Source organism: Mustelus asterias, chromosome 20 (assembly GCF_964213995.1).
Source record: "Mustelus asterias chromosome 20, sMusAst1.hap1.1, whole genome shotgun sequence".
Taxonomy (NCBI): domain Eukaryota; kingdom Metazoa; phylum Chordata; class Chondrichthyes; order Carcharhiniformes; family Triakidae; genus Mustelus; species Mustelus asterias.
In genome coordinates this window covers 55,313,144-55,449,769 of record NC_135820.1, presented here as the reverse complement: position 1 = coordinate 55,449,769, position 136,626 = coordinate 55,313,144, and the positions used below count along the sequence as shown (strand labels likewise).

Here is a 136,626-nt window from a genome sequence, read left to right as displayed (position 1 = left end):
TGAGATCATTACAGATGTGCACCCACATGGCACAGTCTGAACAAATGGAAAAATAGACTCTGGAGGATCTAATAGGTTATGGAACCAGATTGTAAGAGTTACATCAAGTGTGGTTGTGCTTTAGCAAAGTTACCTTCCCAGCCACCTGAAAACTACCTATCCTGGGATTGGGGTGAGGGTTGTTAAAATTCCCCCATAGAATCTTACAGCATAGATAAAGGCCATTTGCCCCATCATTTGAAAGAGCTGGTAAATTAGTCCCACTCTTTTCCCAAACCCTGCAAAATCTTTCTTTTCATATCCAATTCCCTTTTGAATGTTACCTTTGGATCTGTTTCCACCATCCCTTCAGGTAGTCCAGATCTTTTTTATTCTTTAATGGGATGTGCGCATTACTGACAAGGCCAGCATTTATTGCCCATCCCCAACGGCCATTGAGAAGGTGGTGGTGAGCCACCGCTTTGAACTACTGCAGTCCATCTAGTATAGGTACATCTAGCATGCTGCACACATGGGAGTTCCAAGATTTTGATCCAGTGAAGGAATAATTCTAAGTCAGGGTGATGTGTAGCTTGGAATGGAACTTGCAGATGGTGGTGTTCTCAAGCCTTTGTTCTTCTCGATGGTAGACGTCATGGATTTTGAAGATGCTGTCGAAGGAATCTTGTGAGTTGCTAGTCATAACTCACTGTAGGAAAAAAGCCTAATTTCTTCTTTTGCCAATGATCTGAAATCTGTATTAATAAAGTTTTATAAATGTGTGTTCATCTGTAGTTGTGCTAGTGCATTCAGTTAATTGGGTAATTCATAATGTAAAGATTGCTTGGTAAGGGTTTGCCAAATGGCCTGATGCCATGTTGGCGCCTAGAATAACTGACCAGTGTCTGTTTGATTGTTAGGATAAATATACCTGTGCCTGAAATTTTTGATTAGCTGGGACGGTGGAGAAAGCAACCCCACCAACTTCAACAGGCCCACTACCAATTTATGCTTGTTTGACCATTGACAGGCAGCAGGTGGGACTTCCATTCCCCACTTAGAAGAATGTGTCACTTTGGAGAGAAGCTGGCAACTCTCCAGACCATCCAGGCACAGCATTGCCGTGACTAGAAGAAAGACTGCAGCACCATGCCTGGCACTAAGTACAGAGAGCTGGTGTGAGGTAAGTGGCAGGGTCCCAGGGAAGGAAGGGTAGAGGTGCTCTGGGGAGTTGTGGATGGGCAAGAGGGTAATTGGGGCATACACCAGTGGGGGAGGGAGTTTCAGTGGTGTCCAGTCCATGAGGGGAGGATGCCCCAAGTCAGACCTTCTGATGAAGGTGCACCCCCCTCCCCTCTCTGCCCGAGATTGAGGTCAGTGAATTTTTCTATTTCCCACCTTTAGTTAGCTGGTGCCCGCCAGCCTCAAAATTGAGGCTGGGTAGAAATAGTCTCTAATAGAACAAAGAAAAGAGAAAAGTACAGGACAGGAACGCACCCTTCAGCCCTCCAAGCCCGTGCTGACCATGATGCCCTAACCAAACTAAAAAAACCTTCTGCCCTTACTCAGACCATATCGCTCTATTCCCTCCCTATTTATGTACCCATTCAGATGTCACTTACTTGTTGTTAATGTGCCTTCTTCCACCACCTCCTCTGGCACCACGTTCCGGGCACCTGTACATGAAAATCTTCCCCCGCACATCTCCCTTAAACTTTCCCCCTCTCACCTTGAAACTTTGCCGCCTTATAACTGACACCTCCACCCTGGGAAAAAGCCTTTGACTATCCACCCTGTTAATGCCTCTTATAATTTTGTAGACCTCTATCAGGTCTCCCCTCAGCCTTCATCTTTCCAGTGAAAACAATCCTAGTTTATTCAACCTCTCCTCATAGTCAACGCCCTTGAGACCAGGCAACATCCTGGTGAACCTTCTTTGCACTCTCTCCAAAGCTCTCTCCAAAGCTAGGGCAAGGGGGGGCCTCCCGTCCAAGACCTTGCCCATCCTACCATAAGATCACAACTCAGTGGGGCCAGAATCCCAGAGGGAATCCTATCCCCACAATTTCAGGCCTCCTCCTGCCTCAAAACCCAATGAGGGAGTGTGAAATTCAGGCCCAGGTTTAAATTAACCTGACCGTAATGTGTTCAGACCTACGTCACTACTAGGTTATCATTCAGTTTCTCCATCTACATACTATGCAGAGTCTGCCTTCTGGAAAATTCATACTGACAATATTGTAGAATAGATGGAGTAGGAATAAATGATTCTATATCCATAGGAATGAAAACAGCCTTTTCACATTAGTTCCACCTTCTTGTCAATTGCTTGATTTTTCATCTTAATGCTGTTGTTTTCCAAGTAAAGATCAACTTTTACAAGAATGTTCATTGACGTATGAAATAGGTTTGAAGCTTTCTCACAGATATTAAAGTGTACCACTCACTAATCTGCTGGGAAGTTAAATCTACACCTTCAATGTGCAAAGTTAGGTCAATGACATGCTCTTGTAGGACACGAGCCATATCTTGATGTCATAACCACTCAATAGCTAGAATCTTGTTATCTACCTAAAATGTTTGGGATAGAAACAGTTGAGGCAGAATGAAGGAGCCACTTTACATGCATATTCATGGCCCACAATCTTCTGTTTGTGTACATAAAGCATTGTGGAAAGATATCTGTAGTTGTGAATAAAACAAAATAACAACCTGGTAATGGTTGAAAATAGTTTGTGTGTTTTGAATGGTGGAGCAGGCTCGAGGGGCCAGATGGCCTACTCCCAGTTCTTATGTAAGATGCTATTGCTGAGTTTCAGGGAGGTTTAATGAACAGAGATATCCAGGTGAAAAAACTCACTGGGTGAGTCCAACATTGGCTGAGAAACCCTTCCTCTTATCAGACTGCGAGTGTTTTATTTAACAGTCTGTAGGGTGGTCTGAAAGGAACCAAATTGACACTTATATTCATGGATTTGCATGTCAATTCCTGCTTTTGAGCATTTGAAAACCAGGCGCTTTAAGCTCAATAACATTCAAAAATATTGGAGGAAAAACAGAAGATTGATAGATTCATTCCGAGCAAAGTTTATTTTCTATTTGAATGGATGGACAAATCTGAGCTACTGAAGTATAATTGGTGCTTTCAGATGGTCTGATAGTCCCATGATTTTGACACATGCCTATGCTAAATAAATTATGCTAACTATTACCAATTGGAGTTTTCCAGTACTCATTATTTCATCTTCACTGTTTCAAAGATTTTATCAACTTTACTGAACTTTTAAAAGTACTTTATTGCAATTTTAAACCAAACTTTTTTGCATTTATTATACAAGCACTCTAAAGTAGACCTTTTTCATTTGTGAACACTGGCACTTGGTTTATTGCTGAAACTATGAATTCTGCATAATATAATTGGCCTCTGATGTATATCACCGTTTCATGTTCATTAAAACCTTGCTCATATTTCTTTTTATTCATTTGTGGGACACGGGCGTCATTGACTGGCCAGCTTTTATTGATGTGGAGATGCTGGCGTTGGACTGGGGGTAATTCCCACTCACCTGAAGAAGGGGCTTGGAGCGCCGAAAGCTTGTGTGGCTTTTGCTACCAAATAAACCTGTTGGACTTTAACCTGGTGTTGTTAAACTTCTTACAGCTTTTATTGCCCATCTGTAGTTGCCCGAGGGCAGTTGAGAGTCTACCACGTTGCTGTGGCTCTGGAGTCCCATTTGAAGTATTTTGAGCAGTTGTGCACCCTATATCTAAGGAAGGATGTGTTGGCCTTGGAAAAGGTACAGAGGAGGTTCACAAGAATGATCCCTGGAATGAAGAGCTTGTCGTATGAGGAACAGTTGAGGACTCTGGGTCTGTACTCGTTGGAATTTAGAAGGATGAGGGGGGATCTTATTGAAACTTACATGATACTGCGAGACCTGGATAGAGTGGACGTGGAGAGGATGTTTCCACTAGTAGGAAAAACTAGAACCAGAGGGCACAACCTCAGGCTAAAGGGACAATCCTTTAAAACAGAGATGAGGAGGAATTTCTTCAGCCGGAGAGTGGTGAATCTGTGGAACTCTTTGCCGCAGAAGGCTGTGGAGGCCAGGTCATTGAGTGTCTTTAAGACAGACATAGATAGATTCTTGATTAACAAGGGGATCAGGGCTTATGGGGAAAAGGCAGGAGAATGGGGATGAGAAAAATATCAGCCATGATTGAATGGCGGAGCAGACTCGATGGGCTGAGTGGCCTAATTCTGCTCCTATGTCTTACATGTAGGCCAGACCGGGTGAGGACGGCAGATTTCCTTCCCTAAAGGACATTAGTGAACCAGATGGGTTTTTCCGACAATCGACAATGAGTTCATGGTCATCAGTAGATTCTTAATTCCAGATCTTTTTTTGTTACAACTTCAGATTGTTTAAAATGTTAATATGTTTGTTTATAATGGTCTCGATTTATCTGGAGCAGGGCATCTCATGGTGTGGCGTTTTAGACAACTTCCTTCGTTCTTCAGCTGAAATGTTTTGCCCGATGAGTTGCTGGAAGTGTGAGCCAATGACGATGCAGCAAATTTATGTGACATGGGGACTTTGGTGAACGACAGGACCAATAGTCCATCTCCTTCACCATTGAGCTTCAAGGAATGAGAAAGAAACAGGAACAATGGAGGAGGAAATGGGGTGAATTAGAGGTAAATGATACACAGATTGAGAAATAAAGAGAAGGAAAGTCAGATTGGATGATACAAAAAAAAACGTACGCATAAATCAGAGAAAGAAACTTAATAAAATTGTAAATATCGGTAACAACAATTTACTTGCTGAGAGAATAAAATCATAGGGCCGGACTTTGCAACTGTATGCTCCCCCCCCGCCACAGCAGCATGTTTTCCAGCAGCAGAGGCAGCTCAGCATTGGTGGCTGGTGGGATCTTCCAGTCCTGCCGATGTCAATGGCATTTTGCGTGGCTTGCCTATCACACTGCCAGGGAACCAGCTGCAGAGGTGCCTTTGGCAGGACTAAAAGATCCCGCCAGTCAGAAGAACCGGAAAATCCTACCCTGTGAGGCAGCAGTGCTGACCATTGTGCCACCATGCAAAAAAATTTACATGTCACCGTGAAAAGGAGAAACTAGATATTTGGACTTTCCACGTCCATAGTCTGTATTGCACGTCTGAAGTTGTGCACAGGATTCTCTGATCCTTTCTCTTTCAGGCACAGATATTAGCTCAATGTGTTTATAATAGCCTCTCTTCAGGCACACCACAAAGATTGTTTATTGAGGGCAGATTAACTGTGCCTGTTACCCATGAATAGTCATGGGGGGGAAAAAAACATTTCCTCAGGAAACAAATGTCATAATTTTAAAAAACACCTGTACCTGACCAAAATGACATAAGTTGAAGCACTCAAACAAGCTATGGCTCTGTATGTTCACCAACATTTAAAAAATTATAAACAGATTGTGATTAGAAGTCCTTTTATGTTTACTTCACGGTCACGAGTATAAAGTAGACCAAAGGAATCAGGAACCATCATGCATTTACCACCCAACATAGGTCTAGAAGTAACTGAGGCCTAAACTTGGCTTGTTGAACTGACTTACATTGTGTAGTTTTCATTGAAATCAAATTTACCTTCCCTAATCTGAGTTAGTATATCCACAGGTGTGGTGAACCATAGATGGTTACCACTATGGGTACTGAACCATAGATGGTTAGCACTATGGGTACTTGTACATATGTTACTCTTGTTACTGTTGGGGTTAGGGTTGGGGTGTTCCACCTGTTAGCATTGTTCTGTGGTACACTCCGGTTGGCTCCGCCTTCCTATAGGAGTATAAAGGTCACTGCACTTCCTAGTGACCCTTTAGTCTGGGATTGTATTGTTAGTAAGAAGTTTAACAACACCAGGTTAAAGTCCAACAGGTTTATTTGGTAGCAAAAGCCACACAAGCTTTCGGAGCTGCAAGCCCCTTCTTCAGGTGAGTGGGAATTCTGTTCACAAACAGAGCATATAAAGACACAAACTCAATTTACATGAATAATGGTTGGAATGCGAATACTTACAACTAATCAAGTCTTTAAGAAACAAAACAGCATGAGTGGAGAGAGCATCAAGACAAGCTAAAAAGATGTGTATTGTCTCCAGACAAGACAGCCAGTGAAACTCTGTGGGGGTTACAAATAGTGGGACATGAACCTAATATCCCAGTTGAGGCCGTCCTCGTGTGTGCGGAACTTGGCTATCAGTTTCTGCTCAGCGACTCTGCGCCGTCGTGTGTCGCAAAGGCTGCCTTGGAGAACGCTTACCCGAATATCAGAGGCCGAATGCCCGTGACCGCTGAAGTGCTCCCCAACAGGAAGAGAACAGTCTTGCCTGGAGATTGTCGAGCGGTGTTCATTCATCCGTTGTCGCAGCGTCTGCATAGTTTCCCCAATGTACCATGCCTCGGGACATCCTTTCTTGCAGCGTATCAGGTAGACAACGTTGGCCGAGTTGAGGGGAAAGTCGTGCTTGACAAACATGTTGGATTTTTATGAAGATGTGACTAGGGCGGTTGATGGAGGAGAACCGGTGGATGCGGTGTTTTTGGATTTCCAAAAGGCGTTTGATAAGGTGCCCCATAAAAGGCTGCTGAAGAAGATTAGGGCACACGGAGTTGGGGGTAGTGTGTTAAAGTGGATTGGGGACTGGCTATCCGACAGGAAGCAAAGAGTCGGAATAAATGGGTGTTTTTCCGGTTGGAGGAAGGTAACTAGTGGCGTGCCGCAGGGATCGGTACTCGGGCCGCAACTGTTTACCATTTATATAGATGATCTGGAGGAGGGGACGGAGTGTAGGGTAACGAAGTTTGCAGACGACACAAAGATAAGTGGAAAAGTGAATCGTGTGGAGGACGGAGAAGATCTGCAGAGAGATTTGGACAGGCTGAGTGAGTGGGCGAGGATATGGCAAATGGAGTATAACGTTGAGAAATGCGAGGTTATACACTTTGGAGGAAATAATAACAAATGGGATTACTATCTCAATGGAAACAAATTAAAACATGCTACCGTGCAAAGGGACCTGGGGGTCCTTGTGCATGAGACGCAAAAGCCCAGTCTGCAGGTACAACAGGTGATCAAGAAGGCAAATGGGATGTTGGCCTATATTGCGAAGGGGATAGAATATAAAAGCAGGGATGTCTTGATGCACCTCAACAGGGCATTGGTGAGGCCGCAGCTGGAATACTGTGTGCAGTATTGGTCCCCTTATATGAGGAAGGATATATTGGCATTGGAGGGAGTGCAGAGAAGGTTCACCAGGTTGATACCGGAGATGAGGGGTTTGGATTATGAGGAGAGGCTGAGGAGATTGGGTTTGTACTCGTTGGAGTTTAGAAGGATGAGGGGGGATCTTATGGAGACTTATAAGATAATGCGGGGGCTGGATAGGGTGGAGGCGGAGAGATTCTTTCCACTTAGTAAGGAAGTTAAAACTAGAGGACACAGCCTCAAAATAAAGGGGGGTCGGTTTAAGACAGAGTTGAGGAGGAACTTCTTCTCCCAGAGGGTGGTGAATCTCTGGAATTCTCTGCCCACTGAGGTGGTGGAGGCTACCTCGCTGAATATGTTTAAAGCGCGGATGGATGGATTCCTGATCGGTAAGGGAATTAAGGGTTATGGGGATCAGGCGGGTAAGTGGTACTGATCCACGTCAGATCAGCCATGATCTTATTGAATGGCGGGGCAGGCTCGAGGGGCTAGATGGCCTACTCCTGCTCCTATTTCTTATGTTCTTATGTTCTTAAGGCGGCCTTCGCGACACACGACGGCGCAGAGTCGCTGAGCAGAAACTGATAGCCAAGTTCCGCACACACGAGGACGGCCTCAACCGGGATATTGGGTTCATGTCCCACTATTTGTAACCCCCACAGAGTTTCACTGGCTGTCTTGTCTGGAGACAATACACATCTTTTTAGCCTGTCTTGATGCTCTCTCCACTCATGCTGTTTTGTTTCTTAAAGACTTGATTAGTTGTAAGTATTCACATTCCAACCATTATTCATGTAAATTGAGTTTGTGTCTTTATATGCTCTGTTTGTGAACAGAATTCCCACTCACCTGAAGAAGGGGCTTGCAGCTCCGAAAGCTTGTGTGGCTTTTGCTACCAAATAAACCTGTTGGACTTTAACCTGGTGTTGTTAAACTTCTTACTGTGTTTACCCCAGTCCAACGCCGGCATCTCCACATCATTGTATTGTTAAGCAGTATGCTCTATTCTTGTTGCGAATAAAAGCCTTTATTCCCGGGTATGATCTAGCCTCCCGAGTGGATTAATCGCGCATCAACAGGCTAGTGAGTGAATGAATTAGAAACCTTTTTCAGAGCTTGTACAGCCATGTTGTGTGAGTAGCATGGCTGATTTGATCTTTCTCCTCCCCAGGATGGCAGCATTAGCTCCTGGGATGTTGAATTGTTTCATCTCTTCAATGGAGGGACTTTCTGTTCCACTCAGATCGTCTTCCACCTGTATCCACTTCATCCACAAGTGGCGATATCTGAGCTCGCTGGCTTAACTCTCGCCTTTCTTGATCTGAAACAACTTGTACAGTTAAACAGCTGCATAATCTGACATTTAATCTCTAACTCTGCTCTGCCCATATTTAGTATTTTTTCAAATACCCTTTTAATCTACCAGGTAGAGATAACTACAGAAGAAGACAAAAAATATATAATTTTATCCATAAAGAGCAACTTTACGAACCAGAAGTCCAAAGTTCCTTTCACGAAGATTACATTTGCCACATCATGAATTGCATATTATGGGGGGGGTGGACAGCTCAACACCCTCAGAAGTAGTCAACCAGAATCAGACTCGCTCTATGCCAGCCTGTGCTGTATCCATAAACAAGCAGGCTTAATTGTTAGAGAGTGGGATTCCATCCTGCACTGGGGAGGAAGTCCACCCTCAGGAGCTGCTGGCCTTTTGGATTGGCTGACAGCTCAGAAGGCTTGGCAGCACCAAGATCTCACTAGTGGTCACTGCCAGAACTGCAACCAGTCCCGAGAAGGTCAAATGGATCCTGGAGTAAAGTAAGATAAGGGTATTGGGCGGGGAGGGTTGGCAGGAGTTTAGGGAAGAGATGGTGGGTTTCAGAGAACTAGCAGGTAGGAAGAAAGGGAGGTATGGGTGAAATTTTTCCAAAAAAAATCTCAGGCCGGAATTTTCCAGCTGTTCATGCCACCGGGATTCTCTGTTCCCGCTGCAGTGAACGGGGATTGAGCTGAGCGGAGTGTGAGTGGCTGGAAAATTCCAGGCTCAGTGTAATAACGCTGACAATCATGGAGTGATCCATGCTGGTCCCTCAGGTATGCTCCACACTGCAATCGTCCCACACTCAGTCACTTTTTGGGGAGTTGGGAGTTTCGCACCGGTACAGGGAGGGGGTGATCAGGGCACTCAGGTGCCGTTTCACAAGGGCACCCCGATCTCACAGTGTAGTGGGAGATCCCCCCCAACATGGACACAGAATCCTCCCCCCCATTGGAAGCATGTTCCCTCACCCCCTACCCAACATGGGTCACTGACATCGGGGCACCAAGACCCCAAACATGCCACCCCCCATCATGACCTCCCCCATCATGAATCCTGACATGCCCCCCCATGCATAGCACCCCCGTCATAACCCCTCGACATAGCTCCCCCCATCATCGTCCCCACTCAGGCCCCACCCCCACTGCCGACGTGCCAGGTGGCCACGGCCAGGTGTCCAGTGGGCACTGCCAGATGGGCACTGCCCAGCCATGCCCCTGGCCACCCAGAGGCTTCAATGGCCTCCAAGCCCCCGTTGTGGCCATTTCACCAGGTCTCCGTTAATGGAGACCCATAGTGATTCTCACGGTTCTTGCGCACGCCCGAAGATTCCATGCATTGAGCGTCCAATAGGCTATGCATATTGAAATGCTACTTCTGCACCAATAGAGAGGGACTGGGAGGATCACAAAATGTTTGGCGCTGGGTGAGAAACTGGGTTTAAGGCCCCCACGCTATTTTCCCAGATCAGCGTGATCAGAGCCAGGCGCGGCGAGGTGGGAAAATCACCTTCGTTATCTTTGAGGGGCTTCACCCAATGCAAAGGGTAAAATTAAATAGCATGTGTGCAACCTCTTTGGGCTGAGCACATAGGGAACATATGAAATAAGTACAAGGAAAGCAAGTAGAAACAGTACCAACATGGATGTATCAATATAAACAGTCATCAAAATGTACCAATAGAGAAAGACATGGAGGCAAGCCAATCGTCCTGGAAAATGTTTTGAAACACCTGGGTTCAGTTTTACTGCCCATTCACACCACAGCGAAGTCGGAGAATTTGGCCGCAGGCCAATCCCGGGAAAATCCCGCCAGCATGAACGGTCAGAAAATTCCCTCCCTTTTGACCGCAACTTTGAGGACTTTTAAAAAAAACTTATGATTTGGCTTCCAAAAAAAATGATCTTTTGTACATTCATTAACATTTTTATTCAAATGGCTCAGCCAATCAATAGTATGGAATTTGAGTTCCTTCTACAATTACTAAAGGGACTTTTTAAATTTCCAACATGCATTGCTTTTTTCTCAGGTAATTGTACACAGCTCAAAGCATGAAGCTGTAACAGTAATTGAGTTTAGCTTTCTGAATGATTGTGAATTAGCTAAGATAAAAGGATCAGAACTTTCTGTTGCGAAATTCTGGTGGGAAAAAGTATGTTCAGCCGGAGAAAGAGGGTAGAAATTTAAGGCGAATGAAATCGAATCCCTACATTGGAATATTTTCACGCTGAGTATTCAGAAATATTTGTTCATATAAATTAGTTTATTTGCATTGCAGTGATATTTATTTGCATGCAGTGATTGGTAAAATATATGAAGGAAGGCCATTTGAAGCTCTTGTTTGGATACAAGCAGCAAACGGTTCATCCTATTGATCTAAGGCTGTAATGCAAGATTAGAATAAATATTTAACCAGCCAATGCTCAGCACGTAACGCACTGAGTTAGCAGTTGGATTATCAAGTTCACCGCAAGACTCTCCATGATGAAGAAGCCATTAACTGCACAAATGTTTTTTTATACATTCATGGGACATGGGAATCACTGGGTGGCCAGCATTTATTGCCCATCCCTAGTTGCCCTCATTCAGAGGGGCAGTTGAGAGTCAACCACATTGCTGTGGCTCTGGAGTCACATGTCAGTCAAACCAGGTAAGGACGGCAACTTTCCTTCTCTAAAGAACATTAGTGAACCCGATAGGTTTTTCCGACAATCGACAATGGTTTCAGGGTCATCAGTAGATTCTTAATTCCAAATTTCTTTACTGAATTCAAATTCCACCATCTGCCATGGTGGGATTTGAACCCATGTCCTTGGAACATTAACTGAGTTTCTGGATTAATAGTTCTAGCGATAATACCATTGGGCCATCCCCTTCCCTCATGTGGCCAGGCATATCCCTCATTTAAACTCAAGGTTTTCAGAAAGAGGAAAGGATTCCAATCCTTCGGTGTGCATCTTGTCTGCAACCAACAGCAGTGCACCATTGCAGGTAAATGTCTGTTATCCAAGATGCTACCACAGTGCATTTATTATGAGACAGTCATTTTGTCAACGGATCTTTGAGCCCAAATGCATTGGGCATGATGTTTACTAAATAACAAACGATATCTTCTGCTCCCATTGACACAGCTGAAAAACTACCAGATGCTAGTTGAGCATTCTTCCAATGAACACTTTTCTGCCACCAGAGCTATAATTGAACAGACCACTGGGGTTCTGAAGCAGAGAATTAGATGCCTTGACCTGTCTGGACAGTATTTGGTCAATAAAGTGTCCAGATCCATGGTGACCTGCTGCATGCTTCTCAATCTAACATTCATGAGAGACCAGCCATTGCCACCAGCAGTTGTGGTAGAGGGTCAAAGTGAGGTTCCTCAGAGGAGGAGGAGGAAAATGAATGTAATGATATACGTTCACGGACTTCCTTGCCCTCTTTCTAGATTTTTTTGTTGCTCTCTTTCTTGGATATTCTTTTACCCACTTTCTGGAGTCTTCCTTTGCCTCTTTTGAGGTCTTCTGTTGTTGCCACTTCCTTGAGATCTTTATTGCCTTTTCTGAGGTCTTGTATTGTCTCTTCCTTGAAGTCTTTGTTGCTTATGGACCTTTATTGAGAGTTGCCCTTTATCTGTGGTCTTCTCCGATCTTCTTGTCCATTGCCGTTTATTTCTTCTTGTGTTTGCCACTTTAAATGCATTACCTCTTTAAGATTGTTTTTCACTGAGCTGCCAGTAGCTGCCTACCTTCTCTTTGTGTTTTTCCCACACTTTTGAAGCCCAGGTGAGGACATGGCTGCTCTTTTTCTTAAACTTCCAAAACTTCACTTGTACTGATGGAAAGTTCTTTTAGTGATCCCTGCAGCTTTTCTCTTTGTCCGGCTGTTTGGGGAGTCTGTTAAATTGCACCATCTCAGCATAGACTGGCCCACCCGGCTGACAGGACAATCCTTGCCAGGGCAACTATGGAGTGACAGGAGAGGAGGAAGTAATGCTGACATCTGGAAAAGTGCCAGTGAGTTCCTGCTCTTTGATTCCACAACACTATTTCAGTTCATCTAACACAGTGATCCACTGGAGGGCAGATCTCTGGGCATCAGATGCAGTTCCTTTCAAATGAGAAGCCCAAAGCACCATGGCACTTTCCTGAGCTTTTATTACACTCTTTTGTTGCTTCATGGAAATTACAAAGCTGAATTAGAATCCGCAGCGTCAGTCACTGGATGCTGCATAATGTTGGTCTCCATAGTTCACTGTCTGGAATTGGTCAGCCTCTCCACAATTGAGAGGTTGGATTCCAGACTCTGTGTCAAAGCATGGACCAAGATCAAGGCAAATTCAGCCATTCCACCTGGCCACAACCTGTAAGGTTTCAGGCAGATGGCCCATTGTTCCAAGCATTGAGTTTGTCAGATCAATCATCCTTCTTCTGTAGCTTGACTCTGTGAAGTCCTTTTCTGATTTATTGACAGCAAAACCAACATGTGACCTTAGACCCTGAAAACTTGTCATCTGTGGCATCCCTTCCATCCTGCTTCCTACTTATGCTTGGTACATCCCATAGTGAGGAATCCTCTTCTAAACTAACCTCTAAATTACACATGGTGGTGATTTTTGAGTCAATGCCTGGTAGCCATTCATGCAGTACATTCTTCATTCCTCTCCTTCTCCCCACATATAATGGGTGAGGTGGCTGTTATTCATTTTGAACTTGCTCCAGAATGGGGGATGGTGGGAGTGAGCGAGGGCTCGGATGCAGCACATGTGGCCACTATAGGGTGTGTGGGATGAAACTGCATAGAACTTGGCACTGAGGATCACTTGGGTGATTAGGAATCAAGAATAGTTGTCCATCCATAGGAAGATGGAGTGATCCTGTACCAGTAGATGATATTATCCATTGTTCTGCCTCTGGCCACAGGAACACGAAATCCCCCCCCCCCCCCCCCAATCATGGCTAGAACTGCATCCTCAAAGGGAATGATATTATCCAGATCTGCCCCCAAGTCAGGTCCCACTGCCACCTACCATATTTTATCTTGTCCTAGAAAACAAGAGTGGCGATTGCGAATGGGTGTACAGACAGAGATGTATGTGTGTATATGATGTCTCACATGGTTGAATAACTGCTATGTATCTGCGATGTGAGTAATGCCTGTGAGGGTGAAATAGTGTAGGGTGTGAGAATGGCAGTGTAGTTGGACCCTGAATGAATAGCGTCGAGGTGTAATGCTGGGGGTATTGGTGCAGTTATTGATTGTGAGATTGGAACTAACCCTGGACACATGTGTCATAGTCAGTAAATTTCCTAAGGGCCCATGTCGTGTCACCAGGGCTCCTAACTGTTAGCCCTTGGGCAACTTCCTCCCCATGCACCACATCAGCTGCCTCTGTGACATCCCTCCCTCCTGCCTGTAGAACATATCCTTCCTCTTTTCCACCTCCTCCACCATGACATCCAGAGTTCCAGAGAACTTTTGGATCCCCTCTCCAGATCCCTGACACATATATATATATCCATGTTGGCTCCTCTCCTAGTCAGTGCACTCCACAGCTTCATTCGAGGTGGATGTGTGGAGGCTAGAAACAGGAAAATTGCATCTAATCAGCACTTGAGTGCTAACCTGCAGTTGTCGGTTGCAGCATCTGTCGGCATGTTTGTGTCAAGATAGTCATCAATTAGCCTGAAAATTGTGTGCTAAATCTAGGCTTTCAAATAGATGTTCATTGCTAGCCTAACACCCACTTAGTGCCTATTTTCACCCTTTGATCAAAATAGCCCCAACATATCTTAAATGCACTTCACTCTAAATTTGGTACAATATCACCAAGAGAGAATGTACTGTTATTCCTGGCTACCATGTACTGTTGTCGTATCAAATATTGGCATGGTACATTTAAATGTGTCATCCAGTATGTCCTGAGATGAATTACTATGTACAAGTGAGAAGTCTCACAACACCAGATTCTTACTGTGCCCACTCCAGTCCAATGCCTGCATCTCCACATCATATGTGCATGATGCATGTCATCTTGAGCTTTATATCTATTCACACCCACAGAAAAACAGATAAAGTTGCATTGTTCTGTTTGAATTTCCATAATCATTAATTTCTGTGTTCCTTGTTTTTCTATCAGAGTAGATGCTGAATAGAGCAGACAGCAATAAAAGAAAAATTGCATTTCTTGTTTGCACTACTTAAAGGGGAGAAGGGCACATCATAGCAGAGAAATTGTATAGAAGAAATCTAGAGAGAGAAGGACATATATCAAAACTGAGGCAAAAGTAAATCTTGCCAACTCCGCTTCTCGGCCTTTTGGCTAAGATCAAGTGTAGTATGGTCGGCAGCCCATGGTCGGCCGCACTTGGTTGAGGTCATTAGGTTACGCTGAGGCTTCATATGTTTCATATGAAGCAATTTTTTAAAGCGGCATCTCGGCCTTTTGGCTAAGATGCAAATGAGCTCAAGTCTTGGAGGAGGAACCTCCCCCTTCTCCAATCAGCTTGGCTCATGTAGATCGGGCCCAGGACAGGGTGGTTTGGTCGCTCGCCCTGTCTTGTCAGCCTGGATCTGAAATGTCTCAACTTGTTGAGACTCTGAATTGGATTTGATTTGATTGAATTGGAAAAGTATTAAAAAAAAAAATCTTGCCAACTAACCAGTAACCAATACTGTTCAATTCAAATCAATGGATCAAATTGAAATAGAAAGAATAGGGCCCTATTTTGCCATTTTGATTCTAAGTGCTGGGCGGACTTGAACCTAGGAGTGTTTCAGATCCGACATTTAGACCCATTCTGAGGTGCCCCCATACACACACTGCCTGCAAAAATATCAGTGATTCCAAATTGTGCTGGAAAAGCCTGTGGGTGGGACTTAACGTGCCTGAAACCCTGCAGTTCCGATCGGCGCCGCCAACGGCACATGTGCAGAAAAAAAAAGATAGAATGCTGCTCCCCTGCCACATCCCTCCCGGGTCGGATAATGCCTCCCCCTGGTCCCCACAGATATTGCCCCACCCCCACAGCATTACTGACCCCCTTATCCCCTCCCCCCCCGCCACCCAGACCGATCATGGAGTCCTCCCCTCCTTCCCCCCCATCGATCTCAGGCAGATTGGCAGCAGAACCCCCTTCTCCTCCACTGATCTCAGGCAGAGCGGCAGTGGTCTCCCCCTTCCCCTCCACTGATCTCAGGCAGAGCGGCAGTGGATCCCCTTTTTCCCTCCACTGATCTGAGGCGGAGTGGCAGCAGATCCCCTTTCCCTCCATTCTCAGACGGAGTGGCAGCGGACCTCCCTTTCCCTCCACTGATCTCAGGCAGAGTGGCAGTGGATCCCTCTCCCCCCACCCCGCCCCCCACTGTTCTCAAGCTGAGAGCGGTCGGACGCTAGGCACCTATCTCCTCTCTAACTGAAGCACCTGAATCGGACTTCTATGGAGCATGCCTGTTTCGCGCTGATTCTGGATGGGCGAATGCGGTGGAAAAGGGGGAAGTGCCGGAAAAGTTGGGTGTGAAGCCCATTAAGTCAATTTAAATGCATGCAAATGCATTTAAATAGTCATCGCGCCCATTTCGGGCACGGTCCCGATCGCGGCCATTTTCGGGCCTTGGTAAAGGGGGAACCGGCACAAACGGGCCAAAAATGGGCGCAACGCGATGGTAAAATTGAGCCCTAAGTGTTGAAAATGGTAACAGAAGCTTTAATAGTATTATATAGTCTGCTACAATCATTGAGTCAGAAACAATTAAACACACAACCAAATTGTGCAACTGCTTTTCCATAAAAGTGCCAATAAATTCGAGCAGCTGTATGAAGCTATACTTCAATGTGTACCTTTAACTACTCTGGGTAGCTACCCTACTTGTTCCCCCCACCCCCTGCCCTCTGTGCCTCCTCCACTCCCATCATCCTTCACCAACCTCCCCCCCCCCCCCCCCCCACTCCTGTCCTCCATGCCACATCTCTCCCCCCAACCTTGTGGCTTGAAAGTGCATACTAGACTATTTTTTGCTCTTGGTAGTTTCACGGTGCTATTTAACAAGAATGGATATGATGGACCAAATGGCCTTCTTCTGTATCGTACATGTTCTATGATTCTATGAAAATGATTCCTAATTACTGAAACAGGGAATACAATTGAGAACCATCAAAAACTTTAGGGATTTTTCTTTTCTCCTGTTATTCTGCTTCTTTTTGATAATTCCCACTACCCGGAGATAATAGGTGTATCCTAGTTTCAATGAGTCTTTCCATAACTGGAAGTTTAAAAGCATTTAAAGCAATTTTGGCCTTCATTCACTCAAATTCTCTACATTGCCCTGAAGGATTCCGCAATTATAGATAAATTTGACATTGCAACATAACTTTGTCAATATTTGTAGTCTGCGACATTTGAACTTTTTTTGTAAACGCTGTATCAGACACTTCTTTGTATCTTTGAGAACTGATTTAACTGCACAAGGTAACTATTCCTATTGCATTTCATTTTTGACAATGGAAATAAATAAACCTTTAGTGTTGCTGAGAAAAGAGACATTTTGTCAAAGCTTTTCATCTTGCACTTATCAGGTTTGATTGAAGTCCATCCTACACTCAAACTCACCTTTGAAATGGAGCAGTCAAATAAGCTTCCTTTCCTTGATGTTCTACTGGGATCTCTACTACTGTCTATCACAAGCCCACTTTCACTCGTCAAAATATAAGTTGGAATTTGTATAAGTTGTCCTTATCAGAAAAAACGTAAATAGAGCCTGAGCCATTTGCTCACCATTCAAGCTTGATGCTGCAAAAGGGCATATCAAAATTATCCAGCAGGATAATGGCTACCCTGATCAGATCATTGCTTGCTATCTATACTGCAACTCATGTGTGGGCTGAAGACTGCCACTTTCAGTTCTGAAATGAGGATGGCACAGTGGCACAGTAGTTAGTGCTGCCCCCTTACAGCGCCAGGGACCTGAGTTCGATTCCCGGCTTGGGTCACTGTCTGTGCGGAGTCTGTACGTTCTCCCTGTGTCTGCGTGGGTTTCCTCCGAGTGGTCTGGTTTCTTCCCACAGTCTGAAAGATGTGCAGGTTGGGTGCATTGGCCATGCTAAATTCTTGCTCAGTGTAACCGAACAGGCGCCGGAGTGTGGCGACTAGAAGATTTTCATAGTAACTTTATTGCAGGTTTAATTGTGACACTAATAAAATAAACTTTAAAATGTGCCCAGTTTACCTCAGATTATAAGGTTTCTCAAATATTTGTGTAACGGGTGAAGGTAGCAGTTTCATGCTACTACTATGCAGTAGTAACATGAGTGGGTATTCTCCAATAACAGGATTCTGTCATCAGGCCAAAAGGATGTTTTACTTACCACACAAATTAGTAATCTAGTATATGAATTTAATTGCAGTGTGATGCCAGGTATTTAGGCTGTACATTCCAACAACTGGCAGATTGTATCAAATAGCATGTCCCTTTGGCTGTTCGCAACACGTAAAGTACTGACCATACTAAACCAGCCTGTGTTTGCAAAACTTAGAACTTGATGTTCAATATTAGTAACTCCGTAACTGGACAATACTTGCTTAACAATCCTTATTGTGCTAAGAATTACACTGATAATCAATTTAAGATATCGGTTGGGCTTAGCGTGGCTCAATTGCACATGCTGGAAGCTCCATATATTCACACAGGGCCCTGTCCTTTGCAAACAGAAGGAACATGTCCATGCATTGTGCCTATTTCAACTGAACAAAGATTTGGGAAACAATCATTTGCTGGTTCATTCCCCGTGACAATGCCTTGATCAGTCGGCATTAACCTGCATGGTTTGAATTTAAACAAAAGCTTGCCAGTTAACTGTTCCCTGTTGCATTCTCCATTCCCCTACCGAACAGAGCCAGTTGGCAATCAATCAGCATCCTTTTCTCATGCAATATAAATTGTGTTCTCTTTGAGATTTGGTATTGTTGCAAATGTGTCCCGCTGAGTACAAAATGATAAACCTCAACGGCATTTCTCTTTTTTTCAGCAACCTTCAAATTCAGTACTATCAAGTGACAATAAATAAAACTTTCCTGCAGTTTTGACAATTGTATGCATGTTGTATTTTGCCCTATGTGCTCTGAAGCAGCAGGTTGATAATAGCCTTTATATTCTACCAGCTTGGTAAAATGCTGCAATTGACACTTACGTCACTCACCAGGTTGATGGGACCAACTCTGCTTTTGACTGAGGCAGGAATTAGAGAATCGTTTACTAACAAAAATGCTACACACCAGGTTGCAGAACTTGACATCTTACAAAGGAGTGAAAATCAAGGATCTGTTATCAATGTCAAATCAAATAATTTGTCCAGTTCTACTTGTACTGTCTATGACAACGGTTGGCAGCAAGTGGTAGGATGAGGTGCCTAAATTACATTCTCAAATTGTACAAATAACTGGAATTGAGACCAGGTCAAAAAGGTCCATTGCAATTCCTGCTGAGATTGATAACTTTTAGCAAGGTTTTTGAATTTCCAGTGACTGACTAGAAAGGATCACCCAAGATTTCAAGATTTTGAGACATACACTGCAATAGACAAAAAGCAGCCTTGTCTAAAAGCTATTCTGTAGACAATTTATACTCTAAATTATAGAAACTATCTCCCATTTAACTTTTAAAACTACAGAAAATCCATTCCACTATTAAGTTTATGCTGTCCCTTAAGTGAACACTTCATTCTGCAGGAACCAGTCCAAAACTGTTCTCAGTTCCTGATGGCTTGTCTTCTTTTTCCTTTTGCAGCCAGACAACTGCTAATCTCAAAACTGAATTTCATAGTGAGGGACAAATTGGAGATTCTTTCCTCTAGCCAAACTAACAAATCTTCCAATCTTGTTTGAATCCTTACAAACCCGATCTCTTCAATATGAACATGAACTCCCACCCACGTTTTGCAGGGTGACCAACAAGGCCAGTATCTCCCCTGTGCTTAATGTGCAGAACTAGCTGCCTCCATCTCTCTCTCTCTCTCTCTTTCACACTGACCTATCTATGAGGTTCAAGAATCTTTAAGGAAAACCTGTAAACAAATACTATATTGGTTTACTATGGCCTGTTTCCTCCCCCCCCCCCCCCTCCTCAAAATCAATCTTGATGGCAATGTGAAGCAAATGGTCCTGTTATCCAGGTAGAAATGCTGATTAACTATCTTCTAAACCCCAACTCCATTCAATCTTTGAATTAAACTGATTATAAAATATAACTGCTTATAAAATCTAACATTCCTGACACCTGTTTGTGACTTGGAGACTACAGTCTATCCTTCGTCAGCACCGCCATCCTGGTCATTGTTTACAGGTGAGATTATCTTATACCTTCTTCACAGCAAGAAAACCTGGGCCCCCATTAACAACCATGCCACCAAGCTGATTGTTAGGAAGGATTCAGAATAGGTCATAGGTCCAGTTTACCCTAAATTAAAAAGACACTGCAAAAACATAACAGTCTTACAAACTTCACATTTATAATAGGTCCAGTTACATTGGCTTGGGCTTATCTTTTGCATGTCTGATTATAGAATTCCCAAGGCCATCTTCTTTTGGCAAGCTGCAGTCTGGTTACTGAAGCAGAGTTGGGTAGGTTAAATGCTTTAAATACAGGTTATTTTAAAACCTTGCAGTATTAATCCTGACTCCTGGGAAGACATAACCACTAACAGACCACAATAGCATCACGTCATCAGGTCGGTTTGAATATATTTGAGGTCGTAAAATCTAACTGCCTAGCAGACAAATCATTTACCAGATTCACTTGGCTTCCAATGTATTACATGCTCCCATATTTAGCTTCATCCATAATTTGGCACTTTCCCCTTCAGCATATCCATAACAACTAAAACTCATTTGATTGGAGACCTCCATCATCATATTTTCAACTATTGATGCAATTTGTACTGAATCTCTATCTAATTCTATGTGTTGGGATTTGAACTCTATATTAAATCACAGAGTAACAATTCTTTTGTTGGGGAATAACTTTATTGGCAAAAGGGACAATCACTAATTTAGAATGCAAACAAACATGATTTATTGGACAACAAATATTAATACTTAACATTCCTCTAGTTGAGGCATGGCATGATACACTGTCTTCCCCATGGATCTCAGGACTTCTGGGGTATTCTCCTGTTTCCTGGGATCTTTGGGATCTTCTTGGTCCCTAGGACATAGCCTCGACTCTCGATGTCTTGAGCATTCTACCACAGTCAACGTAATTCTAATAGAGATACAAAACCCCTTAAGACTTCAGGTTTTCCAGTCTATTTCACAGCTATTTTCTGAATGCTGTTTTTTCCTCTTTCCCTTAGACAACAATTGTTGCTGAAGGCAGCTTTCACTTTCACCTTTTTCTTAAAGCAACTACTTCTCGTCCTAATACTGAATTGTAATACTGATCTAACACTGATATCTTGAACCTGTTATGGCAAATTCCCCTTCAAGCAGCTACACCAAATGGACAGCAGTGGTTCAAGAAAGCAGATCATTGCCATTTTCTCAATGGCAACTATGGATGGGCAATAAATGCTGTCTTAGCCTGTGATGCCTACATCCCATGAAAGAATGAAAGCAATACCTACAAATGAAGACTGTTCATCAGTAAACCTATGTACAGTATAGTTTTTTTAAGCCTTATTAATTACACAATTGTTTCAATGAAGTGAAGTCTAACATGTTTTGAGTTATGTTACAATTAGGTTGCATGTTTGTAGTAGTGATTGATGAAGAAATTGTAGTTTGTTAGGAGCTGTGTATTAGAATTTTGGTAGCTGTAATTTCAATGAATAATTTAGCCCTTAGTGCTCTTAACCTGCTGTCTTAGTTTTGGTGCACTTCCGTTCATATTGCAGAGACACCCAGCATTTGAAAACAACATTGACTTTCCATTACCTTTGAAAAGCAAGATTTAGCATGTAACACCATATTGACAATTTAGCACTGCTTGCATTTTCTTACATCACTTGGCCAGTGTTTCAATTTTCACCATTTTTGCCCATTGCTGAAAATATCCTCTTTTTAATTTTTTTTAGACCTTCACACAGATCATTACGCAAATCTTGTTTTTTTCAGTTTCTGGTGCACTTGCAAAATCTTGAATATCTTTCCAAAAAAAAAAGTTGCTACTATCTCCGGTAAACAGGCTATGCATTTGTAGCTAGATTTGGTTAGAGGGAAAATTAGTAGCTTTCTTGTCTTTCAGTGAGAAGGTTGTGAGTTCAAGTCTCATTCCAGAAGTTAAATAAATGCTATAGGCTGATACATCCGTGTAGGACTGAGGGACTGCTACCATTCTTTGTGTCCGTGGGCTAAAGGACTATTTCAGTGATGTAGATGTCATTTTAAATGGTACAAAGGCCTGAAGTTTCACTGAGTCGATGGAGCTCTCTGCCTTAGCCAAAATGGCACTGGATGCCCTGCGCCCAAACTCAGCAAGACCCATTTTCACTGGCATGTGGATGGAACATATGTTGCCTATCTGGGTTCACAAGGCAGCTGCGCTTTTTATAGCGCAGCTGCCTTCACTTGGAAGCAATGTTGGTCATAAAGGTGTTGAATCACGACTCATGGGCTTTATAAACTTGACAAAAAGGCCTAAACCTGCTGGAGTTCTTGAGTGAGGTAAGGTATTCTTTGCGAGTGGTCATGTACCTTTTGGGAGAGGTGAGGCAGCCTTTGGGATTGTTAAGAGTAGACATGAATGTGCATATAAAGTGGATAAAGTGGGACTGGCAAGCTGTCAAGTCATTTAATTCCACTGCGCTTCAATTTTTTGAAAAAGAAAACAGCCTGCCAAAAAGTAGGCGCTTGCAATCTCAGGAATGTTTGTTGACATTAGCCTGAGGGCTATCATCACAAGGTTAGTGCTGCTTGTCTCCTTCCACAAACTATCATTTCCACAGTGGGGGGCTTGTAAATTCACAGTTTGATTGACAGCTCCAAGTGTTTATAAAACGATTAGCTGTCTTCCCTGTGGAACTATGAAACAAATGTTTGTTTTTATAAGGAACTAAGTACATGAAAGGATTTAAGTGCATTAAATGGACTTTTATCAATGAGAACATTCTTTTAAATATAGTTAAGTTTGTAATGGACACTTAGAATTTTAAAAAATTTCACCTCAGCATGGCTTCTGAGGCCTGTGCATAATTGATACTGGGTGAATTGGCATGGAGGGAGTCAAGGCAAAGGGGAGTGAGTGGGGACCATGAGTTGACATAACTTGGCACTAAGTTGGCAAAGATACTGTAAAGGGCCATGAGGATGAATGAGGGGGGGGGGGGTTCATAAATTGACATGAGTTGGTGCTAAGTTGGCATTAGGGGCTATGAAGGACCATGGGAATAAATGGGGCATCATGGGTTGACAAGTGTTGGAACTAAGTTAGCCTATAAAGGGCCATGAGGTTTGGTAGAGGGGCATAAGTTGGCATGGAGGGTCATGAGGGGTAGGTAGAGGCAATGCTCACGGCATCAAAACACATAACAGGAAGTGTGATGGTGCTTGGATTTGCAAAGGAGACGAATTTTTACAAAAGACAAGAAAAGGCTAGACAGAACTTTCTTAAACATTGTTGTGCTTTATTTCACAATCCAATAACAAATGGCAACATTTACAATGGTGTTCATACTTAGCATAATAAGATTGCTCTTCTGTGAAGCACATTTTGAAATCTTCTGCATTAAAGTCATATTTTACTTTTTCTTCCACAACCTGTGACACTATCATGCAAATGATTTTAAACAATTATAAATAATATGCATTCTCAGCATTTGACTCCCATTCCTAGCTAGTAATGAAAACCATTGAGCATAGAGTTTAAATAAATTATTAACTACTGTGAGGTCCTTTGGCTGAGATTTTATCATAGAGATCAGAAATTAGGGGAGATAAGTCACTACTGAGTCTGGCCATAGTCCAAAATCATGTAAACAAAATCAAAATCTCAATCTACCTAACTCGATTTTACAGTTAAAGGGTTGTGTTGGATTCTATAGCAAAATTGTATCTTTTTTTAAATTTAAAACATGAACACTTTGGACTAAATTTGTAGTCCTGAGTCAGGTATGCAGAGTCAGGAAATTTGCCATCTACAAATCCAATTTGGGAGAAACTGCCCCGACTTGCTGGATTTTCATTCCGGGTGAGTTCTAACTAGATTCAGGCTCCTTGGAAACCATGCAGAGGTAGAGCTTTTGACTTTGCAAAGTTCTGCCAAGGAAGACTTGGCAATTTTCTGCAGTATGTCCTGTAGATAGTTTATGTCAGCTTTATCACATTGTGAATTCCAACTTTTACACTCAAAGGCTGATTATCCTGGGTCTGTGGTCAGATAGACCTGATCTCCTAGGTGCAATGAATATTGGAAAATTGAGTCGGTTGGATTGTATGCACCGAAAGGAACTGGCTGTACTTTCTTACCATTAATACATCATAAACCTTCATCCGGTTCATTGTCTTCCAGGACAGAAGGCCGACCAACCTTGCTTGATCCAGCCTATATATAGGTTGTCAAGGAAGGGCCAGAGGGGTGGGCAGAGGGGGAATGAGAGCAATGTGGTGTTGGTGGGGGGGCATGGGGTGGTCTGACTTCAGTGCTACACGATGTGGCCAACTGCTAATGCCCCCCTAATGTGGTCTAACAAATTGTTCACTTGTCAGCAATTGCTACCAAACTCAAAAAGAGGAATAAAATTGGACCTTTTGGCAATGCCCCATCTAAGGATAAGATTTAAACCATCTCAACCCAATCAACTATGCAAGGGCCTTCCTACGAGCACCAGGGAACAGGTAGCCAAGTTGAGGGAGCTTACCCATATATTCCACAAAACTGATTATTTAAGTACAACTATACAAGGCTATTTGTTCCAGATCCTTCCATCATCATCCCTGGTATGTTCTATCTCTAACGTGGCAAGGGACAGTGGTATGCAATCTGTTGGGAATGGCCATGGGAACCTCAGAGTTGATTCTGGATCTCATGGCTGCAGGCTCATCTATATCAAAGAAACCTTCTGCTGATCAATACTTACTGACTGGGATTCTCCCCCAAAAAATCAATGTTCCCAACCTGTAGGAAAATGGAAGTAATTCCCGCAGTTTTTTTTAGCGTACTACCAGAGTGAATCTCTGACACTCTGTGCATCACAGAGTGCCCGAGTGTGATTCATTCTGGAAAGTAGAGGATGGGGCCTATTCCCGCCCAAGAGGCCGGCAGCATAGCGCTGCGCGGGCCACTGCGCTTGCACCAATCTGTCAGCATGAAGATCGATGCATGCGCAGTGGCCTCTCTCCACTTCACCTGATGAAGGAGCAGCGCTCTGAAAGCTTGTGATTTCAAGTAAACCTGTTGGACTATAGCCTCGTGTCGTGTGACCTCTCATCCTGTCCACCCCAGTCCAATACCAGCATCTCCACATCAACAGAAGAGCCAGCTGTTAGCATATGTTTCAGCTATCCTGAGTCTCCAAGAAGCAACCTGGTCCTCTTAAAGGGGATCTGCACTGATTATAAGGAAGTTAACAACTGTCTCTTCAGGAATTTGCTATAAAGAGAAAGGTCCCCCAGTGGAGCAGTAGAGAAGAGGGAGAGCTGCTTGGGCTGTTTTACTTGGAACAAGGAAGATTTGACAGAGGTGCATATGATTATGGCAGGCATGCATAAGACAAGGGGGGGAATAAACTGTTTCCATTAGCTGATTACGACGAGGGGACATGATGTAAGGTTTTGGGCAAAGAATAAGATGGCGCTAAACACTATGCAAACTAATTCAGGCAGAGAAATCATAACACATAATCAAGATATGAATGGTGTCAAAATAGGGCTGTCAGGAAGATTTTTACCCCACAGAACTGTATGGTGGGGGTTACATGTAGTGTAACATGAACTCAAGATCCCAGTTAAGACCTTCTTCACGAGTGCGAAACTTGGCTATCAGTTTCTGTTCGGCGATTTTGCATTGTCTGGAATTCGAAGGTGGCCTTGGAGAACGCTTACTCGAGGACTGGAGGACGAATGTCCTTGGCCATTGAAGTGCTCTCCGACTGGGAGGGAAGACTTCTGCCTGGCGATTATTGTGCGGTGTCTGTTCAACCGTTTTCATCAGCTCTTCTGTTGATTTTTGTCACAAGACTATGCCTCTTAAAAAAAAAAGACTTTTCAACTTTCAACTGACTGAGAATTTTGCAATTTTAACTGAGACACAGCAAACTGCTTAAAAATGCAGGGCCACAAGACCACACTCCAAGGTGAAGGTGAGAAACAAATAAATCCTCAGAAAAATGTGAAGGGAGAAAAATTTCCTATAATCCAGAAACCCATCAAAACTTGTAATTGTCTAAGGAAGATACATTAAAAATGCAAAGTACTGGATATTGGAAAAATGGCTATCACAAACAGACACATCCAAAATCTCTTGGAAATACATAATGGGTGAAATCTTTTAAGGCAAGGTCGCTCAGTCTTGAAAGATATTTGACCGGATTTTCCGGCCATGCTTGCTCCAAAACCGGAAAATCATACCCGAGGTCAACAGATCTTTGCATGGTCCACCCTCCACCCACCCACCATGATTCTCATAGTGGGCGGGAGGGTAAAATTCCCCCATTGTAAGTGACACAGGTGGTATCAAGAAAGTTTGCAGCACAGGAAACAACCTGAAAGCTGATTTCTCTCCCTCTTATATAAAAAAATAAAAAGTTTATTTATTAGTCACAAGTAAGGCTTACATTAACGCTGCAATGAAGTTACTGTGAAATTCCCCAAGTCGTCACAGTCCGGCGCCTGCTCGGGTCAATGCACCTAACCAGCACGTCTTCAGAATGTGGGAGGAAACCGGAGCACCCGGAGGAAATCCACACAGACATGGGGAGAATGTGCAAACTCCACACAGACAGTGACCCAAGCCGGGAATCGAACCCAGGTCCCTGGCGCTGTGAAGCAGCAGTGCTAACCACTGTACTACCGAGCCGTCATGGTTTATATGGTTCAAGAGCCAACTTTACCAGTAATGATTTCAACATCTTTTACATTTGACTGCGTCCAAGAAGCCAGTTAACCTAAATCAGATACATGTTTAAAACCTATGCCACAAGGACAAAGTACACTTAACCATATATTTTGAACTTTTTTAAAAGTTGGACTCTAACTTCCTTTATTTCTGATACTTGTGTATGTATGTGGACATGGACCCAAATCATTGCAAGAGGGCCAAGTGCTTGATGTTGCATTTTCATTATTTGTCTCAGGTAGTGGTTAATAAATTTGCTATTTGACTCTAGAAAGCCTTGTGTGATTGGTTCCTTATTGTTCACAGCATAAATAATAAACTACATTCTGATTTGGTAATATCAAAGACTCATGAAGTAAAAACTTAAGCCTTTGTTTAGTGATGAAGTGGAGATGCTGGCGTTGGACTGGGTTGGGCACAGTAAGCAATCTCACAACACCAGGTTAAAGTCCAACACGTTTATTTGGAATCACGAGCTTTCGGAGCGCTGCTCCTTCATCAGGTGAGTCGCCTGATGAAGGAGCAGCGCTCCAAAAGCTCCGTTAGACTTTGACCTGGTGTTGTGAGACTTCTGACTTTGTTTAGTGAGGAAGTTGAATAGAGGGAGTCAGCTCACTCCTTCTCACCTCTCACCTGGTCGTAACAGTATTCAGTCAGTCAGCAGCATGGATAATACTCAGCTGAACACTACAATCATTCAAATGAGGAGGCAGCACAAGGTTTACATGGCACCTGCTTCAATGGGACTAGACGCTGATCAGGAATCACACATCTTGCAAAATAAACCAACTTTTAATACTATAGACAATCAAAATGTATATGATAAAAATTGCACTGATGTATTGAATATTTTGCTATGTTTATACATTCTGATGATAGATTCCAGTTTCAATAAATAGTTAAACTGAACTTTGAAAATGCCAACATGTTAATGGTAAAGCTCGATCTGATTTCCTCAGTGCCTATAATTTAATATTTAACAAAACCGCATTGAAGATATAATAAATGAGCATGTACTCAAGGGAGGGGGAATGTTAAATTGGTTTTATTGACTTTTGTTTCTCCCAGGGTCCCTTTTGACCATACAAATTTTTCAGAAAACTAATAAAACACACTTTAGAATCTTTATGATTCTTTGTGTGAATTCAGAACTTTGACTCAGATAATGCCACAGTATATCAGAGTACAAATGTTTTAAACATTGATCTGAAATTTCTCACTCCTGTTTAAGATAAGTTGGTTATTGTCTCTGCTAAAAAAAAAGAGGGAAGCATTTCATACGATTATGCTCAGGATTATTATGTTAGTATCTCATGCAATTTCAGGGCTTAATAAGTATATGGCTACATTTCAGGTTTCGCCCTATCTCTATCTTTGTATTTTGCAAAGCTACCATGGCCAAACAATGTCAAATTTATTCATTTTCAGAATTGTGATGAGAATTTTTAGTCCATCACTTTTTAAATAATCATCACACTAAAGGCTGAACCATAACTTGGGAAGTTGTGTGCCATGTTTTATTTATTGGTTTCATTTTTTTGAAGGATTGCAAGAAGAAAGAAGTTGCATTTATTGCGTGTCTCAGAATCCCAAAGCAATGAATGAATTCACAATGCATTACTTAAAGTACAGTTGTTTTACACATTACATAAATAATTCTGGAACAATAACAAACCTGTATACCAGTGATTATTTTAAAACACATGCAAACAAAGAACGAACTTGTATTTATATAGTGCCTTTCAGAAAATCAAGACATCCCACATGTGTTACAGTCAATCAAGTACTTTTTTGCTATTTATTCTTTCATGGAATGTGGGTGTCATTGCCTGGGCCAGCATTTTTGTCCTTGAGAAGGTGATGGTGCGTCTTAAGTTCTGCAGTACATGTAAGGATAACCACAGTGCTGTCTGGAAGGGAGTTCCAGGAATTTGACCCAGTGACAGTGAAAGAATGGCGATATAGTTCCAAGGTAGGATGGTGTGTGGTTTGGAAAGGATTTTGCAGATGGTGGTGTTCCCATGCATCAGCTGTCCTTGTTCTAGCTAGTAAAGGTTGCAGGTTTGAAGGTGCTGTTGAAAGACCTTGATGAATTGCTGCTGTGCATCCTGTAGACGGTACACACTGTTGCTACTGTATGCCAGTGGTGGAGGGAGATTTAAGGTGGTGGATGGTGTGCTAATCGAGTGGGCTGCTTTGTCCTGGATGGTTCAAGCTACTTGAGTGTTGGAGCTGTACTCATCCAGGCAAGTGGAGAGTATTCCATTACACTCCTGTCCACTTGGGCAAGCTTTGGGATTCAGAAAGCGAGTTACTTGCCACAGAAGTCCCAGCCTTTGACCTGCTCTTGTAGCCACAGTATTTATACGGCTGGTCCAATTCAGTTTCTGCTCAATGGTAAGCCACAGGATGTTGACGGTGAGGTATTCATTGTTGCTGGGTCAAAATCCTGGAACTCTCTCCCAGATGACACTGTGGATGTACATACACCACAAGTTCTGCAGCAGTTCAACAAGGCAGCTCACCCCCACCTTCTCAAGGGCAATTATGGATGGGCAAGAAATTGAATGATGATAATACCATTGAATGTCAAGGGGAGATGGTTAGATTCTCTCTCATTGGAGATGGTCATTGCCTAAAGTGAATATTACTCTTTAAAAATTCTTTCATAAGATGTGGGTATTGCTGGCAAGGCCAGCATTTGTTGCCCATTCCTAATTGCCCCTTAAACTGAGTGGCTTGCTGGGCCATTTTAAGAGGCAGTTTAAGAGTCAACCACATTACTGTGGGTCTGGATTCACATGTAGGCCAGACCAGATTAAGGATTGCAGATTTCCTGTCGTAAAGGACATTAGTGAACCAGATGGGTTTTATGACAAACAACAATTGTTATAACCCATGGGTTATTGTCACTATTACTGAAACCAGATTTTTAAAAATTGAATTTAAATTCCACTAGCTGCTGTAGTGGAATTTGAACTCGTGTCCCAAGATCATTCAGCCTGGGCCTCTGGATTACATTACCACGACGCCAACATCTCCCCACTTGCTACTCCGACAGCCCAAGCCTGGATGATGTTCAGGTCTTGTTAGATATGGACGCAAGACAGCTTTAGTATCTGAGGAGTCATGAATGGCACTGAACATTGGGCAACAATACTGGCCTTGTCAACTATGCTGATATTCCAAAAAGGAATAAAATAAGAAGATTGACAACTTACTAAAAGGGCTTTTATTTTATTGCAGATATGCAATTTAAAAAATGTACAACATTACTATTAGAACACAGCATAACCTCTGTATTATAACTTGGGCTACTGTTTGTTGCAGGACTTACCAAAACTACATACAGGAGTATGTTTTAATTTTTTACTATGCTTCTTAAACCGCAGGAAAGAATGCCAATGAAAAAATTCCAAAGTTATAATAACCATCTATAAACTTATGGGTTATGTATGAACACAGATTTACGTAAGAAGCAGAGACGATCGGTATTGTAAGGTCAAAATTTCATACAAAATATTTCTGACTTGTGTTAAAACATTGAACAGCTGCTGGTTCTTGTACTATCCTTTTGTGTCTGGTTTCCACTAGCATATCATTGCAGTATTCCTTCCAGATGGTACACGCCTAGAGATATCAAGCATGGTATTCTGTTTAAATGCCCTTAATATAGGCAACGTTTGTCTCATCTGAGATGTTAATTCCAACTTATTTGGCTTCTCATTCTCAAGTTTGCTTAGTCTTACCCATTTTCAAGCATTAAAACTGATAAAAACTCTTTTACCTAAAAATGTTGAGAAGTGTAAATATTTTTGTGAAGAACGTTCTGAATATACATCTAACTGAAACATAGAAATAACATTTATTCTACAATATTTACATGTGGTCATTGAGGTACATATTAGACAATGATTGCCTATTTAAAAATTGCAGTCTAGAAATTAAACCATTACAAATAGTTTATATATTTGTATGAGTTCATTTGTCTGATATTTTAAGAGTCCATTTTAAATAATTAATAATTTAAATTAATAATTTAATTTACGCATTGCCTGGGAGAGTGGTAGAGGGGGGTCGCCCCACATCCTTTGAAAGGTACCTGGATGAGTATTTGGCATGTCATAATATTCAAGGCTATGGGCCAAGTGCTGGTAAATGGGATTAGGTGGGAAGTCAGGTGTTTCTTGCGTGTTGGTGCAGATTCAATGGGCCGAAGGACCTCTTCCGTATGATTCTACAAAATAGTGCAGACGGAAGATTATAAGAACGCATTGTCATAAGCAACTAATAATTTGGACCAGGTATTTTAAAATTTTAAATTCATTTAAAAAAATTCAACCATGGGACGTGGGCATCGCTGGCTGGCCAGCATTTATTGCCCATCCCTAGTTGCCTCAGGGCAGTTGAGAGTTAACACACATTGCTGTGGCTCTGGAGTCAAATGTAGGCCAGACCAGGTAAATGACAGTAGATTTCCTTTCCTAAAGGACATTAGTGAACCAGATGGGTTTATCCAACAATTGACAATAGTTTTGTGGTCATCGGCAGATTCTTAATTCCAGATATTTGTTATGGAATCTTTTATGGAAAATCATTTCAATGGCTGCAGGTTTAATAATTTGGACCCAGCTATTACATTAGCCGCCTGACTTGGAATAGAGTGTAAATAAATGATTAGAAATCTAAGACAGTCTAACTATTATTGCTATTCTTTCTCCACCAATGTGATTTGACTATCCAAAATAAATGTTACTGTTGAACTTATTCTATTACAGGTTGCGATGTGATATATCCAAATGACTTGTGCTTTAATACACTAATCCAATAGAAGTAAGCAGATTTATCGTTAAGAAATATTATATGAAAAACAAAAATACTTATATAGGAAACAAATGTTTTTAAGCCAATTCCAACAAGAGAATACAGCAGTTTGATTTTTTAGCCAATGCAAATATTTTGGAGAGATTTATAAGTTAACTCCAACAGGAAATAAAAGGGCTGTATGAGTAAGTATCAAGTTTTTAAAAATATAACTACAGACCTGCACGTTATTTGAATGCAGGGCAGGACTCTTTGAATTCATTTTGTTAAAGAGTGCCTTCATTTACCTCCACCATACACGTACAACAAATCCTACAGAAATTAAGAGGTCATATTATGCCAGAAAATCTGTGAAAAATAACACTGCAAACACGTTAACTCAAATACAAGCAAATTAGTTGCTTTAGATAGGCAACTTCAATTTAAAAAGAAAGGCTTCGGAAACTCAGATTTGTCAATGTTTTTTAAGACGGAGTAGCCAACTTTCAAAACCAGTTAAGGGTAAAAGGTAAAATAAAACTCAAAGGAGATAGACTCATTTTAGGATTGTTAATCTACATTTTAAAGATTGGTTCAACCCATTTAGACAGCAAGACATTGGAACAATTGAAGCTGCCCTGATGGTGAACAATGAAATATTACAACATCAACAGCCTGGAATTATTTGGTAGGTGTATCACAATGGTCTAAGTGCGGCGATGTGTTTCCCACCATCTTAGACAGCAAAGATAACCTTCTGCATCTTTTGTAAAATGGGAGAGGTGGATACTCAGCTTGGTGTCCTCGTGCATCAGTCGCTGAAAGTAAATGCGCAGGTACAGCAGGCAGTAAAGAAGGCAAATGGTGTGTTGGCCTTTATAGTGAGAGGATTTGAGTATAGGAATAGGGATGATTTACTGCAATTGTATAGGGCATCGGTGAGGCCATATCTGAAGTATTGCGTGCAACTGATTTACCTTGGTCTTGTGGTTAAATAGAAATATTGACCTTGATCTTCCAGTTTCCATATCGTCGGAGGCTGGACGTCGGATCCAAGATGCATGTCGGGACAGTGCAAAAGTCTGATGTGCTGACCTCCATAGAAATTGCTTGAGAAGCTCTAACTTCTGATGGGTAATTCCCCTATCCACCAGGACCCTTCATGACTGTCTTTGAACCTGAACTAGAGTCGGAGCCTGACAGTTCTGCAGTACTTACCAAAATAGTTATCCGGGAAATGTTTTACGGATTAAAATAAGAGTTCCCTAACTGTGTGTCACGACACCCAGTGGGGTCATGGGATGAGCAAGTGGGATCACAAGCTCTGAAGCAGCAGTGGAGGTTGCGGAGTAAAGACTGATGAGAAGCCTGGGATCGGCTGTGAGGCCCCTTTTAATGTATTCTGTGTGTGTTTCTGTCAAATCCAATGAATTCAGAGGCTCGATCACTGACACCAATAGTGCCTGCAAAGTTGTAGGTGTCTTGGTTGTTATTTGCGCCTGTATCTGTGCTCTTTTACCCCTCAACCAGCTCTCCCTCTATCCCCTGCAAATTTCACTCCAGCAAGTGGGAAGCATTAAAATGGGGTGACAGCAGAAAAAAAGTTTGAGAAACAGAGGATTAAAACCTAGTCCAACACATGGATAATGCCAGAGGTGAGCCCCATCCCGCCCCCCCACAATCACTCACCCTGACATTTTGACTACTCCAAACATCACCCCCCCCCTCTCCCCCCCCCCCCCCCTCCCCCCACCCATACCCTGACTATCTACTGGATCCCAGACTACTACCCAATCATCTCTCACCTCCTGGCCACCTGACCCGACCCAACCCCACTACTTGCCTATCCCTCCCAATCCTGACTACCTCTCACCAGCCGACCACCCTGAATACCTCACCCACCTACCGATTCACTTATTCACCAAAAAAAAACCAACCAAGACACCTAAACCCTGACCTGAAGGGCAGCACGGTGGCACAGTGGTTAGCACTACTGTCTTACAGCGTCAGGGACCCGAGTTCGATTCCAGGCTTGGGTCACATAAGAATATAAGAAATAGGAGCCTCAACTATTTACCATTTATATAGACGATCTGAAGGAGGGGACTGAGTGTAGGGTAACAAAGTTTGCAGACGACACAAAGATAAGTGGAAAAGTGAATCGTGTGGAGGGCGTAGAAGGTCTGCAGAGAGATTTGGACAGGCTGAGTGAGTGGGCGAGGATCTGGCAGATGGAGTATAACATTAACAAATGCGAGGTTATTCACTTTGGAAGAAATAATAGCAAATTGGATTATTATCTAAATGGAAAGAAATTACAACATGCTGCTGTGCAGAGGGACCTGGGGGTCCTTGTGCATGAGATGCAAAAACTCAGTCTGCAGGTGCAACAGGTGATCAAGAAGGCAAATGGGATGTTGGCCTATATCGCAAGGGGGATAGAATATAAAAGCAGAAATGTCTTGCTGCATCTGTACAGGGCATTGGTGCACTGTCTGTGCCGAGTCCGCATGTTCTCTCTGTGTCTGCGTGGGTTTCCTCCGGGTGCTCTGGTTTCTTCCTATAGTTCGAAAGACGTACGGGTTAGGTGCATTGGCCGTGCTAAATTCTCCCTCAGTGTACCCGGACAGGCGCCGGAATGTGGCCACTAGGGGATTTTCACAGTAACTTCATTGCAGTGTTAATGTAAGCCTACTTGTGACTACTAAATGAACTTTAACTTTTAATTTTAACCTGCCTAATCCCCAACCTGACTGCCCCTCCCGACACGAGTATCCCCAACCCACCTATATCTACTTACCCTCCTACCTCCTACCCACCAGCCTCCCTACCGACCTATCACCTCACCCACCTACCGGTTCACTTATTCACCAACTTACCCATTCCCTAACACTCACAATGAACTTTTATGACATAAAATTATTGCCGTATAAAGGAGCCGTGTCATGCCTTCCTCCAACTCCACAGCGCTCTGAGGAGGCTGCACTCTACATTTCTTTTAAGGTCGGCCTCAGAACAAGAGCTGAGCAATGTCGAGGTGGGGAAAGGTTGATGATGATGATGATTGGTCCTCCTCAAAAAGGCCTGGGCCACTGCTTTGAGTAAATTTCCTCCATTGTTTGCACCCCTTCCAAAAATACATTTGCCCGACTCCTCCACCATCTCACTGATATTGTTCAGACCTGTTGAAAATTGCCCGCCGTTACTTCCTGGATTTGTGTGAATGATGTGCTCCCGTACATTTCGGCCAAAACATTTAAGTTAAAGTTTATTTATTAGTCACAAGTAGGGCTTACATTAACACCACAATGAAGTTACTGCAAAAGTCCCCTAGTCACCACACTCCAGCGCCTGCTCGGGTCAATGTACCTAATCAACATGTCTTTCGGACTGTGGGGGGAAATCGAAGCACCCGGAGGAAACCCACACAGACACAGGGAGAACGTGCAGACTCCACACAGCCAGTGACCCAAACCGGGAATCGAACCCATGTCCCTGGCGCTGTGAGGCAGCAATGCTAACCACTATGTCACCATGCATGGTCTGAAGTTACCTGATACTAATTAAGATTTCTGGAATTTTGAAGTGATACAAAACGAACGACGGTGACCTGCACCATACTTAACCAGAGTGTTATGGTAGAGGACAGGATTCCATTGACTATTGCCCCTATTGATTATCTTCTATCTTCACTTGTTTTGTCAACTTTTACATTCCGGTGCTGACAAATGAACTGCGCAGGAAACTTGGCCACAAGTTCCCACTGAGACCAGTATAAATTTCAGCATTATTTGTGTGTGGTCCAGAAATTTGGAACCATTGCGTTAATGCGTAAATTACTGATATTTACCACTTCATAATGAGGATCAATTTCTCCTTCAAAAATTAACAGTAAACATGCTAATCTAGAAATGATAGTTGCCAATATTTGCAGTGATCGCTGAAGGCGGATTTGGTCTCCACTAATTTAAAGCAGGTGAGTTAATGTTTTCATATGACATTCCTCAGTTCATGTTAAGTGTTCACCCATTAATATTGCCAACTATAGGCTATTTTATGTTCTATATTCCAGCCACTGAATTTAAAAAGTCTGTAACATCACTTAAGGCATCAATGATTGTTTCTCTAAAATAATCACATTGTTTCAAGAGTCATTTAATTTAGATTTCTCCATCCTTGCAAATGCTCAACTAGAGTCCTGTTATATAGACCTCTTTGCCATTGCCTGATGTTAGTACTCGTGTATGTGTGCAGCTCTGCTGCAGTTCACTGATACTTTCATAATAGTTTTCTGTTTGCCTCTCATGACTGATCTTTTGTACTTTGCCACTCTTAATAGCAAAATTAACTTTCTTCCATTTTGTACGAATTGCTTCATAACCTGGTTCGGGTTCTTCTTCTTCGTCTTCATTCTTGCATTTCATTCCCCAGGTCCTTTCATTAACTGAAGCATACTCAGGATCATCCCCTGGTATCTGGCTGCCTGAGTGCCACCGTGGACTCTTGATAGACTCGTACTCTGATTCTTCTTCATTCAGGTTCCCTGTTGACCGAGAGTGGTAACTTAGGTTGCCTTCCTTTTGGAGTCCTGTATGTAGAGCCAATGACATTTCCTTTCTGGGACCTTTTTTTGCCACCTTGGAGTACATTGCTGCAATCTATAAGAGAAAATGTACATTAAGTAGAGCAGTGGACAGGTAGAGATTCCATAGAACAGAATCGAATTCCTACAGTGCAGGAGGAGGCCACTCGGCTCATCGAGTTCACACCGACCACAATCCCACCCAGTCCCCATCCCCGTAGCCTCACGTATTTACCCTGCTAGTCCCCCTGACACTAAGTGGCAATTAAGCATGGCCAATCAACCTGACCCGCACATCTTTGGACTATGGGATGAAACCGGAGAACCAGAAGGAAACCCATGCAGACATGGGGAGAATGTACAAACTCCACACAGGCGGTGACCCAAGCCGGGAATCGAACCCAGGTCCTTGGCGCTGAGGCAACAGCGCTAACCACTGTGTCATCGTGCCGCCCCATGGAAGGAAATAATTAAAAATTAAAACTGGTGGAATATGAAGTTCATTTTTCATAAGGTCTCATACCACAGGAGTTGCTCTCTGACATTTTTCCTGATGTTGAGCTATTTTATTAATGATGAGCAAATCATTTAAACCATCCATTTGAAATGCTACTGTTTATGATTTATGGATTAACAATGCTAAATGAGAGGGGTCAGAACCTCTATTAAAATAATAGGAAAACAATCTCTCACAAATTTGTTGTGTTCACATGGCTCAATTTCAAAGCAATCATTTATATTTTTCCTATTACATGGAACAGTGAATGACCACTTCATAATATTTACATTTGAGTTATTGCATTAAGATACTTCCAAGCGAATTGCACAAACCAAAGAAAAAATAGTAACATCTAGAGTGAGGCACAAATTCGATGTTGCGTTCCTAAATGTTTTTTCATTCCAATAGGGATCTGTCCAAATGGTAAAATCCTAACTCTGTCCTAAGTGGTTGACCACTTATCCTCAGGCAATGACCATGGGTTCTTGATTCTCCAGTTAAGGAGAAACAACCATTCAGCATCTACCCTCTCAAGGTCTCTCAGAATTTTACACATTTCAAGAAGATTAAATCTAATTCTTCGAAAGTCCAGAAAATATATTTATTTATTGATTAGTCACAAGTAGGCTTACATTAACACTGCAATGAAGTTACTGTGAAAATCCCCTGGTCACCACTCTCCAGCACCTGTTCGGGTACACTGAAGGAGAATTTAGCATGGCCAATCCATCTGCACATCTATGGGACTGTGGGAGGAAACCGGAGCACCCGGAGGAAACCCATGCAGACATGAGGAGAATGTTCAATCTCTAAATAGACAGTGACCCAAGCCGGGAATCGAACCAGGCTCCCTGGCTCTGAGAGGCAGTAGTGCTAGCCACTGTGCCACTGTGCCACCCCATAGTCCCATTCTACTCAAATCTCTCCTCATTGGACAACACTCTGATCCTTGGAATCAATCCAGCAAATCTTAGCTGCAGCCACTCTGTTTGGGATTGAAATGCAATCATGTACTAAAGGTCATGACATGACTATCTTGTGTTAGTCATGTGGCTTCTGCCATGAGGCACAGGCCAGGGCTAGCCATGCTACATTCAGTTCTAATAGTAGACATTGTACTAAAAGCACCATACTATTTGAGTTCATAACATGGTGTCAGAAGTGGAGTAGAGATTGAGTTTTGAAGAGCTGAAGAGAAGCCACAGTTACGGAAAGCGGAACACAAGGTTCCGATCTGCAGAAATCTGCTCAGAAAAAGGAGCCATCGAAAAGGATAGCAAATAAACTGGGCGAGTCAAAACGGCTGTTAATTTTCCTCTCTCAGCTCCTGTCAAAATGAACAAGATGAGAGGTCACACGATACCAGGTTATTGTCCAACAGGTTTATTTGAAATCACAAGCTTTCAGAGCTGCTCCTTCGTCAGGTGAAGTGGAGAGAGGCTTGCAGGCACAGAATGTATAGGCAGAGTGACAATAGCCCGACACTTGCAGGATAAGTAGACAGTGTAGTGCAGTGTATGCTGGCTGAATAACAAGTCTTTACAGGTAACCACGAGACTTGTTAAGCATGGAGCTGGTTAAAATATTTAAATTCTAATTTCAATCCTATTAGCGGGCCTGGGACTGAAGTCTCCAGGCCCACTAGCCTCCCCACCCCCGCGCTCCCCCACCAGGAGTGTTGCACTCCAGTGGGGTGTACAACAGCTCCCCACTAACGGCGGGCCGACAGCCCATCCCCGCTGGAGTGAAGGGAGGCCATGGAGGCCCCCCAGGATGTTGGGGGTAAGGGAGGGAGTGTCCCTTGGGCAGTGCCAGCCTGGCCCCCTGGCACTACCCAAAGGGCAAAGTGGCAATGCCTGGGAGCACCTTGGCATTGCCCACCAGGCATCAGACTGGGCCTCTGGGGGGGGGGGGGGGGGAGAGGGGCAAGTGATCGGTGGGGGTGGGGGGTCCCGCTACCACTCTGCACTTTGGACCAGTGACAGTGGGAGGGAAGGGTTGATTGAGGCGGGCCAAGAGCAATGGGGGGGGGGGTGTAGTCGGGGCAGCGATGTGGGATTGCTGTGCTGGCCAGCGATTGGGAGGCTGGCAGTGCAGATTACTGCGCATGCGTCGATCTGCGCTATGGCAGATCGGCGCATGCGCAGTGGCCAGCACAACGCCATGCTGCCAACCTCTAGAGCGGGAATAGGCCCTGCCCTCTGATTTTTAACAGGATTCATACCAGGGCACTCTGTGATGCACAGAATCTGGGAGATTCATTTTGAAAATCTCGCTGAAAAAACCAGCAGGATTTACTCCCGTTTTTACGTTAACTCGGCACTTCGAATTTTTTTGGGAGAATTCCACCCATCATCTGGACATGACATACAAGCGTGGGAAACACTTGTACATTGCACATGCAGCACTCCCTTTGAAAAAAGCTGAGGATGCTGAAACAGAATGTGAAATCTTCCAGATTCAAGTTGAAGCAGCAACTCAGCATGTTCTGGAAGTCATTAACCCTGCAGGGACATTGCCCGAGATTTTCTGGCTTGTCCTGCCAATGGTAACCCACTACTGCGGGTTCTCCATTGGCGGACATTGTGAACAACGGGAAAACCAATTGACAGCAGCGGGACTGGAAGATCCTGCCACCAACCAATGGCAGGCTGCCTCTGCCACACCAAACCACCAGGAGGGGTGTGTGGGGGAAATACCACATGCTGCAAGAAGTACTGATGGTGGTATAGTTTGAGAGCATCAGTGATACAGCTGTGGACACAACAGCCTACGTGTGGTCACACAAGCATATTGCAGATAGTGTCAAATTGATAGGCCAAGGTGGCATCTTGTACAAAGTAAATAGAGTCAGTAGCTCCAAGGAAGTGAGAGGAGAGATGCTGATGTGCATCCATGCAAGTCAACAAAGAATTGAGTCGAGTCTAAGGAAGGCAAGAGAAGTGCTCTATGGGCCAAACAAGAGCCAGTTTAGTGCTTGCAATGAGTGTCAAGCTAAAGCAGGAAAGAGAGCCACTGATGACACATGGCATCCTAGACAAATCAGGGATGAAGCTGGGAGTAAACCTCTTCACTATAGCAGGAACTGATTATCTTCTTACAGTAGACCACTATCGACTACCGGTGAGATTGTGAAATGCCTGAAAGCACACTTCAGTCAGTCAGGCATTCGAGACATTTATGAACTGAGGGCCATTGGCACTCATCACAGTGAAGAATTCAGTCACTTCACAAAGGATTGGGAAATTCAACACTATACATCAACTCCACACTGTCCCCAGTTGAATGGGAAGGTAGGGCTAGCAGTGAAAATTTCAAGGAAAACATCGAGCAAATCTTGCACAAATATATATCTGGCAATCCTCAGGTGAGAAACATACTGACCGAAGGCATGGAAAATAGTCCAGTCCATCTTAGAAGAATCTTAGAATCCCTACAGCACAGAAAGAGGCCATTCGGCCCATCGAGTCTGCACTGACCACAATCCCACCCAGACCCTACCCCCATATCCCTACATATTTACCCACTAATCCCTCTAACCTACGCATCCCAGGACACTAAGGGCAATTTTAGCTTGGCCAATCAACCTAACCCGCACATCTTTGGACTGTGGGAGAAAACCGGAGCACCCGGAGGAAACCCACGCAGACACGAGGAGAATGTGCAAACTCCACACAGACAGTGACCCAAGCCGGGAATTGAACCCAGGTCCCTGGAGCTGTGAAGCAGCAGTGCTAACCACTGTGCTACCGTGCCACCCATAAACTAGTCCATAGACTAATGTCAAATCACATTCCCACTACTCTCCCGATAGCAAAAATGCTACTCAAGCCAGAAACAGCAACAAGTCTGAGTGAAACAAAAATCAAGGTGAAATGGTGGAAAGTCAAATTTCATTTTGACAAAACTGCCAAACCATTGTCAGAATTGAGTATTGGAGAGCTAATCAGGGTACAAACTTTCAATGCTTTCAACAAGAATTAGCCCAAGTGGAAACTTGGGACACGTGTAGAGCAGTTGTTGTCACAATTGTATACAATGGACATGAACCACCAAATATATTGGCGCTACTGCAGGCATACACAAACAACTAGAGAAGCTGCTCCTTCACTGCAGGTGACCAATCAGGAAGATGGGATCTCATCAGCTGCACATAGTAAAGAACCACCATCATTCCCAGAGATCCACTGGTCTCGAACAACAGAAATGGAACAACAACAACAGTTACCAAGGCAACAAGTGCCACGCAAATGACACTCAGAGGGAAGATCACCCAAACAGCCAATGACAACACATGAGTACCATTAAGGCATCTCTTTGGTTTAATGACTATGTAGGTACTACATGTGCAGAGACTGAATGGAACAATGAACACTTTGTAAATGCAGAAGAGTGGGTGAACAGTAGCTAACTTGGTAATTCAAAGTTACACATGATGCTGCATGCAAATTTGTCCTTTGTTATGAAAAGAGTGGTACTTCGTATTGAAATGCAATTATGTATAAAGGTCCTATCTGGCTTGCTGTAGTCATGTGACCTCTGCCATGCGGCACGGGCTGAGGGCAGCCATGTTATATTCAGTTCTAATAAAGGCACTGTACTGGAAACACTGAGTTCATAACACCTTCTTTGGGCAAGGAGTCCAAACCCTGCAGAGTATTCCAGCTGCGATCTCACCAAAGCCCTAAGTAACTGCAGCAAGATTTCCTTACTCTAATCCCCTTGCAATAAAGGCCAACTTGCCTTCCTAGCCATATGCTGTAACTGCATGTTGACCTTCTGTGATTCTGTACAAGTGTCCCTAAGTCCTTCGGCATATGGACAAAAGGATTTGGGTGTTTGTAGCTAAACAGTTCAAAACACATGGAATTGTTCTACATCTGGTCTGGAATGTTAGCTTCTGGAAAACGTGAACCTAATGCTTTAACCGTAATGAATTAATGCCTTTTGGATTTGCCATGAATTACCCCATTGTTGTTGTAATCCTGTTTATCAATATCTGTGGCTTAGGCATTAATTAACACGTAACGATTAGAAAAACATAGCAATTGAGCTGTATGTTTGTTAGTCTACCATTACGTATGGATATTGAATGATAAGTCACAGATTTAAGATTCCACCAAAACAATTAAATGGGAGATTTGAATTAATTTTCGAGACAGATGGCGGTCCTAATGTGGAATTCTCTACAGTAAGCTGTTGTTAAAGACAACTCCATGGACGTTGTTAAAAAATAGACTGTTGCTTGAAAAAAATGGAACAATAAAGGGATGAGGGAAATGGGCCTGAGATAAAAACCCTCGGCAGACTTTTTTATTCTGTAACATTCCAGGACGTTTAAATAATATTATTTGTTAAGCTGAGTTTGCATTTTGACTTTTTTTTGGTTATTGCACAATGTTAGCCTAATGCTATCATTTTGGAAGAAGACCAGAATTGTCTTTTGGAATGGAATTTTTAAACTTTTCTGTGTGCTGTATCTCCTGCAGATACTGTCACACTCTCAAGGACCTCACGTCTTAAAATGCAGAGAACATGGTGTTAACTACCAAAAAGGAAAACTTTGCAGAGAGTGATTTTCTAAATTTTAATAGCATAGAACTATAAAGTTAATAAATTAACAATTACAAAAAACACAGAACTCTAATGTGATGATTATCCAAATCCCCTGAGACTTCTTTCCAAAATTCCTGGGGTCCAGGGGACTAATTTCAAAACTTTCAATTTGATTTGATTTATTATTGTCACATGTATTAGCATACAGTGAAAAGTATTGTTTCTTGCAGTGCTATACAGACAAAGCATACCGTTCATAGAGAAGGAAATGAGAGAGTGCAGAATGAAGTGTTATAGTCATAGCTAGGGTGTAGAGAAAGATCAAATTAACGCAAAGTAGGTCCATTCAAAAGTCTGATGGCAGCAGGGAAGAAGCTGCTCTTGACTCAGTTGGTACGTGACCCTTTTCAAGTTATCCTTGATGAGGTATTTTTGGACATTTATCTGACTGACTTAGTTCTTAGAATATACAGGGACAGCTTGTCCTGAAATTTTTGCTTTGAAAGAATTAACAAGTTTATGCTACAACTGATGCAATATTTGCTGCATCATGAACTTTTGCAAATACATTTTTAGATAGCCCATGTTACGATTTTAAATACTGTCTGAAATAACATCATCAAGAATGTTAGTTCAGCTCGAGAAGTGTAGCTGGGAATTTTCATCATTCATTTTGAATCATAGGCCTTGGATGTTGCTTAGTATCTGCTACATGATTGTAATCAGCCAATTGATTGAATATAGGTGTGGGGAAGACATTGTATTGAAAGAAGTGTTGTCGCCATGAATAGGTTTTCCACAAAAGCCACGGAGTACCTTGTACTCCTTCAATTTCATTTGTACCCTTCTAGGGGAGGGTAGTTTGAGAAAAGGACTGAAACGTGTTTTTCAAAAAAAGGGATTTTGGTTTCCAGAGATAATTCTAGAGGGAAAAGGTGAGGGAAATCAGCACAAGATAAAGCCATCTCAATGAGTAAATGATTAATCTTTCTTGCTAAAGTAGATGCAGCAGAGAACAATCCAGGGTAATTTTAACTGAATCGGCCCAATAGTTAACTGACAGGAGCAGATCAGCCGCACATTTTACCTGACTTGACTTTCCACTGTTGGCACGTTTTAAAATTTAGATAGTCTCTCTGCCATCAGAGTAACACTGGATACCAAGGACAAATAAGAGTCCCTGTTGACAGCATTACTAAAACAAAAATGATGGGAAATTATCCCACTGGAAAATGCCAGAAATGACAGTTTTATGTTTATTTATTATTGTCACAAGTAGGCTTGCATTAACACTGCAATGAAGTTACTGTGAAAATCCCCTAGTCACCACACTCTGGCACCTGTTGGGGTACACTGAGGGAGAATTTAGCACGGTCAATGCATCTAACCAGCACGTCTTTCAGCCTGTGGGATGAAACTGAAGCACCCGGAGTAAACCCACGCAGACATGGGGAGAACGTGCAGATTCCGCACAGACAGTGATCCAAGCTGGAATCGAACCGGTGTCCCTAGCGCTTTGAGGCAGCAGTGCTAACCACTGTGCCAGAGGAAAGAGAACCAGAGGAACAATCATCCTGTTGGGCTTCTGTTGTCTTCCACTGGTGTAGCCGCAGTGGAAAATCTAGGCTACAACCATTAATTACTGGGTGAACAAACTTGGTGAATGCCCATCCCAAAAGGAAATGGTGTATGCAGCAAAGCTGTCCAATTATTTTGCCATGCTGCAATGTTATGGCTGAAGAGTTCAATTTACGAGTTGCAATCTTTGCCACAGATATTCTGAAGTACCATGAATGATTAGGGATGGGCAACAAATGCAGATCTTGCCAAATGCTGATCACATCCCATAAAAGAATGAATTAACAAATTGTTGGCAGCAAGACTAGGATCCCTCCTTCAGCATGAAAGAAAATGAAACCTCCCCGACTCGGTCCGAAATGGGCAATTCCTTATTTTTAAACAATGGCTCCTGGTATTAGATTCTCCCACAAGAGGCAACATCCTCTCGTCATCCACCCTGTAAAGACTCCTTAGGATCTTGTCAGTTTTAATCATGTTGTTCCTACTCTTCTAAACTCAAGTGGATACAAGCCTAGTCTGTCCAACCTTTCCCCATAAGAGAACCCACCCAATCCAGCTATTAGTCTAGCAAACTCTCCTCTGAACTTCTTCCAATTCATTTGCATCCTTCCTTAAATAGGGAGACCAATACTGTGCCATGTGGTCTCACCAATGTCCTTTATTACTGAAACACAAGCTCCCTATTATATTTAATTCCCCTCGCAATAAATGATAACACTCGATTAGCTTTCCTCATTACTTGCTGTACCTGCATAACAGCCTTTTGTGATTCATGCACTTAGGCACCCACATCCCTCTGCATCTCTGCTCTCAGCACTGAGATAATGGCTGGAATTTTACCATCCCACCCGCCACGGGAATCGGAGCGGGCGAGGGGTGGACCATGGAAAGGTCAGTTGACCTCGGGCGGTGTTTTCTGGTTTTGGGGCGAGGCTGGAAAACCACGCCCAGTAGGCTTATTTCTCTTTTTTCCTGCCAAAATTGGCAATTTCACACTTTCCCACATTATGTTTCATTTGCTAGGTCTTTGACAACTCACTTAGCCCGTTTCACAGAATCATTACAGCACAATAGCCAATCTTCTCTGCATTGCCAATATGTTACTCCTTACAGCAAGATCTTTTGTTTTTCACAGTAACCTAGTTATGCGGCACACTAGAACATGGGGTGGCACAGTGGTTAGCACTGCTGCCTCACAACGCCAGGGATCCGGGTTTGATTCCTGGCTTGGGTCACTGTCTGTGTGGAATTTGCACGTTCTCCCTGTGTCTGCATGGGTTTCCTCTGGGTGCTCCGGTTTCCTCCCACAGTCCAAAGATATGCGGGTTAGGTGAACTGGCCATTATAAATTGCCCCTTAGCTAGGGTAAATGCATGGGGTTACGGGAATAGGACCTGGGTGGGATTGTGGTCGGTGCAGACTCAATGGGCCGAATGGCCCCCTTCTGCACTGCAGGATTCTACCAGTCCCAGCAGTGTTCAGGTCTAGACCATCCCCACTTTCCCTAGTACTGGTGTCAGTGCCCGCATGAACTAGAACCCATTTCTCCCACACCAATCTTTCAGCCATTCATTCATTTCTCTTAAGTTATGCACCCTATGCCAATGTTCATGTGGCTCAGGAAACAATACAGAGATTACCTTTGAGGTTCTGCTTTTTAACATAGTGCCTAGCTCCTCATGCCCTCTATGCAGAACATCTTTCCTAGTTCTACTGATGTTGTTCATACTGACATGGGCCACAACAACTGGATCCTGCTTCACTGCAAGTTCCTCTCCAACCCTGAGCAGATGTCCCAAACCCTGACACCGGGCAGGAAACACAGCCATCTGGATTCTTGCTCTTTGCTGCAGAGAGCAGCAATTCTCTCTCACAATTCTGTCCTCTGGCCAGTAGTAATAAAGGGATATGAGGAAGGAAGGGATATGGAGTTAGAACACCTGCATGTGGGGAAAACAAACACCAGCAGAGACTGTTGGGTTGAATGGCCTGCTCCTATGTTGTATTTCTATCTGGATCAAATTGCTGATTAAACAGCTAAAAATTTAACACTTGCATTCCGAATACTTTTGTCTACAGCTTCAAGAAATTATTTTCCAAACACAACAGCTCTTAGTAAATAAAAGATATTCACACAATTGAACACTGTTGCCTCACAGCGTCAGGGACCCAGATTTGATTCCCAGCTTGTGTCACTGCCTGTGCGGAGTCTGTACGTTCTCCCTGTGTCTGCATGGGTTTCCTCCGGGTGCTCCGGTTTCCCCCCACAGTCTGAAAGACGTGCTGGTTAGGTGCATTGGCCTTGCTACATTCTCCCTCTGTGTACCCGACTAGGGGATTTTCACAGTAACTTCATTACAATGTTAATGTAAGCCTACTTGTGACAATAATAAATAAACTTAAAAACGTTAACACATGTTGCTGGGGTGCCTTAGCTGATAACGTGAATGGCGATCAGACTAACTATTCAACTGTCTGCTTACTTTTCAGTTGAAAGAGAGGAATCTTTCACACATTCATACCAAATTCCTCTGCCTTAGCTATTTTAATAGCGGAATTAGCTACTTTCAATTAAAAGGGCTGATGGCTCCAGGCAAGATGAACTTAGCCTGTTGCATCTGAACAACAACATTAGCAACAATAACTTCTGCCCTAATGTCACATGGAGGGAACCCTGTCCTGTAGCCAATAATTAAATCAATTTTAATAGCCTATTTCCATGTTACGTCGAACATCAGGAGATATTCTGGCCGAAAGTGATTGGAAAAGGAATCTGGGATGCAGTCATATAACAATCATGATGGTTTGATAGCACAGGCTGTTCCTATTCAGTCAAAACTTCTCCAAAGCAGCTCCTTAAAGCCTCTGGTGTTACTGCAGTTTTGATAGCGGAATGGTGGATCTAAAATGCACAGCTGACATACATATTGCATTGAGAGTTCTTGGCAGAAGCATCCTAGCCTTATAAGGGCTTTGAAATAAGTTCAGAAATTATACAGGAAGTCCAACGTACTACCACTTGGACACTTTTTAAACCTGGCTTGCATTAGCATCCGAGTCACCCTGCATATGGTGTTGAAATCAAGTTCCTGCAAAGAGTCTCAGATTGCTTAGCATCAGTGCTTTCATTCAGATAGAGTCTCAACTCCATAGATATCCTGCTACTCATGTGGCACCATGAAAGTATCCTAACAGTGGAACATTTGCAAAGCTTATGGTTTTTCCATGTGGTGAAGGCAAATCAGAGATGGGGCTATATTATTAAAACCCAAATTTTGTGACCTTATTTACAACAATTGAAAACCTATTGCACCCATTCAGCTTTGGAAAATTGTTTTTCTATAATCGCAGTTCAAAACCTCACATCAAGTCATGATTGTACGTACACATGCCTTTCCATACATAGAATCATCAAATCCCGACAGTGCTGAAGGAGGCTATTCGGGCCATCGAGTCTGCACCAACCACAATCCCACCCAGACGCTATTCCTGTAACCTCACATATTGACTCTGCTAATCGCTCTGATACTAAGGTCAATTTAGCCTGGCCAATCCACCTAACCCGCACATCTTTGGACTGTGGGAGGAAACCGGAGCACCTGGAGGAAATCCTCTTAGACACGGAGAGAACGTGCAAACTCCACACAGACAGTCTCCCGAGGCTGGAATTGAACCCGGGTCCCTGGCGCTGTGAGGCCATGATGTGGAGATGCCGGTGTTGGACTGGGGTAAGCACAGTAAGAAGTCTCACAACACCAGGTAAACCTGGTGCTGTGAGGCAGCAGTGCTAACCACTGTGCCACCGTGCTTACATTGTCCGGAAAAAGTCACAGCAAGTTTGGATTGTACTTACTGTGGGCTTATGGCATTTTATTGTAAGAAACATGCAAAGGAATTGAGATAAATTAGATGAAAGAAATGGGCTGAATTTTACAGGATGGGAGGGGGTGGGTGGGTGCGTTGGTATCGCTTGCTCCACTTGTTACAAAGGTCAGTTTCAACCTCACCAATGTAAAAATAGGCCGTCCCACAGCAATAACAGGCTGGGGGTGGCCTAAACAAGCAGATGGTGGAACTTCCGTCCTGCAGTGGTAAGATTGGCTGCCGTTCTAGCAGTCCCAGAACTCAGGAGTGGGTGCTGCCAGGATTTCAAGCAGGCCCTCTGCAGAAGAGCAATGGATCCCAGACTAAGTGAAGTCCCGGGCTTTTAGGAGGGGTGGGAAATGGGCTTCAGGGGTCAGATGGGTAGACACAAAAAGAGGATATCATCTTGGGGGGGTGGGGCGGGGTGGTGTCCTCCAAGTGCACAAGGCACCTCGCAGGAGGTGATGGCCTAGTGGTATTATCGCTAGACTATTAATCCAGCTAATGTTCTGGGGACCCGGGTTCGAATCCCGCCACGGCAGATGGTGGAATTTGAATTCAATAAAAAAAGAAATCTGGAATTAAGAATCTACTGATGACCTATCGATTGTCGGGAAAAACCCATCTGGTTCACTAAAGTCCTTTAGGGAAGGAAATCTGCCATCCTTACCTGGTCTGGCCGACATGTGACTCCAGACCCACAGCAATGTGATTGACTCTCAACTGCCCTTGGGCAACTAGGAATGAGCAACAAATGTTGTTTGCGCTGCCCATGTCCCACAGATGAATAAAACAAACCCACTTCTTCTATCTCACCTTTTAATGAATTGTGTTTTGTTGTTTACTGATCAGCTCACTTTAACAGCTAAGCTAAAAGAATGGAAAGATTGCTATACAGTAGATTATTTAACCAGTTAGTGGGAGCTTTATTAGATGGGTGTTACTTGCTTGCAGTCCAGGAAAAGAAGGGAGGGAAAATCTTCCAAATACTGATGTCACCATGTAATCATGTGACATATTACAGAGATGTATTGGATTACAATACATAACATGTTTAAAAATAGTTCTGACTCTCCCCTTGCTTGCCCACGCTGACCATACCATGGTCTAGACAGTGTAACAAAGAACAAAGAACAGTACAGCACAGGAAACAGGCCCTTCGGCCCTCCAAGCCTGTGCTGCTCCTTGGTCCAACTAGACCAATCGTTTGTATCCCTCCATTCCCAGGCTGCTCATGTGACTATCCAGGTAAGTCTTAAACGATGTCAGCGTGCCTGCCTCCACCACCCTACTTGGCAGCACATTCCAGGCCCCCACCACCCTCTGTGTAAAAAACATCCCTCTAATATCTGAGTTATACTTCGCCCCTCTCACCTTGAGCCCGTGAGCCCTCGTGAACGTCACTTCTGATCTGGGAAAAAGCTTCCCACCGTTCACCCTATCTATCCCCTTCATAATCTTGTACACCTCTATTATATCTCCCCTCATTCTCCGTCTTTCCAGGGAGAACAATCCCAGTTTACCCAATCTCTCCTCATAGCTAAGACCCTCCATACCAGGCAACATCCTGGTAAACCTTCTCTGCACTCTCTCTAACGCCTCCACGTCCTTCTGGTAGTGCGGCGACCAGAACTGGACGCAGTACTCCAAATGTGGCCTAACCAGCGTTCTATACAGCTGCATCATCAGACTCCAGCTTTCATACTCTATACCCCGTCCTATAAGGCAAGCATACCATATGCCTTCTTCACCACCTTCTCCACCTGTGTTGCCACCTTCAAGGATTTGTGGACTTGCACACCTAGGTCCCTCTGTGTTTCTATACTCCTGATGACTCTGCCATTTATTGTATAACACCTCCCTACATTATTTCTTCCAAAATGCATCACTTCGCATTTCTCCGGATTAAACTCCATCTGCCACCTCTCCGCTCAATTTTCCAGCCTATCTATATCCTGCTGTATTGCCCGACAATGGCTCTTCGCTATCCGCAAGTCCAGCCATCTTCATGTCATCCGCAAACTTGCTGATTATACCAGTTACACCTTCTTCCAAATCATTTATATATATCACAAATAGCAGAGGTCCCAGTACAGAGCCCTGCGGAACACCACTGGTCACAGACCTCCAGCCGGAAAAAGACCCTTCGACCACTACCCTCTGTCTCCTATGGCCAAGCCAGTTCTCCACCCATCTAGCCACTTCTCCTTGTATCCCATGAGCCTTAACCTTCTTAACCAACCTGCCATGTGGGACTTTGTCAAATGCCTTACTGAAATCCATATAGACGACATCCACGGCCCTTCCTTCATCAACCGTTTTTGTCACTTCCTCAAAAAACTCCACCAAATTTGTAAGGCACGACCTCCCTCTTACAAAACCATGCTGTCTGTCACTAATGAGATTGTTCCGTTCTAAATGCACATACATCCTGTCTCTAAGAATCCTCTCCAACAACTTCCCCATCACGGATGTCAAGCTCACCGGCCTATAATTTCCTGGGTTATCCCTGCTACCCTTCTTAAACAACGGGACCACATTCGCTATCCTCCAATCCTCAGGGACCTCACCCGTGTCCAAAGAAGTGACAAAGATTTCCGTCAGAGGCCCAGCAATTTCATCTCTCGTCTCCCTGAGCAGTCGAGGATAGATGCCATCAGGCCCTGGGGCTTTGTCAGTTTTAATGTTCCCTAAAAAACCTAACACTTCCTCTCTTGTAATGGAGATTTTCTCTAACGGGTCAACACCTCCCTCCGAGACACTCCCGATTAACACGCCCCTCTCCTTCGTGAATACCGATGCAAAGTATTCATTTAGGATCTCCCCTATTCCCTTGGGTTCTAAGCATAATTCCCCTCCTTTGTCCCTGAGAGGTCCGATTTTCTCCCTGACAACTCTTTTGTTCCTAACGTATGAATAGAATCCTTAGGATTCTCCTTAATCCTGCCTGCCAAGAACATCTCGTGACCTCTTTTTGCCCTTCTAACTCCCCGTTTGAGTTCTTTCCTACTCTCTCTGTATTCCTCCAGAGCTCCATCTGTTTTCTGTTGCCTGGACTTAACGTACGCCTCCCTTTTCATTTTAATCAGATCCTCAATTTCCCTGGTTATCCACGGCTCTCGAATCCTACCTTTCCTATCTTTCCTTTTTACAGGCACATGCCTATCCTGCAGCCTTATCAATAGTTCCTTAAAAGACTCCCACTAAGACTAACATTCAGGCCAATTGGCTGCTCAACTGCCTGTTAATTATTTTTAATAAGTGGTGGGCACGCTGCTTATTTCAATGCCTGCTGCATTATGGGCACCAGGTTGAGGGAGGGTGGGAAGGTCGCGGGTTAGCCACCCATCATATTTTACTTGCCATTCCTCGCCGAAAACATTCCCAACGGGAGGCTGTAGAATCCAGCCCATGCATTCACCTCAGGGTGTCACAATGCAATTTACCATCAATGAAGTACTTGGAAATGCAGCAGTGAATTTTCTCACAGCAAAGGACCCACAAACAGCAACGAAAGTGCACTGGGAATATTCTGTTGCTCTTCTAAATGGTGCTGTTGGATCTTCAACACCCAGCTGAGAGAGCAGATAGGGTTTTAGCTTAACATCTCAATCAAGGGTCTACACTGTACTTAGTACTGCACTGAAGTGTTTGTTTAGGTTATGTACTCAGATCTGTGACAAGCAACTTGAAACCACACCTTTCGACTCGAGAGACAAGTGTGCTATCACTGAGCCAAGGATGACACCTACAGACTAACAGATATACAGGCAGAAACATGAGCAATAAATAGACTTGAATACTGGTAGAAGAGTATTGCTGAAAAAAGATACACGCTGGCGAAGTTTTTGTCTTTCATTCATTGGGATAGATACAAGAATGCCAAATTTCAAAAGGAACAACAAGTTATACTGCTCGAGAAAAGGAGTGTTGATTGGTTGGTGGCAAATTGGCTCTGACTGGTCACAATGCTGTCAGGGCAATTGCACCAGAGATCTATTGTCACCAAGGCTTTTGCTTATTCCAGGAAAGGTGTAATTGTCTGGGGGAACTCTCTGGTTGTTCATGCCAGTGGGATTCTCCGTTCCGCTGGCAGCACACCCCCTTCCGCAGGTTTTGCGGCGGTGTGGAGTGACATCAATGAGAAATCCCATTGACAGCAGCGGGAATCCCGCCGCCAATGAACAGTGCGCCATGTCCTGCCACTGAGAAACACGCAGCTGGGAGGCCGGAGAATTCTCCCATCTTTTTGCTTGCAGAGGAAAAGTCACGGTGTATGAATATATGTAGCCTCGAGCAAGCATAGGTGAGCTACATTCCCGACAGATACCCCAAATCGGTCATTCATGTAATTCTTAGCACACTTGGGATTATTCAGCAAGCGGTGCCCAATCGCAGAATCACATCTAATATTAGGCATTATGTTCTGAGATTTGCAAGCACGCGTTGGTTGAGAATAGCCAGTGCTCAGTTTATTGCAAACAGCTGAAGGGACGAGCTATTTGATATGATCTGCCAATCATTGGACGTGCGGCCTACATTCCTACCCTCATGCCGGCATTGAAGTTCATACACCATATTACTAATTTGTGAGGTAGTAAGAACGCTTTTAGGCTTGACGGCAGCATCCTGTTAGTGAAAATCATCACTCACGTTGCCACTGCATGTAGCAGCGTGAAGCAGCTAGCTTCACCTGTTGCTCCAATTTTTGTGATACCTTACCCTTCCAGGGTGATTTCAGAAAGACTGAAAACTCTTTGGGTTGAAAAGTGGTGTCCTTTAACCCATTTACGAGTAAACACGATCTATGAGCAATGATCTGACCAAGGTAACCATTATCCCACAGGGTAGTTTGGATGCACTCTATTTCAGTTTAAGTATCCACATTGCTGCTGTCCCTGTTATTCCAGGAGCTGTAACTTTTGTCACATGTCTGTTGCGTGTCACTGAATTAAATGCCTTTTGAAAGTCCATATACACCACATCAACGGCATTACCCTCAAAAAAACTCCAGCTAGTCAAACATGATTTCTTATTTAGAAATCCATGTAGGCTCTTCCTAATCAATCCACATTTTTCCACGCGACTACTAATTTTATCCAGAAAATGTTAGTGAGGGCTGAGATTAGAGGGGAGCAATGGCAACACCATCCATTTGGGCATACATAGTATCATTAAAACTGAATTCAACTGCGCAAGTTGCCATGTTCATGACCTCCTACACCTTTATGGTATGCAGATGACATATTTGGTATATTTGAATTTGCAGCTACATATAAAAGCTACATCTTAAATGCACTCCATCCTGTGCTCAAATTAACCTTTGAAATGCATTTAAGATGTAGCTTTTATATGTAGCTGCAAATTCAAATATGCCAAATATGTCATCTGCATACCATAAAGGTGTAGGAGGTCATGAACATGGCAACTTGCGCAGTTGAATTCAGTTTTAATGATACTATGTATGCCGACGTGATAGCAGGTCTATAGGCCACATGTCTCAATGACCGATGGATTGTATTGAACAGCACGTCCCATCATCTGCGTGCAATAGGCAGATTACTGATGGAACTCAGTCAGCCTATGCTTATAAAACATAATGGGGCAGATTCTCACACCTCACCCACAGCCGGGCTTCTCCGGTCCAACTGCAATGAACTGAGATATGACTGAGTGCCAAATTCTCCATTCTCGCTGGCAGCAGCGACGAGGCGTGAATGGCTGGAGAATTCTGGCCAATTTCTAACATTAGAAGTGATTCTGTTATTGGGAGCATTTACTGAACAATCCTGAGTGTGCCAAGAATTACACTAACAACTAACTTAAGATCATCAGTCGGGCTTATAATGTAGCTCACTTACACTTGCTAGAAGCTACATACATTCATTTAGAGGGACCTGCCCTCTGCAGACAAAAGGAATAAGTCTAGACATTGTATCCTTTTTTGAAAAAAGTATGGGGGACAATAGCTCACTGATGCCTTCACCATGGCAACATCTTGTCCAGTCTACTTGCCAACCAAATAGCACCCCTTTTTAATGCAGTACAAATTGTTGTTCTCTTTGAAATTTGGCATTCTTGCTTCTGTCCTGAAGAGTACAAGATGAAAAGTTTCAACTCCACGCCTCTTTTCTGTACAGTCAAGTGACTATTGATAAATGGATATAGACAGGAGATAATCAAACATATAATTATATTAATAGAAATAGATAGATAGGCAAACAAATAAATAGCTTGGGGCATGATAGGTAAGTAGGCAAATGGGAGGAATGAGCAAAATTTAAAAGTACAAACCTCTTCATCTGTGAGTGAATGGAGTTTGTCAAGAGATTTACTGAAGCTGTAGCCTTCCCTCTGTAATTTGGAAAATATTTTGGTGAGTACAGTATATTGTAACATTTTCTTGTAGCCTGCTTTAAAACATATTTCATAGCTAGCTACAGTTTACAGAGATTTACGTTTAACTGTATAAAACTACTTCAAAAGTCATTGTGTTATTATATCCTGTTTCATATAGTAGTGCTTGACTTTTATCTACATAATCAGCTTAATAAAATAAAAATCGGTACCAGAAACTATTTGACAGTAGCTAACAGGCTGGCATTGTAGGGCTGGTGTCAACCCACTTGTTGAAGAGCCTCAAAATTCCATTTAGAAGTCATTTTAATCACAGCATTGTTGAATAGAACAGCACAGGGAAACTTCCAGGGAAATGGAAGCTTCTGATTTTGCCTCACTTAGACTTGATCATGCTGCAGGAAATAAGTGAAAGGAAAGTTCTCTTCTGATACAGCAAGGTTGGCGGGAGGAGGTCAGTGTTTCCGATGCCAGCGAGAGAGCCTGGGAATCTAATATGGTAGAAGATGATGGGCCTAAAGAAAGCTCCAAGGTAACAAAGCAGAACTGTCTTCCAATCCAAGTAGCTGCCCCAAGTACATATGTTGCAGTGTTTCTTCATATAATCTGTTCTGCCTTTCCTCCTCTTACATTCAAAGCACTTAACCTCTTCATATGCCTACCATGCAAGGTCATGGCACCCATGCATGAATATAACCTTACAACTTAAATCTGAGAAAGTGGTCTAAAGGGCCACCCACACATTTATCACACAACAGGAAAACATCCTTTTACTCACACAAAAAATAGACAGCAGATATGGTACACGTTTATAGAATCATAGAAACGTACAACACAGGAGGCGGCCATTTGGCCCATCAAGTCTGTGCCAACTCTTTTGAAGAGCAATCCACTTAGGCCCATTCCCTACTCTTTCCTCATGTTCCTGCAAATTTTTCTCCCTCACGTGAACACGTTATTAGGAAGTAAATGGTATGCTGGATAGCAAGTAATTCAGAAGGCAAGTTGGCCATTATTGCAAAGCGGCTGAAGCATAAAAACAGGGACAGCTTCATACATTTGGAAGACCACATCTAGAGTATTGCACAGAGTTTTGGTTTTCTTATTTAAGAAGGGATATATTTGCAATGGAGGCAGTTTAGAGGAGGTTCCTTAGGCTGATGCTTAAGATGAAAGGTTGGCTTGTGAAGAAAGGCTTATATTCACTGGAATTTAGAAGAATGAGAGGTGATCTTACTGAAACATGTAAAATTCTGAGGAGGCTTGAAGGATTGATGCCAGGAGGACATTTCCCTTTTTCCCTCTGTGGGGGGATCTAGAATGGGGGGAGGGGAGTGTTTCAAAGTAAAGGTTTCCCATTTAAGACAGAGACAAGGACAAGTTTCTTCTCCAAGAGGGTTGTTAATCTTTGAATTCTCTACCCCATGAAACCGGGTGACTGAAGATAGATTAGACAAGGCTTCCCAGGGAGTCACGATTTGGGGGTTGGAAGGCTGGCAGAAGAATGGTGTTAAGGCCACAATCAAATCAGCCATGATCTGATTTAATGGCGAAGCAAGCTCAAGGGGCTGAATAGTCTATTCCTGTTTCTGTTTCTGATGTTCTCATCTTCCAATGTAATTTATGCAATTCCCTTTTGAAAGTTACTATTCAATCTGTTTTCATCACCCACAGGCATTGCATTCTAAACCTTAACCACTTGTTACGCGAATAAATTTTTCTTCATGCCACTTCCGGTTCCTCTGCCACCCATCTTTAATTTGCGCCCTTTGGTTATGGGCCATTTAGCCAGTGTAAACAGTTTATTTGAGTTGATTCTATTACAGATAGCAAAGAGCAACAGTGGCATTTAACTGATCTTAGAGAAGTGCCTGGTCCAGCAATCATCTTGTGGGCTAACAATACAGAGGTTGAATTCAAATTCCACCATGCCAAAATTGTGAAATCAGGTCAGTTTAAAGCGCTGGCATGTGATAAATCCCAGGCTATTGTCCTTCAGGGAAAGGATCTGCCATCACTACTCAGTCTATCCTGACAGGTCCATGCTATAGTTGGTTCTTAATGCTCTCAGTACTGCATTGGAGTATCAGCCTCAATTATGTGCTCAAGATCTGACCCCAAGAAGACTTGTTAGCTTGAATCAATGCAGTTAAATTGCACAGATACTGCTTCTGTGCCCATTTCACTGAGTCTGTGTCCCCATGGAGAGCTACGCTTAAAGGGTGCATGAGTTGGAGATAGGGTTGCAACACTGCAGTGCTGATCTCTGACCTTTGCGCTTTTTGAGCCATGCTCTTTGCAGGCTGCATGGGATTTCTGCATTTAGCCTTTAGTACTACAAGAATCCTATAATATTTTACACAGACACAAACCAAGAACACATCGGCGGGGTATGATAGGGCTATGAAAATAATCGTATTGTTTCTGGGCTTGGGTATATTAGGATTAATTAATGGAAAATCATGAGTTTTGTGCATAATTTCCCTCTTAGGTGGATGTAAAAGATCCCATGGCACTATTGAAGATGAGCAAGGAGTTTTCCTTGGTGCCCTGGCCAATCGTTGGCGATCTCTCGAGATTGAGGATAACATCTGTCAGGCTTGGTGAGTCTTCCGACGAGGAGCCCAATTCTGGATCCATAAGTTCTTTCGCAGTGGGGGGCATTTTGTTGCACGGGGGAGTAGATTTCATAGCCCCGGGTTGGCTTCCTGCTCCTTCCTCTGCTGCCGCCATTCAGCTTTGCTGATAAGCAAGTGGCTTGCACCTTGATAGACCAGATGGAGCAGCCTTCTCCTGCCAATCAGTGGTGTTAATATCTCCATGTTTTAGGACGGCCTTGAGCCCTCAACCATCACCAAATCAGACTGGTCATTATCACATTGCTGTTTTTGGGGAGTTTATTGTGTGCAAATTGGCTGCTAATTTCCTGCATTTTAACAGTGGGTACACTTCAAAAGTATTTACTTGGCTGCACAGTGCTTTGCAATGGCCCGAGGGCTGATGTAAAAGGCTCTACATAAATGACTGTTTGTCGTTCTTTTTCTTCTGTATGTTCACGGTATAGCATTTTAAATTCAACTAAGTTCTATTAAAGCTGACATTTGGTATTTCACACTTGAGCAAAAATGTATATTCTTTCCACTAAGCCTCACCAAACGCAGTGTAAGCATCTGAGATTAAATTCACTGAGTCTGTGTCCCCGTGGAGAGCTGAGCTTAAAGGGTGCATGAGTTGGAGATAGGGTTGCAACACTGCAGTGCTGATCTCTGACCTTTGCGCTTTTTGAGCCATGCTCTTTGCAGGCTGCATGGAATTTCTGCATTTAGCCTTTAGTACTACAAGAATCCTATAATATTTTACACAGACACAAACCAAGAACACATCGGCAGGGTACGATAAGGCTATGAAAATAATCGTATTGTTTTAGTGCCTCTATTTTCATTACTTTGATCATACCACAAGGTCACAAGATTAGATTAGATGAAGAAGGCTCTTCAGCCTATCTGATCTCATTCTATCATAAAATCTACCTCATTGACCAAGCTCTCGGTCACCGTTCCCAGTTTCTCTATATGTGGCTCAGTGTCATATTGTGTTTTATAACACCCCTGTGCAGTGTCTTGGGATGCTTTATTACATTAAAGGTGCCATATAAATTTATATATAAAAATGTACAAGTTTTGGTTGTTGTTGTGTTATGATAGCAATCTCGCTGTATCTCTATTAAAGCATCTTACTCTTTCTTAAATGAGTCCAGCATCCTGCCCTCAACCACTCTTCTTGGCAATCTGTTCCAGCTGTTAAATCCATCTCTGTGGAAAGCAATACTGCGGGACATCTGTCCCAAATTTGCTATTCACAAACCTGATCTTATCTGAGGCTTTGAGTGTAATTTTACTAACATTCGTTAAAGTATTCAAAGAGCTAAGTGGCAGACCACAGAAAGGGCGGCAAAACTGTCACAAGGTGAAATGGTGACCAAAAAGCGTGAAGTTACAAAATGTTCCCTACTTTTACAGAACAACAGTGCAGGAGCTGGGTCGGTAAAACTCCTTGCTAGTCAAGCAGTGGGGAGTTTACCAGGGATCTTCTGTCAAGTGTAATAATTTTTAGCTGCGTAAACTTCATCAGTATCCTGACAGATTCTTGGGAACCCCCAGTACATTTTTCTTCTAACCTGCACCTAACTTGTGTTGATTTGAGTAGATAGCCGGTGTTTGTGTGGAGTGCTCATGCACTACCCAGATGAGGAAAAAGGTGAGCCAACAGGTGAGTGCGGAGTTTTCGGTTGCTCTAATTGGAGACTCTAAAATAGGACTATAGGTTTGTGCACCCAATGGATGCCTGGTTGACCAAACAAAAAGGTTGGTTGGTAGCTACAGTAATAGACTCTGACGTGAAATTGATCGGAGTTTGAACTGGATGCAACTTTGCTGTTCAGAGTGAATAAATTGTTCAATGATTGCATTCCAGAATCAGTTCTGGACCTCGGATATGAACATACTGGGCTGGGTTTTTTGACCCCCATCAGGTGTGTTTTCAATGGCCTGGCCTAGGGGGATGGGAGGACGGGAGGATGGGGGGGGGGGGGGGGGGGGGGGGTCGGGGGCGGTGGAAAGAAAGGGTACGTAAAGTATGTTTGGTGACTAGTCCACCACCATCCCACTCAAACCCAGCATAACGCGCTGGTGACGGGAGTTGGGGGAGGGGGGTTTGCTGAAATCAGCAGCCAGTCCGCCATGGCATGGTGGCACAGTGGTTAGCACTGCTGCCTCACAGCACCAGGACCTGGGTTCAACTCCCAGCTTGGGTCACTGTCTGTGTGGAGTCTGCACGTTCTCCCCATGTCTGCATGGGTTTCCTCTGGGTACTCCGGTTTCCTCCCACAGTATGAAAGATGTGCTGGTTAGGTGCACTGGCCATGCTAAATTCTCCCTCCGTGTCGCCGAACAGGCATTGGAGTGTGGCGACAAAAGGATTTTCACAATAACTTCATTGCAGTGTTAATGTAAGGCTACTTGTGACACTAATAAATAAAACACTAAACTGCACTAACAGCAGACAATTGTTAAACGTAATCCATTCTTTCTAAGGTAGGTACTCCAGAATGGGTTTTACATTTATATATTGGAGTTAGCATTTATGTTATTTTCAATCCACTTCATTAAATCAGGCGTGGTCTTTGATTGGAATAATTATAATGCTGCACTTGGCTTGAATGAAATATCTACTGCTGTACACCAGGAATTTAACCTTTGACAGAAGTAATTATAGCACTGCCAAGTTGTATTTTGGTATGGCTTGATTAATTAGGTTCTTTTTTAAAGGAAATAGTTTTTCATTTATTATATTTTTATTTTCATTCAGCTATTCCAACTAAGCCTACTTTAATTCTGAATTAAAACCTAAAGGTTTAAACAAAGAATTGGAAGTTAGATAGTGATTTTGATGCAATAAAACACCACAAGATGTTTCACAAGCAGAATTAGCAAAAAAGTGACAGTCGCTTGGTGAGATAGAATTTAAATATTGCTGAAAAGAGGGACATGTTGCCCAAGTTTTTCATCTTGCACTCATCAGGACAAATGCAACAATGCCAAATTTCAAATGATCACAACAATTCATACTGCAGGAGAAAAGGGTACTGATTGGTTGGCAAGTTGACTCTGGTAGACAGAGGCGTTGTAGAAATGAAAGCAGCGAGGAGATATAGGATCCCCAAACATCTGGGTAATTCAAAAAAGGTGCATGGCTCGAACATATTCTTTGTTTGCAGAGAATGTGTATGAACGTATGTCACTTCTATCAAGTGCAAATGAACCATTTTGAGAGCTCAACTGATGATCTTAAATTGGTGGTTTGTGTAGATCTTAGCACACTCAGAATTGTTCAGCAGTTGCTGCCCACTTACAGAATCAATCTAACAGTTTTTTGCTTTGCAAGTGTGGGTTGGTTAAGTAATGTTTGGAAGCTGCCTATTACAAACAACTGAAGGATTTGATAAACTAATCATGGGACTTGCGGCCTACGTCACACTGTGCTAAAATTTGCACACAACGTCACTCAATTATAGGCAGAGTGTCTTTTTGGACTGACGGCAACATCTGTTAGCGGAAAATATCATTTGCATAGCCAGTGCATAGCAGCAGTGTGAAACATCTTGCTTAACCTGTTGTTCAAATTTTTGAGATACTTTGCCTTTTCGGAGTAAGTTGAAGTAGACCAGGCACTTTACAGGTCCAAATATATCACTTATGAGTGATATATTTGAATGATGGTCTGATCAAGGTAGTTACTATCCCACAGGATAGCTGCGATGTTCTCTATTTCTCCGTTAAGCTTGCAATGTGAGCAAAGGACAAGGGTCCTATTTAAAAGCTAATTGATAAGGTCAATCTTATAGCACATTGTGCTATACAGATTAAGCAAACCATTTCTGAGAACACATTTTCTTTAGTTGTCATAAATTGTTAAAAATTCAATAGAATTTAGTCATTTACCTCTTCCAACAACACTTGTGCTGTTCATGAGGCCTCGGTGGGACTAAATGTGAATTATGATGCTAAATAGGAGGCATCATAAAGAAAGATGTCGAGTGGTGAATCTTTGTCCAATTACATGCTTCTTGTTGCTTTAGCTAATGGAATAAGTTGCTTGTTTGGATCCTATGATATGAGATGTATGGTCCTACCACGGAATGCTGGTTTGCTGGCACAAATTGTGATCAGATGGGAGTTGTGATTGGAATCCCAAGGCTAGGGGAAGGAATTGGGCATGAAATGAGATGCATTATTAATGTTGTATTTGTGTGCGGTAATCTGATCCTAATTAGATTAACTGCATCTCTAGATAATTTCTTGAGAATAATTTATTATATAGGTTCTGGTGACTACAACATCCTTCATTCATGTCGTTAGCAGTGGAGAAAATATTGAAGCATGATAGATTTTCACGGCCCCACGGTGGCACAGCGGTTAGCACTGCTATCTCACAGCGCTAGGGACCCGGGTTCAATTCCCGGCTTGGGTCACTGTCTGTGCGGAGTCTGCATGGGTGTCCTCTGGATGCTCTGGTTTCCTCCCACAGTCTGAAAGACGCGCTGGTTAGGTTAACTGACTATGCTAAATTCTCCCTCAGTGTACCCAAACAGGCGTCGGAGTGTGGCGACTAGGGGATTTTCACAGTAACTTCATTGCGGTGCTAATGTAAGCCTACTTGTGACACTAAATATACTTGAAAACTTTAGATTTTGATAACCTTAGTTTGATAACCTTAGTTCCATATTAATTTGCCAAACTGAAGTAGCTATACCCAACAATGTCTGTTGATCTAAGACTCTGTACATCCATATCCACTGGTTTCCACAGTTCATGAACACGTGCTAACTGTGATTAGGCAAACCTCTGCCCTCTAGCGTGTGAGACAAGCCCTTCTCCAATCTTCATGGCCAGGCCACGTTGCCTGTCCTTGATAATTTGCCACAGCAACTTGGCTGAGATCAGAAAACTCTGAAAGATTAGAAACATGAACCAACTTCCCAGTTTTCATGGCCATTGCATTGAAAAATTGAAAATATTTTCTAAAATAGCAAACAGGTCAAATGTTCCCTGGCAAGCAAAGACTTGATGCTTTTCAAAGAAAGTACAATTGTGTGACACATATCGTCCAAATTCTATAAATAGCTGATCACTCTTGGAAGATGGCCATACTGTTTGAACTTTAATCTGCATGCCAAGTAGATTTGGAGATTAATATGCCACCCAAAGCAACTGGCACTGCTCAGGGTTCAAAAGATGCACACTTTGGTTCATAATGGAGGTACAGGTTGGTCAAGGACATCTCTCATATTCTAACTGATTTTGTAAGCTAACTTCCTGAACAGAAGAAATGCTGGAGCCAACATGATTGAATTGTCCACTGTACATCAATGTCCTTCGATAATCCCAAAATTTCAGGAAGGTTTTGAAATTATTTCAAAACCCTCTCGGACCATTTTTTCCCCCATTTCTAAATAAATCATTTAATAAATAATGTGGGACTGAATCCTATGGTTCCCGGGAGGGGGTTGGCAAGTGAATTGCTGGCAGGAAGGCATACAATTGGGCACAATGCCATCACCTACCTGCCACCCCTTGTAATTGTACACTCAGCATAGGTGGTGCTGTGTGGCCTGCCTACCTCTGGGCCAATTAAGGGCAGCTTAAGGTCCTCTATCCCTGGTACAATTTTTTCCCCTGATAGGCAAAGGGTGGCACCAAGTACGAAGCTGGGCAGCTTTTACTGATCAGGCATGTACGTCTGCCCATCTGAGATATCCCTCACTCCTGGCCCCCCAACCCAGACCCCAGGCCCCGCCATCAAAGCGTTTATTTTTGATACCATTGAGTCGCTATTATGGATGAAGTACCTTGGCAGGAAACAGGAGGTAGAATCTAGTCACTTAACTGAGGTGGATTTGGTTTCCAATATTTGCCCGATTAAATAAATTTATTATTTTTTTTCAATTTATTGTTCCTTAAATTTGAAGACAGGGCAGAGTTCATTTACAAAAATGGTGCAATGTTCCACTTTATACGGCTACACAACTGCAAGTAATCATTTCTGCTGTAAATGTATATATTTCCCCTGCCAACTAAATTACTCAGATGTCAAATACATTTGACAAACAGCTGTAGTCGAGCAACAAACATATGTTTTGGCACATTAAATAAAAGCTCAAGTGAAGGCAAGCTTGGTATTCCACAGGTTGCTTAGGTTGACATCATTCCAATTGCACACACATCCCACATTCACACTCTCACTGGTACTCTCATATGACTTTACAACACTTGTCATGGAATTTTGCAACCCTGAACATGACTCAGATCATCAAAGTTTGGGGAACCCTATCAATCAGTTTACCCTGTTAGACAATGCAGGAGTTGACGTCTTCAAATGAAAATTTGATATCGGTATGAACGCTTAGAAAGATGTTTTATGGCCATAGTTTGGAACATAAACCCTCACACTGCTGCCACCACCTACATTGCTAGCCAGGGGGGATTTTCCGGCCACGCTCACTCCAAGACTGGAAAATCCCCACCTGAGGTCAATGGACCTTTGCATGATCTGGTCTGCCCTGCCTCCCTGCACCGCCCCTCCCCCCCCACTCCACCCCCCCTCCCACTCCACCCCCCCTCCCACTCCACTACCACCCCCCTCCCACTCCACCGCCCCCCACTCCGCCCCCCCCCCCCCCCCCCCGGATGGGAAAATCACACCCCAAGTCTCCATCAGATTGTTAAATCATTGCTAAACTGGAAACAAATGCAGAATTGTATTTAAGAGATTATTGAGGTGGTAAGTTCCAACTAATTGTTAATACATTTTTGTTTACTCTTTGATATTAAACCTTGATGAGAAATGTGAGTAAATTTAGTATAATATGCAAGTTGAGCAGATAAATTGTAGGGAACATCAATTTATTTCTAAACAGCAATCCTTTCAACACTCCATTGGCAGAATCTCTAAGAATGTTTGCTTTTATTTATGATCTCTTCATTTTGAAATCACGTCTGCTGGTTTCTTACAAAAACCTCCCAGTTTCAACTTTACCAATTCTCTTCAGTTCCTCTTTCATTTCTTTACGCACTCAAATGTATCTATTTGACTGTCAGACCTTTGAATTGTTTCAGTTGCTTAGTAACCAACTAGTGTTTCTTTTTTTTAGTTATTAATATTTAAACGAGCCGAGGAACAATGCCGAAGGACTTTACTTGCATGTTCCTTTTCATTTTCTCTTCTACCTCCCTGCTCACCCCAGCCTGGGAATTGATAACTCACTCTTCTATCTGCCACTGTGGAGGCAGAATGGACAAAACATTGGCTAAAAGCCTGTAAAATGCTGAAAAACTATAGTGAACTTCGAGCGACTCACTTTCTCTACCTCAAAAAAAGGGCTTTTTGCACCCTACTCACTTCTGTGCACACATTCTCCAACTAGTATGTTCTGGACTACTGTTGTATTAATACACTCACCTGATGAAGGAGCAGCACTCTGAAAGCTCTTGATTCCAAATAAACTTGATGGACTTTAACCTGGTGCTGCGAGACTTCTTACTGTATTAATACTGGTAATCTGTTCTACCATCTTGACAATGTGTTAACATATCAGTTATGTTTTGCATTACTGTAGCCCTGGTCTCAACACATCCAAAGCAAAATCCTTGCCCTCATTTTAAAAATTCCTTCAAGGGATTTCCTCATCCTTCTTCCAGTAACCTCCGCCAGTCTGAAGTCGTAGCCCATTATGGAGAGATGATGGCCTAGTGGTATTATTGCTGGACGATTAATCCAGAAACTCAATTAATGGTCCGGGGACCAGGGTTCAAATCACGCCACGGCAGGTGGTGGAATTTGAATTCGATAAAAAATATCTTGAATTAAGAATCTACTGATGATCGTGAAACCATCGTCGATTATCAGAAAAAAATCATCTGGTTCACTAATGTCTTTTTACCTGGTCTGGTCTACCGTGTGACTCCAGAGCCATAGCAATGTGGTTGACTCTCAATTGCCTTCTGAAATGGCCTACCAAGCCACTCAGTTGTATCAAGAATGCAGCTCACCACCTCCTTCTTAAGGGCAACTGGGGATGGGCAATAAATGCAGCCCACGTCCTACGAATGAATGAAATAAAAATCTTGATATTCCTTTGACTCTAGACACTTCCCTCCCAGAGTTCCTCATCTGCTGTCAGCACGTTCAGCTTTCTGGCCCTTACCTTCTGGGAACCTCACCATTAAAGGGATGAACAATCTAGGATCGCAATCCCACAATTTCCTGATCTATTTGACCAGCAGAACTATTCCCTCCTGGCAGCATGGGACTTGGAAAATTTGCTCTTATACATCTAAATTAACAAAAAAAATGAATAAAGGAATACTAATAAAGTGTTCCTCAAGCAGTTTGGAAACTGTACAGTCTAGCTGGCAAAGTTAGGAAACAATGTTCATATGATATTCTTCCGACTAACATATTGGCGGAGAAAATTGTGAGATAAATTGCTGAATACTTCTATTAGAGTGGTTGACAAATTAATAACATTGTAGCAAGATTCACTAATCTTACCAACAGAATGTGGCTTTTGTAATTTTATTTTCTGAAACTGTAGGCAGACAGTTTGATTGTCATTTCCAAACAGATTAAAATGTAATGCAGGACAACAAAATGGGCTGGTGATCAGCCTGTCACTGCCTCCCAACTGCTGTTACCCATCAAATTTTCAAAATGATGAAGTACGACAAGCAATTAAATCAAATTGAAAACAAGCAGTAAAATATAATTGCCTGCACACAAAAGTCTTCAAAAGATCAAAATTATAATGGAAAAATAAGAGATTTGCTTGTTGGTGCTGTTCCATTTGGTCAAGTCAAAATGATCAGCAATGGTTCTTAAAAGTTCTGGTCTGGTTTGCGCACATACCTTAAAACAGGCATTATCTGCATTTGGCTGTCCTTCGACTAGGTTGGCATATGCAATCCTTTCCTCCCTACATTCTTCCAGCGATTTTGTTGCTTCACATTCTGTGACAGACTTCAGGCTGCCTTGTATCCCAGAACTGTGATTCTGGAATGTAAAACAGATTAAAGGGTGCTGCCAACATCTGATTGCCATTTTAACACAAGAGGCACGGTGCCAAAAGGAGCAAAGTCCAATCTACAAACAAGTCTGCCTTTTAAAAGCTACAAAAAAAGCTTAAAATATAAACAACACTTTAATCTAGAACAACTCGAATTGGCTTTTATGTTTTGAGGAGACTTTAATCGTTTTAAAACAGCGGGTTTAAGGAGATATTCCAATTCTTAAAAAAATAGAAGGCAGAGATTTCCCACTGGCCAATTCTAAAAAACAACTTATCTTAATTATAAAATGGGCAGTACACACACAGCCTTTGTCGAAGACTAGGTGAATGATTATGTTTGAGCAGATTCGTACGCTGCAGTTCACTCTTAATAATTCTGTCAATAAAAAGGAATGTCATCTCCACAGGGTCATCAGTGCTTCAATTTATTCACCATCACCAGGGAAGCGTGTGCTTTTGCTGTTACATGATTACAGAGTTTCACTCCTGAACTAGAATTTCAAATAAGCCATGTTCCATTTTGAAAAACATTAGTAGAAATGCAAGCCAGCCAATGCCCCCCCCTCCCGCCCCCATCCCCCCGCCCCTGTTACAGGACTGGAGGGTGGGGGGTTGGGGGGGGGGGGGGGGGAGGGGGGAGACATTTCTTCCCAGTTAATTTGATGCAAAGTTACAAGACATCATTGTAACCATCTTACCATGGACAATGGCTATTAAAAAAGAAAAAGACAGTTGAGTAATTAGATTGTTCAAGGGAGAAAGGTCGAATGTAAGAGGAACAAGCTGCTGTACAAATTCCTCTGATAAGTATTGTCATTTTTTCAATTAAGTAGTTGCAGCGGAAATGGCACACGCAGCCCCTGGTGAGTCTGTAGCGAGATGGCGAAAGAATGCTGTTTGTGTTTCAGAGGCCTTTGATATGCTTCACCAGACCTGATATGTCTACGTTAAGAGTATTACATTAAAACCATGTTGCGAGCAGGGACATAAAGGTTGAGTGGATAACTCAATAATATGTTCCTTTTGGTTATTAAATGTCATGGTTCTGAGAGGGAAGTGTGTCACGTATCACCCATAACCAATGGATGAGACTGAGGATACGACAGAGATTTTTAATCATTTAAGAGAGTGTTTGCAGATACATTATGATTACTAAAGAATCCTGACTGCATCATATGGCTATAACAACTAGACACCTTAACATTGTTTGGGATAGCCATCGAAAGAATGATTTAGTGTATGTATGGAAGCTTTTATTTAGGAAAAATAATTTTTTGTGTAAAACTACAGATTGGCGATTTTAAATAAAGAGGAAAACGATATACCTCAGTCTGTGAAAAGGCAGCAGATTTTTCTTTCAATTTTAATTGTTCCCGGAGTCCTGGTAACAACACACAGCCATTCTTTACATTTCTCCTCGGCTGCTTTTCCTGTGCACTCTCCCGATTCGCGATCTTGTCTTTCTTCTTTACTTTCCGAATTGAGGCATACTCTGGTACGTTCATGTTTACAGATGGTTCCTTTAAACCAGGTGCCAGTTGCCTTTGAGACATTAAAGGTACTTCCCATTCATTAGCCTCACATTCAGATATTGATCGCCCATCATGTTGAAGATTAATATGATCTACTTCATGTTTTGTTCCAATGCTCTCATACAACGAGTCTTCAATAGAGTTCTCCTGGCGGGAATTTTCTTTAACTTGTGAATAAACAGAATCCATGTCACATGCTTTTCTCAAAGCAGGCAGTTTTCCACCAGTGTGGTTATTCCCTGGAACTTTGGGCAAAACTCTATTCAGTCGAATTCTTGAATTTCCTGCCTCATCCTCTCCCTCCTCTGAGAGCTCGGTTTCCGGCAGATGTAGATAGTCCATACTGTCTCGCCAGTTTCTGAGACCATCTATACACAAAGCAATAACATCAAATCATTAGATCCAGTAATGTAAATCCGTGAGCACTTTTCCTACAACCTTTTAAGGGGATCACTTAATGCCAGACATTATTTACACATAATGCAGCACTTTTACTATTTAGACGTCAGGCAGAATTTGGCAGGAGTGTTTGTGGAAATGTCCAATGGTTGAAGAAAATGGTTTTGAGGAGATTTTTGAATGTAGAAAGAGATGAAGCAAGGCAGAGATGTGGGAAAGAATTCTAGAGAGTAGGTTAATCATCATAAAGCTCTCAAATTGACGGTTGGGGGGGGGGGAAGGAAATATCCGAAGCAGCTCCTTGGTTATGCATCCAAAAATCAGGCCAAAACCAATTTTTACCCAACAAGTTTTCGACAACTGTTGAATCCTTTCAGCTGGAAAAAAAATTAAATCAGGGCAAAGGGAGGGGATGCAATATGAATAATAAAATAATCCATGGATTAAAATGTGTTGACTGTGAATTTGCACTCAGCTGTATCATTGGCTGTTGCATCCATTCAAAATTAGGTTGAGTCCAGATGATAGAAGCCATTTGACCCATCTGGTTCAGTCCTACAAAGAAACCTAAAAACCTCCTATGATACCTTCTACCTCCTTACTTCCTTCATTTTTTTGTTTCCATTGCTGGAGGCTGAAAATTATTTTAGATATTAACTCCATCTGCATGAAGAACAGCTTCAGATATTAGCCATGAACTTGCCTCTTATCATATCTGTGTGCCCTGCAATTTTGTTTTAACTTTGAATAGTGCTCAGAATTAATCATTTTTACCGAGTATAACATGTACTGCTCCCGTTCATCCCCTTCCAAGTACAAAGAGTTCAACTTTGTTTTAACCTTTGTTTCTAATTTAGACTACTTACCGCTCTCTATTTGCAATTATAGTGCAATTAATATACATTATAATTTTGTCTTTTTACTTACTTTCACCGTAGCAAGATATTCTGTTAGGATTGCGTACTCCCATGTCAGGTGTATTAACAGGTCGAAGCTGTCTTGTATGCCCTACAGACTAAACAAAATAACATTTCAGCAAAACACATATTTGACCCACTAATTCATTTTCATGCAATATTTCATATATGACATATTATGCATCTCCTAATCATTAACATAAAGTTAACAATTATATCTCTAAGCAGTATATTATAACTTACAATGACAGATTTTGCAAAGCATCAAAAATAATTTGCAGCTTTTTAAACTCAAGAACCAAAGGTTAACTACATGGTCACTGGTTAAGGCCCAAATTTGTCTATTATCAGGTGCCATAACCATTGAAAGAGTTTAATCCAATTTAGTCTGGAAAACTGGATTGACCCTCACAATAGCAAGATGTACTTCATCAAGGTATTAATTTTACAGATGCACTATAGAAAGCATTCTTTCTGGTTGTTTCACAGCTTTGTATGGCTCCTGCTCTGTCTAAGACTGCGAGAAACTATAAAGGGTCGTGAATGAAACCCAGTCCCATCACTCAAACCACTCCCACCATTTGACAATGTCTACACTACTCGGAGCCTTGGGAAAGCAGCTAGCATAATTAAGGACCCCACACACCCCAGACATAATCTCTTCCACCTTCTTCCATTGGGAAAAAGATACAAAAGTCTGAGGACACATTCCAACCGACTCAAGAGCAGCTTCTTCCCTGCTGCCATCAGACTTTTGAATGGACTGACCTTGCATTAAGTTGACCTTTTTCTACACTCTAGACTGTAACCCTACATTCTACACTCTCTCCTTTCCTTCTCTATGAACAGTATGCTTTGTATAGTGCACAAGAAACAATACTTTTCACTGTATGCCAATACATGTGACAATAATAAATCAAATCAAAATCAAAAAAATCATATAGTTTGAATTAATTAATTGCACTTGGATTTCAGAGTCAGAAAGTTCTGGGTTCAAATCCCATGAGTACTTGAACATTTATTTTAGGTTTCAACTTCAATGTAGCACGGAGGGAATATTGCTCAAGGCGCTGCCCTTCAGAAAAGGTAGTGAACCTTGGCAATGTGGGAGTTTGGGTGGATGTTAAGGATCCCAAAGTATTATTTTGAAGTGAAAAATGGAGTTCTCCTGGTATTCTGACCAACGTTTTTGTCAATCAAAACCACCAAAATAGATAAACTTGACATGTATTCCAATGCTATTAATGGAACCACACCTGGCTGGTGGATTTGTCTATACATGACAGTGATTGCAGTTCTCAGTATTTCACAATGCATGAAGTCCTTTGGGATATTTCTGAGAGGCACGATAATGTGCTATGTACGTTCTTTCTCATCAAAGCTGACAAGATCACAAAATAGCACTGTAAGCGTAACACTGACTACATTAGTTACAAATATTGGAAGGGGATATTTACACAATGGATAACAAATCATTTGATAGCTCCAGGTTTTAAGGTTCAATTCGAGTCAACGTTCCTACAAATCACCTTTTGCACAAGTGTTGCCATTCTTAGCACAAAGTGCCACAACTTTCGATAAGGTGATGAATCCGTAGAATCCCTACTGTGCAGAAAGAGGCCATCTGGGCCCATCAGGTCTGCACTACTCTTTGAAGGAATATCCCACCCAGGTCCTCCCCTCTGCCCTATCCCCGTAGCTCCACATATTTATCATGGCTAATTCCCCTAACCTACACTTCGTTAGACACTAAGAAGAAATTTAGCATGGCCAATCCACCTAACATTTTTGGACTGTGGGAGGAAACTGGAGCACCCGGAGGAAACCCACACAGATATCGGGAGAACGTGTAAACTCCAGAGAGACAGTCACCCAAGGCTGGAATTCAACCTGGGTCTCTGGTGCTATGAGACAGCCGTGCTAACCACTGTGCCGCCCAGGAGGTCATTATGAAGGTCTGGGGATGTCACCCTGTTTCAAATAGGTTGATGGCAATACTCAACTGTGCCACAAGGTGAGGCTAATCCCATTCAGATTAACAGGCCAGGATTCACCCAAAAAAATTCTAAATTCCCAATGTGCGGGAAAATGGGAGTAAATCCCCCTGGTTTTTATTTTAAGCGTGATGTCCAGAATGAATCTCTGACACTCTAGAATGCCCTAGCGGGATTCACTCTGGTAATTAGGGGGCAGGGCCTATTCCTGCCCAGAGGCTGGCAGCATAGTGCTGAGTGGGCCATTGTGCATGTGCCGATCTTTCAATGCATGCGCTGATCTTTCAGCGCTTGCGCAGTGGCCCCCCAATCGCTGGCCAGCCCCTCAACCCCCCCACTGCTGGCCTCCTGACCTCCCCCACCTCCTGACCGACCCCCACCGGCAGTCTGCGACCGCCCCAGCCACCCCACCCCCCCCACACCCGAATGGCCAGCCCAGACCACCTCCTCCTTCCCTCTCTCAGTCACCCCAAGTGCAGAGTGGCAGCGAGTTCCCCTCTCCCAACTGATTGCCACCCCCAATAGGCTCCACCCCCTTGGCACCGGGTGCAGAGACTTGAGACCCGGGCCCGCTAATCGGATGCAAATGCCGATTTCCAGATTGAAATCAGCTCCATGCCGATTTCCGGCGCGGAACTGGTTACGCTGGAAATCTTAGTCTCGGAGACCGTGAAGCCCAGCAGTAAGCCTGCAAAACGGCCTCCGCTGATGTCTCCCGGCCCACTGCGCTACTCGAGCAGCGCTCGGGCTAGGAGAATCACCCCCCAGTCTGTGATTCATCCTCTTGAGTGAAGGGAGCCTTAATGAAGCTATCAAAATAAAACTGTGGTTAAACAAGATGGGGAAGTGAAATTTACACTTTATTCCTATCAAGTTCACAGTTAAAGTACTTACCATCCCAACTAACTTCACACCTTCAATCTTGATTTTCTTTTCCTTGTTGTTTCTGCTGAGTTAATGCATGATACAAATTTGTTTGGACACATGCAAAAAAGTACAAAATAATTAATTTCTCTTCTTTAGATACCAAAATATTCTTTCCCTTGCTTAATCCCTTATAGGGTTTTGACTAACAAAGCTGGCTAGGGAATCCAAAAGTCTTCTATAAGCATGAAGGGCATTAAAAAGATACATGGAACTGATTAGGAACCAAAAAGGGAATTTATACATGAGAGTTAGATGGGAATTTATACATGGGAGATGCTTTGCATCGGTGTTTAGCCTGAAGAAGATACTGCCAAAGTCATTGTGAAATAGGAGGTAGAGTAGTTGAAACACTGGATGGGCTAAAAATGGATTAAGAGAAGGTATCAGAAAGGTAACTGTACTTAAGATTGATAAGTCACCAGTACCTGACGAGATGCATCCAAGGACACTGACTGAAGAAAGGGTCGAGATTGCAAAGACAATGGTCATAATCTTCCAATTGTCCTTATATACAGTGGCAATGCCAGGAGACTAGAGAATTGCAAGTGTTCAGAAAAGGGCTCTACGATAAATCCAGTAATTACAGGCCAGTCAGTTTATCCTCAGTTGTGGGAAACTTGCGAAATGATAATCAGGAACAAAACTAAGTCATTTAGACAAATGTGGATTAATCGAGGAAAGTCAGCAGGGAATTGTTCAAGGCAAATTGTTTTTAATTAACTTAACTGGCTTTTGCTGATGAGACGCGAGAGTTTATGAGGCTGTGTGTAAAGAGTAGAATTCTAAAAGAGGTGCAAGAGGGGAGAGAGACCCTGGGGGCTAGATGAGCATAAATATTTGAAGGTGACATGGCAGGTTGAAGATGTGTTTAATAAGGCATACCAATGGGATAAGGCTGTTGTGAGCATAACTGCCCATTTAAGGGCACAGTTAAGGGCCAACCTGGACCTCAATTAGCATCTGGACTATGGTGGAGTCATCCTGCCTTGGAATCAGTTAATGTCCCCAGTCCACACTCTGCCACCTGATTAAATACCCCCACTCCTCCAAACTTGCTGCTGAGGGGTGGGGGTGGGGGGCGTTAAATTCTGCCTTATAGGACACCACACTTTGCACAAAATGGAGGAAAAAAGTCAATAAAAAGCATTATATAGCCAAACTGCAAAGATCAGATGGTAATAATATTTAACTGTTTAAAGGTAAATACAAATTGAACTGTTTATGCTTTACGTATATTTTCTAAGTCCTTTTTGTTCAGAATTATTTCCTGTTTGAGAGAGTAATTTGAAAAAACTGTTAGCGCCCTAGTTAGCCTCAAGATGGTACATAAGGAGAGTCCTGACTTGCCCCCCAATCGCGCTCCCTCATTGTTGCAGGAGAAAGGAGGCTGCAACCTGCCAGGTAACTCCCAATGACCACGCTTGGGAACAAGGCATGTGAGAAACGGCTGGCATTGATCCGCGTTATCGAATCACCCATACAATCTTCCTTTCAATTCAAATTTGAAACTTATTAACACTGCATGTACATATGACATTATTGTATTGGAAAACATTTTCCATGTCTTATTGGTCTTTTATAATTCCATGTTAACATCCGACTCTACATGGAGAGAGTTAAATGATTGCAACTGCAGACTTTGGCAGATGGTGGCCCAGTATGGTATACACAATTCATGCAATATACAAAAGTGTTACATTCATTATAAACTTCACTACCATTACTGTGACTACCCCTCCCTTTAAACTGTCACAAAACACGATGTCAATTTTACAGACTGTTAAATCGTTCAAGAATTTTTCAGCTGGCAGGTTTTGGTTGGGAAAAAAAAATATTACTTAATGGCTGTAATTATTTGGTCTTCAGTGCACAGCAGACAGAAATCCAGATATCGTTTTCATTATGAGGTACAGGAGAAACAATTATAATCTCTTTAGAGATAAAAACAGAATTCCACACTCCTATAACATAAAAATCAATGTTGGCTCTCCGGGCTGTACGAAACCAAAAATAAGCCAGCAAAGATCTCATTTGGAACCCATACCAAAGGCAGCAATTAATGAAGGGTTTGCTGGCAGAACAGATGCTGGGCATTGTGGACCTCTTCTCATAGTTTCTGTGTCTTCAATGCCAATGAATATTTTGTTAAGTTTTGCTCAGTAGGAAATAATGGCCGAAACTCCACCACCTTGCTCATCCCGGAATCAGGGCGGGCAAGGTTCCTAGAACGGAAATCTCCATTGGCCTCGGGCGGGATTTTCTGATCTCACCCGAGCAAGGCCATAAAATCCTGCCCAATGAGTTCATCAGCCTTAAAATGCAGTTGCCGTGTTCTGAGTGTTATGTTATCTGCAGTGTAAAAGTACAGGCAAATGTTCCTCTTCCCCTTTTTTCTCAAAAACTTAACTTCTTCATATTGACTTGATTGCCATGTCATTGGTGTGCGTCCCACTACTGACTGGGGCAGCACGATGGCACAGTGGTTAGCGCTGCTGCCTCTCAGCTCCAAGGACCTGGGTTCAATTCCGGCCTCGGGTGACTGTTTGTGTGGAGTCTGCGCATTCTCCTTGTGTCTGCATGGTTTTCCACCGGGTGCTCCGGTTTCCTTCCACAGTCCAAAGACGGTGCGGGTTAGGTGGATTGGCCATGCTGAATTGCCCCTTAGTGTCAGGGGGTGTTAGCAGAGTAAATATGTGGGGTTACGGGGATAGGGCCTGGATTGGATTGTGGTTGGTGCAGACTCGATGGGCTGAGTGGCCTCCTTCTGCACTGTAGGGATTCTATGATTCTATGAAAGGTAGAGAGCAAATTCAACACAGCGGCTTCAACACACACAAATCTACCATCAAAGTAACTCATATCATAACTACATAAAAACTCTTTTGGTTTCAGATTCCAGCATTAGCAATAATTTGTTCTTATCCTTTTTTACCATAAAAGTAGATTGCCCTCAATTCATATTTGCTCGAGTTACGACACTGATGGGAGCAAACAGCAGCTAAGTGTATTAATTTATTGAATCAATCTTTTATTTGTTACTACTACAACCACTGAGGTGTACAGCACCAACTTTCTATTGTTGTTTGGTATAATACTCAATGGAAAGAAGAACTTGCATTTGTATAGTGCCAGTGTGTACAAAAAAAACAAGTAGGATGCCACAGTGTAGTTTATTATATTATTTGTAATTAACAACGTCAGCAAGCTATCTTGGCAATAAAAATGTAACTGTAATTCATAATGAAGGGAATATTTATTATTTGTTGGCATCAGAGACATGTAAGAGACTTAAAAGCTTTGGTGTCTCACAACACAAAATATATAACTGTATTTTCTGGGCTCTTAACAATTTTTACTGACGGGATTATATTTTAATGAGATATGTAGTTTGGCAAAACAATTTTTCAGAGTTTGCCAGAGAAGCAAAACACATTAAAAATATATTACTGTCTTGCAATAATGCCAATATCAAGCAAATGTTCCTGCTCTTTTCTCCCCATAAATAAAGGGCATTTTATTGCCATATTTACTGTCTTATCCAATATTATTTAGTGGTTGTACTGTTTAAAGTGAATAAAACAGCCGTAATTTAGGTTTAGAATAAGCTTTGGTGGAATGCAAGTCACAGCTTCAAAAATGATTGCCTTTAACAAATAATTAGATAAATATCTGTTTAGGAGTATATATATTGAAGGCTGTAAGGATAAGCAGAAATGATAAACCATATTCCATGGAATATGTTGATTCCCACGCATTTGTGGAAAGCAACAAATCAGAACTAAATAGTGGAGATGAGGAGATATGAGCAGCTGTGAAATTTTGCTTTATTATCTTTGTGTGTCAGACAGAAAATCTGCAGAGCTCTCCATCAGAAGATTGAGCAGGGCTACTGAATTTATTAGAGAGAGTTAGAGTTTGAGGCCGGTAATATAATGGCAGTCTCTGGGAAAATCTAGCTGAAGGAAATAACAAGGATAGAAACATATTTTTCCATCTAAAAGCAGATTAAATGCCATACCCTTTGAATATCTATATTTTAAAAGTCATGCATTCGTGCACACTTCCAATTTCTTACATTTAATGTCACAATTTAGTCACGGCTGGGCCATATCTATCACCAGTTTTTCCTCATGATTGCTGTTCTGCTTGGACAGAATTTGAGGCCGGTAATATAATTTTAACTGTAAAGATAAATGTATTTACCAGAGTTGCTACCATATAAACTGTTATGTTTCAATTGTGTCTCTTACAATCTTTATTCTGGGCGAGGTTGGCACCTTCTCTACATTTTTCAATTTGTGTTGCCCAGTTTCATGGGTGAGAGACCCCAAGAGGTTCAATCAAGGTCAGTCTCAAAATATTTTGGCGGATCCAAGAGAAATCCTCCAGCATTCTGAAAAAAAATCAATCATTTGGGATGCTATCATCCTGGGACACCAATCTCTGCAACCACAATCACCCCTTCACAGCTTACCTTTCTGATATCATGAGCCCTGCATCTGGTGAGGTGCATTTTATTTTGTTCACTTATAGGTTGTGGGCATTGCTAGCTAGGCCAGCATTTCTTGTCCAACCCTAGATATCCTTCAGAAGGTGCTGGTGAACTGTCTCCTTGAACTGCCTCAGTCCCTGAGGTGTAGGCACAGTCACAGTGCTACTAGGGAGGGAATTCCAGGATTTTGATACAGTGACATTGAAGGAACAGTGATATATTTTCAAGTCAGGATGGTGAGCGACTTGGAGGGGAACCTCCAGGTGGTGGTATTCCCTGGTATTGTGCTGCTCTTGTCCTTCTAGATGGTAGTGCTCATAGGTTTGGAATGTGCTGTCTAAGGAACCTTGGTGAGTTTCTGCAGTACATCTTATAGATGGTACGCACTGCTTCCACGAGTTACTACTCACCACAGAATTCCTAGCCTTTGACATGCTCTGGTAGCCACAGTACTTATATGGCTAGCCCAGTTCAGTTTCTGGCCAATGGTAACCCCCAGGATGTTGATAGAGGGGGATTTAGCAATGGTAATGCCATTGAACGTTGATGGCAATGGTTAGATCCTCTCATTTTGGAGATGGTCATTGCCTGGCAGTTGTGTGGCACAAATATTACTTGCTACTTGTCAGCCCAAGCCTGAATATTGTCCAGGTCTTGCTGCATTTGGACATAAACTGCTTCAGGAGGAGTCACGAATGAGCACTGTGCAGTCATCAGCGAACATCGCCCCTTCTGACCTTATGATGGAAGGAAGGTCATTGATGAAGCAGCTGGAGATTCTTGGGCCTAAGACACTACCCAGCGACTCCAGCAGTGATGTCCTGGAGTGGAGATAATTAACCTCCAACCACAACAACCATCTTGCTTTATGCCAGGTATGACTCAAAGAGCTAAGAGTTTTCCCCGATTCCCATTGACTCCATTCTTGCTAGGGTTCCTTGATGCCATACTTGCTTTGATGTCAAGGACAGTCACTGGCACCACACCTCTGGAGTTCAGCTCTTTTGTCCATGTTTGAATCAATGAGGTCAGGAGTTGAGTGGCCCTGGCAGAACCCAAACTGAGCATCCGTGAGCAGGTTACTGCTAAGTGCCGCTTGATGCCACTGTTGATGAGCCCTTCCATCACTCTGATGATGATAGAGTGTAGACTGATGGGGCAGTAATTCATCGGGTTGGATTTGTCCTGTTTCTTGTGTACAGGACATATCTGGGGAATGTTCCACATTGCTGGATAGCTGTCAGTGTTGTAGCTGCATTGGAACAGCTTGGTTAGGGGCGCAGCAAGTTCTGAGGCACAAGTCTTCAGTACTATTGCTAGAATGTTGTCAGGACCAATTGCCTTCGCAGTATCCAGTGCCTCCAGACATTTCTTGATACCACAACCTGGCTCATTCGGCCGACAGAAATGTCAGGCTGAAATATCTGCAACAATCTTCAGCCAGAAGTGCCGAGCAGATAATCCATCTTGGTTTCTGCCCAAGGTTCCCAGCATTATAGATGCCAGTCTTCAGCCAATTTGATTCACCCCACGGGATATCAATAAACAGCTGAAGGCACTGGATACTGCAAAGGCCACGAGCCCTGATAATATCCTGGCTATAAGATTTGTGCTCTGGAACTAACTAAGTCCTTAGCCAAGTTGTTACAATGCAGATACAACACTGATATCCATCCAACAATATGGAAAAATTGCCCAGGTATGTCCTGTCCACAAAAGCAGGACAATCCAATCGGTGAATTGCGCCCTACACACATTAACAAAGTGATGGAATTTGTCCTTGACAGTCTATCAAGTGGCATTTACTCAGCAATAACCTATTCAATTTGGGTTCCACCAGGGGCACTCAACACCAGATTAGATTACAGTCTTAGGCCAAGCATGGAAAAATGAGCTAAATTCCATGGATGAAGTTAGACTGATTGCTGTTGACATCAAGGCAGTATTTACCAAGTGTGGCAAAAAGGAGCCCTGGCAAAATTGAAGTCAATGGGAATTAAGGGAAAACTCAGGGGAAGTCCAACTTTGCACAAAGAAAGATGGTTGTGGTTGTTGGAGGTCAATTATCTCAAGCCTAGGGCATTGTTGAAGAAGTTCCTCAGGGTAGTGTCCAACTATCTTCAACTGCTTCATCAATGACTTTCCTCCATCATCATGTCAGAAGTGGGAATGTTCATTGATGATTGCATGGTGTTTAATATCAATTGCGAATCCTCAGATACTGAAGTCTGCATGCAGCAAGGCCTGGACAATATTCAAGCTTGAGTTGCTAAGTGCCATTGGCACACACAAGTGCCAGACAATGACCACCTCCAGTATGAGAGAACATACCCATTTTCCCTTGAATATTGTTGAATTCCCCACTATCAAAATCTTGGGTGGTTGCCAGTGATCAGGAGTGAAGATGTTTTGCTGCCATTGTGCAAAGCCTTGGTGAGATCGCACCTGGAGCAGTGTGTATAGTTTTAGTCTCCTTATTCTAGGAAGGAAGTATTTGCTATAGAGGGAGTGCAACATACCAGACTGATACCCTGGGAAGGTGTGGTTGTCTTCTGAGAGGGATTGAGGAAACTAGGCCTGTATTCTCTGGATTATCAAAGAATGAGAGGTCATCTCATTGAAACTTACACAGTGTGGCAGGATAGGTGTGAATAGGCTGCTTCCCCTGGTTGGTGAGCCCAGAACCAGGGGACGGAGCTCAGAAAAAGGGGTAGGCCATTTAAAAGACGAGGAGTAATTCCTTCACTCACTCAGAGTGGCAAATCTTTGGAATTCTTTACTCCAGAGGGTTACGGGAGCTCAATCATTGAGCATGGTCAGGACAGAAATCGATAAGATCTTTGTACTAAAAACGTCAAAGGGAATGGGGAAAATGAGAGAAAATGGCAGAGGAGTAGATGATCAGCCACAATCTGTTTGAATGACAGAGTGGGCTCGATGGACCAAATGGTCTATGCCTACTCCTGTTTTTATTTGCTGTGTTCCTATGTTCATAGAAACTCAACTGGACCAGCCACATAAAATGTGATTACAAGAGCAGGTGAGAGGCTGGGAAATCTCTACTCCCCAAAGCTTGTTCACCATTTACAAGGCATAAGTCATGAGTGTGATGGAATACTCTCCACTTACTTGGATGAGCGCAGCTCCAACAACACTCAAGAAGCTCAACATTAAACAGGACAAAGTAAACCCATTGATTTGTACCCATCCACCACCTTAAACATTCACTTCATCCACTACCAGCACACAATAGCAACAGTGTTGTAGCATCCACAAGATGCGCTACAGCAACTTGCCTATCCCCCTTTGATAGTGCCTTCCAAACTCGTGATCTCTACCACCTGGAGGACAATGGCAGCAGACACAGAGGAACATCGCCACCAGCAAGTGTCTCTCTAAGCCACACATTATCCCAATTCAGAACTGTTGCTGGATCAAAAACCTGAAACTCCCTTCCTGTGGGTGTACCTACACCAGATGGACTGAATTAATTCAAGATGGCTGCTCATCAACCCCTCCTCAAGGGCAATTAGTGATGGGTAACAAATGTTGATTTTGCCAGCAACACTCATTGCATGAACAAATGAAAAAACATTGTTCTTAATAACACACTCATTAAAACTACTAAACACTTTGACCAAGCTTATATTTTCTTATGGGTCTCAATGTCAAGTTTTATCTGATTTAAACTCCTGTAAAACACCTTAGAACATTTTATTCTGCAATAGCACTATATAAGTACAAGTTACCATTGGTTCTCCTTCTTCAGTTTAAGGTAAATTACTGCCACTGCAGTACATTCTGGCAGGTGATTCTGGCTCCGATATCTTAATTATTTTAATAAGTACACATATTCCCCGAAGGCTTCCAGATAAACACGTGTTGCCAAGAGTAGTTACGAGACTTATTGCTGAAATCAAAGTAATTACAGAATGAAAGTTTCACGCTCTGAGTGATATACACACACCCAGTAAAAATTTTAGAATGCGAATTAGACATCAGGTTACAGATGGACTTCAGGGGCCTTAGGTTTGAATAAGAGAAGTAAATGCACATGCAACTCCAACCTTGAAGATCCCAAAAACCACAAATTATTTGGTTAGTTCCAAAAACTTCCATTTACAGAAATTAAATAGCAGTTAGTTTGAGACATGTTACAAGACTTTAATCGAATGGAAGAGATTAGCTGCTGCCATAAGCAGCAAAAACTTTCGCTGGACAGATTTTAAGATCCTCTTTCTGGAATATACAGGGCAGCAGAACTAGAAAATGACATTGGCGCATTAACCTCCCCCCTCGCCCCGTTTAAAGATGGCCCTATGGCAATGGGTAGGATGCTGAGATAGGTAGCTGGAGCAATGGCCCGTTTCAAACAGCAGCCTCCAGCAATATGTAAACTGGGGTCCTTGATAAACATATAGGACCTCAATTACAATTTTGAGACACAAATGGTCAGTGTGCATGCGGCCCAGTCAGTAGTCCTTGAGGGGATGGAAGCCACTCAGAAAATGGCTGAGGTTTCTTTTAACTTCTACTCTTCATGGGCCAGAAGGAGCAAGAGGTGTTTTTTTTAAAGAACATTCCTGGCCTCTGCTGGCCAATCAGCCATTCAGGTTGCCAACTCTGGTTGGAGGCATTCTTGAAACTTTGATCACATGACATCTGACCAAGTAGCTTATGATCATGTGACATCAGAAAATGTTACTGCATTCACGCTACAACGGCAGTCACTGTAATTGTTTATTTTCGCCTGAGGGTTTACAACAGCAACTTTTGTGCACGAGGTTTAGAGAATTGCAGGAGATCAACTATAAGTTGTGCAGCGTGGTGGCACAGTGGTTAGCGCTGCTGCCTCACAGCTCCAGGGACCTGGGTTTGATTCCTGGCTTGGGTCACTGTCTGTGTGGAGTCTGCACGTTCTCCCTGTGTCTGCGTGGGTTTCCTCCGGGTGCTCCAGTTTCCTCCCACAGTCCAAAAGACGTGCTGGTTAGGTGCATTCTCCCTAAATGCTAAATTCTTCCTTAGTGTACATACAATCCCTACAGTGCACAAGGAGGGCATTTGACCCATCGAGTCTGCACCGACCACATCCCACCTAAGGCCTATTCCCATAATATTCACTATCAAAGTTGTAGCCCCCAACTTACCTGAAGTAGAAACAGGAAATGCTGGAAATATTCACAAGCAAAGAAAAACAGTTCATCATCAGAGCTGCAAAAGGTTAGAGATGATAGGTTTCTATGTTAATTCTATTTCTCTTTCCTTTTGATGCCTGACAAGACAGGAGGGAAATAGTATGCTGGAGGGTAGAGATGGGTGAAGGCTTGAGGTAAAAATGCAGATTAACAGAAGGGCGGATACAGGAACTGAGCAACCAGTTCAAAGAAGAAATAAGGGCTGCATCTTTCAGCAGTTGTTGGTACAGAAAAAGTGGTCTCAACCTCTCAGCAGCTGCCTTCCCCATCATTTGTGCTTTGCCCATCCCTTCACTCCCCTGTCCGCTCACATATCCACTTGGGGCAGCACGGTGGCACAGCGGTTAGCACTGCTGCCTCACAGCTCCAGGGATCCGGGTTCGATTCCTGGCTTGGGTCACTGTCTGTGCAGAATCTGCACGTTCTCCCATGTCAGTGTGGGTTTCCTCTGGGTGCTCCGGTTTCCTCCCACAGTCTGAAAGATTAGGTGCGTTGGCTGTGCTAAATTCTCCCTCAGTGTACCCGAACTGGTGCCAGAGTGTGGTGACTGGGGTATCTTCACAGTAACTTGATTGCAGTGTTATTGTAAGCCTACTTGTGATGCTAATAAATAAATTTTTAAAAGTTAATAAGTGGGTGAAGAGAAAGGCAGGAAAGAGGAGAAACTGAAGGTGGAGGTTGATTTCACAAATGGGAAATCAGGCAGGAATGTTGATTTCACAGCAACTAGTAGTAATTTGCTAAAATTGGTGCTAGTAACTACAAGTGCTGGGAACACTCAAATTCCCCTCATACCAACAGAACACAATAACTCACGGGTAGATATAACTGGTAGTATACTACCTGTACCTAGTAGTAAATACTTAGCCGCCTGATATCGATCTTGAAACGACAACCAGACTTCCCTTGCATTGCACAGAGAGCAGTCAGGTGCTCCAATTATTAAAGCTGCTCTAAACTCTACTCAACATCAACATCTCTAAACCACTGCCTTAGCTCAGACTCAATAAAAGGAGGGTTTTATAGAAATTAAAGCAGAGTGAAAGTCCCTGGTGCTGGTCCTCTCTCCATTCACTCTCACCAACAATCCATTGTTTCATATTCCGCTTTTCAAACATGTATCTCATTCCCTTTGAGATGCATGTTAGTATCTACATATCTACACCATATTCCATGCTTTTCTATTCCTCAGCACAGGAATTGTCCTTATCCCTTCATCCTTGGTTCTTCCAATGTAAATCTTTGGTCCATGTCCACTTGTATTTGGTTGGAACAAGCTTTCATTATTTACCCATGGTAATGTCCAGCTTTCACTCATTTCTTTAGAGCTGCTCCTCTCTCAAGCCACACATTCTCCACTGCTAGTCACGGCTCTGCAGAAATGACTGGATTCCACGTCCACCCCATTTTAGTCTCTCCCTGCCAATGCTTGAGCCCAGTCTCCTCAATCCTCAGTCTCCCTTTGTCCCAAACCTCCAATCCGCCAGACCCATACGCCCTATATCATCTCTCTCCCCATCCCATTTTCCTCCATCCTTGATCCCTATCCCTCAACACCCATTCCTCTCTCGCTCCTCCACATCCATCACCTAATTCTAGTCCAATTTTTCTTAGTTGCTAAGTGGAAAGAAGGAGATGTTTAAATGGCAGAAATTCCAAAGGCAGTGGGACAGTATAGGCATGATGAAAGAAATTAATATAGATATATAGTAGATGAAAGGATGGAAGGATGCACAGTGAATGGTCAGGTTCATCAGATAATCTCCTCCCACTGTTAATACTATTGTACTGTTAAGTTAGCCATCAGAGGTACATGAGAGTAAGGCAGTGTCAACATTTTTACGCCTCTACTTTCTCAGAAGACTAAGGAAATTTGGCACGTCAGCTACAACTCTCACCAACTTTTACAGATGCACCATAGAAAGCATTCTTTCTGGTTGTATCACAGCTTGGTATGGCTCCTGCTCTGCCCAAAACCGCAAGGAACTACAAAAGGTCATAAATGTAGCCCAGTCCATCACTCAGACCAGCCTCCCATCCATTGACTCTGTCTACACTTCCCGCTGCCGCGGCAAAGCAGCCAGCATAATTAAGGACCCCACACACCCCTGACACTCTTTTCCACCTTCTTCCGTCAGGAAAAAGATACAAACGTCTGAGGTCACGTACCAACCAGCTCAAGAACAGCTTCTTCCCTGCTGCTGTCAGACTTTTGAATGGACTTACCTTGCATTAAGTTGATCTTTCTCTACACCCTAGCTATGGCTGTAACACTACATTCTGCACTCTCTCGTATCCTTCTCTATGAACAGTATGCCTCGTCTGTAGAGCATACTGCACCGACCACAATCCCACCCAGGCCCTACCCCCATATCCCTACATATTTTACCTACTAATCCCTCCAACCTACGCATCTCAGGACACAAAGGGGCAATTTTAGCATGGCCAATCAACCTAATCCGCACATCTTTGGACTGTGGGAGGAAACCGGAGCACCCGAGTAAACCCACGCCGACACGAGGAGAATGTGCAAACTCCACACAGACAGTGACCCAAGAAACAATACTTTTCACTGTATGATAATACATGTGACAATAATAAATCAAATCAAAAAAATCCTTCTTTCTGTTGGAAGGTATCTCTTCTCAGTCTCCTGCCTGTTTCGAATGAACTGGCAGAGATCTGGCACAAGGTTAGAACAGACAACACTCATGCTTAGTCAAATAATTTAGTGATCCTTGAAAGGCGGGCAACGTTTCTGTTATTTGCATGGCAGTTACTCAACAGAACTGAATTGCATTAAAGGCTGGGGTTTAAAATTGGTACAAAATGCAATCTAGCCAAGCTGAATGTTTTTACAACAGTATTTTGGAATGAATTCTCAAAGCTTCAGTCCCAGTTATCACCATACACATTTGCAAGCATCGGTCACCAAACCTTTTAACATAGTCAAGAAAATCAACGTGAAAATATTCGTCGGAAGAGATCATTACCGTGATTTCAGGTGACCGAATTGGCACAGGGTCAAAAGCAGAACTGTTTATTATATTTGTATCAATGTAAGAACAAAGAACAAAAGAACAAAGAAAATTACAGCACAGGAACAGGCCTTTTGGCCCTCCAAGCCTGCTCCGGCTATGCTGCCCGCCTTAAATAAAACCCCCTATGCTTCCGGGGACCATATCCCTCTATTCCCATCTCATTCATGTACTTGTCAAGACGCCCCTTAAAAAAAAGGAGCTGTAAGCTTTTCAATTTTTTCATAAGATGTATTATTGGAAACAGAAACTACTGTCACAAACTCTTTTACAAGTGTGTAAAAGTGTGCACTTTGCTGGGATAGAAGCTTAAACTTTCTGTTTTTTCTCACCGTTGTTCAATATTTTTGATTGGCCATTGCCTTTGAACAATAGCCCAAAGTTTACTGCCGAGGGAGGTCGTGGAAGCAGATACGATAGTGACTTTTAAGGGGTGTCTTGACAAATACATGAATAGGATGGGAATGGAGGGATATGGTTCCTGGAACGGTAGGGGGTTTTAGTTCAGTCAGGCAGCATGGTCGGTGCAGGCTTGGAGGGCCGAAGGGCCTGTTCCTATGCTGTAATTTTCTTTGTTCTTTGTTCACAATGGCGAAGATGGTGAAGCTTCCCTGTTTCCTGTCCATTATTCCACTGAAATTGACAAAAACTCCAAAGACGCGCAGAATAATGTGGAAATCCAAAACTGCTGTCAGTGATTCTATGCTTCTCCAGAGCATGTACAGTTCATGCGCCCCCAGGCTGCTATCAATGGGAAATCCATGAACTGATGCATATTTCTACTCTTAACAGTTAGTCTTGCTGTAAAAACCCTTGAAAAGGTTACAGCTCTTGAATGAAATGTAACTGTTTTTTGAACGCCGTACTAATTTGCTGATTATTGTTAAACACTCTCACTGGCCTCGAGAAGCACAATTGTGGATTGCCGAATTTCTCCACAATGATTTTTTAAAAAATCTACATCTTTTAAGATTTTTTAAAAGTTTGTTCATCTTTATTTTAGCTTCCATCTTAATCCAACCAGTTCCATTTCTTTTGGTACTTGAAAATTTATATTACAACTGAAGGCTGTTAACTGCTTTTAACTTTCTGGGTGGCAATCTGTAAGAATACTTCAAAGTGATTGGTTGCTTACCTGCTTGCTGAGAGCACGACTGCCTTACACCAAGATGCCATCCCTTTGGCTTGGTACCAGATTTAACCAGCTATCAGGAAAGGAGAAAACCATGCCACAGAGATTGCTAGATCTGTACGGGCAGCTTTCTTCAAGGCAGTGGTGAATACCATTGCTTTGCTGCTGACTGTGATTTACCTGCGCTTTTCTTGGCTACTAACCTTAATGAATGTGGCAAGTTTACTTTGGTGTTGCTACTAACTGCATGAATGCCACACATTAGGAGCCGATGGCACACGCACAGGAACAATGTGCAGGCAATGACCACGTTTATAAATTGACACCCTGTTTCAAATTTATAACGTTGGTTTCAACTTTACAACGTCACGCCAGCGAATAAGTTCAAACATGTGTATTGGTGTTCTGTATCATCTCCCTGACTGTAGATATGGTGGATTTAAATTTCTAAAAGGCATTTAACAAGGTGCTGTATAAGAAGCTGGTGCACAAAGTAAAAGCCCGTGAAATTAGAATAGAATAGAATACCTACAGTGCAGAAGGAGGCCATTCGGCCCATCGAGTCTGCACCGACACCAATCCCACCCAAGCCCTATCCCTGCTTCGTTACCCTGCTAATCCCTCTAACCTATTACATCCTGGGATACTAAGGATTAATTTAGCACGTCCAATCAACCTAACCCGGACATCTTTGGACTGTGGGAGGAAACCCACCCAAACACGGGGAGAAATATGCAAACTCCACACAGACAGTGACCCAAGCCGGGAATCGAACCTGGATCCCTGGAGCTGTGAGGCAGCAGTGCTAACTGCTGTGCCACCGTGCTGGAGGAAGCATGGATTGAAAACTAGCTGTCACATAAAAAACAGAGATGGAATAAATGGGTCCTTTTCAATACCACAGGTATCAGTTCTTGGGTGGCAAATGTTCACTATTTATATAAATGACCTGGAGGCAGGAACAGAATGCAAAGTTTTCAAATTTACCGATGATATGAAAATAGGTGGAAGGGCATGTTGTGCTGGGAAATTGCGGGATATAGGCAGATTGGGTGACTGGGCGAAAGCCTGGCAAATGGAGTTTAATGTGGGAAAGTGCAAGGTCATGCATTTCAGTAGGAGGAATCAAAAAGGTAGATTATCTAAATGGAGAGAGACTGCAGGTAAGTGAAGTACAGAGGGATCTAAATGTTCCACTGCATGAAACATAAAAAACTCGCAGGCAGGTCCAACAAGTCATTAAGGCGGCAAACGGCATTTTGGCTTTTATTGCAAAGGGGTTGGAGTTTAAAAAGAGGGAGGTTTTGTTGCAATCGTACAGGGTGTTCGTGAGGCCTCATCTGGATTACTGTGTACAGTTTTGGTCCCCTTACCTAAAGGATAAAGTAACATTGGAGGCAGTCCAAAGGAGATTCACCAGGCTAATTCCTGGAATGAGAGAGTTGTTCTATCAGGAGAGTCTAAACAGCCTGAGTCTATATTCCTCGCAGTTTAGAAGAGTGAGGGGCGACTTTATTCAAACATTTAGGATCCTGAGAGGGCTTGATAGGGTAGATGGTGAGATGTTTTCACTAATGGGAGAACCTTGAACAAGGGGACATAGTTACAAGATAAAAGGCTGGTCATTTAAAACTGAGCTTCGTAGAAATTTCTTCTCACAGAGGGTGGTGAATCTCCGGAATTCACTGCCCCAAAAGGTAATGGAAGCTGGATCATTATAAGTATTTGAAGTGGAGGTGAATGGCGGGGCAGGCTTGAAGGGCCTGGTGGCCGACTTCTGCTTCTATTCCTTGTGTTCAAGATGTTCAGTTGCCATTCCAACACATTTTATTTGGTGAATCTTTCCATACTTCTTAAAAATAGAATATATATTTTAATATTAGATTGCTTTTATTTATAATTGACTGTGTACAAAATTCTAGTTCTTTTTGGTGAAAATAGGGTATCGGGCTATGACTCAGGAACCAATTCATAGAAATCATAGAAACCCTACAGTGCAGAAGGAGGCCATTCGGCCCATCGAGTCTGCACCGACCACAATCCCACCCAGGCCCTACCCCCACATATTTTACCCGCTAATCCCTCTAACCTACACATCCCAGGACTCTAAGGGGCAATTTTTTAACCTGGCCAATCAACCTAACCCGCACATCTTTGGACTCATGTTTCTCATGTTTCTGACTTATGACATTTCGACTTGAGACACAATTTTCAGGAAACAATTGTGTTGCAAGTCTGAGGACTACCTGTAAAAGCAATTGGAAAAGATTGCAGGCGTGTAGGGTAGGATCTTTACTTCCTGTGCTATGTAACAGTGCCCCCAGCTGGCCATCTCAATTCTTATTAACTCTCAGGTATCCAAATTAAAGTAAGAAGTCTCGCAACACCAGGTTAAAGTCCAACAGGTTTATTTGGTATTGCAAGCCTTCGGGGGTGAGATGTACTTGATGAAGGAGCAGCACTCTGAAGGCTTGTGATACCAAATAAACCTATTGGACTTTAACCTGGTGTTGTGAGACTTCTTACTGTGCCACCCCAGTCCAACGCTGGCATCTCCACTCATGGCTACCAGCGACACCACAAACCGTTGGCTCAAAATGGAGAGGATCTCCAAGTCATGTCCAAAATAAAGATCAGCAGAGAGAGCATTTGCCTTAGGAGAAGAGAAACTTTTTTCTTACATTATTGTAAACATGCATTAGAGAAACTTCAGATTTTTATACATAGAAATAACAAAGGTAGATTTTTGCTTTCAGGCCCCTCTTTTGTAACCTTTATTCATTTGCCCCTTTGAATTTGAAAAATAATTTCTATTTTTAAGTTTGATTAGTGTCACTAGAAAGCATACATTAACACTGCAATGAAGTTACTGTGAAAATCCCCTAGTCATGAACAGACTGGGAATAGAGGGATACAAACGGATGGTCTAGTTAGGAACACATGATCGGTGCAAGCTTGGAGGGCCGAAGGGCCTGTTCCTGTGCTGTATTGTTCTTTGTTCTTTGTAGTCATCACACTCCGGCGCCCATTCTGGTACACTGAGGGAGAATTTAGCGTGGCCAATGCACCTAACCAGCACGACTTTCCGACTGTGGGAAGAAACTGGAGCACCCGCAGGAAACCCACAAATGACATGGGGAGAACGTGCAAACTCCACACAGATAGGGACCCAAGCTGGGAATCGAACCTGGGTCCCTGGCGCCGTGAGGCAGCAGTGCTAACCACTGTGCCACTCTGCTGTCCTTGGCAACCTTGGGCCAACTCAACCAATCAACTGCCATTTTGTCTTCCCAAATCTCCAATTCCTTGCCTTTTCTCCACCTTCTCAAGGGCAATTAGGGATGGGCAACAAATGCTGGCCTTGCCAGTGACCCTCATCCCATGAATGAAATAAAAAGATTAATTTTCATAGAATCCCTACAGTGCAGAAGGAGATCATTCGGCCCATTGAGTCTACACTGACAACAATCCCACCTAGGCCCTATCCCCGTAACCCCACATTTTACCCCACTAATGCCTCTAACCTATGCATCGTGGGACACTAGGGGGCAATTTAGCAAGGCCAATGCACTTAATCTGCACATCTTTAGATTGTGGGAGGAAATCTGTATACCTGGAGGAAACCCACACAGACATGGGGAGAACGTGCAAACTCCACACCGACAGTGACCCAAGCTGGGAATTGAATCCAGGTCACTGGAGCTGTGAGGCAGCAGTACTAACTACTGTGCCACCGTGCCGCCCTACCTTCCAAGTGCCTATGTTCTTATAAATATCTCAAGTGACATAATTCCTTGGTGCTTTGGAGCATTGTGATTCACATTCTCACACTTGTGTGAAGAATTTTTTAAATGTGCATTTCTTCCAACTGGCTGGCTGCGAGTTTTAAGATTACATTACTTGAGATTAGTTTCAAAGTATTGTTCTGGGGTCAGCATTTAAAAGTTCAGAAGGGGGAGAAATCTAGTCAGATTTCACATACCAAGCATAACTTAGACCACAGTTACAGGACTCTTTTAGGAAGTAAGATAAAGCAGACATTCCTATTCCATTGAAAAACTACCATCACAGCATTAAACTTATTTCATATCAAACGCTTTGGAATGCACTGATGATGAGTGTACTGGAGATAAACCTCAGGTAGAAGATAATACCTAGTTACTATGTGGACCATAAGCTAGACTTAGATGACAATGACTTGTTTTTCTTGGTGAATCATATGATGATTTGGAGTTTGAGAGTTTTTAAAAACAGTATTGTCCATTTAATGGATGGGATTCTGCACGTGTGTTTGACACAAGAGCAAACAGCAATGTGAGCATAAAGTACCGTGAGTCTCGAAATACAAGATTCTCACCGGCAATCTCATTTTCACAATCTCCCCAGCCACCCCCACGCCGCCGATGTAACGAGGGCCTGGAACCTCATTTCATTAAATTTAAATAAAATTTGCGGTCTTCCTCACCGTATCATCTCCCCACATTTGGAACTTATCAGGTTGGAGAGGTTTACAGCAGGTTTTTAAAAACGTGAACCAGGCAAAGGGAACATACTGGGGGCACGCAGGTGGGTATAACCCCCGGTGGGGTGGGGCGGAGGAGGGGGGGGGGGAAACGACGACATGTCTGGGCAGTACCCTGCCTCCAGGGGGCAGTGCGGGGAGTCACCTTGTGCATGTGGTGGTGGTGAGGGGGATTCTCTTGTATGCATGTGTGAGGGGCCTTGGTTCCTATTGGAGATCAGGGCGCACCCTGATCTCGGGATTCCCGCTTGCCGGCTTTTCCCAACCCTGCCCTGCCAGCATGGTGGCGTGAGCCATGCCTCCATGATTTTTTCTGCAGAGTGCTGATTATGTAGGGAGAAAAGCCGGCTGTGCAGCCTATGAGCTGCACACTGGTTCTCACCTCAGTTGGGCACTGTGCAGAGAATGGAAAATTCCCCCAGTGTTTCAGCATTCCTATCATTCAAAAGATGTGCAGGTTAGGAGGATTGGCCATGATAAATTGACCCTTAGTGCCAGGGGGATTAGCAGAGTAAATACGTGGGGTTTTGGGGATAGCGCCTGAGCGGGACTGTTGTCAGTGTAGACTCGATGGGCCAAATGGCCTCCTTCTGCACTGTAGGGATTCTATGATTCGTTCACATTTTTTGTTGTTATCACAGCATTTTAATCCGGTACAATGCTTCAGGCAGCTTAATAAACACTAGCTCCCCATTCCTTAGTCACTAGTACATGGTTTGCATTTTAGTACCCAAGTAAAATATGTTCTTTGTGCAATTGTTGAATGATTTATCATTTGTGCCTGTTCCAAATGTCAGCAGAAAGAGTGAACACTTTTCTTTAATATCCAGTACCAACCTCATCTCCCTGTGAGGTTTGGATGCTTTCATTCTGAAATGATGTGACCCCTGCATTTAAGCAGAAGATTGCGCTGACCTGATTTCAAAGACCTAAGGGACATAGGAGCTGTTACAAAGCCACCAGGAAAAAAAGGTATATGATTCATAGGAAGCTGACGATTATATTTATATGAGATTTGCAAAATTGATCTATTCCAGTAACCTGAACTGGCTAGTCATATAGTATCAGGGTTATGGGCACACCCGACACTAAGAAGGTTGTTTAATGTATTGCAGTAGCACCTTTTTTCAAACAATATAAAACACTGGGAACATTGTTCCCACAGCCCATATTGCTGGTTATGATGGAAGGCACAATCCAATATAGAGTTGGCTTCAAGTCCATTGGCATCCAGCGATAGAATGCGTTGGCTGGAATTCTCTGGTCATTCACACCCCACCACTGCAAGCAAGGATGGAAAAGTTGGCGCTCAGCCAAATCTCCGTTCACTGCAGCAGGACCAGAAAATCCCGCCGCTGCAAACGGCTGGAAAATTCTGCCCACTATGTTTAGGCAACGGCCTGTCACACCCAGAGATCTCTCCTGTTCATCAGATTTCTTTTGGGATACATTAATGTATTTTTGTCACTGCAGAGGGCATGGTTTCTGATTCGCAGCAATGTTAAAGTTCACCGAATACTACAGTACAGAAGAGGCCCTTCTGCCCATCGAGTGTGCACCGATGCATGAAAGGCCCTGACCTGCCCACCTAATCCCACTTGCCAGTGCTTGGCCCATAGCCCTGAATGTTATAGCGTGCCAGGCACTTTTTAAAGGATGTGAGGCAACCCGCCTCCACCACATCCCAGGCAGTGCATTCCAGACCGTCACCATCCACTGGGTAAAAAAGTTTTTCCTCAAATTCCCCCTAAACCTCCCACCCCTCACTTTTAACTTGTGTCCCCTCGTAACTGACCCTTCAACTAAGGGGAACAGCTGCTCCCGATCCACTCTATCCATGCCCCTCACAATCTTGTACACCTCAATCAGGCTGCTCCTCAATCTTCTCTGCTCCAGAGAAAACAACCCAAGCCTATCCAACCTCTCTTAAATGTTCCATCCCAGGCAGCATCCTGGTAAATCTCCTCTGCACCCCCTTCTAGGGCGTTCATGTCCTTCCTATAATGTACCGACCAGAACTGTACACAGTACTCCAGCTGTGGCCTCACCAAAGTTGTAGAATAAGTATGCAGTCAGATACTGACCTGATCTTGAACAGAAGTGACATGAAGTCAAAAGCAGAAAATTTCAAACGAACTGAGTTTGACATAATTTCCAGTACAATTCCAGTTTAATAAGTGCTCAGTGAGTTCCTTTGACCTCCTTAAGTTCCTATGCATTACTTTAAACATTTACATGGTGCAGGAAAGCTTAGTTTTGACAATAATTTTCAATTAGTTTGGGGTTTTGTTGTGGCATTAGTCAAATAATCAAAATATGTCAACCCAACATGATTTTAAGCCGAATTCTGGGACACTAGCTCATCACATGACTTGGTCTTGGCATGACACTCAAAATTGACAAGGGAGGAAGGAGATGTGGTTCTTGACGCTACTGATGCAAGACACCAAGATTGAACAATCTCTGGTATGGAACCATCCACCTCCCTCTCAATTAAAATGACCAGTTCCATTCTTTAATTTCAAAATCCTATTGTGCAAAGTAAAACAAGTATTAAAACATTTTGCCTTGCGCATTAAATTAGTGCAGTTCAACTCGTGATGTTTAAGGGAAGTCACTTTGTTTCACACAGAGTCGTCATCTTTGATTTTACCAGTTTAGAATTAAGTTCTGCAATTAGCTTTTGTAACTCTGTATATTTAACACACTAATCACTTTCAAGCATTGATACACATTTTATGTAGACCATAAGATATAGGAGCAGAATTAGGCCATTTGGCCCATCAAGTCTGCTCCGCCATTCAATCATGGCTGATATGATTCTCTTCTCCTGCCATCTCCCTGTAATCCTTGATCCCCTGATTGATCAAAAACCTTTCTATCTCTGTCTTAAAGACACTCAATGACCTGGCGTCCACCATCTGTTCCACAGATTCACCACCCTTTTGCTGAAGAAATTCCTCCTCATTTCAGTTTTAAAGGAGCGTCCCTTTAGCCTGAGGTTGTGCCCTCTGGTTCTAGTTTCTCCCATTAGTGGAATCATCCTCTCCACATCCTCTCTATCTAGGCTTTTCAGTATTCTGCAAGTTTCAAGTAGAGCCCACCTTATCCTTCTAAACTCCATTGAGTAAAGACCCAGACTCCTCAACCGCTCCTCATATGACAAATCCTTCATTCTTGGGATCATTCTTGTGAACCTCCTCTGGATCTCCTCCAAGTAAGAAGTTTAACAACACCAGGTTAAAGTCCAACAGGTTTATTTGGTAGCAAAAGCCACACAAGCTTTCGGAGCTCCAAGCCCCTTCTTCAGGTGAGTGGGAATTCTGTTCACAAACAGGGCATATAAAGACACAAACTCAATTTACATGAATAATGGTTGGAATGCGAATACTTACAGCTAATCAAGTCTTTAAGAAACAAAACAACGTGAGTGGAGAGAGCATCAAGACAGGCTAAAAAGATGTGTATTGTCTCCAGACAAGACAGCCAGTGAAACTCTGCAGGTCTCTCCACATCATCTCCTCCAAGGCCAGCACATCCTTCCTGAGGTATGGGGCCCAAAACTGCTCACAATATTCCAAATGGGGTCTGACCAGAGCCTTATACAGCCACAGCAATACATCCCTGCTCTTGTATTCTAGCCCTCTAGAAATGAATGCTAACATTGAATTTGCCTTCCTAACTGCCAACTGAACCTGCATTTTAAGAGAGTCCTGAACCAGGACTCCCAAGTCCCTTTGTGCTTCAGATTTCTGAAGCCTTTCCCGATTTAGAAAATAATCTATGCCTCCATTCCTCCTTCCAAAATGCATAACCTCACACTTTCTCATGTTGTATTCCCTCCCTCGTAATCTGTGTAATTACTGTAACTTAAGTTTTACAAAAATATTCTGCAAGTTTAATTGACTTATATCAAGCATGGGTACATTCAACAAAAATTACTATAGCAAAGCAGCTGTCTCAGCAAAAGTCACATTGATAAGCGTCTGTTTTAATGAAGTTACAAATAGACCAATTAGACAGCCAATGAATCCATGTTGTCCCCTGTTGCCTAAATGCTGTCTTATCTCAAGTAAAAGCCAGGCATCAAAAATATTCACACCTGTATTTTATATATATTTTATACTAGTACTTTATAAACTGCTTTATTAGTTTTAAGGTCATAAGCCACTTTACCCACTCTATCCTTAACTTAGCACTGTGGCACAATGGTTGGCCACTGCTGCCTCACAGTGCCAGGGTTCAATTCCAGCCTCAGGTCATTGTCTGCGTAGAGTTTGCACATTCTCCCCGTGTCTGTGTGGGTTTCCTCCGGGTACTCCGGTTTCCTCCCACCGTCCAAAGATGTGCGGGTTAGGTTGATTGACCATGCTAAATTGACCTTAGTGTCAGGGGATTATCAGGGTGGGATTGTGGGTGGTGCAGATTCGATGGGCCGAATGGCCTACTTCAGAGAGAAGTAATAGCAACCTTTTAATAACCTGTATAAAATGATCATTGATAAGGGTCTGATTTTAAAAAAAACATTGACAGGATGTGGGTGTCGCTGGCTGGGGCAGCATTTATTGTCCATCTCGAATTGCCCTTGAAGGGAATGTTAAGAGGAAACCACATTGCTGTGGAGCTGGAGTCACATGTGGGCCAGGCCAGGTAAGGATGGCAGATTTCCTTCCCTGATGAACCAGATGGGTTTTTACAACAATCAACAATGGTTTCATAGTCAACATTAAAAAATTTTAATTGGAGATTTTTTTATTGAATTCAAATTTTACCATCTGCCTTGGCAGGATTTGAACCTGGAACCCCAGAGCATTATTTTGGGTCTCTGGATTACTAGTCCACTGACAATACCACTAAACCACCAATTCAATAAGGTTTTGAGATGATGAGCTCAAAATATCAATAATGAGGGCATGACAGAGTGGTGAAGAAGGCATTCGGCATGCTTGGTTTCATCGGTCAGAACATTGAATACAGGAGTTGGAATGTCTTGTTGAAGTTGTACAAGACATTGGTAAGGCCACACTTGGAATACTGTGTGCAATTCTGGTCACCCTATTATAGAAAGGATATTATTAAACTAGAAAGAGTGCAGAAAAGATTTACTAGGATGCTACCAGGACTTGATGGATTGAGTTATAAGAAGAGGCTGGATAGACTGGGACTTTTTTCTCTGGAGCGTAGGAGGCTGAGGGGTGATCTTATAGAGGTCTATAAAATAATGAGGGGCACAGATCAGCTAGATAATCAATATCTTTTCCCAAAGGTAGGGGAGTCTAAAACTAGAGGGCATAGGTTTAAGGTGAGAGGGGAGAGATACAAAAGTGTCCAGAGGGGCAATTTTTTCACACAGAGGGTGGTGAGTGTCTGGAACAAGCTGCCAGAGGTAGTAGTAGAGGCGGATACAATTTTGTCTTTTAAAAAGCATTTAGATAGTTACATGGGTAAGATGGGTATAGAGGGATATGGGCCAAATGCGGGCAATTGGGATTAGCTTAGGGGTTTTTAAAAAAACCGGCAGCATGGACAAGTTGGGCCGAAGGGCCTGTTTCTATGCTGTAAACCTCTATGACTCTATGACAGCATATTTCCCCCATCCTGGACTAAGGAGATATCATGCAATTTTATTTTATCTTAACGAGAAGTAACAAACAATCTTTAGTGAGAGGAATGATCCCACAAGTAATTGACACCTTCGAGGGTCAGTCTTACACTGGGAAATGACATCAATGATCACCATAACCCTCAAGAAACCAATTAGAAACCAATCATGTTCACCTAAACCAATCACAGATTGATCAAGCACACCTTAAGCCAATTAGGAATTAGCCTGCCCTCAATTAGGCCAATTAGAATGCAAAGATCATTGATCACACTGTGGGTTGTGGAATGAGTTAATAAGCAGAAGCTTTCATTGAGCAAGTTGCACAGCAATTGATTGCTGACCAAAGGGAAGCAGGTACAGAGAGAGACCAGAGACTGAGGGCAGAATATTCCTGTCCCACCCGCCACGGGAATCATGGCGGACGAGTGGGCGGACCATACAAAGGTCCATTGACCTCAGGCGGGATTTTCTGGTTTTGGGGTGAGCACGGCCGGAAAATCCCGCCCCGAATGTTAATCTGTGCACAAGGCGGAACCTGAAAGCAAGAACTGTAGTACGCTCGTCAAGTCCCGCCCTATCTTTAATAGTTATTGATCTACAACTTTCTAAAGATTTCCTGAGTAACTTTACCAAACTATCTCCTGATGCCTAAATGGCTAAGGTCTCAAATGAGCACAATTAGCATTTAAGTCCTAATAATACCTAGAACTTACAATTGAACCTTTAGTTACAGCACTATGTAGATCTGTCCTGATCAGGAAACATTCATTGGAATCAGGCATTTCTTTCAACACCAACCAAGTAAACGAACTCAAATTAACTTAGGGACAAAGTAAAAGGGGCAGCTCCCCAAAAGGAAGGGGGAACAGCCCGAACCAAAAACAAAGTCGAAAGGAAACTTAAAACGTCAAACCAAAAGGTGATTATCGGGGTCGATAATACACCCCAGCCCCTGCGGTGCCCAACGGTCGCGGAAGGCATCAACCGCGCCCGTGGACACCGCATGCTCCCTCTCCAGGGACACCTGGCTGTGGATGTAGCCGTGGTAGAGGGGCAGACAGTCGGGATGGACGGCCCCATCGATCGCCCGCTGCCTGGACCTGTTGATGGCGCATCTCGCCAGGGGAATCAGGCAAAATAAAGGGATACTGCATGACTGGGTCTAATGACTGAAATCTCAGTCTAGTTGCTTCAATGTAAACATATCAATTACCTCCTCTTACCCATTCTAGTTATAGGGATTGGGATGTTTAGCTGCAATTGTATAGGGTGTTGCCACACCTGGAATATTGTGTACGGTTTTGGTGTCTTTATCTGAGGAAGGATGTCCTTGTTATAGAGGGAGTGCAGTGAAGGTTTACCAGGCTGATTCCTGGGATGACAGGTCCGTCATATGACGAGACACTAAGTCGGTTAGGATTATATTCACTGGAGCTTAGAAGAGTGAGAAAGGATCTCATGGAAACTTATAAAATTCGAACATGGTCAGACAGAGTAAATTCAGAAAGAATGTTCCCAATGGTGGGGGAGTCCAGAACTAGGGGTCAGAGTTTGAGGATAAGGGGTAAACCTTTTAGAACTGAGGTGAGGAGAAATTTCTTTACCCAGAGGGTGGTGAATGTGTGGAATTCACTACCACAGAAAGTAGTTGAGGCCAAAACATTGTCTGATTTCAAGAAGAAATTAGATACAGCTCTTGGGGCTCAAGGGATCAAGAGATATGGGGGTAAGGGGGATCAGGATATTGAATTCAATAATCAGCCATGATCAAAATGAATGGCGGAGCAGGCCCGAAGGGCCGAATGGCCTACTCCTCCTTCTAGTTTATGTTTAGTCTGCACACTCCAGGTTTCACACTCACTGACTTCCAGAATCCCACTTTAGTGCAGGTAGCAAGTGATTTAAGTGGCTAGCTGCCTCCACATGTGCAGCCTCCAGTCCCGCCCCCACAAGGATAGGAAATGCTGTGTTTTGGGGCCTGACTTTCACCATGAGTGAGTCCAAATGTATTTCCTCCCACACTAAACAGGCAGAAATACAGGCAGGGCAAGAGACAGTTCACAAGAAGATGAACATTTGGTCAGCAAAAGTGACAATCATTCCTTACCTTTGGCAGTTATTACAGAGAAATGTGAGAAGCACCAGTAGCAGGAACGCTCCCCCAGCCACTAAAAAACCACAGAGAAGGATCTGCGGCTGGCCGTCCAGCGTGAACCCTGACCCCTTTCTAAACTTGTGCAGAGGAGGAGGGGCCATAATCTTCCCTCCGTCAGACTCTTAACTGTGAAACAAGAAAACAAATTGTCACAAGGCTGCCACATAGCCATAAAACTATTACATTTCAAAATTATAGATCTACTAATGTTTTCACTTCAACATTTTCATTGCTTCGTCAGCTATGGCCCACTTGGTAACGCTCTTTCCCCGAGTCATAAGGTTCTGTGTTCGACTTCTCCAGGGCTTGAGCCCAAACATCAAGGCCTAAGAGCCATGCTACTTGGGCCAGGGTCATAATCTGCTTGGCTCATCCCTAGTTTGCCTGATTGCCAGTTAAAATTAGGGCTATAACTTTGTTTGCTCTGCGAATATCATAGGCAAGAATACAACTTAATCTCACGCTTGGGCTACCAAAATCGCAATACCTGTCCGGAATAAAGTTGATGAGTCTATCAGTACTAAAATTTATCAGTACATGGCAATCCCCATCTATTCTCTCTTTTTGCCACCTGCTCATTCTTTCTCTCCATCTTTTTATTTGCATTGTTTTATTTACCTTCCCTTATTCACTTCATTTATCCATTTTCAATTTATATTAATCTGAGTTTTTGGGATATAGCTTTTTATTTGTTGTGTCGTCTGCCTCTTTTTTGAGGTTCTTAATTCACCCCTTGTCACCTCAACCATGCCATGCGCCATCTGTGGCTGAATGAGTGGGTTCCTTGGGCATATACCCATGTCAGTGCTACTTCCTTAACTCTAAGGAGTACCCACCTTGCATTATACCTCTGCCCCTTTCCTTCTCTCTTAACTCATTCTGTTCTATCTGCTGCCATTCTATCCAGCTTCATGTGCACCAGAATTATCTTCACAATATCTAGGCTCAAGGACAACACAAACAGAATGTAGTTGGCACTTCACCCACTGTACTTTTATATTTTTCAAAGTTTGAGACCAAGCCCTACTTTCTCTCTAGGGAATGTACAAACTGTGGTTGACTTCAAGGCATATGACTAACTCCTGCCACAAATTGCACAACAATGGCACAGCGGACAACTATCTTTAGCAACCTTCTTCCAGTAGTGGAGTCCGATTTAAAACAGATATATTTTCAAGCAAGCACCATAAATATATGAATTGATAAACAAATAAATGGATCCCACCTTCTTCTTTGTGGGCGGTCAGGGAGTCAAATAAAGAATCGGCAAGAAATCATTAATCTAATCCGTAGCACAATCTCTGCATTCAAAAGAGTTTGCAAATTTCTCAATTGACAACACTGCTAAAGCAAGTTAGGACAATGATTATTCTAATATGTAGTAAATGCTAACACAACTGAGCGAAGATGTTCAAAGTGTTGTCTTTGTGAGCTCCCAAGGTACATCTGGAAGGTTAAGGGTCACATACAAAGTTTAAACTTATCATCCCATAAATTTGCACGCCCAAGTTGACAAATCCCGATGACCAGAATGTTTTCACTCCCGAGTCAAGAGTCCAGAGTCAGGAAAATTTCAAACCTGACTCGGGAGAAGTCGCCCTGATTATTATTCCGGAGGGTGGGTGCTAACTCGAGTCGGGCACACGTCAGCCGCAAACTGTTGGGAGGCTGCCACAGGAACTGCTGGGTGCCGAGGTGGCCGGGTTAAAAGGCCCGCGTTGGTGCTCTGGGACTTGGCAAGTTGCAAAGAAGAAGCCAATAAAAGCAAAAACAACTCCATGCCCCATCCATGCCAAGTCATGCTTCTCTCACCCCTCCCCATAGACCCTCACACCTTCCATACTATCTCATGCCAATCATGACCCCTATGCTAATTTACTGCCAACACATGCCCCCACACACCACTCTTTGTTCATGCACTCTCAAACCTATGCACCCAGAATCCACCATAAGACAACCCTCAGGAATCACAGCAAGATAAAAAATAAAGTGCACTTTGCAGGCCACATTTTAAGAAAAACTCATGAATGAAACATTCAATGTATTGAAATTTCTTCAAGTACTTAAGCCTGTAGGAAAATAAACATTTCACTCAAGTAGTTAATCCCTTTTGAAAGAAAACTGTATTAATAGGCCCACAAAAGCAATTATGCTTGGAGCTCTCAATCAATCTACATACTTACAGGGCCCCCACTGTGACAATGATAAGTTGTGTAAGCAGTCATACAGCACTAATTCTAGAATGAGATCCCTCAGGCTTATGTCAAGAAATACCTAGTGAAATTGCACACTGAATCACATCAGGCTATTTTATTTTCAAAGATTTAAAGGGCATGGGGATTTAAATGGCTTGACAGCTCCACTGAACTTATCCACATCTTATACACATCCATGTCTACTCTTACTAATCCCAAAGGTGTACCTTACCTCTCCAAAATAATTCAAGCAGCTTTAGACCTTTTCCTCAAAATGTCTAAAGCCCACGAGTCATGTTTTGGACATTGCAGTGACAAAAACTACACCCACTAAAGACAGCTGCACAGTTACATGCACTGCAGCCTCTGTGAACCACGGATCGGCAAACTACAACATGCCCATATTCCCCTCCCCCACCCCCAAAGGGGAGGTGCCAAGTTCGCAGGTGGGATCCCTGGAATCGGAGCTGTGGCGCCAACCTAGCCAAGCCTCCAGAGCCCTTCCGGCTTTGCAAAAATACAGGCCTTAGGACTTAACTACCAATGAGGTAACAGTGCTAAAAATGTCTCTTCCCAAAACTCCAAATGCATAAAATGGGACAAACCCATAAAGGAACGTATAAAAACTAATAGGACTTCCTTCAATGGCCAGCATGCCAGGGTTCATGGGCAACACGTGGATATTCCTCATTCAGCAAATCATCTTAAAAACTCCAGTTTCAGATATGGAAGCCATTTCTCATCTTTTTGAGCGGCCAATCCCAAAATCGCAAGAAGTTAGTCTGACCTCAGACAAGATTAGTTGGCAAAATGTTTATTTGAACAGCAAAATCCTACGTTCAAATAAATGTTTCCTAAAGCGAATCCTGCAAGGATGATTAAATGTGTATTATTAAAAGCTTACTGTGGTTCTGACTCAGTAAAGAGGTTCACCATTAATAAGGTCATGACAGAGCAACAATATGAGGGATACTGCCAAAGAAATCCACTACATTATGCCCATCATTATATACAAAATAGCATCCAAGAAAACGAAACGGTTTTCCTAAAGTCCTAATAAATCCTAGAATAAATACACTTTATTCCACTCGGTCTATAGCTTTTGAGGACAAATCCACAGAATTGCCAGTAGAGTCTGTGTACTAAGATAAACAATCAGTCACTATAATCCCTGGTCACAAGCCAGCGCTAAGCTGTCTAACTACATATGGCCAACAGTCCGATGAAGCAGAACAACACAGCAGTTGGGGATTGCATTGATTCAATAGAATAAACCTGAACGGATTAAATGCTGCTTGAATGATGGGGTCTGGAATGCACTCATTACCTCAACATTTCCAAAGATGATCATTGCCATCTCAGAGACGTAGAAATTACAATATTGAGGTTGTCCATCCGGCTCGTTGCACCAATACCAGGTCACCAACCTAAACTGATCTACTCATCTTAATGTTTGATTTTTCCTTTACAGTGACACACTCAAATCCTTTTCAGAGGACCTCAATAATCACTTGTGGTAAAGCACTCCATATCCTGACCAGGGTGGCACGTGGCACAATGGGTAGCCTCACAGCTTCAGTGAACCTGGGTTCGATTCCCGGCTTGGGGGACTGTCTGTGCGGAGTCTGCACATTCTCCCCGTGTCTGCGTGGGTTTCCTCCCGCAGTCCAAAAGACGTGCTGGTTAGGTGCATTGGCCATGCTAAATTCTCCCTCAGTGTACCCGAACAGGCGCCGGAGTGCGGCGACTAGGGGATTTTCACAGTAACTTCATTGCAGTGTTAATGTAAGCATACTTGTGACACTAATAAATAAACTTTAAACTTTGTGTGGAAACCTTCCACACCTTACTTTTCAAGTGATAATCCCAAATCCATAGTTGAAGATAATTCTGGAATCTGAACATATTAAAAATAAATAGTATTGCCATGATTTTGCATGCAAATCTTTACCAGACATGTGAAAAGATAAATTAGATCATGATGCTATGTCAAAAAGCGGGGGAAGAGTTATCTTTGGTGCGTTGGCCAATATTTGTCCCTCAAATCAAAACCACAAGAGCAGATTATCAAGTCCTTACCACATTGCTGCGTGTGGGAGTTTGCTGTGCACAAACTGGTTGCCCCATCTCTTTGTTACAACAGTGATTTCCCTCCAACAGTACTCCAACTGCTGTCAAGCCCTAAGGGACATCCTGTGATCATGAATAGCGCAATATAAAGTGCAAATCATTCTTCCTTTTGCCCAGGATTTTGCCCAGAAGAAAAGAAAATGCTCAAAATAAATGGTAAATTCAGGCCTATGGTATGGGTCTTGAAAGTTAAAGAGGTTCAGTTTGTGCAATTGGTTCTTCACATTCTAAACATTGGCATAAAAGTTTATTTATTAGTGTCACAAGCAAGGCTTACATTAACACCGCAATGAAGTTATTGTGAAAATCCCTTAGTCGCCACACTCCGGCGCCTGTTCGGGCACACTGAGGGAGAATTTAGCATGGCCAATCCAACTAACCAGCACGTCTTTCAGATTGTGGGAGGAAACCGGAGCACCCGGAGGAAACCCATGCAGACTCGGGGAGAACGTGCAGACTCCGCACAGACAGTGACCCAGGCCAGGAATCGAACCTGGGTCCCTGGAGCTGTGAGGCAGCAGTGTTAACCACTGTGCCACCTGGCAATGCTGGAAATATCCAGCTATTAATTTGATGGTCAGCCCTGATCAAAGTGAATGGCGGAGCAGGCTCGAAGGGCCGAATGGCCTCCTTCTATTTTCTACGTTTCTAACAACGGAGACGGGTATAGACAGGTTTCTGTTACAGTTATAGACCGTTCATCACACTGGCAGTGTTCTGATGAAATGTCAACACCTGAGCGTTAACTAACCTGTTTCTTCCCCTCCTCCCCAAACACTGACAGACCATAGAAACATAGAAGAAAGGAGCAGGAGGAGGCCATTTGGCCCTTCGAGCCTGCTCCACATTCATTACAATCATGGCTGATCGTCCAACTCAATAGCCTAATCCTGCTGTGACCAGGTGTGGACTTCTGATTTCTTCCTTTTTATTTCAGGCTCTGAACTCTTTACGATGCAAGAAGACGTCAGAAATTTGGAGCGAGACGATCGGTGAACCTGATTTACAGGTTGCATCTTAAAATTAACGGATGGAAATCATGCCGACTGCGATTCCTTAATTCCCAAAATTCACTCCAAGTGCCAAAAACCATGCATTTCGTTCCTTACTGTTCAATATGTGAAGAAATACTGACACCTGTGGTCCAAAAGAGGAATTACACCATCAGATTTTATTATCAGCTCTCGGGAGTCTTTGCAAGTGTGAGCTGACTTTATTTATTAGTGTCACAAGTAGGCTTACATTAACATTGCATTGAAGTTACTGTGAAAATCCCCTAGTCGTTCAAGCAATGCAAATAAAAAGAGAGTAATTTTGACCAAATTCCTGCAGTTTCACTTCTACCAATAAATATGTTGGAGAACCCCTGCTCACTTCAGGGGTTCTGCTATTTTTAAAAATTCACTTGAAGAATTGCAAAGGTGTGCAGGTTAGGCGGATTGGTCATGGTAAATGACCCTCAGTGTCCCGAGATGTGTAGGTTAAATAGATTAGCCGTGGTAAATGTGTGGAGTTACAAAGAACAAAGAAAATTACAGCACAGGAACAGGCCCTTTGGCCCTCCATGCTGCCCAACTCAACTAAAACCCTCTAATCTTCTGGGGACCATATCCCTCTAATTCCCATCCTATTCATGTATTTGTCCTGACGTCCCTTAAAAGTCACTATCATATCTGTTTCCACTACCTCCTCCGGCAGCAAGTTCCAGTCACCCACCACCCTCTGTTTGAAAAACTTGCCTCATACATCTCCTTTAAACCTTGCCCCTCGCACTTCAAGCCTATGCCCCCTAGTAATGACTCTTCCACCCTGGGAAAAAGCTTCTGACTATCCACTCTGTCCATGCCCCTCATAACCTTGTAGACTTCTATTAAGTCACCCCCTCAACCTCCATCGTTCCAGTGGGAACAAACCAAGTTTCTTCAACTTCTTCTCCCAACTAATGCCCTCCATACCAGGCAACATCCTGGTAAATCTTTTCTGTACCCTCTCTGAAGCCTCCACATCCTTAGTTATGGGGACAGGGTTGGGGAAAAGGGCCTGGGTAAGATACTCTGTCAGAGAGTTGGTTGCTGACTCAATGGGCCAAATGGCCTCCTTCTGCACTGTAGGGATTCTATGATTCTGTGAATTATTTTTGGACCAGGTCGATCCACGATCACTTGGTAAGGGTTTAGCAATGACAGAAACAGAAGTGATTTAGACGACACCTCACTAATTCTTTGTAGCTTTTCTATTGAGATAATTTGTCTACGTTCCGGAGGTTACCGAATCCTGATCAAATTACTAAAGAATCTTATTCATGGCATTATTCAGATGTCTGTCACCGGGACAATATATTCAGAAATTCAGTCCTAAAGAGCATTAAACTGATCAACTTTCCCAAATTACTTCAGTGATGAAAATGCTGCCTGTAGTTAATGTCTCCAATTAAGGAATTTCACCGGAAGCACTCGGCAACCGCAGCAACTGGTATTTATGGAGCATCTTTAATGTCGTAAAATGTCCCAATGTACTTCAGTTAGCAACATTTGACACAAAGCCACAGAAGACCAACAGCTTAGTCAAAGATGTAGGTTCTAAGGAGCACCTTAAAGAGGATGAGAGAGGGTTGGGGGGGAAGGGGGGAAAGAGGCCAGACTTTGGGCCTTAGGCTGTTGAAAGCAAAGCTGCCAATGATGGAGTGATTAAAGTTTGATTATTAGTGTCACAAGTAGGCTTACATTAACACTGCAATGAATTTACTGTGAAAATCCCCCAGTCGCCACCCTCCAGCGCCTGTTCGGGTACACTGAGGGAGAATTTAGTGTGGCCAATGCACCTAACCAGCACATCGTTTGGACTGTGGGAGGAAACCGGAGCACCCGGAGGAAACCCACACAGACATGGGGAGAACGTGCAGACTCCGCACAGACAGTAACCCAAGCTGGGAATTGAACCTGGGTCCCTGACGCTGTGAGGCAGCAGTGCTAACCACTCTGCCACCGTGCCACCCTGAAATCAGGCCAATATCTCAAAAAGTCTTTGGAAGGACTGGAGGGTAGGGAAGAGCAAGACCACGAAGGGATTTGACAACAAGGGTAGAATTTTAAAATCCAGCCGCTATAATCGTAGAATCGCTAAAGTGCAGAAAGGAGTCAATAATAAACCAGGAGCAAAGTCAGCAAGCACCTTTTTGTAAGTGGGATTTGGTGCGAGTTGGGGTATAGACAGCACCATCTTGGATAGGTTTATGAGGGATGGAAGATACAAGGCTGAGTACCGTAATAATTGAGTGTTGTGGTAACAAAGGCATGATGAAGGTTTCGGCAGGGTCGGATGTTCTGGAACTGGAACAGACATGTGACCGGAAGCTCAACTCGGTTCAAACACAACATCAAGATTCTGAAGGTTCTGATTCAACTTCAGGCAGTTGCCAGGGAGAGGGATATGGAAATGGTAGCCAGGAACACTCTGCTCTGATGCTACACATTTGACCATTTCCTGTTCTTACTTTAGATTTTAGAGCACATTTTTGTTCCAGAAAGTTTTTTGTCGCAATGACATAAGCTTTTTAAAAAATGATAATTAATACCAACTAATATTAGGGTAAATTGACCACACATTTAACAAATACACTTTTGAGGCCAGCTTCATCTGATAACTGACTGTTGCACCAAATTTGGCGACAAAGACAATCAGCTGAAAGTTCAGAAATACTTGGTGAAGTCTTATCAAAAATGGCAGAGTGTTGATTCTGGCTTAGAAAACGGAATGTTTCCTGCTGATGGAGCCGGCACGATTTTGGACTGAATCTTATGCCTAATTAGCAATCATTTGTATGCCCACGAGTTTCACATTGCTCCAATGGTGTGTTCCCACTGATCCGCCCACCCTACAACACTTTACCTGCTTTTGGGTGGGGAGTTTCTCCAACTGCACTATTCATAGAAATCATAGAAATCATAGAAACCCTACAGTACAGAAGGAGGCCATTCGGCCCATCGAGTCTGCACCGACCACAATCCCACCCAGGCCCTACCCCCACACATTTTACTTGCTAATCCCTCTAACCTACGCATCTCTGGACTCTAAGGGGCAATTTTTAACCTGGCCAATCAACCTAACTCGCACATCTTTGGACTGTGGGAGGAAACCGGAGCACCCGGAGGAAACCCACGCAGACACGAGGAGAATGTGCAAACTCCACACAGACAGTGACCCGAGCCGGGAATCGAACCTAGGACCCTGGAGCTGTGAAGCAGCAGTGCTAACCACTGTGCTACCGTGCCGCCCTATTGAAAAGGTAACACAGGTGTCACCTCCACCTGGTTGGCAGGGTTGGATGTTACGGAAGTAGATACTCTCACCTCAGTGGGTCTAATAAGTAGACAGTCTCCTGGGTCACTTACTGGTGACCACCTCACAGCTGAAGATCCACAACAGGCGGAAGCAGGGATGTCCCAGCGAATTGGCACTCGGAGGGATGCCGGAGCCCAGGACTCTGCTGAGCCCCTTGCCGATGGTGTGGCCCTGGGCCCGGTTGTCCCACAGCAGCTGGAGCTGCAAAGGCAGAGTCACGAGTTTCAGGACGGGATGACTGCAGCCCTCCTCGGAGTGCAAGGCCAATTGGAGGAGATCCATCGCCTTCTATCCAAGGAGATGGTGCCGTCAATGCAGCGCACAGTCAAACATCTGTGCTGCCCAAGGCAGGCCTGGAGCCTCAAGGTCCTGGCCACCACCACCACCACCCCCCCTCCCCCCCAACACCCCCGGGGACACCTGACAAGGTAATCTCAAGCAAAAGGGCCTGGAAGTCAGCAGGCCATCTCAGCCTCAACTGTGGATCCTGAGGATACATCTAGATGTAGTGGGAGGGTGAGGAACATTAAGATGCTGTAGGCACTTGTGGGCACAGGTGAATATAGGCACTCGTATAGATAGGTCATCATTTAGTTTTGAATATTTGGCAACAAATTTCATTTTGATCACCCACAGAGCCTCCACCCTGTGTGTGTTGTCACAAGTTTGGGGGAACCAGCGCGCTCACCCCATGCCTCATCCCTGTGGAGTTTGAGGATGGCAATGCTATGTCCCGCCCAATCTCTCGCCAGCCCCCACTAAGGAAGGGCACTCACTCAGCTGCGATGTGGGCAGGAACCCAGGAAGGGGGACATGGGAAGCGCTGCCTGCATACCATACTTCACAACCCCTTTAAAGCAAGGGGTGCCCCAACATGAAGGAAAGGTAAGGCCTGCGAATGTCCCCTCCCAACCCCACTCGGAGGTGATGTAGATCCATTGTAAGTGGGTATTGGGCGCAGGGAGGGGGGGTGGTTGTGGAAATGGGACGGGGGGTGGAGGGGACGGGACGGGGGGTGGAGTATGTGCCGCCATTCCCGCAGACAGAGAGTATAGGTTCAAAATCACCCCAGTAGAGTTCGTGACTGTGTGGAGCATTAGTGTAAACTGAATTGGATTGCAATATTAATACAGGGAGAAGTGGCAAAGTAAAGCAAGATGTGATTGTGAGGAATGGTCAAGAGTGGGAGAATGGCTTTAGTTTATTTCTGAACCACAACAGGTACTTGTAAAACTGGCATCTAAATCTCATTACCTCAGATGCCTTGAAATGACCAATAGGTAATGGTGGCAGTTGAACCCTGATTAATCCACACAAACCTCCTTCAAATGATATCCTCAGGGCCCAACCTCTATGTGGCCTCATGAAAAAGTGGTTGTGCCTTTCTTACCAGAGTCAAGGCCAGAAGAGGCCCAGAATGTTTTTTTTTCTTTATGGGGCCAGACGGAGTACAAATGCACTTTTGGGTCTGGAGCCTCAAAGGGCTGTCCCTGGCTCTCCCCATGTCGGCCCAAAGGCAAGGCCCTCCTGTAAATCCCTTCACCAACACAGCTATCTGCTGGGATCATAGAATCCCTACATTCAGCCTATTGAGTCAGCACAGACCAGGCCCTATCCCCATAACCCTACTTATTTATCCTGCTCACACCCTGACACTAAAGGGCAATTCAGGATTGTCAATCAACCTGACCCGCACATCTTTGGTGTGGGAGGAAACTGGAGCACCCGGAGGAAACCCAAGACCGTGGCCCAAGCCGGGAATTGAACTCGGGTCCCTGGCGCTGTGAGGCAACAGTGCTGACCACTGTGCCACCTTGCCACCCCTGTGCTATCCTTCCCTAGTGATGGCTTAATGCTGCTCGACATTGCCTTGCCTTACCTCCTGCTAAACAGCTGCATCTTCTTGCAGGGAAACAATGAAGACCTACAGACCTGGCCTGAGTGAGCCCTGATTCTCCTATTGCCAAGGTCAGGACAGTTTACACCAGCCTTGGTCCCCACTGTATGATTCCTGCCCCAAGGTTAAAATTGGGGCTACTGATACTCCTTCTTCATTGCCCGAACAAATCACGAGGAAAATCAGACAGTTTACCATCTCAGTAGCAACAAGGGTTAGATGTAGATACCCAGGCCCTCTACGTCCCCTGCTCCCCACACCCTGACCAACTGGATTACCAGCACTGGCACACAAATTAGATGATTAATTCAGCACTGAACTAGAATAGATGTGTAATAATATCAATGATATTCCACTGCACCATTATATCTAATAACTCACTGTTTGAAGCTGTCATACACTGAATTGATTTATTATTGTCACATGTATTAGCATACAGTGAAAAGTTTTGTTTCTTGCACACTATACAAAGCGTACCGTACATAGAAAAGGAAAGGCGAGAGTGAAGAATATAGTGTTACAGTCATAGCTAGGGTGTAGAGAAGCTTAATATAACGGCAGCAGCGAAGAAACTGTTATTGAGTAGGTTGGTACGTGTCCTCAGATTTTTGTATCTTTTTCCCGACGAAAGGTGGAAGAGAGTATGTCCGAGGTGCGTGGGATCCTTAATTATGCTGGTTGCTTTTCTGAGGCAGCGGGACGTGTAGACAGTGTCAATGGGTGAGGCTGGTTTGAGTAATGGACTGGGCTTCGTTCACAACCCTTTGTAGTTTCTTGCTGTCTTGGTCAAAGCAGGAACCATACCAAGCTGTGATACAACCAGAAAGAATGCTTTCTATGGTGTATCTGTAAAAGTTGGAGAGAATAGTAGCGGACATGCCAAATTTCCTTAGTCTTCTGAGAAAGTAGAGGCATTGGTGGGCTTTCTAACTATAGCGTCGGCATGGGGGGACCAGGACAGGTTGTTGGTGATCTGGACACCTAAAAACTTAAAGCTCTCGACCCTTTCCACTTCGTCCTCATTGATGTAGACAGGGGCATGTTCTCCTTTATGCTTCCTGAAGTCAATGACAATCTCCTTTGTTTTGTTGACATTGAGGAAGAGATTATTGTCATCGCACCAGTTCACCAGATTCTCTATCACTTTCCTATATTCCGGCTTGTCATTGTTTGAGATCTGACCCACAACGGTGGTTTCATCAGCAAACTTGAAAATCGAATTAGAGGGGAATTTGGCCACACAATCACAGGTGTATGAGGAGTATAATAAGGGGCTGAGAACACAGCCTTGTGGGGCACCAGTTTTGAGGATGATCGTGGAGGAGGTGTTGTTGCCTATCCTTACTGATTGCGGTCTGTGGGTCAGGGAGTTGAGGATCCAGTCACAGAGGGAGGAGCCAAGACCCAGGCCACGAAGTTTGGAGATGAGTTTCGTAGGAATAATGGTGTTGAAGGCTGAGCTGTAGTCGATAAATAGGAGTCTGACATAGGTGTCTTTGTTATCTAGGTGTTCCAGGGAAGTTGCTTTATTCAAAGCAGTTTGAGCCACTTTATTTTTACTGTTTCTCATGAACTATGACACAAAGTCAAGATCCATCTCAGTGGGTACTTCTACCCAATGTAGAACCATGTGACCTTTTGAACAAATTGGATATTTCAGAATTGAATCACCAATGTACGGTTTCAAAATATCAATTCAAAGAGAAAGTCGATGGGAGGTTAGGTGCCTTGAGCTCCATGTTCACCCATTTTCCCAGTCTACAGTGTCTCAGCACTGTAGTTGCATTAGGAGGGGTGATGGTATAGTGGTATTGTCACTGGGCTAGTAATCCAGAGGCAATGTTCTGGGAACTTGGGTTCGAATCCCCCCATGGCAGGTGGTAAAGTCTGAATTCAATAAAAATCTGGAATCTAAAGTCTAACGATTACTATGAAACCATTGTCGATTGTCATAAAAACCTATCTGGTTCACTGATGCCCTTTAGGGAAAGAATTCTGAATTCCTTATCTAGTTTGACCTGCATGGGACTACAGACCCACAAGAATGTGGTTGACTCTGAAATACCCTCGGAAATGGCCAAACAAACAACTCGAACAAGCAATTAATGCTGACCCAGCCAGTGATGCTCACATCCAATGAATTTAAAAAAGACATTTATTTGACAATATGCTACCAGATATAAAATGCAATGTTTGTGAATCCAACACAATGGATAGCTAATCAGCCTGCGATAACTCGAGTGCTGTTAGCAACCCACTTGGTCTCTATCCTTTTATTTTCACTGTGCACGATTATATCCATTGAATGTGCAATGGTGAAAAAGCAGCGAACAAAACTAGAGATTTTAAATCACGCTCTGGTTGGAAGGACTCAAAACCTATCACTGCAATAACACTGTGATCCTTTGCTTGTTATATGAATGGAAAATTCCTTGAACTGACACAGAATGTGTTAATGCTGCGTATCTTGTGGGCTTGTATAAAAGGCAAACGCTTCAGCATTCTGAAAGATACAATTTTTGTCAAGTTGCTACTGATGTACGACATAGTTATTCTACACATATGTAAAACCTACTTTCCAAGTGTGTGGTTTTGGCTTTGCTGTATTTAGAAACGCTATGAATTCGGGACAAAACAAGATAATCGCATAGATAGGGTATGATAACCTATACCTGCAAAAAAAAAACATAACGTGCACAAGTGTGGTCTGGTTTCTGCACAGCCCAAGACTGGGTTGATTTCACCATGATCTGTGTACAACCACTTCCTCTGTCAGAGGAAGCTCACTAAATGAATTGATCATAATTGAACAACAAGCAATGTTCAGTTTTCTTTCCGCACAGCTTCAGTATTTGTGTCATGGGAATATTGGAGGATTCATGATAACAGCATGGGATAAAAGGGAGAAGTCAGGGAAATGGGATTCAAGTGAAGAGCTCCAACTGAAGAACTAGCACTGGTTTATGCACAATGGTCTTGATGCTGTAATTTCTATGGTGAAAATAAAGGCATTGAGAGCACAGGAAGCTAGTTAGCTCAAGTTTATTTTTATTCATTAATTGGGACATGGGTGTCGCTGGCTGGCCAGCATTTATTGCCCATCCCAAGTTGTCCTTGTCAGAGGGCTTGAGAGTCAACCACATTGCTGTGGCTCAATAGACACATGGAGGCCAGACCGGAGAAGGATGGCAGATTTCCTTCCCTAAAAGGGGATTAATGAACCAGATGGGTTTTTCCGACAATGGTTTCATGGTCATCAGTAGATTCTTAATTCCAGATTTTAAAAAAAATTGAATTCAAATTCCACCATCTGCCATGACGGGATTTGAACCCAGGTCCCCAGAACATTAGTTAAGTTTTTATGGATTAATAGTCTTGCAATAATACCACTAGGCCATCACCTCCCCGCCTTTAGCTGGCTAGATGGCTAGCACGTGGTGCAGAATGATGCCAAAAGCACAGGAGGTTTGATCTGAATTCTGGCTGAGGTAGACTTGGGAGCTTGCCTCCCCACCCTGCCCTATATTAGAGTCACTGTATAAGCCACTGTTCAGTGACCCCCTTGAATAAGAAGGATGCTAACTAGAGAAGAGTTGAAAACAGTTAGGAAAAATGTTATTTTGACTATGGAAGTAAAGGCTAAAAGATTGATTTTGTACTAATTAATATGTCCACCACATTTTTAAAAAGGTGGGCATTTTCTATTACGAAAAAAATTGTCCTTGGGTGAAAACAGCCTGAAAACGGATTAAACGACTATAGCACAACTAATCAGTCTACTTGTTGGGAGTAGGTTTCCCTTTTCATCAGTTCAGACACCAAATTAACCATCATTGGAAAATGATTTCCTTGGTGCATAAGAGGCTGTAAAGTCATAAACTAATTAGAAATACATCTGATAATTATTTCCCCTACACTGAACACTCTGGAAATTGTCTCGCAATTTGTATGTGATTTGCATCCAAACATTAAGTTGATTTTGTCTTTTCTGAACAGCACAGAAAAATTAGCATAACCTAAAAGGATTAACAAAAATTGAAAAACTTAAAAATATGCACTTGTAAGTGGTCGAATTGAATTCCAATCCCAGAGATACTCATGTTGGTATATTATGCACTTATTCACGAAAGCTGGGCATTTCATATGCACTCAAATTCTGATTTAATCCTCTTAGCAAGTCATAGGATCATAGAATAGAATCCTTACAGTGGAGGAAGTGGCCATTCGGTCCATCGAGTCTGCACTGACAACAATCCCGCCCAGGTTCTATTCCCCGTAACCCCACATATTTACCATATTAATACCCCTGACATCAAGGGACAATTTCGCATGGCCAATCCACCTAACCCGCACATCTTTGGACTGTGGGGGGAAACTGGAGTATCCAGGTTAAACCCCCCATGCAGACTCAGGGAGAATGTGCAAACTCCACACAGATAGTGACCTGAGGGCAGAATTGAACCCGGGTCCCTGGGGCTGTGAGGCCTCAGTACTAACCACTGTGCCACCATGCTGTCCCGAGTGCATTTGCAAAAGACACAAACCAGGATATAGAACGTTCATTGCAAGCACAGTGGGGGTTCTCCTCTGCTGTTGCAAGTTGTAGTACTGCATCCATTTTCTCTGGTGATGCATTTGGTGTCTCTGGCACTGTCGGTAGGTTGTTCAGTGAGTAGGTCCTCCTAGGTATAGAGGGGAGCAGGAGGGGAAAATCACAGAATCCTACCGTGCTGAGGAGGCCATTCAGCCCATTGAGTCTACACCGACCGCAATCCCACCCAGGCCCTATCCCTATAACCCCATGCATTTACCCTAGCTAGTCCCCTGACACTAAGGGGCAATTTAGCATGACCAATCCACCTAACCTGCACATCTTTGGACCCCATTCTGATATGGTATCGTCGCTGGCTGCAGCAAGCAATGTTCCTGCCCCAGCATAAGTTGTTGTATCATGATGATGTAATGGGACCAATTTCATTGTATTACAATCTTTTCTGGTGGTTTGACATTGCAGCTGGAGTCACACCCAAAGTTAGACATGATCCAATTATTTGGCCCGCGGTCGCACTCGCGTTTGGTCATAGGAAATGGTACATCCGTTAACTACTGTGACTGTTATAAGAGGCTGAGAGAGGTTGTAATATCATCTTTGTAGCGGGGATTAATAATAGGGGTTCTTGTGATCATTCTATTCTTTTGTGGTTCCAGCCCCACCCACAGAGCAGTCAAAAATAACTGGTAATACTGTTACTGTTACGCTGTTACCCATTGGTTTCACTGGACGACAGTACGTCAACATTAACCACACAAGAAGTTTTATATTTTGTGTGGGTTCTTTTGTGGCCTCATTCCCAATAGGTCAGTCAGAGTACAGGCCAAATAATTGGATCATGTCTAACTTTGGGTGTGACTCCAGCTGCAATGTCAAACCACCAGGGAAGATTGCAATACAATGAAATTGGTTCCATTGCATCATCAGGATACAACATCTTATGCTGGGGCAGGAACATTGCTTGCTGCAGCCAATGACGATACCATATCAGAATGGGGTCAAAGAATAGGCATTAAAACTCTAGATTTGCATATGCAGAGGTACATGCCCATTTCAGGTGGGGTGCCCTGGGCAGCCATAGGTCACCCTAACCAATATGGCATTTAGAGCGGGCTTGCCACGGAACTAATGCACACTGCACAATTCACTGTCAAAGTCGCAGCCCCCAACTTACCTGAAGTAGAAACAGGAAATGCTGGAAATATTCACATGCAGAGAAAAACAGTTTATCATCAGAGCCGCAAAACATTAGAGATTATAGGTTTCTATGTTAATTTGATTTATATTTCCCTTCGATGCCTGACAAGACAGGAGGGAAATAGTCTGTTGGAGGGTAGAGATGGGTGAAGGCTTGAGGTGAAAGATGCAGATTAGCAGAAGGGCGGATACAGGAACTGAGCAACCAGTTCAAAGAAGAAATAAGGGCTGCATCTTTCAGCAGTTGTTGGTACAGAAAAAATGGTCTCAACCTCTCAGCAGCTGCCTTCCCCATAATTTGTGCTTTGCCCATCCCTTCACTCCCCTGTCCCCTCACATATCCACTTGGGGCGGCACGGTAGTATAGTGGTTAGCACTGCTGCCACACAGCACCAGGGACCTGGGTTCGATTCCTGGCTTGGGTCACTGCCTGTGCGGAGTCTGCATGTTCTCCCCGTGTCTGTGTGGGATTCCTCCAGGTGCTCTGGTTTCTTCTGCTGATTAGGTGCATTGGCCATGCTAAATTCTCCCTCAGTGTACCTGAACAGGCGCTGGAGTGTGGCGACTAGGGGATTTTCACAGTAACTTCATTGCAGTGTTAATGTAAGCCTAGTTGTGACTATTAAATAAACTTACAAACTTCTTTCTTAATATTTCCTGCTTTTTAATCACTCTCTCTCTTCCTTCACTCCCTTATAACTTCCTCTTTTTGCTCAGTTTCTGTATCCTCCCATTCCCATTGTTCTGAAGTCACTCATCTTGCTCCTTTATCCATTTCTTCCCACCCTATTTCCCTCCTACCTGGTTCCTTCAAACTTCAACTTTACTTGCTTTTCTTAAGAGTATTAATGAACGCATTAAGCAGCACAAAAAGTACAATTCCGGTCTCGGGTCACTGTCTGTCTGTGTGGAGTTTGCACATTCTCCTCGTGTCTGCGTGGGTTTCCTCCGGGTGCTCCAGTTTCCTCCCACAGTCCAAAGATGTGCGGGTTAGGTTGATTAGCCATGCTAAATTGCCCCTTAGTGTCAGGGGGTTCAGCAGGGGAATAGGGCCTGGGTGGGACTGTGGTCAGTGCAGACTCAATGGGCTGAATGGCCTCCTTCTGGACTGTTGGGATTATTTTTCAATTCAGTGGATAACCTGAATCCTTAGGCCCAGATTTTCACTGCAACAGAGTCTCTCTCCGGCTTAGCACAAGTCAAAGAAATGGCCAAAACTTCAAAGTCCCGCTCCCATGCCCAGCATTTCCCATCTTTGTAGAGGCGGGTCTGGAGTTGGGCCAGGGTCCGTGCACGTGTGAATCACTGCGGCAGCAGACCATCTAAAATCACCAATTGACTTCACTGACTCGGGGTGGCATGGTGGCACAGTGGTTAGCACAGCTGCCTCACAGCGCCAGGGACCCATGTTCGATTCCCGGCTTTGGATCACTGTCTGTGCAGAGTCAGTCTGTTCTTCCTGTGTCTGCGTGGGTTTCCTCCGGGTGCTCCGGTTTCCTCCCACAGTCTGAAAAACGTGCTTAGTTGGGTGCATTGACTCGAACAGGCGCCGGAGTATGACGGCTAGGCAAATTTCACAATAACTTCATTGCAGTGTTAATGCAAGCCTTGTGACTAATAAATAAACTTTTACTTTTGACTTCCGATCTTTGAAGTCTGGCTGCATGAATCCTGGAATGTGCAGTGCAGATCATGCAAGAGAAGATCTGAACTTGCTGGTTTTGTCTGCATAGCCAGGGAGGTATCCCTTTGGATTGGGTCCCAAGGGACACCTCTGGGAGTAGTAAGGTCACCCTTGGGATTGTGAGAATTAAACATGATTGTGCACCAACTCATTGGAATGGTTAAGCTGTCCAAGAAATGCCTTCCTCATTCTAGGGTCACTGATCCCCTCTCAGCCCACCCTAACCGATCAAAAATCTGACCTGCAGGCAGGTGCTTTTTAAGATTGGGTTCGCAAACCTCGGACTGCACGCCTGACCCGGGGTAGACGGCCTGACCCAGGGTAAAAACCCCGTCAGTGCAGGCCCCAGGGTAGGCGTCCTATAAATGTAGGCCATGGAGGCAAATATCCTTTCATGGGATAAGATGTTCTTAGAAACCCTACAGTGCAGAAAGAGGCCATTCAGCCCATCGAGTCTGCACCGACCACAATCCCACCCAGGCCCTACCCCCATATCCCTACATATTTACCCACTAATCCCTCTAACCTAGGCATCCCAGGACACTAAGGGCAATTTTTAGCTTGGCCAATCAACCTAACCCGCACATCTTTGGACTATCAATGTTCTATCAACATAGGGCACATAATAACTCGACATACCATGGAGGGACATCCTCTGTCACACTTTGAGATTTTCAACTACTTTAGTTTAGAAATAATTTAAAAGTAATTCATATTAAGGCTTTGTAATTAAGCTCAGTTCTACAGAATTTAAATCCACAATGTACAGTTTTTAGGAATGTGGAGGTAATTTAGCAAACAAGGACTCAGCTGAAATAATGGAGGATTGATTTTAATTATACTCTGCCCAACATATTCTCTATCCATTTCATAACTATAATTGCAGCATTATGTACACAAAGAACCATAGTTTTCATATTAGGAGTAGCCTCCCACTTGAAATAGAGGAGAATAGAGGTTTATAGAAGAATCTTCACCCAGGCACACTGCAATTTTTATCTGAACATTCATAAACACCACTCTCTTGATAGTTGGTGATTGGAAAAAAGGCGTGTTACTTCTAACAATTTCTTCTTCAGAAAAGCGTCGCAAACACTGTACTCTGCTTCCAAGTGTTGCTTCCAAGTTCATTAAGGAGGGATTAGTAGCCTTTTTCCACAGATTAAATGACACATTTTTAATAATCCGATCAGGACTTTTTCTGCTGGGAAATGTTTGTTATTTACCAGAGCACAGATACAAGAATGACTGGCAACGGTGCTGACATATTAGGAGTAGCCTCCCACTAGCTACCGAGACCTTGCATCTCGGGACGTTAGATGGTAGTGGTGACATCAGCAGCATGCACAGGAGTCGGTCCAACGCCACTTTGGGCCATTCCAGTTCAACTTATGCTCGGCAGACGGAGGCAAAATTGGCCTGTGTTTCTACAAACCAGATCATTCTGGAGACAATGAGGTCGCAAAAGATGCCATATAAATGGAGTTGCTTTCTTTCTCTCCTTCCAGCCTGATAAATATCTAACTTTTTTTTAACATCACCCAAGTACATGCAGTAAAGCATCATATTACACTGTTTTCAGTAAATGATTCTTTTAGGCAAGTATTGCACATTAATATGGGGGTGTAGCGAGACATTTCACTTCTGACTGGTATCGCATCCTTTATACAATTTTCCCCAGGTGTCTGTTTTGTGTGACTTAACTCAAGGGGCGACAGATAACCACAGAGCCATGCATCTGCTTTGAGGCACTGCACACCGTGCTGCTAGTGTTGCAGATAAAAATGGAGATGGTTTATAGAAGAATCTTCACCTAGGCACACTGCAATTTTTATCTGAACATTCATAAACACCACTCCCTTGAAAGTTGGTGATTGGAAAAAAGGCGCGCTACTTCTAACAATTTCTTCTTCAGAAAAGCGTCGCAAACACTGTACTCTGCTTCCAAGTGTTGCTTCCAAGTTCATTAAGGAGGGATTAGTAGCCTTTTTCCACAGATTAAATGACACATTTTTAGTAATCCGATCAGGACTTTTTCTGCTGGGAAATGTTTGTCATTTACCAGAGCACAGATACAAGAATGACTGGCAACAGTGCTGACAGCACAAGCAGGATAACTGACCATGTCACTTGAACATGTGGAAAGGCCTGTATGTACATATTCTCTTTCTACTTCTCAAGTGCTTATCTGGAGCATTTTCAGTGATAGAATCCCTACAGTGCTGAAGGAGGCCATTCGGCCCATCGAGCCTGCACCGACAACAATCCCACCCAGGCCCTATCCCAATAACCCCACTTATTTACCCTACTGATTCCCCCGACACTAAGGAGCAATTTAGCATGGCCGATCAACCTTACCCGCACATCTTTGGACTGTAGGAGGAAACCGGAGCACCCGAAGGAAACCCACGCAGACACGGGAGAACGTGCAAACTCCACAAAGACAGTCACCTGAGGCCAGAACTGAGCCCAGGTTCCGAGTGCTGAGAGGCAGCAGTGCTAACCACTGTGCCACCGTGCCGCCCAATTGTCTCCAGCAGTCCCTCCCTGCCTGTTTTGGGTGGGATCGCTGGATGACTATTTTTGACTGACTCTAAAATTGTGCTGGGTAGAAACAGGTTGGTAGCACTGCACTATTATAGTCTCACTTCTGTTCTGTTCCCATCAAAAGCAAGGACAAAATCACTCTCAATGTCTTCACATTACAATTACCATCACCACTTTATGCCCACTTTCTTAAAAGACACAATTTTCTCCAAGTTCCCATGAACAATCTGATAGGGGGTCAACTAGAATATGTATTAAAAAAGTCTTCATGCGGTGACCACACTATCCATCCAACATGCCTCAATGTACCACAGGATGTTACAGGTCACAAAAAAAACTTGAAATAAAGGCCATGATAGATTCGCCTGACACATTTTTAGTAATTTATGATACAAAAAATTGGGGGAATAAGCAGATAGTGGGGAGGATGCCAGAAGATACAGCAGCATATAAATTGGCTGGAGACCTGGGCTCAAAGATGGCAGATGGAATTTAACCCAGACAAAATGTGAGGTGATGTGATTTGGAAAGTCTACTGCAGAAGGAAAGTATACAGTAAATGGTTGAGCCTAGAAATATTAGCATATAGGGGGATCCAGGCATGCAGATTCACAGTTCCCTGAAGGTGGTCAAGAAGGCGTATGACATACTGACCTTCATCGGTCGGGGTGTTGAGTATAGAAATTGGAAAATCATGTTGCAGGTTAGGTTGATTGGCTATGCTAAAATTGCCCCTTAGTGTCTTGAGATGGGTAGATTAGAGGGATTAGTGGGTAAATATGTAGGAATATGGGGGTAGGGCCTGGGTGGGATTGTGGTCGGTGTAGACTCGATGGGCCGAATGGCCTCTTTCTACACTGTAGGGTTTCTATGATTCTATGATAAGATTTTGGTTAGGCCCCACTTAGAGTATTGTGTACAATTCTAGTCGCCACACTACCAGAAGGATGGTGATGCATTGGTCATGAATAGGCAGGGATAGAGGGGTATGGATCACATAGAGGCAAGAAAATATTAGCGAGGTATCTGTGTCGGCACAGACTTGGTGGGCCAAAGGGCCTGTTCCTGTGTTGTACTGTCCTTTGACGTCAATTGAACGCAAGTCTACAAGGAGTTGAGCTGACAGTCTAGGCTGACACTTCAAGAAATGTTGCATGGTTGGAGGTGTCATCCTTTGCATGAGGCGTTAAACTGAAGCTCCGTCTGAGTGTCCGGTTGGAGCTAAATATCTATGGTACCATGCAGAAGTCATCAACTTCAGGAAGCGTCGTGGAGGACAGGCCCCTGTTTACATCAACTATGATGGAGTGGAAAAGGTTGAGAGCCTCAAGTTTCGAGGTGTTCAGATCACCAACAACCTGTCTTGCTCCCTCCATGCGGGTGCTAGAGTTAAGAAAGCCCACCAACGCTTCTACTTTCTCAGCAGGCTAAGGAGCTTTGTCATGTCCACCACAACTCTCACCAATTTTTCACAGAAGCACCATAGAAAGCATCCTTTCCGGTTGAATCACAGCTTGGTATGGCTCCTGCTCTGACCAAGACCACAAGAAACTACAAAGGGTTGTGAACGTAGCCCAGTCCACCTCACAAACTAGCCTCCCATCCATTGACTCCATTTACAATTCCCGCTGCCTCGGGAAAAGCAGCCAGCATAATTAAGGACCTCACACACCCTGGATATTCTCTCTTCCACTTTCTTCCGTCGGGAAAAAGATCCAAAAATCTGAGAACACGTACCAACTGACTCAAGAACAGTTTCTTCCCTGCTGCCGTCAGACTTTTGAATGGTCATGTTGTATATTAAGCTGATCTTTCTCTACACCCTATCTGTAACTGCAACACTATATTCTGCACCCTCTCCTTTCCTTCCCTATGTACGGTATACTTTGTCTGTATAGCGCGCAAGAAACAATACTTTTCATGTGACAACAATAAATCAAATCAAAGAAAGGAGCTGCAAGTTCTCCTGGAGTCCTGGCCAATGTTGTTTTCAATGCCACCAAAACCAGATGAATTGGTCATTCATTATATTGCTACATGTAGGATCTTGCTGTCCACCTGTGGGTTCATCACGTTAATGAACTGTGGCTGAAGTGGTTTCCTGTGGGATGATGGGGTGTTTCATACATTCAACATGAGTTATCACTGCCCTCTGATTGACCACAATGGTATATAAAAAGCAACAGTTACAGGGATTAACATTTTTTTCCTCCATTCCCCACAGGCAATAGCGTTGAAAGAACAGGCCAGGTTACTAACTGGACACAATAGCCCAGTATTTCTGCGAGCCTTTATTCAGCCACCATAGGGTGTCAGGGTGGAACTTCAGCTTGCCCTTCTGACCTCCCCTCAAACCCTGGGAGCAGGTCAATGACTATCAGGGAAGGATGCCCCTGCCACTTTCTGGTGCACCCATCCTGTAGGGGCACAGAAATTCCTTTCCACTTCTATAGCCATCTGACCCATGTATTTATGGGTAAGAATTTTAGTAGGTAGTTACTCTAATACTTTGCCGTTACCCTAATTGTAATTGTTTTCTCCGAGATCAATTACTGCTTGGCTATGACGCCGAAGGCTTCATAGATGGCTGCATTACGGCAAGCCTGCTTGCTTCATGCTGGCTGTGTGCTGAGCAGAACTTTGAGATTTCTAGAGGAGTTTGGCATTGCACCACAGAATCCATACGCAGTGTAGAAAGAGGCCATTCAGCCCATCGAGTCTGCACCGATTCTCCAAAAGAGCATCCCATCCAGGCCCTCCCCTCCACCTTATCCCTGTAACCCCGTGCATTTACCACAGCCAATCCACCTAACCTGCACATCTTTGGAGGAAACCAGAGCATCCGGAGGATACCGACACAGACAAGGGGATAGCACGCAAACTCCACACAGACAAACAGTCACCCAAGGCCGGAATCGAACCCGGGTCCTTGGCACTGTGAGGCAGCAGCACTAACCACTGTGCCACCATGCCGTCCAAAATTTTATCTTTAGAAGTTGTGGTGGAACAGGGTGGACAGAAGTAACACGTGCCCTGGGTTGGAATTTCTCAGTGAACCCAGGAAGGGGCTTCACCCCTCTAGCCAAAACCATGCCAGAATTTCTACCTCCACTGCTGTGCTCCAGATCTCAGGATCCCTTTTACCAATAGTACTTTATAAACAACAGATGCTAAAGCAGTCCACTATGATAGCCACAAGTCATGTGTGGCTAATTGGGAATCCAGATATGGCTAACTGCATTTCTGAACAGTATATAAAAAAGTGAATAATAGAGTCGGTTGTTGGGCACGTGATCTCAATTCCTGTATTTGTATTACGCACGCATGTGAACGTCAAACGTCATGTGATGTTTTAAAAGTAAAATAATAGGGCAAACCAGAGTACTTGAATGTTTTTTGATTGCTGGGTGGTTAGCACTGATAGATGTTTGATAAGTACATATTCATGTGAAATGCACTTTTTGTGTGAACTTATAGGAGGTGTTTTCACTTAAAGTTTATGCATGTGGCTAAAATGGTGTCACTAGCAGCATTTGTAGATAGTCAGCAATTTCTGCTTGACAACACTGCTAAGGAGTGATTTTTAAGATGTCTGCAATGTTTGTGCTTTTGATTATTGTTCCAAAGCATTCAAGCTCTATGTAATCCAAATCTGCCAATAATTTACTGCCTAGTAATCACTTCCAGTTAGCCATTTTTCAACTTGTACATTCATAAGATCTATTGTTGGCACGGTGGAACAGTGGTTAGCACTGCTGCCTCACAGTGCCAGGGACCCGGGTTCAATTCCGACCTCAGGTGACTGTGTGGAGTTTGGACGTTCTCCCCATGTCTGTGTGGGATTCCTCCGGGTGCTTCGGTTTCCTCCCACAATCCGAAGATGTGTTGGTTAGGTTAACTGGCCTTACTACATTGCCCCTTGATGTCAGGGGGATGATGTGGAGATGCCGGTGTTGGACTGGGGTAAGCACAGTAAGAAGTCTCACAACACCAGGTTAAAGTCCAACAGGTTTATTTGGCAGCACAAGCTTTTGGAGTGTCGCGCCTTCTTCAGGTGAGTGAGGAGTTGTGTTCACAAACAGGGCATATATAGACAGAAACTCAATTTACAAGATAATGGCTAGAATGGAAGTCTTTACAGGTAATCAAGTCTTAAAGTTACAGACAATGTGAGTGGAGAGAGGGTTAAGCACAGGTTAAAGAGATGTGTATTGTCTCCAGCCAGGACAGTTAGTGAGATTTTACAAGCCCAGGCAAGTCATGGGGGTTACAGATAGTGTGACATGAACCCAAGATCCCAGTTGAGGCCGTCAGGGGGATTAGCAGGGTAAATATGTGGGGTTACAGGAATAGGGCCTGAGTGGGATTATTGTTGGTGCAGGTTCAATGGACCAAATAGCCTTCTTCTGCACTGTAGGGATTCTATGATTTTATTGTGAATCGGTATTGTATTTAATATTTATTGTCTGAGAAATAAAGAAACTACAAACGAACTGAACAACATTAAACAAACTTATCCACGATCACTTATTCGCCCTTTTGTTTTTACTGAAAGCAGTTTCATTCAGATCCCACTATTAACAAAACTCAGAGGTCAAACATATGAAAAAATCCTCTTTCAACTGCAGTTGACCCCACATACATAAAACTTTAATTAAAGATCCCATACTGGGTTAATGAGATTCTAATACAAAAGTTAATTTGCTACGGCATTCCTTCTAACTGTTGACTTTGTGGTTAAATGTCAAGTATGGTTCATTTGAATACATGACTCACATGTCAGTAAACCACGTCAATAGGTTTTCAGCCTAGTAGAGGCAACACTTCAAGCACCGAGTACAAAATATGCTTTCACTTTAATATCAATTCAAAATTATCTGGAAAAATATATCCCTGCTCTTCTCAATACTCTGCTCAATTTCCAGTGTAAAACCACATTTGTTTTATTGGCATCTTGTTTCCAGCTTTTCATCCCCAGTGTAACTCCCGGAAATAAAATTAATTTGTGCATAAAGCATCAGAACTTATTAGACTTACATGGAGCATTCGTATTCAGTTAAACTTTCACACCTTTTTGTCTACTGATAGGGCAGCACGGTGTCACAATGGTTAGCACTGCAGCCTCACAGCACCAGAGACCCAGGTTCGATTCCTGGTTTGGATCACTGTCTGTGTGGAGTTTGCACTTTCTCCCTCTGTCTGCATGGGTTTCCTTCCACTGTCCAAAAGATGAGGTGGAGATGCCGGCCTTGGACTGGGATGGGCACAGTAAGAAATCTGACAACACCAGGTTAAAGTCCAACAGGTTTATTTGGAACCACGAGCTTTTCAATGCTGCTCCTTCGTCAGGTGAGTGGAGGCAGGTTCACGAACACGGCATATATACAGGCAAAGATACAATTGCAAGATAATTACAGATTGGAATGTGAAGAATAGTTGGAATGCGAGTCTTTACAGGTACAAACAGTGTGCGTGGACAGAGGGATAATCACAGGTTAAAGAGGTGTGAATTGTCTCAAGCCAGGACAGTTAGTAGGATTTTGTAAAATCTGTAACTATCTTGCAATTGTGCCTTTGCCTATATAAATGCCATGTTTGTGAATCAACCTCCACTCACCTGATGAAGGAGCAGCGCTCTGAAAGCTCGTGATTCCAAATAAACCTCTTGTACTTTAATCTGGTGTTGTGAGACTCCTGTGTCTGAAAGACATGCTGGTTAGGTGCATTGGCCATGCCAAATTCTCCCTCAATGTACCCGAACAGGTGCCGGAGTGTGGCGACTAGGGGATTTTCACAGTTACTTCATTGCAGTGTTAATGTAAGCCTACTTGTGACATTAATGAATAAACTTTAAAAAACTGATTTAAAACTTACAAAGCTACAGAAAAAAAACGAGGATTTACACAACCACCTTTATGAATTAAACTAGAAATTTTCCTTCTGATGTTTAAAAATACATCCCTCAATGTTGGCCATAGTTTTTAATATGCAATTTGTCCAAAGCACTCAGATTGATTATCATTTCTTCTGTCTGCCATTTGTCAATTTTAATTTGCTATTTTCCTCTTGGTTCCCCCTTTGAACTCCAGAGACATTATTCCAGACAATGACAGCAATGATATGGCTTGCCTTGTAATCTTGCAGTACTCCTTCCCTCTTGTACCACTGGGACAGTAATATTTGCTGATAAACATTTTAGATTGATTTGGTTTATTATTGTCACATCTATTAGTATAGTGTGAAAAGTATTGTTTCTTGTATGCTATACAAAGCATACCGTACATAGTGCAGAATGTAGTGTTACAGTCATAGCTAGGGTGTAGAGAAAGATCAACTTAATGAGGTGGGTCCGTTCAAAAGTCTGATGGTAGCAGGGAAGAAGCTGTTCTTGAGTCGGTTGGTACGGGTCCTCAGATTTTTGTATCTTTTTGCCAATGGAAGAGAGTGTGTCCGGGGTGCGTGGGGTCCTTGATTATTCTGGCTGCTTTTCCGAGCCAGTGGGAAGTGTAAACAGAGTCAATGAATGGGAGGCTGGTTTGTATGATGGACTGGGCTTCGTTCACGACCCTTTGTAGTTTATTGGGGTCTTGGTCAGAGCAGGAGCCATACCGGGTTGTGCTACAACCAGAAAGAACGCCTTCTATGGTGCATCTGTAAAGGTTGTTGAGAGTTGTAGTGGACATGCCAAATTTCCTTAGCCTCCTGAGAAAGTAGAGGCATTGGTGGACTTTTTTAACCATAGTATTGGCAGGGAGGGACCAGAACAGGTTGTTGGTGATCTGGACACCTAGAAACATGAAGCTCTCTACCACTTCCACTTTGTCCTTCTTGATGTATTCAGGGGCATGTCCTCCACTTTGCTTCTTGAAGTTGATGACTATCTCCTCTGTTTTGCTGACATTGAGGGAGAGATTATTGTCGTCGCACCAGTATCTCTTTCCTGTACTCCATCTCATCATTGTTCGAGATCCAACCCACTACAGTGGTGTCATCAGCAAACTTGAAAATTGAGTTGGAGGGTAATTTGGCCGCACAGTCATAGATGTACAAAGAGTATAGTAAGGGGCTGAGGACATAGCTTTGCAGGGCACTGGTGTTGAGGATGATTGTGGAGGTGTTATTGCCTATCCTTACTGACTGCGGCACGTGGGTTAGGAAGTCTAGGGTCCAGTCGCAGACGGAGCAGCTGAGCCCCAGACCCCGGAGTATGGAGATGAGTTTTGTAGGAATAAGGGTGTTGACAGTTGAGCTGTAATCAATAAATCGGAGTCTGACATAGGTGTCTTTGTTATCTAGGTGTTCCAGGGTTGATTGCAGGGCCAGAGAGATAGCTTCTGTTGTGGACCTGTTGCGGTGGTAGGCGAACTGCATTAGATCCAGGCAATCTGGGAGGCCGGAATTGATTCGTGCCATGACTAACCTTTCGAAGCACTTCATAATGATGGATGTCAGAGCCATTGGACAATAGTCATTAAGGCACGCTGCCTGGCTTTTCTTTGGTACCAGGATGATGGTCATCTTCTTGAAGCAGATAGGCACCTCGGATTGTTGTAAAGAGAGGTGAACGATGTTTGCGAATACCCCCACCAGCTGGCCCACGCAGAGTCCGAATGCTTGTCCGGGTACCCCAGTCCCTTTCTGTGGGTTGACTTTCGAGAAGACTGCTCTGATGTCTGCAATGGTGACCTCGGATACAGGGAATATAGAGGATATAAACATGAAAATTGGAATTTTGAGGGTGGAGTATGGGTCTGGAGATCATTGAAATATTTAATCTGGGAGTGACTAAGGCATGGATGAGGGTTTTAAAGCAGATGGGCTGAAGTGAAGTGAAGGCAAGTGGGTGATGTTACAATGTGAAAGCAGTGTGAAGATCGGTGGAGTTGGAAGTCAAATAAAACACCAGAATTTAAAACAATGTGGTTTAATCTGAAACAGTGCCAGGGAAGAAGATGGAATCAGATAAGGATACTGAGTTCTGGTTGGGAGCAAAGATGGCTTTGGTCTTCCCAGTATTTAACCACATTCAACTGAAGCTCATCCAATACTGCTAGTCAGGCAAGTAGTCTGACAACACAGAGGCAGCGAAGGGATCAGGAAATGTGCTGGAGAGATTAAGCTGGGTGTTGTCAGCATACATTTGGGAGCTTCAGTAGTGCAAAGTCCTGCCTATTTTATTTATTGCCAAAAACAATGAAAACATTCAGTAAGAGATTGTCTCTCCATTCCATAGTGCAACCCCATGCCAGAACACGTTCTAAAGCTTTTACAGCTATCACAATTTTGCTGGTGTGTGCAGATTTTTAAGCAAATACCCGATTTTGTACCTCGAATTAGGGACTGGATTAAGAGATTACTTAAAGCTACAATGTTGACAGCTGGTGAACAAGATTATTTCCAACCATCGATCTTGGCTGAATTTAAGCTCCCCCATGTCATTCACTATGCTTACTTTAAAAAAAAATCAATAAACCAACAACATGCATATCCTGCAAACAACACAGATTTTGTTGAGGCTACATCACGCGAGTGGGGGCTCATCAGCCTTGAAAGAGGCAATAGAAAGGAGACATTGTAGAGGTTATTACATAACACGCAACAACACCAGGTATTGACGTAGACCAGAACTTTCCAGCCATTCACTCTGTTGGGATCTTCCGGTCCTGTCAACGGCGCACCCCCACCATGGGTTTCATGGCAACGAGGGGTACATTCAACAGGAAACCCTGTTGGCAACGGCAGGACTAAAAGATCCAGCCACCGGGTAATGGTGGGCCACCTCTGCCACGGTGAAACATGCGACAGTTGGAATAAATTATTGAGTTACCTTCCGGAGGAAAATCAAAATGACCTGAAAGAGTTGTTAAAATTACATGGAGATGTATGTGGAAATAAACTGGGAAGTATTAAAATGATTGTGAATGAGGTAGTTGTAGAAAATGCTGTTCCAATTGAGCAATATTTGTAAAGACTTAATTCTCACAAGTTGGCAGAGATTCAGAAGAAGGAACTGATGTTTGCTCAGTCTGAGATGCAGACGCTAAAAGTCTCAAATACATAAAACTAGTGAAGATGGAGAAGGAGAACCAGTTATCAGCCCCTGTTCCTGAGTTGTTGACATCACCTGACTACTGCAGACAAAAGCAAAAGACAACAACACCATGAAGACTGAAACTGTACCATCATTTGAGATGAACTGCTGGGATAATGAATCTGTACAGTTTGTCATGCAACTTGTGCAGGATTTCTTTCTAAAACAGTCTGTTCTAACCTGTGCTGCTGGGTCTACAACAAGCATCCTGTATTGTTCAAGCAACTCAAGGTGGGCATCAATAGCAGAACTATACTCCAGTATAATCTGCAACCTCATGGCCCGGCATATCCTCCACTCAGCCATTACCATCAAGCCAGAGGATCAACCCTGGCTCAATGGAGTGTGCAGGAGAGCATGCCAGGAGCAGCAACAGATATACCTAAAAATGAGATGTCAACCTGGTGAAACTACCAAACAGGACTACTTGCATGCCAAATGGCAAAAACAGCAAGAGATAGGACAGAGCTAAGCGATCAGATCCAAGCTTTGTAGTCTTGCCATATCTAGTCATGAATGGTGGTGGACAATTAAACAATGCACTGGAGGAGGAGGCTCCACAAACATGATGGTGGAGCCTAGCAATCAGTGCAAAGGACAAGGCTGAAGCATTCGCAGCGATCTTCAGCCAGAAGTGCCAAGTGGATGATCCATCTCGGCCTTCTCCAGTGGTCCATCTCCAGCCAATTTGATTCACTCCACATGATATTAAGATATGGTTGGAGGCACTGGATACTGCAAAGGCAATAGGGCCTGACAACGTTCTGGCAGTAGTACTGAAGACTTGGGCTCCAGAACTTTCTGCTCTCCTAGCCAAGTTCTTCCAGTAGTTACAACACTGGCATCTACCCGACAATGTGGAAACTTGCCCAGGTATGTTCTGTACACAAAAAGCAGGACAAATCCAACCCGGCCAATTACCGTCCAAACAGTCTACTTTTGATTATCAGTAAAGTGTGGAAGGGGTCATCAACAGTGCTATCAAGCAGCACCTGCTCAGCGATGACCAGTTTGGGTTTCGCCAGGGTCACTCAGCTCCTTACCTTGTTACAACCATGGTTCAAAAATGGATGAAAGAGCGGAATGCCAGAGGTGAGATGAGAGTGACAGGCCTTGACATCATGGCTGCATTCAACTGAGTGTGGCATCAAGGAGCCCTAACAAAACTGGAATCAATGGGTATCAGGGGCAAACTCTTCACTGGTCGGAGTCATACCTGGCACATAGGAAGATGGTTGCGGTTGTGGAGGGTCAGTCAACTCAGCTCTAGGACATCTCTGCAGGAGTCCCTCAGGGTAGTGTTCTAGGCCCAACTATCTTCAGCTGCTTCATCAATGACCTTCCCTTCGTCATAAGGTCAGGAGTGAGGATGTTGGCCAATGACTGCAGTGTTCAGCACTATTTGCGATTCCTCAGATACTGGCTAACCAGCGACTCCAATGTCCCACGAATGAATTTTAAAAAGCAGCAGCATAATTGCTCCCAATTGCTAGAACGTTTGTTTTAACCTATACTATTGCTGTTTTTAGTAATTTTCCCTGGGGTTTTGCAAAATAAGACTTGATTGGGTTGATTGGCAGTAATATCAAGTAACTGGGTGGAGCTAGGCTTACACAGAAGACTCAAGCGGAGTTGCTGCTTGGAAGCTGCAGAGAGTAGCCCTTTCCCTCTCTGAAGTCTGGAGACTAGAATCTGCCAGAGGCTAAGTTTATTTCTCCAAATTTCTGCTGCTTGAGGATATATCTTTCTCAGGTGAATGTCTGGATCTCTGTCTAGAGATGTTAAAAAGGTTGGAAATCTAGCATCCACGTAAGCATATCTGCTTTTGGTGCTAACTGGTTCTGAAGAGGAGCTTTATGTCTATGGGGTTAACGCAAAATTGGAATAATAGAGATGGAAAGCTATGTTTAACTATTTTAATTGGTAAAAGTTATGCTAATTCTTTTTGTTATAAACTGTGTTCTTAAATATAGTTTGTTTTGATAAAAGCTTCCTAGTGGGTCAATTGAATCATTCCTGGAGCGAAACACCTTATGCTCACCCTAATGTCAAAACCAAAAGGAAAAGTCAGGGTTGAGGCTAACTTTATAACATACCTTGGAGTTTCTGATCTGGTCTTAACACATGCGCATCCAAATCACTTGTTACTTTGACAACAAATTATGAATCAATATCCGTCATAGATACAGAATTCTAGTATATAATTAGGTGTAAAAGTGAAAATATTTGCTGCACTTTTATTGATTTAAACCCCAAACTGCCACTGCAAGTTACCAGCCACATGTGCAATTAATTTAATGAATAATTAATAGAGGTGAGTTGTCCAATAAAATTCAGTATTTTATATCAAGATGTTGAAAAGGTGATCTTTATTTCCCTTTGAAAACACACTTTCTGTGAGACGACACTGAAGGCTGGCATTTATACATTTTAAAGCAGCTATGGAAATCTAACCAACTCTTTTTGATCACTTACATATTCTTCAGAATTCAGTTGCACAATCATTATTGGCTGCCTATACATTGTTTATCAGCCAAAAGCCTGGGCATTGTCGAGAGGGAATTGAAAGGATATGGCTTTCTAAAAAAAAATGGGTGGAAGCTTATTCGAAACATAAAACACTACATACATAACACTGGGCAATAACATTCTACATAGTTCCAGTGGTTTTAGCAGTTAATTTTCAGTGCCAGAAATTGGCAGTAATTAACACTTAGTGCATCTTTGACATTGTATTTACATAATCCAATTTTCAACCTCCCGTATCTAATGTGAAAAGATGTGGAGGTGCTGGCGTTGGACTGGGGTGGGCACAGTAAGACATCTCACAACAGGTGAGTGGCTCACTCACCTGATGAAGGAGCAGCGCTCCGAAAGCTTGTGATGCCAAATAAACCTGTTGGACTTTAACCTGGTGTTGAGAGACTTCTTAATGTGAAAAGAAGCATTGATTCCAATTGAAATAAACTCACGTTGTTTGCATTCTTTCATTATCGCATTAATCACTGTATCTAACTGAAAGCTTAGGCCTTATTTACTGCATTCGTTGACCATCTCAGTTTCCCCCCACCTAGTTAATTACACTTTGCTTTTGTAAAATAAGTAATTGATATCATAAGTAACAAAGCATTAGCTACTCTGATAGAATGCATAACAATTGCCTTCATCACAACATTCAAAACTCAGCCAATATTTTAACAGTAGCTTTTTGTCCACCTCTTTTGAAGGAGACATACATAGGTACTGAAAGATCACTTTTTTGTGAAATAAGATACCAAATACTTTGCTACGGCAGTTAATTTTAAAGAACTAGAAAGAACTCAAGGCAATATCCAGCTTTCTGAAGACAAGTCAACTCCTTCAACTTGGCTATTTCTGAAAGCAAACAAAGATATTATCGCAAACTCAAATGGAATGGCAATTAGCTTTCTTGCATGTTACTGAACATTTGCTGATCTCCCTTATGGTCTTCATAAGGCCAACTCAAACTGCAGTATGACTACCTTTTTGTTTAAAACAAGCCTCCTCACCCATGCCCCAAGAGCCTTAAACCTTGTGTGATCTCAGACCCAAATGGCATTTCCTCATTAATAATCTAAAACTTCAATCAATGAGTGGCTGCCACCAGTAGAATGAAGTCCTTTTTTCATGGGAATGCAGGACAAAAAGGATGCAACAAAATGAAAATGCTAGACATATTACATACGCATATTTTGGGTGATCAGTCCAGATTCGATGGGCTGAATGGCCTCCTCCTGTACTGTAGGGATTCTATGATTACTTTTCTGGATAGAATGTACCATTGGGTAATCAGGATGATCTGTCCCGATGAAGCTAAACAGAGTTCCATGAATGACAAAAATTAAGAAAATATAGAAATACTGCCATATCGTCGCCATGAGTGATTTAGAAACAGGGGTTGTGTCTTAATTTAAAAGGGGATTGGATAAATATGTGAAAAGAATGTGACAGAAAGCCCAGGAATTGATTTTAAATACATCAACTCCAGCTGAAGGGCTAACACCAGGTCAGGGACAATGAGATGGTGACTTTCTTCTGTGCTGCAAGTGCTATATTAATAGAAGTCTTGCTTTTATATTAATACAAGTTTTGCTAACAAATAATCTTCAAAAGAGAATAGGCTAATCCAGTAGCTTAATGACTTTCAATATAGAACTCTCAACTGAATTTCTTGTTCTTTTTGAAACAATATTCCTCACCGTCATAGGGTAGATATTATCAATTTCAGAAATTGATAATATCTACCCTATGACGGTGAGTCACCCTGCTTTTCTCTTGTCAGAGAATTTAGAACTGGGGTCACTGTTAAAAATTAAAGGGGTCGCTCGTTTAAGACAGATGAGATCTTTTTTTTCTTCCAAGACAGTTGAGAGTCTCTGGAACTCTTCCTCAAAAGGCAGTGGAAGCAGAATCTTTAAACATTTTTAAGGCAGAGCTAGATAGATTTTTGATTAACAAGGGGGTGAAAGCACATCGGGGGGAGGTAGAAATGTGGGGTTGAGATTACAATCAGATCAGCCATGATCTTGTTAAATGTTGGAACAGTCTTGAGGGGCTGAGTGCCCTACTCCTGCTCCAAATTCATTTGTTCGTACAAATGTTTGTGTGTTTTCATTATAAAACTGACAATGCATCTGTTTTTTTCATTCAACTATACTAATGTAAAATTATTTCAAATTGTGACTAAAAGTTGAAGGGTCAGTTACGAGGGGACACAAGTTAAAAGTGAGGGGTGGGAGGTTTAGGGGGGATTTTACTCAGAGGGTGGCGACAGTCTGAATGCGCTGCCTGGGAGGGTAGTGGAGGTGGGATGCCTCACATCCTTTAAAAAGTACCTGGATGAGTACTTGGCACACCATAACATTCAAGGCTATGGGCCAAGTGCTGGCAAGTGGGATTAGGTGGGCAAGTCAGGGCATTTCATGTGTCGGTGCAGACTCGAGGGGCCGAAGGGCCTCATCTGCACAGTAGTATTCAGTGATTATGTGAAAGATATTTTTTGTTACAGGAAACCATTCTGCTTCCACTGTATGGTTGCATTAATTTCTAGTTCAGCACAAATGTTTGTACTATCTAATAACAGGAACAGTAATTAAAATAAACCCCATCTCAGAATTCATAGAATCTCTCTAATGCAGAAGGAGGTCATTTGGCCCATCGAGTCTGCACCAACAATAATCCCACCCAGACCCTATCCCCGTAACCCCATATATTTACTCTGCAAGTTCCCCTGACACTAAGGGGCAATTTAGCATGACCAATCAACCTGACCTGCACATCTTTGGACTGTGGAAGGAAACTGGAGCACCCGGAGGAAACCTACGCAGACACGGGAGAACACGTGCAAAACTCCACACAGTCACCCGAGGCCAGAACTGAACCCGGGTGCCTGGCGCTGTGAGATAGCAGCGCTAACCACTGTACAGCTCTGGTTATGGATGATTTTGTAAAAATGCTTACAAGATTTGCACTTCCAGTATTATAATGAAGACCCCAACTAAATTAAAGTGCTATTCAAAAAAGTGGAATTTAATACAAAACTACTAATTGTTCATCTTTATAATATCACCAACAGTAATTTCTAGCATATAGCAGTGAAGTTGAATTTTTTACGGATTTGGTGATTTAAGATTTCCTAAAATTCTATAACGAAACGCATTTTATTTAGCCTCAGTGGTGTAATACATTGGAATACCAATGTCTCGTCCAGGTCCTAAAATCCATTCTGCCTTCAGCTTAGCACATCACTATAGTAACACAGTGGAAACTAACAACTCAGCAGCAGCACCATTAACAGTGTTTTCTCTCTTATCTGCTTCTAGATGATTACTTAAGGGCCACACTCGAAGTGACCTAGAAGTAGGCCATACAACAAAGTAGAGTAAGGAAAGAGAGTGTGAGAAGGAAATAAATGAGGCTAACATCCTCTAATAAGAGTGTACATATCTTGAATAAGTATATTTTATCTTAGAAGTATGGCAGGCCTAAACATAAACTAAACATTATAAATTACAATCGTGATATGATGAGACTGGAATTAAACTATAGGACATGATTTGGAAGAATGTACCTTTACATAACACTACATAATGTGAGGCCAACTCAAAAGTGCTTCACAACTATTAAGTTAGCATACAATTAATAAATACAAACAGCTTATGAATGTTTAAAACATTCACCCGATGTATTTTTAATGAATTGGTTAATGGCACTGCTGAAATAGCTGAGGTGGGATTTCAGACAAAAATATTTATACGCCAGAAAGCCATGCTATTAGTTCAAAGCCATAAACTTCCCAAATAGTTCAGTTTTCACCCAGCTTCTCATATTCTATCTTTCTCTGTTTGATATTTTCAGAGAATATTTGTGTGTTCTTGTTCTCACAACTGAGCCAAAACACACATATTTCCATAACCTTCTCAGCATTTTTCAGATATATAATCAGTTTTTAAAAAATAATTCATTTATGGGACATGGGTGTTGCTGGCTGGGCCAGCATTTATTGTCCATTTCTAGTTGCCCTTGGAGGGCAGTTGAGAATCGACCACATTACTGTGGTTCTGGAGTCAGATGTAGGCCAGACCAATAAGGACGACAGATTTCCTTCCCTAAAGGACATTAGTGAACCAGATGGGTTTTTCCGACAATCAACAATGGTTTCATGGTCATCAGTAGATTCTTAATTCCAGATTTTTAAAAATTGAATTCAAATTTTGTGATGGGATTCGAACCTGGGTCACCAGACCATTAGCTAAGTTTCTGAATTAATAGTCTAGTGATAATATCACTAGGCCATCGCCTCCCCAGTTGCAGTCCACATTCAGGTTCTTACATTTTTCTTTCCTGCTGGGGTAACCATTATACAACTATTTAATTTTCACTAGTTCTGAATATTCATGGACTGAACATTGCTCTTCACTCTCATGCTCTGTTGTAACCCAAGGCTGGCAAACCGAGCTTAATAGTCTGTGTATAATTTACATCATCCTGAAACTGATGTTAAAAAAAACTTGTCTATCTTCAAAAGTGAAAACACACAGAGCCATAGAGGTTTACAGCATGGAAACAGGCCCTTGGGCCCAACTTGTCCATGCCACCCTGTTTTTTAAAACCCCGAAGCTAGTCCCAATTGTAGACAATATAGTGGACAATCCCCACACCCAAGAAATTGACCTGCTTTCTTCTCTTCTGGCCACCTAAAGCAGGAAGTATATTTTGCGACAGCCACGAATGATTGTCTGTTTGAACTCCAAGAAGAGGCCGGGCTTCTTCTCCAGGGTAGAGAAGGCTGAGGGGTGATGTAATAAAAAAAATAGATGTAGGGGAGATGATTGAATTTGTGGGAGATTCCAAAAATAGAGGACGCAAATATAGGAATTCAGGAGGAAGTTCTTTATACAGAGATGTTAGAATTTGAAAGTTGCCATGCAGGAATTCAGGGGAAGCTAAGTAAGTACATGAGAGAAAAGGGTTATGATTTGTAGATAGGATTGGATGAAGTAAGTTCCTTTCAGCATAGACCAGTTGGGGTGAGTGACATGTTTTATGTCTGTAAACAATATGTAGTTAAGATATAAACTTCCCTCGCGTGGGCTGCATTTCACTGTAATCAAATGGAAATTAACATTTAGTTGAGAAGTTGACATTTCCAGATCTGAAAACTGGTTCAATTGTACAGAAACGGAAAGTATTTTTCAATAGTGCACACCTGATGGTTTGTTTTTTATTAGACTTGGTTATAAATAGGCGAATGAACAATGCATTGAAGGAACAAGTAGTTGGAAGGGGAACAATGCAGCAGCAGGCAACAGCTGCAGATGAAAAAGGCTGAGAATTGTCAAACACTGACATCAGTGAGATGACAACAGTTTTATTAAGATCTCAAAGCCAAAACAACTTGGACAGTTTCAAGTTTGAGTGATATCCAGCAATACACGTGATATAAATCCTTGCTAGGTGATATCTAAGATCATAGAATCATACAGTGCAAATCATCTCTGTGCATATTGTAACTTCATGGCCAGGCGGCTATTTTACAATGTTAATGGAGATGGTCACGTTACATATTTGTATAAAACAAATCCTCCCCAATTTCTAATCTAAAATGGCCAATGCAGTAGTGCAATTTTTTAAAAATGGATTGCGCTTACAAAAAGGGGCTGCAGGGTGGCACAGTCATTAGCACTGCTGCCTCACAGCACCAGGGATACAGGTTCAATTCCGGCCTCAGGTCACTGTCTGTGCGGAGTTTGCACCTTCTCCCCATGTCTGCGTGGGTTTCCTCCAGGTGCTCCAGTTTCCTCCCCACACTCCAAAGATGTGCGAGTTAGGTGGATTGGCCAAATAGTATTTTTCACTGTATACTAATACATGTGACAACATTAAATCAAATGCATCTCATCACGCTATCTGGGCTTTTACATGAATATGTTATTTTTCAAAAAATGCGCTGGTACAGCACACCTCGCTCGTTCGAATACAAATACACATGCGAACAGTTCACTGACATATACTAACTATGCAATTAGCAAGTCATGTTAACAATAAGAAAATGGTTAACAGGTTAAAAACTTCACCTCGCTCAGTTTATGGTTATTAGGAAACTGCAATGCGTAAACGAATGTTAAATAGGGATACTCACTCAGAAAACGAAATCTTGTAAAAGTAAGCTATTGCTTCTTGATGTCTGTGTCATGTGTCTATCGGTTTTCCCTGGAGCGAATGTTCCTTATGCAATAGCAGCATTGGTTCCAACACATTTACTACATCGCATTATGCAGCTTCTCAAGAGGAGAGGGGGGAAAAAACAATCCCGATGCTATTTAATCGGCTAATAATCACTTCACTCTGTATGGATGTTCAGCTTACGGTTGGTGTACTCACCCACCTTTAAGTAAGAAGGACTCTGGCAGTAACTCTGGCAGTAACCACCAGCTTGAACATGTGATGAAGCGGAGAGAGAACTGCAGCGACCCCTGTAGTGATTTCCATTGGAGATGGTCCAGCTATTCTAAATAGCTCGCGAATGAATGGAGAACTGATAGTGGTTTGTGACTCCGCCTCTTTAAACTGGTGCTTTCAGTTTGGTCAGTCTTTATCAGACTGCATTGCACATTTACTTCCAAAAAAACAAGTTGCTTGACACAGTACCATACAACCGACTTGTGGGTAAAGTTGTAGCTCATAGAATAAAAGTGACAGTCGCAACATGGATATGGGATCGGCTGAGTGACCTGAGCACAGTGGTTCGCACTGCTGCCTCACAGCGCCAGGGACCTGGGTTCGATTCCTGGCTTGGGGCACTGTCTGTGTGGCGTCTGCACGTTCTCCTCGTGTCTGTGCGGGTTTCCTCCCGGTGCTCCAGTTTCCTCTCACAGTCCGAAAGACATGCTGATTAAATGCATTGAGCATGCTAAATTCTCTCTCAGTGTACCCGAACAGGTGCCGGAGTGTGGCGACTAGGGGATTTTCACAGGAATTTCATTGCAGTGTTAATGTAAGCCTCCTTGTAACTAATAAATAAACTTTTAACTTAAACAGAGAGTGGTGGTTAATGGATGTTTTTCAGGTTGGAGGAAGGTTTGTGGTGGAGTTCCCC

The 136,626-nt window shown here is 43.1% G+C and overlaps 1 protein-coding gene across 1 annotated transcript; it reads right to left on the bottom strand.

Annotated features, from left to right (window-relative positions):
• Positions 1-35,329: 35,329 nt before the first annotated feature.
• LOC144508311 (phosphoprotein associated with glycosphingolipid-enriched microdomains 1-like) lies at positions 35,330-135,938 on the bottom strand. The gene is made up of 8 exons (XM_078236136.1): positions 135,670-135,938; positions 97,326-97,499; positions 71,202-71,256; positions 68,324-68,411; positions 66,791-67,365; positions 65,306-65,449; positions 53,780-53,839; positions 35,330-36,061 (listed from the first exon to the last, which is right to left on the bottom strand). The coding sequence occupies exons 2-8, from the start codon at positions 97,472-97,474 to the stop codon at positions 35,594-35,596; spliced, it is 1,539 nt and encodes a 512-aa protein (XP_078092262.1). The 5' UTR covers positions 97,475-97,499; positions 135,670-135,938; the 3' UTR covers positions 35,330-35,593.
• Between the last annotated feature and the right edge of the window lie 688 nt (positions 135,939-136,626).

Bases quoted from the DNA above. Each gene is read 5' to 3' on its own strand.
- LOC144508311 (XM_078236136.1), bottom strand. From the start codon at position 97,474: ATGGCCCCTCCTCCTCTGCACAAGTTTAGAAAGGGGTCAGGGTTCACG. The intron at 71,257-97,325 runs GTAAGGAATGAT...GCATTAACTCAG, and splicing joins CTCTGTAATAACTGCCAAAG to CAGAAACAACAAGGAAAAGA. The intron at 65,450-66,790 runs GTATATCGTTTT...TTTACATTCCAG, and splicing joins CTGCCTTTTCACAGACTGAG to AATCACAGTTCTGGGATACA.